The sequence below is a fragment of the Amphibalanus amphitrite genome, unplaced genomic scaffold (assembly GCF_019059575.1).
Source record: "Amphibalanus amphitrite isolate SeventyFive unplaced genomic scaffold, NRLGWU_Aamphi_draft 001138F_arrow, whole genome shotgun sequence".
Classification (NCBI taxonomy): domain Eukaryota; kingdom Metazoa; phylum Arthropoda; class Thecostraca; order Balanomorpha; family Balanidae; genus Amphibalanus; species Amphibalanus amphitrite.
The window spans coordinates 3068-128085 of NW_024882632.1; the positions used below are offsets into that span (position 1 = coordinate 3068).

General features: G+C 50.8%; 7 protein-coding genes across 12 annotated transcripts in view; 4 read left to right on the plus strand and 3 right to left on the minus strand.

The window, feature by feature from the left end:
- LOC122370501 (delta(3,5)-Delta(2,4)-dienoyl-CoA isomerase, mitochondrial-like) overlaps positions 1 to 2582 on the plus strand; it is a gene marked incomplete at its 5' end in the record, with an annotated part of 3647 nt that extends 1065 nt beyond the window's left edge. The window contains one exon of the mRNA XM_043346152.1: positions 1747 to 2582. Coding sequence (XP_043202087.1) covers positions 1747 to 1975 — 229 coding nt within the window. The remainder of the gene's footprint in view (positions 1 to 1746) is intronic.
- Positions 2583 to 10216: 7634 nt separating this feature from the next.
- On the minus strand, positions 10217 to 43499 carry LOC122370508. 5 transcript variants are annotated; one of them, XM_043346162.1, is made up of 4 exons: positions 43362 to 43499; positions 19342 to 19448; positions 10418 to 10643; positions 10217 to 10365 (listed from the first exon to the last, which is right to left on the minus strand). In XM_043346162.1, the coding sequence occupies exons 2-4, from the start codon at positions 19436 to 19438 to the stop codon at positions 10350 to 10352; spliced, it is 339 nt and encodes a 112-aa protein (XP_043202097.1). In that variant the 5' UTR covers positions 19439 to 19448; positions 43362 to 43499; the 3' UTR covers positions 10217 to 10349. The 5 variants fall into 5 exon arrangements, with proteins under 5 accessions (XP_043202097.1, XP_043202096.1, XP_043202095.1 ...); XM_043346160.1 differs by lacking the exons at positions 10217 to 10365; positions 10418 to 10643 and adding exons at positions 11623 to 11845; positions 11931 to 12229; XM_043346159.1 differs by lacking the exons at positions 10217 to 10365; positions 10418 to 10643 and adding exons at positions 11623 to 11849; positions 11918 to 12229.
- Positions 43500 to 51655: 8156 nt separating this feature from the next.
- On the plus strand, positions 51656 to 55057 carry LOC122370504. Its single transcript, XM_043346155.1, has 5 exons — positions 51656 to 51750; positions 52096 to 52880; positions 53061 to 53811; positions 54145 to 54634; positions 55046 to 55057. The coding sequence occupies exons 1-5, from the start codon at positions 51656 to 51658 to the stop codon at positions 55055 to 55057; spliced, it is 2133 nt and encodes a 710-aa protein (XP_043202090.1).
- A 3855-nt stretch (positions 55058 to 58912) lies between these two features.
- On the minus strand, positions 58913 to 61715 carry LOC122370502 (GTP-binding protein 4-like). Its single transcript, XM_043346153.1, has one exon. The coding sequence runs from the start codon at positions 61355 to 61357 to the stop codon at positions 59453 to 59455; it is 1905 nt and encodes a 634-aa protein (XP_043202088.1). The 5' UTR covers positions 61358 to 61715; the 3' UTR covers positions 58913 to 59452.
- A 122-nt stretch (positions 61716 to 61837) lies between these two features.
- Positions 61838 to 71482, plus strand: LOC122370503 (40S ribosomal protein S3-like). Its single transcript, XM_043346154.1, has 4 exons — positions 61838 to 62002; positions 62206 to 62353; positions 68052 to 68411; positions 71259 to 71482. Exons 1-4 carry the CDS (start codon positions 61973 to 61975, stop codon positions 71444 to 71446), a joined length of 726 nt encoding a protein of 241 aa, XP_043202089.1. The 5' UTR covers positions 61838 to 61972; the 3' UTR covers positions 71447 to 71482.
- Positions 71483 to 72737: 1255 nt separating this feature from the next.
- On the minus strand, positions 72738 to 76936 carry LOC122370511. 2 transcript variants are annotated; one of them, XM_043346169.1, is made up of 3 exons: positions 76911 to 76936; positions 74478 to 75721; positions 72738 to 74070 (listed from the first exon to the last, which is right to left on the minus strand). In XM_043346169.1, exons 2-3 carry the CDS (start codon positions 75643 to 75645, stop codon positions 72968 to 72970), a joined length of 2271 nt encoding a protein of 756 aa, XP_043202104.1. In that variant the 5' UTR covers positions 75646 to 75721; positions 76911 to 76936; the 3' UTR covers positions 72738 to 72967. The 2 variants fall into 2 exon arrangements, with proteins under 2 accessions (XP_043202104.1, XP_043202105.1); XM_043346170.1 differs by lacking the exon at positions 76911 to 76936 and adding an exon at positions 76854 to 76894.
- Positions 76937 to 102200: 25264 nt separating this feature from the next.
- LOC122370507 (G patch domain-containing protein 2-like) lies at positions 102201 to 115751 on the plus strand. The gene is made up of 10 exons (XM_043346157.1): positions 102201 to 102380; positions 106675 to 106903; positions 107497 to 107579; positions 107916 to 108070; positions 108576 to 108731; positions 111045 to 111164; positions 112194 to 112413; positions 112844 to 112945; positions 113339 to 113475; positions 113845 to 115751. The coding sequence occupies exons 2-10, from the start codon at positions 106696 to 106698 to the stop codon at positions 114143 to 114145; spliced, it is 1482 nt and encodes a 493-aa protein (XP_043202092.1). The 5' UTR covers positions 102201 to 102380; positions 106675 to 106695; the 3' UTR covers positions 114146 to 115751.
- The last annotated feature ends 9267 nt before the right edge of the window (positions 115752 to 125018 follow it).

The window sequence follows — 125018 nt, forward strand, 5'->3', positions numbered from 1 at the left end:
CAGGTCAGTGCTCAGCGACCGGCACAGGTCAGTACAGGGTGCTCAGCGACCGGGACAGGTCAGGACAGGGTGCTCCCAGCGTCCAGCGACCGCCACAGGTTAGTACAGGGTGCTCAGCGACCGGCACAGGTCAGTATTCAGCGCGCCCCGCTCCGCCTCTGGCGACACGGGTCACTCGGACCCAGTCCAAAGACCAGCGGATTCTGCACGATACAACTAGTGATGTTCGTGACCCAATGAACTTATTAAAATCTGGTACCTACCGTACAATAATCGGTAGTCAGGTCTGTCATTACAAAATACTTTTTTTTTGTAAAGGCTATCAACCTCGGACGATGAATTGGTTTTGGAGGGCGAGAACCGTGCGGTTCGTTACCACCGAGCAGTTGGAGTGGTTTCTACGCAGGCCGGCTGAAGCCCAGGCCGACGGCGAGTGATCTTGCGCCCAAAGGCATACAGGGCATTTGTCTACTGTTTGCTCATATCACGGAGTTGGTTTTCGCTTTTTGCTGATGGAGACCTGGGTCTGTTGAGCGTAGTTTTGCATTAGCTGTTTCCGTCGTGGCAGCTGGCGAGGGCGTATTCGGTATCAGGACCTGACGCTCGCGGATCTTTCACTTATGGCGATGTGTTTTATTTAAGGTACGTTAAATTCCATTTTGAAGGCTTTGCGGGGACGTCTTTCGCTGCTGCTGAAGGGTAACACCGTAGGTTAGAGAAAAAGAAATGAATTAAAGCACCCATTTTTGACGGGTGTGCTGACATGGCGTGTCCTAGCGCCCGGCCCGCCGTCTAGCGTTCGGTAAGTAATAGCGAAACAGCACTCTCCTTATCATAACGGGTAATGGGGCGTGATGCAAGCGCAATGATTTTTTTTGACAGGTTTTGTTGGAAAGATGGACTGATATAAGTGTATGTTACATACAATGGTCAGCTGCTGGTCACCCGTATAAAAACTGAATTTAGCATTTGTAGTGATTTAGCAAGGAGCAAGAAGGAATGCGACGAAGTTATTGAGCTGATCGGTAATGTTGCAATCTTGCCGATAGTCTTGTGTCTGACATACCGCAGTCTGACGCTGACTGCCCTCCCTCAGTCTGACACTACACTGACTGCCCTCCCTCAGTCTGACACTGACTGCCCTCGCTCAGTCTGACAGCGACTGACGCTGAGTGCCATCCCTCAGTCTGACACTGACTGCCCTCCCTCAGTCTGACAGCGATTGACAGTGACTGTCCTCCCTCAGTCTGACACTGACTGCCACCCCTCAGTCTGACAGCGACTGACGCTGACTGCCCTCCCTCAGTCTGACACTGACTGCCCTCCCTCAGTCTGACACTGACTGCCATCCCTCAGTCTGACAGCGAGTGACACTGACTGCCATCCCTCAGTCTGACGGATACTAACACTGACTGCCATCCCTCAGTCTGACACTGACTGCCCTCTCTCAGTCTGACACTGACTGCCCCCTCTCAGTCTAACACTGACTGCCATCCCTCAGTCTGACACTGACTGTCCTCCCTCAGTCTGACACTGACTGCCTTCCCTCAGTCTGACAGCGACTGACAGTGACTGCCCTCCCTCAGTCTGACACTGACTGCCACCCCTCAGTCTGACAGCGACTGACGCTGACTGCCCTCCCTCAGTCTGACACTGACTGCCATCCCTCAGTCTGACACTGACTGCCCTCTCTCAGTCTGACTCTGACTGCTCTCCCTCAAGCTGACACTGACCGCCATCCCTCAGTCTGACGGCGGCGGCGCTCAGTCTGGCGGCCACCATCGCCTCCAAGTCGCCGGTGGCGGTGCAGTCGACCAAGCTGAACCTGACCTACTCGCGCGACCACTCGGTCCAGGAGGGATTGGACCACATGGTGGCCTGGAATGGCGTCATGCTCCAGTCGGAGGACATTATGAAGGCCGCCACCGCCGCCATGGACCGCAAGGCGCCGCCGCCCGACTTCGCCAAACTGTAGACCGACCGATGGGGTGTCAGTCGGGTTGTTAGGGTTTATAATGAGATATTTATGTCCACTGGGCGTTGAACCGCTTTTGGCGATGAAAGCTGGATTTAGGGGCCTTTTGCGGCAGGGCTATTTTTCTGTCTGGACTTGATTTACATCGCACGTTGCTGAGGTGATCAGCTAGCTTCCGGCTTCTTAGACAAAACAGATTTATACCTCAGCACTGCCTGGTTGGGAAGTGCATTTACGATGCAATAGTAGAACGGGGAGTTACGTGCTGGGAATGGCCATTATGTCGAGACCGCTGAACTCATCAATGCAATGCTGGTGCTGTGTGGGGCAGCTGGTGCCGGGCTGCCCGTCCCGCCCCCTCCGCTGGACGGGCCGACCAACCCCGGCTGTTTTCGGGGCGTCCGGGGCCGTCTGTCTCTGTCGTGTAGTGTACCGCCGCCTTCGCCGGGGTGCTCCAACTGACCCGTAACCCTGCGCTGGAGCGCGCGCCGTGTGTTAACCGGTGCGTTCTGGCCAGAGGGGCTGCCTGGGATAGCCTCAGGGGCTTCTGCGCGATCGTCAGTAAACTACCTATGAGTAGCTGGATGAATACAAAGGAATTGTTCGACCAGCGTATTTTAAAGTGAAAACGTGAAACGGCAAGCGGTATGCTATCATAGCCAATCATAGCCAGGCCAGGGATGAATGCGCTGACGTCGAGGCGATTTCTTTCAGCGCCGCCATATCTCGTGCATTACAGTGGTTTTCTCCGGGCCGGAAATCGGAGCTCCGGCCTTCGCCCTGAGCCGCCCTTGTCTGGGGGCATGTGTCAAGTCCTTGATCGGCTCGCTGTAATTAAAAGTAGCAATGAAGCTATCGTCATGGTGCTGAGTGAGAGTCAGACCTATTCATGCATCGCTTCGCTGCATCGTTGCATCATCACTGCAATCGTGCCTTGTTGACCTTAGTCGGCGCCTTAATGCAGCGAGCGTTCCCAACATTTCTGCTGACAGGGGAGGCGCAATTACGACACCTTCCGGCCGAAAATGGGATGTAGTGTAGTGGCGACGCAAAATAGATAAATGAAAACTGTCCTTTAGACCAGACTGTCCTTTAGACCAGAAGAAAATTACAGCTGATTAAAAATTATACAGTCAGTCTTGAAACTACCGCACGTGTGCGGTAGATCCATCAAGCCCGACCGAGGAAGGGTTGTTAAATTTGAGAGTCACTGAACCAACTGACATCATCCATCCCCAGGTCAATTGGTTCGGTAACTCGAATTTAGCAGCCTTTTTTCAGTCGGGCTTTATGGATTCATCGCACCGATGCGCTGCTCTTTCAAGACCATAGGCGGCGGAACGGGAGGGCACCGGGGCACCGTGCCCCCCATTGATTTGGGAATTTTAGCCCTATGGGCGTTGCATGGAAAGAATAGGACCCAAAGTCGGCAGTACCCCCTTAACCCGCGCCGGGCCGGGGGGGGGGGGTGTTTGAACACCCCCTGCGGTTTTTCGCAGATATCTAAAAAACGACGGCGCGGAGCGCCGCCGTTTTTGGCACAGCTGTTCATGCATCTTTTCCGCACATGTTGTGAAAATTTCAGACCCATGTCATCTTAGGTCAGGTCATTAGGTCACGCCAAGTGGCCTCACCTCACAAAAAATAAGAATGTTCGTCATAGCTACACCGATTGATCGATTGCCTTGAAACTTTCAGCGATTGATTAAAGCAACATTATCTATAAAATGTATATCTCGGAATTTTGATATCGGTGACCTAAGGTCAGGTCAATTTTGCGGCCTCTCCATTAGGTAGGTATAGTCAATGGGAGAAAATTGAAAAGCGTCTGTTTTGCACGGACGCTATTCTAGACACTCTCAAACATCGAGATGTAGGTGAGATTGACACACTGAACCGGAAAATGGCAACTGTGACCCTTCGTTATGTCCCCGAGGTCATCTCAGGTCACGAACAGAATCTAACAGTTTTTCGCTAATAACTTCTGATAGACGCGTGCTAGAGCGCTGAATACGCCTTAGATGTGTTCGGCTCCACGTTGCGGATCGACTTATATGCAACATGACCTTTTCCGGTCAGGTCATGACCTTGACCTGAGGTCAAATTTTCATGTTGACCTTTCAAAGTCAAATTATAGTTCGTTCGACGCGTCTCGACGAGAGGAACACGATGCTGGCAAAAGTAATATCATGGCTCTTTTGAGTCAAAAGTTATTGCCGAAAAACTTTTTTCGTAAAAACGGCTATTTTTGGAGTTTTTGCCCTCTGGAGGCTAAACCGTTGACCTGAGGTCAAACCTGAGAACATTACTCAGAAAGGTCTGTATAAGGGCTATCGAATGTGCTATTCCGCGGCGCTGTAGCTCTATCGGTTCCCGAGATAGCCGTCGGCAGTTTCCAAAATGTTAAAATAGTCAACATTTTACCTTTGGTGACCTCTGGTGACCTGACCTTTGACCTGACCCAAAAAATGACCGAAGTGTTTTCGTCCTTATTTTGGACGTTCTTTCGATTGCCGCTTACCGCGTGTCGCTACGTGGCCCAGGAGCCGAGTTAGAAGGGGGGGATGTTTAGACACCCCCGGCCCGGCGCGGAATCTCAGAGCACCGGCCTGGCGCGGGTTAATTGAAGGTGTTCCGCCGCTACTGTTCAAGACTGACAATGCAAGCTACCTATATAAAATTTCAGGGCGGTCGTTGGATTGTTTTCACAATTGTAATTGAATTGAAAAGTCTCATCAACAAAAATTTACGAGAAAGGTACTTTATCTCTTATGTATCAGGTCACCGAACCTGGATTAGGCCAAAGGTAAAATTTGCCCGGCTTTGACAATTGTGAGACGATACAGCGGTTGGCGGTAGTTGACACAACTGTAGACAGGTCATATCTATAGAGAAGACTATCTGGGCTCTGGCCTCTGTGAAACAACGCAGTTACATGCGCAGCCGTAAATGCACATTTCAAACAGATTTTAAATTTAGAATATGGCACAGAGCTGCTGTATATCAATATGTTAATTAATGCATGGGCGCGTAATGACCCTAGAAGTAGGCGCGCCCTATCGCTCCAATAAACAAACAACCGCTGGCACTGGCGGTCGCAGCCGCTCGCAAAAGGGGGGGGGGGCCAAAGTCACACTCGCGGGACATAACATTTATCAGTCACCGGGGGGGGGGGGGGGGTGATCGGCTAATTTTTTACGTCCACGAGGCGCCGCGCAGTTGGCATTACTTATGCTTCATCCACCTCATTCTTGCGTGAAATCTTTAAGCTCAATTTAAGGCAAAAGCACCAGTTCCATTTCCCGTCCCACGGTGTTTCCACCGGTCGGGCCACTGCACCATGGCGACGGATCGGTGTAGCATATACTGGAAGGTCGGGCACGCGGATTCATGACCTTACCACAATAAAACAATTCGGAAAAGTACGGATACCTCTTGCTTTGAACAAGCATGTGAAACCCAGAGATCATTTTCAGACTATGACATTTACCCATATAGTTGTCTGGTGGCGGGAGAGAATAGGTACACCGACCTCTGGAGACCCCCGGCCCCACAGGTTACTGGTTTTCAAAATTGGCATCTGAGGGCCGCGCACGACTCGCGCGGGGCCTCGCAACGGCTCTATTGGGGCTCACTCAAGTCTCAACCTGCCTTATAGTCCTACTGCCAAAAAGACTGGCCCTGAGCCCTAAGGACTTCATCAGTCTCTGCCAGCCCCAGGACCCACACCGGCTCATGGGGTCCCGACGTCGAAATATGAGGGAATCTGCGCGGGACCATCAGATCAGGACGTAAAGTAATCTCGATCAGGACGAACGTACGGCTGTGCAGGAGTCTGCGTGAGCCCTGTGATCTTCAGAAGCCCACCCATGTATGTTTTCACTTAGAGGCCAGTTTAGGGCCCTCAGAGACCAGTACAGGGCCTGCAAACTGCAAAAGTTTGCAGTTATTTTGAGACCATCAGAGACCGAGTTGGGCTCTCGGAGGCTTATGTGGGTCCTACTCATTACAGGCCAACATGGGGCCCTCAGAGGTCAGCGTGGGGCCCTAAAAGACCGGAATGAGCCGTCGTTGGAACCCAGAGGCCAGCAGAGGGCCCTCAAAGGCCAAGATGAGCCCTCCTCAGAGGCCAATGCAGGCCCTTAGAGGCCAGCATCGGGTCTTCAGCAGCCAATGCGGGGCCCTCATTGGCACCTAAATGTTCGTCTTGGGACACCAGAGACAGCAATAAGGCCACTAGAGACCGGTGTGAGACCCTCAGACGCCGGTTGGGGCCCCTGAGGCCGGTAAGGGGTCCTCATAGGTCAGATGTGGGGCCTCAGAGGTCGATGTGGGCTCTTATCGGTCAACGTGGGCGCTTGACCGCCACTGAAGTTCCCTCAGAGGTCAGTGTTGGACGCTCAAAGACCGGTGTGGGCGTGTTTTTTTAGCCTCGTGACGATCGAATCAGGGCCAGGGTCCCATACACCTATGGGGGCCCATCGGTTGCTTGAGGGGGGGGGGGGGGCAAATGATATGATGGCCCCCTTTATGCCTTGGGAGGGCATGGCCCTGATGCCCCCCGCGACCGCCACTGTGTACACATTACATACAGGCCTCTGAAATTACATACTAGCTAATGCAAACTCTATGCAGGCCCCGGAGATCCCACGCTAATCCTTAAGAAACCAAGCCGGCATACGGCGTCACCACCGGGCTTCTGAGGTGCACAGCACCAACCCATGAGGTCTTACTTTAGTGTCTTAGAGCCACGCTCCTTTGGCAGGGCCCACCCACCACTGCCGAAGAGGTCTCATGCCAGCCATTGCTGGGCCTACGAGAGCCTCAGTAAACCCACGCTGATATTCCATGTAAGATGCGGCCATACTCGTGAACCGGTGCCAGCGACGCTGACCGCCAAATTGACAGAATACGAAACTGAGCCCACTCATGAGTGAAATTTACGTCCTTTGATGGCGCAAGAAAAAAATGAAACATACAAAAAGCTTTTCTAGGACTTTTGTTCTATCTGAAAGGTGGGGCCAAAAGATAGTATGGCCCCACCTTTCAGCACCAAAGGGGGGCCATGGCCCCCGTGGCCCCCCCCCCCTGGGACCGCCAGTGACCGCTGGTGATGCTCAACTGCATCTACTTTCCACACGTATTTTGCGTTGTGTCGCTTTGCCCTTCCGCCGTCAGCCGACTGAATGGCTGAGACTGGAATCACTGACAGGTAGGCTGTGCCGCACTACTCCGGAGCCCGGCGGAACAGCCTACCTACCCAGAGCGGGTTCATCATGCGCTGGAGACGGGCGGTCGGCTGCGCCGGGCGGCGGGCGCCCTCGTTGGAGACTTTGGGGGGCGGGAGACATTGCTGCACTGCTGTCGGTGCCCGTGCTGCGCGCTGGAGACACTGCCAAGTCGCGGCAGAGTTCCGTGTCCCGCCGAGGTCTAACCCAGACAATTGTGGTGCGATGTGGGCGAGACTTCCTCGAAAGGAATCCAGATAAATAATCGAGGAATACGTACTGCTAGAACGCTTGAAAAATAGAAAAATTATCAATGTTCAATAAAGTATGTTCATGTCTGATGCCATGTATGATATGTATGATATATATGAAATATGTATGATCATAGATAACATGACTGCTGTTATCTTATCTTAATGCTGATTCATGTTATCTATGGTATGATATATGATGTATGTATACCATACCGTACCAGTATAACGCCTTTTGGGGCGACTAACGGAGCGAGCGAGAGGGTGAGCCTTGCACGTGCGAAATTTCGACGGGGTACCTCCAGCTGACTTGTGCACGGCACCCTACTAACCGGTCTCTAGCGATGTGCCAAATTTGAGCACAATCGGCCCAGCCGTTCTCGAGATCTGGAAGCGGCACCCTGCACGTGCGCACGTGCAAAATGGGTCCCAACTGACCTTTGCACGGCACCCTACTAACCGGTCCCTAACCATGTGCCAAATTTGAGCGCCATCGGTCCAGCCGTTCTCGAGATCTGGAATCGACCCCTGCACGTGCGCACGTGCAGCAGCACCCCAATTCTGGCACATGGATATGCATTGCTTAGTGGGTGCCTACCTACATGCCAACTTTCAGCGCAATCGGCCAAGTAGTTACCGAGATATTGCAACAATTACAAAAGTGACACCTCTTCGTTTTGCACGTGGCACGTGCATAAGGGGTCACCCACATGCATCGGGAATAGTCCAATACTTAGTAGAAGGAATGAAGCTACCCTACAAAAATTACCGCGTGTAAATCGGTCAAGTGGTTGCTGAGATATAAGCGTCGCAAAAGCGTGACCACGGCCGGCCGCTCATACTCAGAAATTTCCGTTAATCTAAGGAAAGACTACGCTCGCTTCGCTCGCTCCGTAATTATCCCGCACCGTAGACAGTGTTTACAATTGCTTCACGTGCAAAGAGAGAAAATTATTCAGCTGTCGTTTAACTGATTTGTTAAACGTCTTGACGATTAACAAACTGTTTAACGCTTGGTTAAACGTCTAGTAGACATTTCGTCTAGTCTGAATTATGTCGTATTTTTTTAATATAAAATGTATTTTTACCTGTAAGCGCCCGAAAGATATCGGCGGTACGGGATAAAATTATTAAACCGCTCGTAGGTAGAAAAATATTTTGAACGTCTTACCTATCGGCTCGACGTTTCAAAGATTTGTTCTACCTGCTCGCGGTTTATATAATACCGATTACCTAGCTATACCGCTATTATGGCCGTCTCTGGAGTTATGTGAAGGTAAACAAACAAGCACATTTTGCCGGGGAGGACCACACCAGTCAAAGAATCAGCCCCATTTGGTAAATTGGACATATTTAATATTTATGCCAACAGTACATATCTTGTGTGTCACGTCGTTCGGTCCTTCAATGTGCATATATTAAACTCACTTTAATATGATTGTCACGTTTTGAAGCCTGCCTGAATGTTATGTCCGTTAATCGTTTTGGACGATTGAAGGCGATAATCGAAAAAGTTGTGTGAAAGACCAGCGTGTTAACCTTCGTGTGTTATGGTAGCCCACACAAATTTTGGACCGGTGCATGTGCACTTGAGGTATTCGGCAGGCACGAGCGGTGATTCGGCATTTTGTTGGTTCGTGGTTCAGTGATTGAGCGGTTCAGTAGTTCAGTGGTTCGGTGATTCGATGTTTCGTTGGTTTGGTTCGTAGTGCAGTGATTCAGTGGTTCAGTAATTCAGTGGTTCGCTGGTTTAGTGGTTGGTATTTCGTTTGGTTCAGTGGCTCGGTGATTGGTATTTCGGTTGGTTCAGTGGTTTGGTATTTCGGCTGGTCAGTGGCTCGGTGATTCAGAGGTTCGGTGGTTCGTTGCTCGCCGGGCCGATACCGCCCTGTTGGATCCGGGAGCGGCCCGTCCAGCGCGGCGCTCGCGGCCGGCCCCGGCGCGACGCTGGCGCGCTATTTCTGGCGCGCCTCTGGCACGGGGCGGGCTGCCGTCGACCCTGAGGGCCCGGAGCAGCGGCCGGAGCACCGGAGGGGGCTGGCAGCCGGCCGGGCGCTGTCCCACACGGCCCGGCCGGCCGCGCCAACCCCCCCCCCCCCCGGCTGCCAGACGAAGTGGGGCTGGCCGGAGTATACGTGATGGATTGAAATGAATTTCACCTCATCGAGTGGGACAGACGACATGGACTTCGTCGGGACGCCTCAGCCCGTTCTGCGCCATTATGCTAAATAATTGATTGTGTTAAATCAGTTTGCAAACAGCAAAAGTACCTATTGGTAGTTAATCACGACCTGGAATATGCACATCGTTACTTTGCACTCTCGGCTATTACCACAGCCTATCGCCTAGTAATGTCCAATCTACGTTTGGCGCGAGTCGTTGTAGGCGTTGTTGTTTTTTGTTACTTTCATTTTAACCCTATAATAATATTGCATTTAAAGTTGAATGCATTTTTAGGATTCCGGACTGTATGTGTAATTATATCCATGGTGTGCCTATATTTCGTGATGACGCAAAATGTTATAACTCGTGCCAACAATCAAAAGGTCCGAAATATGACTGTTATTTATTTCGAAGACTAAAGACGCGTTGCATTTGCTTTAGAGTTATTTAATACGTTTATTTTCTTATTTAAATTCAATCTTTTTCCGCAACATCATAAACATTTTAAATGCATCCAATAGGAATGATAAAATGACTTAAATTAAAGCAGCGTCAACCAAAATCAGAATGTCTAACAATGGTAGAAAACGTGTAGTGCGTAACGTTTAATTCTTTATTATTGATTCTCTGGCCCCTCCGCCTACCCGCGCTGTTCGTTCTGTCTGTATTGCCCGCTTGGTCTAGTAGAGCCCCAGCCTGCGCCGCTGCCCGTCAGCCTGCGCCGCTGCTCGTCTAGTAGAGCCCCAGCCTGCGCCGCTGCCCCTCAGCCTGCGCCGCTGCTCGCCTAGTAGAGCCCCAGCCTGCGCCGCTGCTCGTCGATGTCCTGCTGCCGGCGGCGCCGGTTGGCCCGCGCGATGATGTCTCTGATGTCGTCGAGCTCGGCGCTGTGACCGACGCCGGTACCGTCGGCGGCGAGCGGGAAGCGCGGGTCGAGCAGGTCGCGGCCGGTGGCCGGCTGCGCCCAGTGCGGGTGCGCGCCGGAGCCGGCGGGGGTCACGCCGGGTACCGGGCGACTGTCGTGGTCACCTGCCGACCAGCGGTACACAGAGTGGTCACACGGGCGTGCGGCGGTTTCACGGAACGGGCGGCGGTTTCACGAGCGTGCGGCGGGTACTCGGGGACGCTTTGGGGCTAAACTAACTAGCAGCAGCGCTAGCTGTACGTCTCCACTGCACTAGTGACGAGGTACAGAGATATTCTAAACATATAGCTATAGACTAGACAGTACGTTTAGTTCTATCGACATTAATAACGTGCATCTGTGCATGTGTAACAAACACTGTCCTCTATCACATAAACAAGGTCCTGGGCGTGCCTTGGTTTTGGAGCACGTTTATTGTTCAAGCCGTTTTGTATGCCTACAATTACATAGTACCTATGCACATTGCACACAATGGTAAAACACAACAATATTTTCTGAGTTTTCACACTGCCTAACCTGCATCTATAGTCAGCCGGTAACAGTTTAAAGTTAAAGTTAGGGTACATTATCACTAAAATGACATTAGGCATATTTTCAACGTTTGTATTCTGCATAAAAGATGTTGGGCATGCCAAGACTGAATCAGAGATTAATGCATTGCATGCGTATCAAGTGGCCGGTTCCATGCTTAGAATAGAGAGGGATTATTTCTTATTTCCCTGGTTTCCCGCGCTTCACTGATGCCGCTTAGGTGCTTACCGTTCAATGGCGATCAGCTCCCTCCTTCGCTGTCGGCTTTCGTAACGTTGAAACTTGAATGCACGATATTCGTGTTCAGCAGGCTTAGAGCGACGGCGATCATGAATGTACATAAGTGGAATGCAACGCTGCGCTCTGGTTCAGCTGTGATTCAACTTACATTTACGAAGATTCTTTTGATTTGTATCTCGCATTGTTGAATATATGCAGGTTACGAATGTTGTACTCCGCAATCTGCGTAGTAATTGCCGCAGTGACACGGCTGACGGCCTGTTTTAGCGGTACCGTTATCCAGTACTGTGTGTTGTCGGGTACCTCGATCACTTGGACACCACACCGTGTATTTATTGGTAAAACACCATAGCCACAGCGCTGTCAGCGTCAGTCCTGTCGTCGTTCGGTGCAGTCAGCTCGGCCAGCTCAGCTCAGCTCAGCTCAGCGCCGGCGCGGCTCGTCAGTCGTCCGCCTATACTCATCCGCCGACCGAGCGGCGGGCCGCGGCCCTCCTCCCTGCTCGGCGCCGGGTCGCGGGGACCCGCAGCGCCGCGGGCGCCGCCGCCGCCCCCAGGCGGGTCACCCGCCAGACGGCGGCGCCCGCGGCCACCTCGCGCGCGCGCGCTCGCTCGCGCCGCTCAGAAGCGCGCCATGCGCCGGTCGGCGTCGGCCTTGAAGTCGCGGTGGCGCCGGCGCGCCCGGTCGATGATGTCGCGCACGTCGTCGGGCAGCGTGACGCCGTCGAGCGGGTCGGGCGCCGTGAATGGCTCCTCCTTGTCCTTCTTGAAGAAGGGGTCGCTGAAGGGGTCCTTGCCGGCGCCGAGCGGCGACGGCGGCTCGGCGGCGGCGGCGGCGCTCGGTGGCGTGCGCAGCCGGCTGCGCGGCGCCGCCGGCAGCGTCGGCTCGCCGCGCACCGGCGTCGTGTCGCCGTGGTCACCTGGAGTCACAGGCCGGCGTTAGTGGTTAGTGGGCGGACCGGCCACCCCCCCCCCCCGCGTGTGTGTCCCGGCATACAGACCACGGGCTGAAACAGGCCGGAGCCACAGGATAAATGGTATTTGGAGCTTCACAGGTGAAACTTAGATACATACGAGCATTTAATTGTTACCATAGGCGGCGGAACGGGGGGGGGGGGGGCACCGGGGCACCGTGCCCCCTTTGATTTTGCCATTTTAACATAAGCCCTATGGGCGTTGCATGGAAAGAATGGGACCAAAAGTCGGCAGTGCCCCCCCCCCCCCTTAATTGATGGTGTTCCGCCGCTACTGATTGTTACTTACAAATGTGTCACGTAAATGGGATCTAAGGTCATGTCATTGCTTTAGCTAACATACCTAGGTTTAATTTTCACGAGTAAGCAAGAGCATAACACAGCTGGACATACGGTACGATTTAATCACATCTCGTCTTTCGCTGACTGCAAGAACACTGACGGGTTTGTCGGATCAAAACAACTTAGGTAGCAGTCAGTTCGCAATTTTTTGACAGTAAAAGGTGAAACACGTCTAAGCAGAAACTCAAAATCACTCAGATATTATGGCCTTATTTTAATGGATAGGTATAAACCTTAAACGTTAGGCTTTAACTCAGCTGATGGCGAAACGGTGGGGGAGGGGAGGGGATACCGCCCGCCCTGTTGTCGGCCGGAGCGTTTGTATGTAGAAAACCGATAGGTTTTCATTGAATAGTCTCATTGAATAAACATAATCAAGCCTTCCATAAATTTTGGTAGGCGCTGAGGATTAAAGACGAAACGATAGAGCGGGGAGCGTGCGCGTTCCATGTGATAAAGCCAGGGTTGTGCTCGACTAAAAAAAATTTGCCGACTCGACTCATCATTCAACTTCAGAAAGCCCTGACTCAACTCTGACTCAAACAAGGAGCTGATTTTTTCCCTTGACTCGACTCATGACTCAAGCGGCTCAATGAAAATATGAGTCGACTCAAACTTGACTCAAATTTTTTGTTGAGTCAAGTAAGTTGACTCAAAATTGACTCAGATAAAAAAGTTGTTGAGCGGGGCGGGGGTGAAAAAAATTCCGGCAGCAGGGCCAGGGCAAAGTTGTTAAGCGGGGTGTGGGGATGAAAAGCTTGTTTCTAGAAAGTTGAGTCAGCTGACTCATTGTTTGACTCAACTCGATGTCAAAATTATTTTACTGACTCAACTCTGACTCAACTCAACGCCTTAATGTTTTTGTCCGACTCAACTCCGACTCAACTCAACAGTTCAACATTTTATCCGACTCGACTCAAATCTGACTCATTTGAGTCAGAGTTGAGTCAAATTTCTGACTCGACTCATGAGTCAAGCACAACCCTGGATAAAGCATTGCAAAACGAATTAGCAATTATCAGTCCTACTCTCATCGTCATCCTACTTGCATGATCCTCTTCAAATTCAACTACCCATCGCCACATTGAGACAGTTTCTACAAGCCGGTGGTCATTTTGGTGGCGGTGCTGCTCCTGCTGATAATACGAGCAATCATGTTAGCAAACAAAAGCGTGTCCCAACTTTCCTACAAAAATTGAAGCAAATCAAGCTGAAACATCCGTTTCTTTATACAGCATTTTGATTTAGGTGCATGGAAATATATCCAGACCTATGAGCCATCTAACTGTTGGGTCTATTTGAGTGCTAGACAGTGAAAAGGTCTGGGCGGTCTGGGCTTGGCTGTCACTCCGCTATGCTCACAATTAACAAACAGCTTTGTGTCTACCGTAGTAGGTCCTACGTGCATACCGTTTACGAACAGGTATACACTTAACACTAGCGTCCAGTTAAGTATAGGATGATGTTCCATTCCGCACAAGCTATCAGTTGCCTAAAATACTTATTTGTACCGACTCTTCCGCAGTTACGCACGTCTTTGTCGTCTGTCGAGCAGGGACAGAATGTGTCGCTCGCTCAGTCCAAGTGATGCGGCACAGCCTACCATTCCAGGCATCTGGCTGCCCGTGATAAGTGGAAAGTCATTCTGTGGCCTACTGCACTTCCATGATTCCATCCAACCATACTGAGGACTGAGGAGGCCCGACAATCCCAACTGCCAGAAGTGAGCCAACTATCGTTCTTCTCCCCATTGAAGAAGTGCACCATAGGCCATAGCCGCCTACAATATCATTTAATCAAGCTCCTATCTCTCGCACACATCTACTTATAAAAACGCCAGGCTGGTGAGCATCCCTCTTTGTAAATTGTAAGCGCCTAAGCAGGGTCAAAGCACAAAGACAGGGTCACTCTCACTTCCAATGCATCTAAGTAGATTCAGGAAAGAACTGACTCTAGGTATTCGTCTCGAAGCCAGGGACATGGCTAATTTGTGCGTTCTGGGTCCACCTACAAGCACGGTAATAAAAAAAACGCATTGAAGTATAAATACTTGCGTCTTTTTCCAATGTCTATTCTATTCATCATGGAGGTGCGACTATCTCCAAGTCTAGCCATCTTAGAGGTAGGACCATGGCAAGATCTAATTATGGTAGGTGCAGATGCGACTAACCAAGGACCAAGGTCTAAGCATCGAATAGCGGCGCGACTATCTTCAGGTCTATCCATCTCCGACTATCTTCTGTCGACACACCCGTGGCGCTGCTGCGGGGTCGCTCTAGCAGCCAGTCGGCACCACACGCTGCGGCTAGGTGTCGGGACAGTGAGCTGGTCACCGCCGCTACGGGGAGGGGCGCGGACGGGTACGGTCCGGTCGGGAGGCGGGTGGCTCGGACTCGGACCCAGCCTGCAGCCGGAGGGTTCCTCAGATAGCTGCCCAGTCAACCCCACGCGTCGACGGACGCTACCCCTACATGGTCTGTCCCCGGCTCTACTGAAGGCGGGTGCTACCGGCGCTACCGGCGCTACCGGTGCTAGCGGTGCTACCGGTGCTAGTGATGCTACCGGTGCTACCGGTGCTAGCGGTGCTCTAGGCGGAGTGCTAGCGTGCTCTGCTCTGTCTTGGATGGCCTTACGACAGCGGTCGGTCGCTCGGTCGGTCGGCGGCGGCGCGGGTCGGGTCTAGTTGAGGGCCGAGTACTGGGGCACGGCCGGCGCCATCTTCAGCTGGTAGACGGGCCGTGTCTCCACCACATTGACCAGTGCCTGGCGCACCTCGACGCTGCGCTTGGAGGTGGACACTTCGGCGCTGTACTCGGGCGCCACGTGGATGGCCTCGCTGGAGAGGGGCGGCGTGACCCCGCGCAGCGCCCGCGACTCGGCTGCCGGGGTCGGGTCAGCCGACAGCGGTCAGCGGAGGTCAGTGGAGGTCAGCCGGCAGCGGTCAGCGGAGGGGAACCAGCGGAGGTCAGCCGATGATGGTCAGGCCGGGTCTCCGCTCAGCTTACAGCAGGACCAGGGAGAGGGTTTGAGGAACGTGTACGTTAGATGCATACAATTAGAGCGGCATTAGTTAAACCTGAAGCGTCTGTTTCTCTTCGTTACTTCTCTGCAAAAGATTTAACAGAATCTTTTGACTGTCAGGAAATCACATGCGTGAGCCTATTCAAGTGCACCAAGTACCTACCGCTCGCATCAATCGCATGCACCCCCGTGCGTTCATACAAGCGAAAGCTAATGTATTTGAATAGGCTCTTTGTCTTGCACTTGCATTAGATTTCCCGACCACCGAAAGCCTGTTTCACCCATAAAAGGTGATGTCGCCGGAGACGAATTGCATCCGAAACGTCCAAGTTTCGACTAATAGAACATTTGTCTATTTTCTACACCTTTTGAAAAAGCAATAATATTTAGGTATAATGTCAGCACATATCTTTATGTCGTTCAGATGGGATGAGATACCTATAGAGTCCATTTAACTGAAGTCACATCGTTCGTTTCCATCACCAGTACCTATCAACTCCCTGCCTATAAATGGTTTCCGTGTTTTCTCTTCAGTCACAGCCAAACGCCAGATAAGCTGGAATGCCGCTGGATTCGACAGCATCGTAACTCAATATTCCGGATGTTTTCCTTCCACACGGTTTTGGAATCCGAACAAAGCAAGCACACAACTGCGCACATGGCCGGCCTATTGAACTTTGGCAGGCTGGTTGAAATTCTGCATCCCAGCTCGATTACCGGGTCGCATGAGTACATCATTCTCCATTTGGTAAATGCGACAACCTCTTCCATACTTACAACAGGCAGTTAAATTATAACTACCGCTAAACCCTTAATAAATATTGGGATTATGTTGGCAGTAAAACGCATTAGGGAGAGAAAAACATTCGATTACATACACATAGGTATTAAAAACTGCAAAGCAAACGACAAAAACGATGAATGCAGGATTTAAAACGAACATTATGCTCGTATGCATGCTCGTTTTCTAGCCCAGTCGTCTGTTTCAGGTCAGCTTGACTGACGTCTCTTAAAAGGCCGGTGTTGTGATTGCGCTGTCCAAACGATGTGCGCGGGACAGCCGGCGGTGGGTGCTCCGTACCGTCCGCGCTGGCTGCGATCATATCCCGCGGCCAGCCGGCCGGAGCGGCGGAGCGGCCCCGTCAGTGGCCCCCGTCCCTCGGAGCCGTGCCAGCCAGTGGGCGCCGTGTTAGGCGGGCTCCGTCCGACGGCCAAAAATACCCGCCCGCCGCCCACCGGCCGGCCGGCCGGCCCGCTGGCGCCGACACCTCTGAGTGGAGAGTTGACCAACTGACACCTCTGAGTAGGACTGACCAACCGACACTTCTTAGTGGAGGACTGACCAACTGACACTGTGAGTGGAGAGTTGACCAGCTGACACCTCCCAGTTGGAGTTAACCAACTGACACCTCCCACTTGGAGAAATGACCAAATGACACCTCCCAGTTGGAGAGCTGACCAACTGACACCTCCCAGCAGGAGAGCTGACCAAATGACACCTCCCAGTTGGAGGACTGACCAACTGACACCTCCCAGTTGGAGAGCTGACCAAATGACACTCCTAGTTGGAGGACTGACCAACTGACACCTTGCAGTTGGAGAAATGACCAAATTGACACCTCCAAGTTGGAGGACTGACCAACCGACACCTTCGAGTAGGAGGACTGATCAACTGACACCTCTGAGTTGGAGAAATGACCAACTGACAGGTCTCCCAGTTGGAGAAATGACCAACTGACACCTCCCAGTTGGAGGTAACCACCAGGCCCTCCCCCACCCCCTGAGCTGCTCAGTCCCAGTTGTAGTCGAGCTCCTTCGCCCTGTCCGTTTGCTGCCCTGACGGGCCGCGGTGACGGACACTGCAGACTGCCTGTGGAGACGGGCAGCTCCATGGCCTGTGAGTGGGGTCTGTGGAGACGGTCTGCACTCTGCTGAGTACTGTGGAGGTCTGCTGAGTACTGTGGTGACGGTCTGCTGCACGGCATGTGGTGACGGTCTGCTGAGTACTGTGGTGACGGTCTGCTGCACGGCCTGTGGTGACGGTTTGCTGAGTACTGTGGTGACGGTCTGCTGAGTACTGTGGAGGTCTGCTGAGTACTGTGGAGACGGTCTGCTGAGTACTGTGGAGGTCTGCTGAGTACTGTGGAGGTCTGCTGAGTACTGTGGAGGTCTGCTGAGTACTGTGGAGGTCTGCTGAGTACTGTGGTGCGGTCTGCTGAGTACTGTGGTGACGGTCTGCTGAGTACTGTGGTGACGGTCTGCTGCACGGCCTGTGGTGACGGTCTGCTGAGTACTGTGGTGACTGCTGAGTACTGTGGTGACGGTCTGCTGAGTACTGTGGTGACAGTCTGCTGAGTACTGTGGTGACGGTCTGCTGAGTACTTTAGTGACGGTCTGCTGAGTACTGTGGTGACGGTCTGCTGAGTACTGTGGTGACGGTCTGCTGAGTACTGTGGAGGTCTGCTGAGTACTGTGGTGACGGTCTGCTGCACGGCCTGCGGTGACGGCACGGCCGACAGACCGTCCTGGCGGCAGCTGGAGCCAGCGGCAGGCACACCGGTGACGTCCCGCCAACCGCCGGCGTCAGTGCCAAGGCCGACTGCGTTTGGCATCGAGAGACGACAGTGGAGCCAGCCGAGCGCCGGGCTGGAGCCAGCCGAGGGTTAATGGAACCAAACCAACACCGAGAGATGTCACTTGAGCCAGCCGAGGGCCTGGCTGGAGCCAGCCGAGGGCTAATGGAACCAGTCGAGGGTTAGTAGAACCAGCATCGAGCTATGACAGAGAGCCAACTGTCTTCTGCTGTCTTCAGTCAACCGTTAATGCCTGACTGGAGCCACTGAGAGCCGGACTTTAAGCCAGTCGAGAGCCGGACTGGAGCCAGCTGCGATCTCACTGGAGCTAGCGGCGATCCCACTGGAGCCAGTCGAGTGGTTCACCGGAGTCAGCCGAGCGTTTCACTGGGGAAAACTGCTCAATGCTCATCCCACTGGATCTAACCGAGTGTCTCCCTGGATGTAGCCGAGCGTCTCACATTATCTATAGTCGAGCATCTCATTAGATTCCGTCGAGCATCTCACTTGGTCCAGAAGAGTGGCTTATACGATCCAGTCTAGTGCCTCACTGAAGGCAAGTGTTTAACGAAAGACATCAGAGTGTCTCACTGTGGGAAGCCGACTGTCTCAGTAGAGGAAATCGTGGGTCTGACCAGCGGAAATGTACTGTCTTATTAAAGGAATTCCTGAGTCTCACTGAAGAGTGAAGACAGCGCTATAATTGCATATGAAGGGCTTGTAGTGCATTATACTGCCAGATTATGTCGCCAGATTATGTCGCCAGATTATGTCGCCAGATTATGTCGCCAGATTAGCAGGCATAACTGTATCTGGTAGATACAGTTATGCCGTTTACGCAAGCAACAAATGCCCCTATGTTTGACATTTCGGTGATTTAAATCTAAATGAAATTAAAAGAAAGACAAAAGCGCAATGTGATAGATACGCAAGCATGCCGCAAATGTAAAACATCTCATACTGTTTTACTTCATCGTGTATAATAATGTTATTGCCATAGAAAATCGTAGCGTTTGGCCGATATTGTTAATTCGCTGCGGCAGTTCTGTTATGGGTGCCGATGTTGTTATTATCGCAGCGTGATGAGCAGACGGCGGCACCTCGGGTCGGCCGGCGTCCTACCTTTGAGGCCCTTCATGTAGTTGAGCCAGAAGCCGGCATTGCGCTCCAGCGGCCGTCCGATGGTGTACAGGTCGAGGTCACGCTTCCAGTGCACCATGGCTGCACTCCTGTGGAAGGGGCCAGTCCGGTCAGTGGTGTACCTACAGGTCGAGGTCACGCTTCCAGTGCACCATGGCTGCGCTCCTGTGGGAGGGGTCAGTCCGGTCAGTGGAGGGGTAGAAGGTTATATGGGGCAAATATCAGATACCTAATAGGTAGCCAAAATATTTAATTACCTGAAATCACTAATGTTCCGTACAGCTGGAGTCCGAAACCATTTTTATGTTAAAAAAAAGAAAGGTACCGTAAAGTGGGGCTATTTGAAACGGATTTTACAGTTTTTGGCCTCTCCCTTTAAGACGGTTCATATTTCTTATAGCATGTAAATTGCAAAAATGTAGTTCCCTGTGAGCTCTTTCATATAGGTGCATTTTGGTTCAGCTAGTAATAATGATTAAGGATATTTTGTTAGCTAAAGCCTGTCTCAAATGGCCCCATAGGGTGGGGCTATTTGAGACAGTTTTAGTTACGAAGAAATTGAACAAAATCGGTCACGCTAGAAATAGTTTTTTAAACGCCATCCGATTGGAAATTAAATTCTGATCATTCTGGCGAAAATTATTTTTGCAAAGACAATTATGTTTCCTTTGTATTCAATATTTTCCTTTTTCGTAGGATGCTTCATTTCGGTAGGTTATAAAATTGCATCACTACATGCTAAGGCTATCATAATATGATGTGACCCTAAACTTTCAAAATGACAGGATGATCATTAAGGACCATTTCAAAGTCAACGACAGTAAAATTTTGGAAGACAGTTTTTGTATATAACCCTGGTGGCGTGAAAACAGATATACTGGAAGTCGGTGGGGCTATTTGAGACAGACTCGCTACCTTATGAGGCACACTGTAATGAATCAAATGAGCTATAAGATTTCCCAAAACATTTAAGTGAATGGTCTGCATGATTCCTTGTTCAATTGCACATCTTCATGCGAAGAAATAACAGAAAAATGTTAAGCGGTTTTGATTTTATGCCGATTTTGCTCGATCGCTGCATGCTATAGCAATTAACCGGTTACCCTACCACATCAAGTACCTACTTGCATAGGCTCACCTAACAGTATCGTTCATGTGTTAAGTAATCTTCAATGGTGTTTTTGGTTAACCAAGGCAGACATGTGTTGATTGTCGACTAAGTCAGTGACTGATGAAGCACATTTTAAGGACATATTCATCAGAATAACTAGATTGGTCACCAGCTAAAGGGTCATTAGGGTAGCCTGGGGCAAGACGCCCCAGATAATTTATTTTGCTACATAAATTTTGTCCCACATCACCTGAAAGGCCAAATTTGTGCTCAATGCGTTCTTTGGACATTTTACTTTAAATTGCACCCCTCAAATTGATTCACTTATGATCGGACTCCAAGCTAGGAAGTGATTTGTGAAGCAACTGCAAATGGGGCATTTTGCCCCAACCCCAGGGCAAAACGCCCCGCGGCCTGGGGCAAGTAGCCCCATACCTTAGATTAAAGATTTAACATGGTAGTTGGCTAAATCTTATGTGAGAGGTCCGTTAGACCTCTGGAGGCACGGCACTGAAGTTAGCACATTCCATCCTTTCAGGTGCTCAGCATATGACACTGTTGTATGAGCAGGTTTTTCACCTACCTCATAAGACCAAATAATAAATTATTGCAATGCAAATGTTAACAAAATACTTCCTTTGCCATCCAGTTGCTGAGAAAAATACACATAAAGGCATAGAAACTTACTGTTCGCCAGCTACCGAACATTAGAAAGTGGGTAGCCCCAACAATACAAGAGGTAAAACGCCCCAGGGGCTTTTTGCCCCGCGACCTTCTGGGGCGTTTTACCCCATCACGTAGTTCGGTCAGAGAACAACGCCTTGCACTCCAGTAAGACATAATTTAACACGAACCAACCCGGCATGATAAGCGTCAGACAATAGTTGTTCAAAATACATAAAAGTCGTTAACCTAATGTGGACCATAAAAGAACGCCATGATTCATAATCTGACAACAAAACATAAAAATCACTCAAAAAACACATTTTTAGCTATATCTCCCGAAAGAGTCATCACAATTTCTTTCCAGTCTGCTCATATAATGATCATATAGTGCACGTTTTATAGAAGAGATGATGTTTCCCCAGAACCCTGCCAGTTCCGAGAAACATCGGTGAGGCGTTTTACCTCGGCGGGGCGACTTGCCCCGGTCTACCCTATGTTATACTGCGAACATGTAAATATTGGTTGCTACTAAAAGTACCCAACATGAGCCCACTGTACGTTTGTGACCACGACCGATTCACCGGTGTTGCTCATGTCGAAAGTTCGATGCACTTCAAGTAGATGGTGGTAAGTCTTCTCGGGTGCAATCGCACCACCATTATCAGTAGCTATTTGCATATCGGTTGAGGTTTGACCAGGTGGGCATCATCGGGATTCTGAGACAATGGGTTACGCAATCGGCAGTAACGTTAACAATGTATAATATTTTCATGAAAAATGGGCTTAGCCTATGAGTAAAATGGTAGTAACGATAGATGCAGTGCCGAAGCTGTTAAAATTTCAACTATGTTAAGCTGCAGGTAGGGGTCCTTTTCGAGCAACTGAAATTGTGCGTTTTTCTGTATTTCGTATTTTATGCCAAATTTCTTTCAAAATTTTCGAGATTTTCAAAAAGGTTATTCAGGTCATTCACTGTTCAATTCCACATCAGCCTAAGCAAAAATGGCGAAAAAATATCAAACGGTTCTCATTTTACAGCGATTTTACTAACCCACTACCTTACTGTCTCAAATAGCCCCACTGTCTCAAATAGCCCCACTTTCCGGTACGTAGGTAGGTAGGTAGGCGAAAGGTAGGCTGAAAGGTTGGCGGAATAAACATCACAAAAGACGCGTGAAATGGCATTGACGTCACCATTTTGTAAACCCGGTTCTTCCCTCGTCGTTTATGTTTACATAAACACCCACTTCCACAGTGTCCTGTTATGAAGCCGTCTCACGGTGCAATTCTAAACTGTTTACATATGGCCGCTGACAGGCAACAGCCGCGGTCATAATTTCAACTCCGTTAAATATATGTGCAATATGCATTCCATGTGTAGGGTAGACCGGGGCAAGTCGCCCCGCCGAGGTAAAACGCCTCACCGATGTTTCTCGGAACTGGCAGAGTTCTAAGGGAACATCATCTCTTCTATAAAACGTGCACTATATGATCATTATATGAGCAGACTGGAAAGAAATTGTGACGACTCTTTCGGGAGATATAGCCAAAAATGTGTTTTTTGAGTGATTTTTATGTTTTGTCATCAGATTATGTATCATGGCGTTCTTTTATGGTCCACGTCAGGTTAACGACTTTTATGTATTTTGAACAACTATTGTCTAACGCTTATCATGCCGGGTTGGTTCGTGTTAAATTATGTCTTGCTGGAGTGCAAGGCGTTGTTCTCTTCTCTGACCGAACTACGTGATGAGGTAAAACGCCCCAGTAGGTCGCGGGGCAAAAAGCCCCTGGGGCGTTTTACCTCATGTGTTGTTCGGGCTACCCACTTTCTAATGTTCGGTAGCTGGCGAACAGTAAGTTTCTATGTCTTTATGTGTATTTTTCTCATCAACTGGATGGCAAAGGAAGTATTTTGTTAACATTTGCATTGCAATAATTTATTATTTGGTCTTATGAGGTAGGTGAAAAACCTGCTCATACAATAGTGTCATAGCTGAACACCTGACAGGATGGAATGTGCTAACTTCAGTGCCGTGCCTCCAGAGGTCTAACGGACCTCTCACATAAGATTTAGCCAACTACCATGTTGAATCTTTAATCTTAAGTATGGGGCTACTTGCCCCAGGCCGTGGGGCGTTTTGCCCTGGGGTTGGGGCAAAATGCCCCATTTGCAGTTGCTTCACAAATCACTTCCTAGCTTGGAGTCCGATCATAAGTGAATGAATTTGAGGGGTGCAATTTAAAGTAAAATGTCCAAAGAATGCATTGAGCACAAATTTGGCCTCCCAGGTGATGTGGGACAAAATTTATGTAGCAAAATAAATTATCTGGGGCGTCTTGCCCCAGGCTACCCTATCCTGAACGATAACGGATAACGGGGATATTCTCACGTACCTAATTCTTTATCATGTCGCGCCAGTTAACCTCATCTGATGAGAACGCACACGATCGTCCTTACTGTTACATCGGTACCTCATGAGCGAATATTCAAACATTCACAATTCTGAAACCATATTCTTGAGCTATTTGTAGATTATCGATGCATATAAATAAAGCCTCCATTAATTTTCTAACATCCCATACCTATTCCGTAAATACCTACCAGTATAACGCCTTTTGGGGCGACTAACGGAGCGAGCGAGAGGGTGGGCCTTGCACGTGCGAAATTGCAAGGGGGTACCTCCAACTGACTTGTGCACGGCACCCTACTAACTGGTCTCTAGCGATGTGCCGAATTTGGGCACAATCGGCCCAGCCGTTCTCGAGATCTGGAAGCGGCACCCTGCACGTGCGCACGTGCAAAATGGGTCCCAACTGACTTGTGCACGGCACCCTACTAACCGGTCCCTAACCGTGTACCAAATTTGAGCGCAATCGGTCCAGCCGTTTCCGAGATCTGGAAACGACCCCTGCACGTGCGCACGTGCAGCAGCACCCCAACTCTGGCACATGTATATGCAGTGCCTAGTGGGTGCCTACCTACATGCCAACTTTCAGCGCAATCGGCCAAGTAGTTACCGAGATATTGCAACAATTACAAAACTGACACCTCTTCGTTTTGCACGTGGCACGTGCATAAGGGGTCACCCACATGCATCGGGAATAGTCCAATACTTGGTAGAAGGAATGAAGCTACCCTACAAAAATTACCGCGTGTAAATCGGTCAAGTGGTTGCTGAGATATAAGCCTCGCAAAAGCGTGACCACGGCCGGCCGGCCGGCCGGCCGGCCGCTCATACTCAGAAATTTCCGTTAATCAAAGACTACGCTCGCTTCGCTCGCTCCGTAATAATGAGCAAAAATTCCATGTTATCGAAGTCTAGTTAGTCTGATTAAGGAAATCCTGTGCATTAATCTTTTTTCTCGACACGAAAAATTCATACGACACTGATCGACTTAGTTTCGACATTTTTTAGCGGTGCCCGCCGTTGCAGTCTCATTTCAAATATACCAGATAACTAAAACTGAATGATATGCAAATGAAATTCAAGTACTTATTTTCCAAGTTCTACTTTATATTCTGAATCATCCGCAGTTTCCCGTTCTCGTCACACTCATTTAATTAACACTTGTGCACACGCGATTTTGTTATGCATGTTCTCCCGACATGCTGATTGTTAATAACAACCACGAAAGAGTTGGTGAGGATGATCTTGCTGAACTGCCGAAGGTGCTTGTAGCTGGACAAGCGGCTGCCCTGGATCAGTGCTGGCTGGTGGGATGACTGATGGTGGGGCTAAGGAGGCAGCCCGAGGCGCACGGGCAGTCGCCTTTGCTGTTGATGCTGGAATCGGCCTATGGATGGTGGCGGGCTGCAATGGCGCCGGGGCCGGCGGCGACGCAGCACTGAAGACCGGCGGGACGGGGGCTCCGGACGGTCCATTGGGGCGCAGGAGCGGGCGATCTCGTTGGTAGACCGTGGTGTGGTTCATTGGTTGATGATTGGCAGGGTTCAGAGACTGTATCTTCCTGAGGAAGCGGCGGTTTCGCAGGGTGAGCCGGCCACTGCCATGCATCTTGACGCTGTATTGACGGTTACCCAGTGTTTCTACGACCATACCGGTGCGGTCCCAGCGAGTCGGCTGAGATCCTTGCTGGTTCTGTACTTGTACTATGTCCCCAACGCCAAGTGGCTCAAGGCAGCGTTTGTCGATGTTCTTTCCGTGCAGCTGAGCGTACCCACGTTCCCGGAGCTCCCTCAATTTCCCCCATTCGGGACGAACAAAGTGCGGCGTCGGGAGTCCATCACGTAGCTGCCGTCCGAAGAGGATCTGTGCTGGTGACTCGCGCGTACCGTCGCGCCCAGGTGTGTTACGGAACTGAAGAAGCGCTCGTGTCACTTGATCCGTGTTGAGCTGGCCGCACCTGCTCGTGTTGTCTTGTAGAAGCCGTTTCGCTGCTTTGACAGCGACTTCGGCACGGCCATTGCTCTGGGGGTAATGCGCAGAGGAGAGCCTGTGCTTGATGCCCCACTGTTGGAGGAATTGTTTGAATTCCTCGCTGTTAAATGGCGGTCCACCGTCAGACTCAATGGTGGCGGGTACGCCCCAGTGCGCAAAATACTTGCGTAGCTCGGAGACCAGGGTCGAGATCTTGCCATCTGACATTTGACTGATGTTCAACCATCCTGAATAGCGGTCCACGTACACCAGGTAGAAGTAGCCTGCCAGCTGGAAGTAGTCTGTGCAGACTATCTCGAAGGGAAAATCGGGGCACGGCGGTTCCAGCGCTGGTTCGCTTGGCTGTGACGGGGCCATCCTTTGGCATGTTTTACACTGTGCTCGCTTCTGTGTTATTGCTGCATCCATCCCAGGCCAGAAAAATCGGTTCCGAGCGCTGTTTTTCATGCCCACTTCGCCCTGATGAGCTGAGTGAAGACATTCCAGTAATTCCACTCGAAGTGACTGTGGAATGTACATTTTCTGGCCGTGGAATGGGACGCCTTCGAGCTCATGCAGGTCGTGTCTCATCGGCCAGAAGACTTTGAGGTGGTCCGGGACGTCGGAACGCGTCTCGGGGAAGCCGCGGCAGATCATTGCCGCTAGGTCGATGCTGGTGGCGTCTACCATGCACTCCTCCTTCACCAGCTCCCAAGTGATCGCTCGAAATCCGTCCGAGCCGGCCGAGGAGGCTGCCAGCTCAGCAACGGCCACCATGGCTTCATGGATGCTTCGTGCGTGTTCAGTATCTGTGTGGGCCGGCTCAGCTCTCATGACTGCAAAGCCGCTCAGCGAGTCGTTCAGCTGTGTGGGCGTGGCTGCACTGCTGGAGGCTGGATATCTGGAAGCAGCATCTGGACCCACATGCTCTTTCCCCGGGACGTGCTTGATTGTGAAGCGGTACATGAGCGTTTTCTCCTTCAAGCTGAACAGCCGTGGGTTTTTTATGTTCTCCAGCGACTGGTCTGAGAATAGTTTTACCAGTGGCTTATGATCAACTGCTACGGTGAGATTCGGACATCCCAGTACAAACATGCGACACTGCTGAAGTCCGTAGACGAGAGCGAGAGCCTCTCCCTCCACTGGGGCATACCGAGACTCGGCATCTGTGGTGAAGCGACTCCCGGCGAATACGAGTTTCCAGTGATCTGGCCCACAGTATGGTGCCTTTTCCATGCCACACTGGCAGTGTTTTTGCTGGAGGATGAAGCCGAGTCCATGTCTGCTCCAGTCTGTTGAGAGGCAGGTTGGCCGATCAATCTCAAATGCTCGCACACCTTCAGCCACGCGCTTGGCAATGGTATCTTTGGATTGCTGGAACAGTCGGTCAAGAGTCTCGTCCCAGTAAAACTTGCTGTTGCCTTTAGTTTTGAGCAGTTCTCTGAAGGGTGACATGACCTCAGACTGGGCAAACGCGTAGGAGACTTGGTTAACCAGCCCGAACCAGCTTCTGACTCCTGTGAGGTTGGATGGCGTCGGAAAGTTACGGATGGCGTCGAGAAGCCGTCCCGTTGGTTTGTACCCGTCAGCAGTGACTGTGAAACCAGCGAAGTCAACGGTGTCCGCCCCGAAAGAGAATTTAGAAGGGTTGAACACGACGCCGTGTTCCCCACAGAGCGTGATGTAGTGCACGGTGTGCCAAAAGGCCTCCTCCAGTGATCCGTCCCAGAGCAAAGAGTCGTCGACACACCTTCTAAGACGCTCCGTCCCTGCAGTGATGTCATCCATGCGGCGTGTATAGCCGTCACCGGAGGCGTGAAATCCCTGAGGTGCGCGCTTGTAGCGATACCTTCCCCACTCAGTTATGAAGGTTGTCGCTTCTCTCGCGTTCTCGGCCAGTGATAGGCTATGGTAGCCATTCCATGCGTCCAGGGTAGTCTTCTTTGTCCCGGGTGGCACGCTAGCGACGAGATTGAAGGGACTGGGCGTATGGTGAGTCTCTCGGAGGGTGGCCTCGTTCACCCGCTGGAGGTCTACTGTCCGACGAGGAGAGCCATCCTTTTTCGCTGCGACCACCATCCTCGAACACCAGCGTGTCGGGGTTCCCTGTGGCACCGGCTCAATTATGCCAAGACGTACGTCTTGGTCCAGACCGGCCTTTACCTGTCTTTTCCAGTGGTGGGGGACTGGAATGGGCGTATGAACAGCCGTCGGTGTTGCATCGGCCTTGAACTGGATATCTAGTGGTGTGCCCGTCATCTCCTGGAGTGGCTGGTGCTCGCAGGTATTGAATGCGCTGCTGGCAAAATGGTCTCTGATCCAGTGCTCTAACTTCTCCCTGTTTTCCTCGACGGCTGGAAGCGGCATCTTCTCCGGGATCGCGGGCACTGGTGACCTCTTCAGACACCCACAGGGCGCTGTGTGGGTCTGTGCTTTGTTGACCTCATCTGGGTCTGTGCGCTGGGACGTAACCTTAGATCCGTCCGGTCCGTTTTCGGGCAAAGGGAAGTGTTCCGGCACGACTCCCAGGTCTCTGAGGGCCCTTTCAGATAAATAGAGACCGTGCGTGTTGCGCGAGATGTACACTACTTGTCTAGTGACTCGTCCTTTGGCCTCAATCCTCAGCAGAAGTGAGCCTATCACCTCCAATCGTGTGCCCGTTACGCCAATGATGCGGTGTGAGGTCTTCAGGAGAAGGTGTTCCGGACAGCGCAGGAGTTTCAAAATCTCCATCCCCCCAGAGCAGGTCATGGCTCCAGTGTCAGCGCACGCTGTGGCGCGCACGCCGTGGTCGACTTTACTGCGCTCGATCCCTGTGAGACGCTTCCCGAATCTGGAATGGGCTTCCTGCATGATGGTGAGCGTGACTGGAAGTTCTGGATGGCGTTTTGGCTGGCAAGTCGTGAACTGACCATCTTTCCACTCCATGTGAGACACTGATTGTGCACTGCTTTGGGAGACTGTAGATCTGGCAGTAGTGCTAGACGGCAGGGCGCTGGCTGACTGAGCCGGTCCGGAGACGTTAGCGTGCGCTGATATCTCATCCATACCGTCTCCGAACGCGTCCAGGGACGACTCAGCGCTTGCACTCACTGGCTGGGCAGCCCGACATGCACGAGCGAAGTGATTTCGCTTCTGACAATTTGTGCAAGTCTTACCACGTGCTGGGCAGGATGAGTGCTGGTACTTGTTGCCGGACGTCCTGTGCCGCCCTCCGCACCAGCGACACGGACTGAGCTCCTCCTGGCTGTCAGCATTGGGCAGCTTGTCAGGTTTGTGTCGCTGCTGTTGATATGCAGAGCGATGAGCCGCCGCAATATCTGGTGCTGCCTGTCTGCTGGTCGGCAACACGCCCGTCTGAAGCTGCTTCTCGCTATCGTCGGCAGCCTGCATCGTGAGAAGGGCCTGGAATTTCTGTGCGAATGTCGGATACCGATCGGCTGCCGACAGAATTTGGCTTTGATGCTCTGGGTTGTAAAGACCGACAACCATCTGCGTCTGTAGCACGTCCTCCTCGTAACTGATCGGGCCGGGCTCGGTGCTTTCTGCGTGAGGTCTATGCGCAGTTACTGAGAAGTCGCAGAGAGCGGCTTTGGAACGTAGCCGCGCTACGAAATGCGTGATATCCTCACCTTGGGCCTGTCGAAGTGCGTGGAACTGGCTCCGATGAACCGCAGTATGCAGGCCACGAACTGCCACCGCCTTTATCTGAGAGAGAAGATCGGCCTCATTCGACTGACTTAGAGTTGTTCCTCGCAAGTGGAACAACTGTCTTTCCAACTCCGGGCTGCATGCCGATAGGAGCTCGTGTCTGATGGCTTCCTCTCTAACAAGTCCAGCGACTGTCTTGTATCTTTCCCATTGAAAGAGAAACAATCTCCAGTCTTCGTCACTGGCATCCAAGGCTACCGTCGGGCGGCATGCCCGTGGTGTTGCTGTCGAGTTTTCTCTCGTCAGGAGAGCACGAAACTGCAGTTCGGTGAGAGTAATTAGAACAGGATTCTGTGTGTTTTGTGGTGGGTTCATTTCATTTTCTTCCACCGACCGCGCCATGAATGATATGCAAATGAAATTCAAGTACCTACTTATTTTCCAAGTTCTACTTTATATTCTGAATCATCCGCAGTTTCCCGTTCTCGTCACACTCATTTAATTAACACTTGTGCACACGCGATTTTGTTATGCATGTTCTCCCGACATGCTGATTGTTAATAACAACCACGAAAGAGTTGGTGAGGATCCTTCAAAAACTAATTGACAATAATATCGGATACGGAATTCATCGTCGGTTTGTTGCGACAAACACTGCAATGGCCAACACATGACGACTGAAATTGGATCGTGGTAGGATCTTGTTTCAATTGGTTCTGGATGATAATGACGATTATTTGTATAAGTTTGGTAGCGCACAGAACCTTGTTGAATCATTTGGCACTGCTATTGGAGGCCAACCTGGTTTTGGAAAAGACATAAGGGCAAGAGAAGACACATGCGACACCGTTAGTTAGATCCTGTGCTTCGGAAAGTATTAAAACGTAAGCGAAAGCATACATGAAAATGCTACAATCGGTAAACGGTATATACCTAATGCATTGGTTACCTACAATAAAACAAAAAACCCTATGGGTGTAAACTTCCACTGGCGTCAAACTGGCGTCTAACTGAGCAGACGTCCAAGTTGGCGTCTAACTTGGCGTCTTTAACTGTTGGACGGAGACTTCCAAGCTAAACGCGTCTAAGTTAGCTGTCGCAACAAGATAGACACAGCCGCCGTCCAGCTAGACGCGTGTAAGACTTAATATATTCCTGCCCGGGGCCGGGATGATTCAATAAATGTCACCGATGTTTTTTCGCGAAAACTCCGAGGGCCGTTAGGCCCGAGGTGATTTTGCTAAAAAAAGCGAGGTGACATTTATTGAATTCCCGGCCTTATAGGGCTGGAAGGTGTTTCCCATACCTGCCAAAAAGCTCACAACTATATGATAGTGACGTCAGCAGCCGTGTGGTTCAACGCAAGGCCGTATAAGTTAGGTAAGATCGTCCGGGCTCGCTAATGTTACAAATCTGCAGCACTACGGTGACGTCACCGGAGCATACGCTCCCTGGCTCCATCCGGACCCTGATTCGGCGGCTGGAATCGCTACTAATCGAAAAATTACTTGTGCAATAGCGCTTTTAAATGACTTTAAAAAGGGGGAAAATATGATTGCAAAATAATCATGAGAATCCCTTGTCCTGACTGGGATTGTATGACCCCGCCACCTAGCGGACAACGTTGTAATTAGGGTTGAGTTGGCGATCGCCAGGTGGCTTGTCAGTAAGCTGTCAGCCGCAGACAGGAGAGGGGCCGTCAGGCGCTTAATATTATGTAAACGCCAGATCATGCTCAGGAAAAAGCGACACGCTTCAGAACGGTCATTTATCTCGAAAAAGATGCGTTGCCCTGTGGTGATATGGCCCACACGACTCGGGACCCGTAGGCCGTACCTACACGGCCTACGGGTCCCCGAGTCATCAGGGGCCTTATAAGGCCCCTGTGGTCACCGGCAGGTCCCAAGGCCCCTACGGACGCGATACATACTTCGAAAATCGCTAGACAAAGGACTCGGGGGCGCAGCCAAGGGGGGAGGGGCACACTGGGCTTTAGCCCCTCCCAAATCTAGCAGGCGCCCTCTGGAAATACACCATCCAGGGCGCCCTGGATGGCGCCTTCCACGATCATTCTGTGCGCCGATGGCGCCTTTTCAGTGTCCAGCACTCTAGTCGTCCTCGACGGTAAGCAATTGCGGCGTCATCATGCGGTGCTGGCGCCCAGATTTACAATTTTATATCTCTTTGTGGGTGAAGATACACCCACAATCCTGAAATGCTGGATATCCACTCCCAATATCCTGACCATCTAGCGCCCTCGGCTCACCTTCAGCGCCCTTCTGTCTGCTCGGCGCCCTTCTGATCTGTCGGCGCCCTTCTCGCCCTTCAGCGCTCTTCTGGCCTGTCGGCACCCTCTTCACATTCGGCGCCCTCCGGGCAGACCACTTAGCGCCCTCATGGACATTATCACACAGCATCCTCCTGATCTGTCTCGCCCTCCACACTTGTCAGCGCCCTCCTGACCTGGCAGCGCCCTCCTGACCTGGCAGCGCCTATCGTATTATAGCGCCCTCCTCACCGTACAGTGCCCTACTGACCTGTCGCCATCCTCCTCACTGCATAGCGGCCTCCTAGCCATAAAAAGCCCTCCATACCGGCGCCCTCTACGTTCAGCGCCCTCCTGACAAGTCGGTGCCCTTTTCACCGTAGACGGCCCTCCTGATCTGTCGGCGCCCTCCTGACCGTACATCGCCTTCCTCACCTTGTCCGTGCCCTCCTCTTTATACAGTGTCCTCCTGACCTGTCAGCGCCCTCTTCACTCGTATTGTGCCCTTTTCATCGTACAGCATCCTCCTCACCATGGGCGCCCTCCTGACCTGTTGGCGCTCTCCCCACCATACAGCGCCCTGCTGCCTTGTCGGCGCCCTCTTCACGGACAGCGTTCTCCAGATCTGTCGCAGCCCTTATCACCGTACAGCGCCCTCCTGACCTGTCGGCGCCCTCCTCACAACACATCGCCGTTCTGACCGGTTAGCGTTCTCCTCACCATGCGGACAATGCAACACTTTGCAATTAGGAAAGCGTGAAGTAGCCTATGCTTAACCCTCGCCGGCACAGGCCATTTTGCGTCATTCGACGGCACAAGGGGGGGGGATTGGTACGACCCCCCCTCGCGATTGGCCCCTGATTGAGCTAGAGCTTCGCGGAAAAAACGAGCGTGTTGCCCGTCACGAGAGGAAGCCGATGATATTCAATTTTAAGATCCTAGGTCATCGGGTGACCTTCCAGGTCAGGTCAATGACCCGAAAATCGGGAAATTCGGGACCTGTTAGAAAGTCGTAAAGTGTGGCTGCTATGGAGTTCTCCGGGGTGCTGATCGCGAATATCGTGTTAGTTTTGATCAGAGATGATGTCTTTAAGCATTCAGACCAGGTCGGGTCAGGTCAGGTCAGGTCAACCATAGGGGTCGTGACGGGTATTCGTAATACGTGTCAACCGCCTCTGACAGCTTCGTAACATGTTACGAAGGCACCAAAACTACTTCGTAAATGTTCAACTGGTTGCTAGATTCGAAATCAGCTCCAAAAACTAGCCTAGAAACATGTACAACTCGAAAAAGTGAACCGAGGTTACCAAAGGCCAATGACCTGACCTGACCTTCAGGTGACCTTGACATCCACCCTAATGCATGGGAGCAACAACAAATCACATGTTTGGACGTTTGAAACCACGAAAAGCTTGCAAACGCGCGCCTAATGCGAGCCGACATACGCCGAATCGCGATTCCGGCCAAACATGGTCTCGGAAGTAGGTCACAGGTCAAAGGTCGTTTGGGTCAGGGTCATGAAATTTTCAGGGTAGGTGTACAATTGATCAATGCGAGGGTACTGAAAGTTTCGTTGCGATCGGCCGCTTTTTACGCGAGTTATTCGCGAAAAACCTTAGGGGGGTTGCATCACCTGTGCACCCCCCTGTGCCGGCGAGGGTTAAAGTGATTTTAGGCGCAAATTAGTAATGAAGCAATTTCCGGAAAAGAAAAGGATGACAACGTTTCCAGCGTTTCCGGAACGTTTCCGGAAAGGAACTTGTTTACAACCGTGACCCTCAAAATCGTATTCAAAGCCAAACTTGCGGGGAAGGCCAGCTGACAAGTGTACGCCCCGGTGACGTCACGGGTAATGTTAAACAGTCGGGCGCCCGGCACATAGGAAAGCTCGGGATGACAGCCCCCTGGTTCAACGTGTTTAACCACACCCCTTGAACCACACGGCTTGTAATACTAAAGCATTGCATTAAACTTTGAAAAGTGTGGTACAGTGCACGTGCCGTTTAAATGCCTGGATGTCTCGATTTAATCATGCAATGTAGCAGGTATGGGAAAGACGCGTCTAGACTCTAGTTAGACGCGAAATGGAAGTCCCCACCCTCTAAATAAATTACCAATAGGCAGACTAATACAAATACGAACACAGCGCAATGCATTCGAACAAACAAATTTGCCCGCCTCGGCCTGCGGTCGAGGTTCATCCGATGTGCAAAATGCAAGGTAAAATGTACACAACTCATCCTGTCCATTAAACCAACTATGCATGAGCCTTTTTTGTTATTTCGAACGGGGCACACGTGCTCGTATGTACCTATCATGACTATATAAGTATGCTTATTAACCCGCGCCCCGCTGGGGGGGGGGGGCAGAATCTGCCCCCCCTCCCGTTTTTCGCCAATAACTTCTAAACGCGTTACGCCAGCGACGTCAAACTTTCAGTACCTTATCATACATCAATTTGACACGTTCCCTGAAAATTTGAACGAAATCCGTCGGAAAATTTTTGAGAAATTGACGTTTTAGTGACGTCATGTTCGCCATTTTCGCCGCAAAAACGGCAAAATTTCAAACGCCGCTAACATCTTCATTTTTAAAGGAATCAAAACGTAACAAAAAAGGTTATACGTGATTCTACGTTGTCTATCAAATGGTTATCACGGTTTTTTGAAAATTTTGGATTTTGGCCCAAAATTTTTCAAAAAACTGATTTTTTTGGGAAAATAGTTATAAAATCCAAAATTTTGAGTGTATCGAAAAAACCGGAATATATGTCAGAGAAGTGGTCAGTGTTCATCTACATACCAATTTTTAGAAGAATCGGTTCAAAAAATGTGGGAGTTATTCAAAATTTTATGACGTCACGACACAGAAAATTTTTGAAAAATGATTTTTTTTGGAAGTTTTAGACCTTGTACGGAAACAAAAATAGCACCATTCGATTCGTCGTGAAAAACTGCATCAGATAGACACCTTTTTGGGCCTTCACAACCAACTTCAAAATTTGACCTCACTTGACCTGACCTTGACCTGACCTCGACCTGAAATTCATCCAGAGGTGGTCTATATCACTTATTGAGTGTGCCTATTGAATTCTATGAGTAAAATGACCCATAAAACATGTGTCGCACATGCCCTTTTCTGTATTTTGTTTTTGGTGACCTGACCTGACCTGACCTGACCTTGACCTTGACCTTTGAATGACATTATATGCAACGAATATTGTCTTGGTAGTCTCAGAACACGTTTTGGGCAATCAGTCTCAGTCCATTCTTCGGCAACTACGGTGCAAGGCCGATACTGTAGAAACTTGCATTTTGTACCCTTGACCTGACCTTGACCTGACCTCTGACCTACTTAAGCAAAAAATTTTGGGGCTCTTAAGATCCGCCTTGTTGAGAGCTTTCGATTGCCGTTTTCCCCGTCTTTCTACGACCATCGGTTCGGAAGTTAGACAGGGGGGGCAGAATCTGCCCCCCCCCCCAGCAGGGCGCGTATGGCTGAATAGCCCAGCGGGGCGCGGGTTAACCCTCACCCGCACATGCCATTTTCCCATCCTAGAACGCACATGGGGGGGGGGGGTGGTTGCCACCCCCCCGCGCCATTTCGTTCCTGTTGGAGATAGAGCTTAGCGGTAAAGACCAAAAAGATTCTTTGGGAAGAGACGATTCCAATGATACCCAGTTTTACTTTCTCAGGTCAGTCATTGACCTTCCAGGTCAGGTCAAACTAAAAAATGTTGCTGTTTTGGGTCACCGTTGGATATCAAGTGCGCTGCTTATCAAATACCGATGACGATGCTGTTTTCTGGTGCTAAGCCAGCTAGAACCTCTTTGTCACACTATCCGACCAGAATTTTGCTGCTGAGGTCATTTCAGGTCAAGTTAGGTCAAGGTCAATTATATGTGTTTGTATGTCTGTGTGTGTCTGTGTGTATAATGATGTGTGCACCGATTGTTTTTGGGTCCATATTACATGTAATCATGTTCTGAGAAGCTTTTACCAAAAATGCAGTCAAAAAACTTCACAAAAAGTAAATTCAGCTCGCCTAAAACGCAATTAACTTAGATGACCTAGGTTGACCTTGACCCTGACCTTGACCCCTGTACATCGTCGAACAACATGTTCCATGATAGGTGGGAGGTAAGACTGGCAAAAAAGGCCGAAATCAGGGTGTCAAAAGCTCACAAGGCCCATGGCAAACGCAAGATGTTGAGAATTGGCCATTTGGGTCATGACATGACCTGAAAAACAAGGTCATATCTCCGAAACCAAAAGTCACAGAAACTTGAAATTTTCAGTGGACATCAAGAAAGGATAGAGGAGCAGCTATACGAAAAATCAGCCTTCTAGCTCTAAAAATGTTGAGTGCAGAGCAGAAAGACTACCTGGGGGGTGGCAACCACCCCCCCCCCCCATGTGCGGGCGAGGGTTAAACAATGGGAGACGAGGGTGCGGACGGACTCATAAAGGTAAAAGGTCGCGGAACTTCGCGAAATGCACCGCACATCAGCTATATCTATAACAAGTCACGGAGCACCTCAAAGGATCTTGGAGTTCCTCATGTTTTGTGGTAAAAAAGGAATTCCTGCGAAGGTTATCGGATGCCCAGTAAAATTTTGCTTAAAAAAAGGCGAGTTGAAGCAATATCTTGCGTCCATTGTTTCCAACTCGAGCCGTCTTTCATATCCTCCTATAGGGGAAGCGGGGGTAACACCGCCCCCTAAGCTTTTCGCCAAAATGAGAGAATATGTGTGAAGTCTCTTGGTAGTTATTGTCTTGGTAACAATATTTAAACATTTTCTCACGTGTTCTAGGTACTTATTTTGCATGCTCCTAAAAGGTTTTTATGTATCACGACTTTTAAAAATACCTTGCATATTTGCCGCCTACAAATTGTGTGGGTAACCCCGCCACCGGTGTTGATGTTAACCCAATCCATTCCTAAGAAAGCTTTTAATTGTTCAAAGATCGCGTGCGATGAGTTTCCTGTCGGTAAGTGGTAATTTTCGCAAATAATCGGTAATGGACACCTAAATAGGTATAGGTTCATCAGCTTTTTGCCAGTTTTATACAGCTGGCAAGTGCTTGGTCGGGATGCATGAAAAATATAAAGTAAAAAAATCAAAGAAGCTGCTTATTCCCGACTTAGGAACATCTACGAACATAAAAAAGCGTCTCTTTGGGAGTTTCATCACTTATCACGCTACGAACAGGAAACACCGCAACCTCAATCGGGGTAACACCGCCACGGAGTGGCGGTGTTCCCCAATAAGTGATCACAAGCAAAAATCGCCAGCGGCAAGAATGTACTACACGGTTCAAGCAAACTTATCTTACTGGACAAAGCCGATCAATTATTTTTCGATGTAATCAAGTAAATCAAAATGAGTCTATTCTTAAAGACATTCAAAAGTGCTCCCAACTCATCGAATTTTCATAAGAGAATGTGCATTTTTCTTTAACCCTCGCATGTGTGCGGCGTTTGCCAGCTTCTAATGTGTAGGGGGGGGGGTCGGTTGGACCCCCCTTGCCGTTTGGCCCCTGATCGAGCTAGAGCTTCGCGGAAAAAACGAGCGTGTTGCCCGTGACGAGAGGAAGCCGATGATACCCAATTTTAAGGTCCTAGGTCATTGGGTGACCTTCCAGGTCACAGTGGCGCAGCCAGGATTTCGTTTCGGGGGGTCATCGCTTCCAAAGCGGGCCCCCTAGTGTGCGGGCCCCCACCCATTTTTCAGAATCTCTCCATATTTCATACGCATTCTGCTGGGCGGGCCCCCTTTACCTGCACGATAACCCTGAGCGAGTTTGAATCATAAAATTTGCATAGAACAGTAGCTCGGTAATCACCCGGTCTTCACTTTTTACGCAAATTGACCACGACAGAAATATGTTACTATGACGTATGACTTCGTATCTTTCGAGTCCGATATGAGCCCCAATTCCGCAATATGCATAGCATATTATATGCAATCGGAACTGTTGCCTGCTTCTGTCGCACAAGATTTAAAAGTAGTCCCATGTGCCTGTCCTAAGTCATCTATTGGCTGCTGTAGTAGATTGTGCTTTTATTCTTCTTCATTACGTGAATTCGCTCGTAAGAAGTTTTAACCCTCGCCGGCACAGGGGGGAGGGGTTGATGCAACCTCCTAAGGTTTTTTTTCGCGAAGAACTCGCGTAAAAAAGCGGCTGATCGCGACGTAACTTCCATAGTGCGCTGAAATTCGCGCAACTTATAGAACAAGGATGGGTAACGTGCCTGTGAAGAGTCACAGCTCGATCGGGCCGGTGGTGAGCACATGGCGCGTGCTCAAAAAGTGCAAATTCGCGTCATAGACTTTACATGCATAAATCGGCTTGCAAAAATGGGCGACAATGGCTCAACTTGCCCGACACGGGTCCGGTCCCCGTGCAGTATCTCGGTAACCGTGGGTCCGATCGGCACGAGGAACACAGTATCGTGCATGAGAATCGAACGGGCTATCGAATGGTGTGCGGTGCAGGGATGGCACGCGCCACGTGCACCCGTGAGGGCACTTATGCTTGAAAAATTGACGTTTTGGACGGATTTTGGACTTAATGCTATTTTTGGGTGACTGTCAGACGGAGCGGGTTCAAACAACGCTTGTTGGCAAGAGAAATGTACCTACCGCCTCTCATGGGAAAATTGTGAAAAGCTAATTGATCAAAAACAAGGTGGAACAAATTGCTGGAGAAAATAGCATTTGCTTATGACTTACTTAATTACAGGGGTTTTGCTACATAACCTGGTATGTTTGACAATTGAAATGGGCATAGATTGGAAGAGCATTCAATTGTGACCAAGGTCCAATCATCGCTTTTGCATGACGAGCAACAATATTCTTAAGAATATAAATGTTTCAAACCTCTACATAGTAATTCATCGATGGCTTTCACTCTTCAATAACCTACGCCAACCTATGTCATGAAATACACTTGGCATGTTCTATAGTAGAACGCATGGTTATTATCAGACACGAGCACCTCGATGCGATGGATATTTTTTCCCAAAACCAAAATGCTTAGCCGTCAAAAGGCAATCGACCGTAATGGATACATAACCCACAGACACAAGACCAACCAAACGCCCACCGATCGAAAATACCCCTTATTCGCGTTGCGAAGCAAGCGGGTCACCCTAGCGGGCCCCATTCACCCGGGGGCTCGGGCCCTATCCACATGGGGGACCAAGCCCTATCCATACGGGGGCCCGGGCCACGTTCACCTGGGCTCCGGGCCTCGTCCACCCGGGGCTCCGGGGCCCGCCCACCAGGGGGCCCGGGCCCCATCCAGCCGGGGGCCCGGGCCCCGTCCACCCGGGGCCTGGGGTCCGTACTCCCGGGGGCCCGGACCCATCCATCGGGGGCCCTGGCCCCATCTACCCGGGGGGCCGTGCCCCATCCACCTAAGGGGCCCGGGTCCGTTCTCCCGGCGCCCGGGCCCCATCCACCCGGGGGCCTGTGCCCTATCCACCCAGGGGCCCGTGCCCTATCCACCCAGGGGGCCCGGGCCCGTTCTCTCGGGGCCCGGGCCCCATCCAACCGCGGGTCCGGCCCCGTCCACCCGGGGCTCAGGGCCGTTCTCCCGGGGGCCCGGGCCCCATCCAGCCGGGGGCCCGGGCCCCCTCCACCCAGGGGGCCCGGGCCCGCTCTCCCGGAGCCTCGGGCCCCATCCACCCGAGGGGCCTGGACCCGTTCTCGCGGGACCCGGGGGTCCGGGCCCCGTCCACCCGGGGCCCGTTCTCCCGGTGGCTCGGATCCATCCACCGGGGCCCCATCCGCCGGGGGGCCCGGGCCCTATCCACCCGGGGGCCCGGACCCATCTACAGGGGGCCCGGGTCCCATCCACCCAGGGGGCCGGGCCCGTTCTCCTGGGGGCCCGGGCCCTGTCCACCTGGGGCCCCAGGCCGACCCGTCACCCGAGGTGTCGCAGTGGGCATTTCTCGAAGCGGGCTCGTCCGATTAGATTAGGACCTCTCTCTCTCCTCTCTCTCTCTCTCTCTCTCTCTCTCTCTCTCTCTCTCTCTCTCTCTCTCTCTCTCTCACTCTCTCTCTCTCTCGAGCGGCCCCTGACAGAAATTTCGGGGGGGTCAGCTGACCCTCTGACCCACCCTGGCTGCGCCACTGCCAGGTCAGGTCAATGACCCAAAGTCGGGAAAATCGGGACCTGTTAGAAAGTCGTAAAGTGTGGCTGCTAAGGGGTTTTTCGGGGTGCTGATCACGAATATCGTGTTAGTTTTGATCACAGATGATGTCTTGAAGCATTTAGACCAGGTCGGGTCAGGTCAGGTCAGGTCAACCAGTAGGCGTCGTGACGGGTATTCGTAGTACGTGTCAACCGCCTCTGACAGCTTCGTAACATGTTACGAAGTCACCAAAACTACTTCGTAAATGTTCAAATGGTTGCTAAATTCGAATTCAGCTCCAAAAACTAGCCTAGAAACATGTAAAACTCGAAAAAGTGAACCGAGGTCACCCGAGGTCACCAAAGGTCAATGACCTGACCTGACCTTTAGGTGACCTTGACACACACTGGAGTAACATCAAATCACATGTTTGAACGTTTGAAACCACGAAAAGCTTGCAAACACGCGGCTAGTGCGAGCCGACATACGCGAAATCGCGATTCCGGCCAAACATGGTCTCGGAAAAGAGGTCACAGGTCAAAGGTCATTTGGGTCAGGGTCATGAAATTTTCAGGGTAGGTGTAAAATTGATCAATACGAGGGTACTGAAAGTTTCGTCGCGATCGGCCGCTTTTTACGCGAGTTATTCGCGAAAAGCCATGGGGGGGGGGGGTCCATCCGACCCCCCCTACACATGCGAGGGTTAAATGCCCACATTAAGCTTCAATTACACTGAATCACCGGGACACAAATCAGAAGACGCTTACCTTCGTGCGGTTAATAGGAAATAACGGACTTTTACACTTCACATTGCATATTTTCGCCGCCAGATGGGGTGGCGGTGTTTCCCACAGTGGCGGTGTTCCCCCCGCTTCCCCTACCCGCCGGAGATAGTGAGTCCTTCAGCAGTTGCTCCTGGAGGGTCGCCAGTCTCCTTCAGTCTTACAGGGCCTCTTCTGGACACTGAGTATTGGTATACTCAGGACATTTATCAGCAGAGCAATGTTGTTTTATATGGGGAATATTTGTTTCTGGTCCCTAAAAAGCTGTTTCTGGCACCTAATTGCTGATCAGCCCCAAAATGCTTATTCGACCCTAATATCTGAATCTGGCACCTAATTGCTTCCACACAGCCTAAAGTTGCCAGATCGTCTAGTTGAACTCCGTATTTGCTGTTTGCTGATTCAGCACCAAAACCAAAACATCCAGCACCTATTTTATTCCACGTTTGCCTACCTAATTCGCGTAATCTTCCTGATTTTATGCATCCTAACAAACATGAACGTTGCATTCGGTGATGTCAAGTGCTATTTTCGCCAGTGGAGATAATGATTAATGCCATTTCTAGCCAAAAGAGAATCACTAGCCAGCTATGGTGCAGCATAGTAAGACGCTCCTATACCAGCCCGCTATGTAGAGATTATTGCACCCTCAGCCATTTTAACGTGAAAAGTTTGGATCCGTCACTTCCAGCCAGGCTCTCAGGTCATAAACTGGAGTAGAGCAAAATGTCAACTCTGAACAGACATGCCACGCAACCGGCCCTCTTTTCAATATTATTAGCTTCCTGCAATCATCGTCTGACTCCATCTCGATCAAACGCAGCATCCGGTTTCTACAGGGGCGTTTGACTGACCAGTCACACAATAACCAAAAACAAAATCAAAGCTTCATGCACACATAAGTAAGAAACGGATGAAAAAGGCACAACCACGGCACAACTCTGCGCGGCAAACAACGGACAATGTCCCACGCAAGATCCCGCGTTTCTTCAGCGGCCTTGAACGGAATGAAAACATTACATTTCTTTTTTGGAGCTATTTGATGACGTCAAAAAATACAATACCCGTTTTAATGGTCAAAATCGAGACAATTACTCACAAAAATGTTTCCCTTTAAGCACTACAAATAAATACTTTTAAATATTTAAATGACATTGTTTTTTTTCAAACAAATCAATATTATTTGCTTACTTAAACGTCATATACAATGCTGAGATCACTACGGGGCTGTCTTAGAGTGTAGCTGCACTGGCAACCTTTAGGCTAGACTCCATGGGTCATTATACCAGAACAACATGATTCTACCAGCCAGTAGTTCATTTTTCTACTAAATTGGTGCTACGCTCAGCATTTAGGTGCCAGATTCAGAAAAAAGAGTAAGGCGTACCGATGAATAGGTGCCAGAAACAGCTAATTAAGGTCATTTTCCATGATTGGTGCTGGTATCCACCAAATAGGTGCTGAGGACCAATTTTGGGGCGAGTCAGCTTTTAGGTGCCAGAAATAGCTTTTCTGGGACGCAATTAAATGGCGTCCGTTTTATATCCTGTGATGGTAGGTAAGCCGGTGGAAGCGTCGTCTTCCAGCACAACCTTTTTTCCATCTGGGACCTGCTTCGTCCATTATATTTCCGTTGCGTGCAATAACACTTAAAAGAGTATCCGTCTATTATGAAGCTGCCGTATCTAACAACTTTCTCCACACTCCACAGTTCAATAAGAAAGGAACTCCTGGTATCTGATAACGCCTGCCGCTGCAACAAAAACCTCTTTTCTCTTTGCAGCAAAAATTCCGTCTCCAGTGAATACGCGATCTGTTCAACAGATTCTGGTGTATTCGACACGGCAGCTTCGGCAGCTTCCACATTGTTAGCGATCACATTCGCCACGCCGCTTTCATTCACAGTCTTGCGATCGTTCCGGCTGCAATACATGAGGCATGTCCGTTGTGTATCACGAAGGCATGAGCCATCATCTGCCTGTGTGTCCGTCAGCCGTCCGTCCGTCAGTCCGTCAGTCCGTCCGTCAGTCCGTCAGCTGTCCGTCCGTCAGTCCGTCAGCCGTCCGTCCGTCAGTCCGTCAGCTGTCCGTCCGTCAGCCGTCCGTCCGTCAGTCCGTCAGCTGTCCGTCCGTCAGCCGTCCGTCCGTCAGTCCGTCAGCCGTCCGTCCGTCAGTCCGTCAGCTGTCCGTGACTCCGTCCGTCCGTCAGTCCGTCAGTCCGTCAGTCCGTCAGCCGTCCGACCGTCAGTCCGTCAGCCGTCCGTCCGTCAGTCCGTCAGCCGTCCGTCCGTCAGTCCGTCAGCTGTCCGTCCGTCAGCCGTCCGTCCGTCAGTCCGTCAGCTGTCCGTCTGCCAGTCTGCTACTCCGTCAACCAGTCTGTCCGTCCGTCAGTCCGTTAGCTGTCCGTCCGTCCGCCAGTCCGCGAATGACGAATTTTCAGACATACAGGTGTTGTGGCAGATATACAGATAAAGGTTGTAACCCCACATAATTCGCACAGCATTTCGTTATTAGGTATAATACTCTGACCTGTCGGTGCTCCCTTGTGACCTCTGACCTGTTGCGGCTCTTGTGGTGCTCGACTGGAGGCCTTCTGGTGCCCAGTGTGATGTCCCTCTGACCTGTGCCGCCCCCTTCCGCTCCTGGCTCTCTGACCTGTGCTGCTTCCCTCACCTCCCTTTGCCTCTGACCTGTTCTGCTCCGGCTCGCCTCCTGTTGTTCGGACCTGAGCTGCTCCCTGCGGTTGCCTCTGACCTGAGCTGCTCCCCTCTCCTCCTGTTGACTCTGACCTGTAGTCTGTACTGCTCCCTGCGGTTGCCTCTGACCTGCACTGCTCCCTGCGGTTGCCTCTGACCTGCACTGCTCCCTGCGGTTGCCTCTGACCTGCACTGCTCCCTGCGGCTGCCTCTGACCTGCACTGGTCGCCCCCTGTTACTCTGACCTGTGGGCTGGTCGCCCCCTGTTGCCTCTGACCTGCACTGTTCGCCCCCTGTTGCTCTGACCTGTGGGGTGTGGCGGCCGGTCGGCTGTCGGCGCAGGAGCGGAGTAGCGGCTGGGCGGCGACGACCTCAGACGCACCACTGGCGGCCACCGGCACCGAGCACCGTCACCGGAGCAGGCCGACCGAAATACCTCTGCCAGAGGCGCCGGCGCCGGCGGCCAGCCCCAGCGCCGGCGGCGCCCCGCGCACCCACCGCCGGCAGCTGCAGCTCACGGCGCAAAACACCGCTTCTCCATACCGGCGCCCGATGACACAATCTACTTTTTAGAAATGCCTGCCTTCGGTCACACCTAAAGGCAGGGTCTGGCGTTGGTGCCCGTGCATATCGTATCCTGAGGAATGTGAATATCCGCAGAGTGTCCTCATCGTCTCCAGGCCTCTGCTGCCGTTCCTACATGAAAGGTCAGGGGCTGTGAGCGATAAGGAGCGGGATATGACAAAATAATGGGTGAAAAAACTGATGTGTCATTGGTATTTACCATAAAGCGTTTATCCCTGCCCTGGGATGGGCGCAGAGTGCCTTTTGAGACGTCTTGCCTCGTGTCAAATTGTCCGCTGATCACCTATCGATTCTTTTAGTTTTTTAGTTATTCGGTACTTACGGCTCGTTGTTAGATAGGTTTAACAATTTTTAAAGTCAGTATACTTATCTACCTACTCGTACCTATATAATAGGCTCAGTGGAAGTGCCGGCGGCGGCCCTTGCCGGGCCGGTGCGGTGGAAGGGTCCGTGCCTGTCCCCGTCGCCAGGTTCCGGCGCCAGTGGGCCGGACAGTGAGCGAGCACCCCTCCCGCTCTGCACGACGCACCGACACCTGCCAACGGTGCGAGCTCCCGGTTGGCAGGCCACCGGACAGACTAATCACCGGCCCCATGTCACCGCGTCACAGCCGGACACGGGCCGCGGCGCCGCTCGTTATTCCAGCCACGGCCTGCAGCCAGCGCCGTCTGGGCTGAGCGGGAAACGGGGGAACGTGGTAATTACTCGTAAAAGCCAAAAGGAGAGCACTTAGGTGCTTTACAGTTTGAACGGGATTTAGTGCGAGAAAATAAGTGTCTTACTCTTATTACCAGCAGGTACGGTTAGTAGGTAGGTACTTATCTAGGTACCTTAGGCCCCGTCAAATTTTATAAAGTTTTTGGAAGACCAGCTCCCCTGGTGTTTTCCCATTGCTTGTTGGCCCAATAAGAAGTATGCAAAATTTCAGCTTCCTAGCTCAACGTTTGCGTCTGCCTCAAAGGCCTCGAAGTTTGCCCCATAGGGCATAATGGAGACTGCAATGCCGGTGTTAGCTGCATTGTCCTGGCAGCGGCGTTCATTGGCACAATATCGCCACGAATCAACTGCTGCCCAAGCAAGAGATGAACCAAACTAGTCTTTGCCATGCCCCCCCCCCACTCACACCCCTCCCCCTCCTTACCCCCCTGATTCCTGATTTTGTAATGCATCGTTTGATTTCCATGCATTGTTCACGATCACTTTATCTGTTTTTTTTTTTCAGGATGCCTAAATGCTGATTGAGACTAATATATTAGTACCTAGCTTTAACATGCATGTGCATATGTATATTACTTTCGACTCAATACTGCGGCGGCGGCAAACAGATAATTACGAACGACAACAGCAGCAGGAGACCAATTGACGGCGGACACGGCACTGGTGACGGTGACGGGTACCGGTGTCACCCACTATGGTCGAGTCTGCGTGTCCGGTGTCGTGGCTTACCTACAAGCACGAAGGTTCTCTTGCGCGGCTTTTTGGAAAACTCTGCAGTGCGGTCTAGGAGTGAACTCCGCAATTTAAAAAAAAAAACTCGTCATTTCTTTCCATGCAACGACATAATATGAGGACGCCTTTAGGGCCAAAGGAGGCGCCCCAAATTTAAAGGTACAGGACAATGGGCTTGACCTGAATGCCCGCGTATGCTGGATACGCCTCTGCTCTGGAGGCTGAGGGGCGCCATGTTTTTTTTTTCTTAATGGGGCGCCCAATCGCCTGTGATCTTTAATGGGGCGCTTGTTACGCTTTGCAGATCAGCATCCGTGGTGTTGACTTGTGTGCCGAGTGCTCTGCCCTCTGGAAGGGGCGCCATCGTTCAGAGGGGCGCCGAATGTTCTTGAGAGGTGCCAGTAATATTGAATGGGGGCGCCGGATGTTCTGGAGGGGCGTCAGTGATATTAAATGGTGCGCCAGATGCTCTGATGAATGGGACGCCAGCGATAATGAATGGGGCGCCCACTCGCCCGTGAACTTCAATGGGGTGCCTGATACGTGAGACGTGTCGGTGGTGTTGAATGGCGTGCCAAGTGATCAAGAAGTGACTTGATCAAGAAGCCGAGTGACTTCTTGATCACTTGGCACGCCATTCAACACCACCGACACGTCTCACGTATCAGGCACCCCATTGAAGTTCACGGGCGAGTGGGCGCCCCATTCATTATCGCTGGCGTCCCATTCAGAGCATCTGGCGCACCATTCAATATCACTGACGCCCCTCCAGAACATCCGGCGCCCCCATTCAATATTACTGGCACCTCTCAAGAACATTCGGCGCCCCTCTGAACGATGGCGCCCCTTCCAGGGGGCAGAGCACTCGGCACACAAGTCAACACCACGGATGCTGATCTGCAAAGCTTAACAGGCGCCCCATTAAAGATCACAGGCGATTGGGCGCCCCATTACGAAAAAAAACATGGCGCCCCTCAGCCTCCAGAGCAGAGGCGTATCCAGCATACGCGGGCATTTAGGTCAAGCCCATTTTCCTGTACCTACCTTTAAATTTGGGGCGCCCCTTTGGGCCCTAAAGGCGTCCTCATATTATGTCGTTGCATGGAAAGAAATGACGAGTTTTTGAAAACTGCAGAGTTCACTCCTAGACCGCACTGCAGAGTTTTCCAAAAAGCCGCGCAAGAGAACCTTCGTGCTTGTAGGTAAGCCACGACACCGGACACGCAGACTCGACCATAGTGGGTGACACCGGTACCTACCCGTCACCGTCACCAGTGCCGTGTCCGCCGTCAATTGGTCTCCTGCTGCTGTTGTCGTTCGTAGTTATCTGTTCGCCGCCGCCGCAGTATTAAGTCGAAATTAATATACATATACACATGCATGTTTAAGCTAGGTACTAATATATTTGTCTCAATCAGCATTTAGGCATCCTGAAAAAAAAAAACAGATAAAGTGATCGTGAACAATGCATGGAAATCAAACGATGCATTACAAAATCAGGAATCAGGGGGGTAAGGAGGGGGAGGGGTGTGAGTGGGGGGGGGGGGGCATGGCAAAGACTAGTTTGGTTCATCTCTTGCTTGGGCAGCAGTTGATTCGTGGCGATATTGTGCCAATGAACGCCGCTGCCAGGACAATGCAGCTAACACCGGCATTGCAGTCTCCATTATGCCCTATGGGGCAAACTTCGAGGCCTTTGAGGCAGATGCAAACGTTGAGCTAGGAAGCTGAAATTTTGCATACCTTTTAGGTATTGGGCCAACAAGCAATGGGAAAACACCAGGGGAGCTGGTCTTCCAAAAACTTTAGAAAGTTTGACGGGGCCTAAGGTACCTGCTTGTGTTTGATGCTTTAGGACGGGCCGACTACTACGGTCATTTTGCGCCCATAACGTCGTACTAATAAAACAAGTCTGCCTGTGTATAAAAATAAATGCCTACACGATAATGCGATTTATGCGATTGATATGCGACGCGCTTTGATATGTGATGATGTGCGAATCTGATGGATAAATCAGTGATTATGCTCCTGTTTAATTCGACTCGTGGGCTGTAAGCCACGTCTTATTAACCCGCGCCCCGTAGGGGGGGGGGGGCGAAACGGCCCCCCTGTCCTTTTCCGTCGATATCTCCTAAAGGGCTAGAGATATCGCCACCAAACTTTCAGGACCCCTCCGGGCATCAATTTTACACATTGTGACCATTTTTTTTTTCCCAGAGGCTATGATAGTTTGGCCACAAATGACGTCAGAATGACGTCATGTTCTGTCATTTTCGACCGAAAAAATACCTTCGCGACAAGACCTGTCAGGCCTACAGCTTTGAAGATAGGTACAGAAAAATGATCAAACATAAAAGGTGTAGAATTGACAGGGCTAGAAAATGCTATCTCGGATTTTTGAAATTTTGGAGTTTTGACCCCCAAAAATAAAAAAACAATTTTTTTTAAATATTTGCCAAAAAATCCAAAAAGTTGAGTTTCGGAAAAACGGAATATATGTGACAGTGGCGGCGGAAGGTATTTTAGGATAGGGGTGCAAACGATATTGAAGCGCCCCTTCCCGCTGGGCGCCCCTTACCATATACACGGTTGTAGTAACACAAACAGTGAAGAGACAGGACAATGTGTTGTACCTGTTAACACGTTCAGAATTACAGTTTTTATGTAACGAGAAATAGTTAGGTACATTCCATAGCGTAAATGTAACCTTCATAATGTTCGTTTAGAAACAACCTCATCACCATATCATAAGATTCTCCGAATAAGGCATATCGAAAAGAGTTCCACGGTTCCAATACCTTCGTGTGGACTAGTGAATAAGGCGCCGAATCCATAACACTAACTCGGTGACAGAGAATTGCAGGCCGGTAAGCAGCATGCCGCCTGGGCTGCACTGCACTATTGCATTCATTGGTGTCATCAGTATCACGTCAGCCCTTCGGAACGGACATCCTGGCTCAATGTCATCAGGTTTATGGTGGGAGTAGCAGGTTTGTGACGCCCTAGTGAAATAAATTCTGCCTTTCAACACCGATAGGAGCCCAAAATGAATGAATACAGGTGTCACCGACGAAAGTGTTCGGACCAACCCGCGCTACCGCTGTGCCGCCGTGATAGCCGGCCGGCCGCCGTGACACCGCGGCGCCGCCGCCGCTCGCTGCAGCCGTCCCGCCGCCGCACCGCCGTCACCCCGTCCAGACTCAGGATGAGTTGTGAGGCATTGTGCAGGGCGGGGCCGCGAGCAGACGCGGCCGGCGGTCGGTACGCGTGCCGCCGACGCTGCCGAGCCGCAGCAGCGCCGCGGCCGCCACCGAGACCGAGATATAAATTAAAGACACGTCGTTTTAAGGCACGTAGGCCGCCAAGCTGGCGCCTTCCGCCACCTCCCCGCTGCAGTGCAAGTTCGCACTCGTTTTGCACACGTCTTAAGCATTGCGTATAAAATGTGGGTCACGTACGACCCCGGCAGAGTCTCACTTCGACCGTCGCGCTGTGCGCACGGACTGATCTGCCCCGCTCGACGCCTCGCCCGGCTGAGCGGGGACAGAGTACAGAAGCACGCGCGCAGACCGACTCTCCTGCGCGCAGCCGCGCCCGGCGGGGCAGTGTCAGTGCTTCAGATTGTACAGCGAAAGTGAATGGTGCTCCGTGTCTGCGTGTCTCATCTACCGGTTTTCTTCACAACTGCTTCCGCTTCTTGCTTCGCGTATACTTCAATAAATCCTCTACGGGAAATCTTCACGTCTATCTACGACTGTAAATCGCCGAATATCAAAAACCCAGGAGCTCACATAGCAGGCGGGCGGGCTACGAATGTCGCACAAACTCACCGAATAAAATACAGTCCACATCCAACCAGAAAAGAACTCCGAACGACAGTTTGTCGGCGACATTTGCTGGTCCTCCGGGCCGGATCCTGAACTATGGCAAGTGGAGAAGCAAGCCCGTCTCTAGAGCGAATGGGGGAAAGTGACAAAGAAGAAACCGCTGACATGGAAGAAGTACCAGCTGAACCAGCCGCTGCAGGTCAAGGACAAGCTGCAGTGACTACAGCCCGAGAAGAACCACGAGAAGGCCAATGCTCCAACGGGGAGTGGCGGCACCTCAGACAGGTGAGAGGTCGTCATCGGGCGGCTCTCACAAGGATTTTCCGGCGCGCTGAAGCTCTCGTGACAGACAGAGCTTCACGCGTTCAGTTTGGAAATATCCGCAGAGAAATGGACAGCGCTTTCCAAGCGTTGATGGCCGTTCACGAATGTATCTCTGGATACACGCAGAGTGAGGAAGAAAAGGAAAATGAGGCTCAGTACTTAAACGAAGTTCGTACGGAGAAAGAGAGAATCGAGGAGAAAATCGAGACGTTCATGACAAGCACCACAGACGAACTACAGCTGACCTCTACGAGACAGACTGACTTCAGCGAGGATGGAGGAGGGCAACCTGAAGACGGCATGGGACGCTCAGTGTCACGCATGACCCGTAGCGTCGCTCGCCGAGCAAGGTCACAGGTCAGTGGCAGCTCGGCGGCCTCTCATGCATCAGCTGAAGCCAGGATATCATCCAAACTGAAGGAATTGCGCGTGCGCCAGCTGGAGCGAGAAAGGACACTAAGGAAGCAAGAGGAAGAACTGCAATTCGAGAGAGACCTTCAGAAAGCCAGAGATGAAGCTGAAGCCGCCCGACTGGAGGCGGACCTGAGGGAAGAAATGGAAGACGAGCTCAATGCAGACAGGCGAGACGATTTTATGGATGAAAATCTGGGAGAACCAATCACCGAGAAAAGCGTTTCTCAAAGGCCGAACTGCTCCAGATCACAACTTCGTTTCTCCGAGCCAGTCTCCATTACGCCCAGAGAACCTCTAGAACCTCTAACCGAAATCAGAGAAGAACCTCCGCAACTAGAACCTCCACGAATGGCGCCCAGTCCCGGTATGTCCACAAGCCAGACGTCATGGATAGATCAGCTGCGACCGACAGCTGCACCACGTCCGGCTCCTACGACATCTGCGTTCACTAAGAGCATCCCCCGTCTCCAGCTGCCGACCTTCTCAGGCAAGCCGTCTGAGTGGCCGCGCTGGGTCGGACTGTTCCGAGCGCTCGTGCACGACCAGCCATCGCTCAGCGACGCGGAAAGAATGGCTCATCTGCAAGCGTCAGTGATGGGACAAGCGCAAGAAGCCATCGCTGGCATGTTATTTGACGGCAACCTCTACCAACAAGCCCTCAAAACTCTACAAGATCGTTTCGGCCGAAGCACGGACGTGATAAAGGTACATCTCGAGAAAGTGTTCTCGGCTGAACCTCCTCAGAAGAACAGTGTTCGATCGTTGGAGTACTTCCATTCCGCCCTGCACTGCGCGGTCACGCTCATGCAGGCCCAAGGATATGAGGCGGACCTGTACAGCACAGAGAATCTTCGAAGAATGGTGGTCAAACTGCCAGAATATCTACGGCGTGAATGGGGTAAACATGTGCTCGAACTCCACCCCAGACATCCATCACTCATCGACCTGGACGTTTGGCTGCTGAAGCAGGTCCAAATTGCATCGCTCTGCCAAACCGCTGAAATGCCGAGTGACAGACGGGGGAGAACCAGAGACCAGACGACTAAGCGAGCAGCGCATGCTACCGCAACTTCGTCACCAGCCTCTCCATCAACGGCACAGAAACCAGGTGGGAATGCGTCGTGTCCGAAGTGCGGTGGTGAGCACAGACTGCACCAGTGTCGTGAGTTCAAAAATCTGGACGTCGAAAGAAGAATCGACCTAATATTCGACAAGGGACTGTGTCTCTGGTGTCTGCAAAGGGGACATCTTGCCAGAGAATGTCACAACACCAAGCTCTGTGGTGTAAATGGGTGCCAGAGACGCCATAATCAGCTGATACATGGCAGCACCAAACGAACCACGCCCCTCACCGACCGCTCGGGAGCCGTAGCCAGTCGGCCTGCCAATGAAACAACTTCAGCGGCAGAAGGAGAAGAGGTACGTGTGGTGGCTGCATCTACCTCCATCGGAAAGACGGGCGGAACTCTTCTACAAATCGTTCCAGTTCGAATTCATGGAAAGAAGGCAGGAACTCACCGCGACACCTATGCTCTTCTCGATTCAGGGTCAGAATCTTCCTTCTGCAGTGAAGCTGTGCTGAACCAACTGGGAATCACAGGACAAGACGAGCAGCTGTGTCTTCAGACAGTGGAAGGAACTGGAAAACCTCAAGCATCAACTAGAGTGAAGCTAGAGCTGAGCTCTGTGGCCCCTGGGGAAACTCGAAGAATCATCGTGCCTGAGGCGTGGTCTGTTCCATCTCTCGACATCTCCATGCCGAACGTCTGCAAGAAGCAGCGGGAGAAGTGGCGTCACATCAAGGACTTGGACATTCCTCAGTGCTCCCATGGACAGGTGGAACTGTTGCTCGGAGCTAACGTCAGCGAAGCAGTCATCCAGCAAGAGGTCCGGGTGGGTCAACCAGGCCAACCGATAGCTGTACGTACTGCTTTTGGTTGGACCCTGACTGGCGCTGTGTCCGACCTGCACCCTGGAAAACATGGACGAACTAAAAGAGCGATGTTCATCCAGAAAGGCTCCGCTGCTGACGAGGAACTGGACAACATGCTGAAGGACTGGTGGACAACTGAATCCTTCGGAGCCAAGTATGAAAGGTCAGTGTCACAGTCGAAAGAAGACCGTCGAGCGCAAGAGCTTCTAGAGTCAACAACCACCAAGTTAACCGGCAACCGCTACGAGACTGGCCTCCTCTGGAAGACTGATGACGACACGCCGTTTCCAGACAGCAAGGTGATGGCTACAAAGAGACTACATGGCACCGAGAGGCGTCTGGTAAACGATCAAGAGAAAGCAGCAGCTTACCAGGCCACGATCGATGCATATGTAAAAAAGGGCCACGCCAGAAAGCTGTCCAGGGAGGAGGCACAGCTCCGGCTACCCAGACGCTGGTTCCTACCACACCATGCCGTGACTAATCCCAATAAGCCAGGCCGCTTCAGGATAGTCTTCGATGCGGCAGCCAGATCGTACGGAACATCGCTGAATGACAAGCTCCTGACCGGACCAGACCTGCTGAAGAACCTCACCGGCGTCCTGCTCCGTTTCCGAGAAGAAAAAGTCGGCATGGTAGCAGACATCCAAGAAATGTACCACCAGGTCCGTGTCATCGAGAAGGACCGACCTGCGCTCAGCTTCCTGTGGCGCGACCTGGATCAAACTAGAGAACCAGACATCTACGAGATGCAGGTGACCATCTTCGGCGCCAAATCGTCTCCAGCGTCTGCCAACTACGTCCTCCAAAGAACAGTCGCGGACCATGGAGAAGACTGCGGGCTGCCAAAGAAGGCCGTGGAAACTGTGAAGAACAGTTTCTACATGGACGACTTCTTACGATCAGAAGAACATGAAGATGATGCGTTGAAGACGACGAAGCAGGTGACAGAGACACTCTCCCGAGGCGGCTTCCATCTATCCAAGTGGGTAAGCAACTCGCGGCGCGTCCTGGAGAGCATTCCCCGAGAGAAGCGCGCCCAGCCGGAACTAGACCTCACAGAAGCGGAGCTGCCCACACAAGGTGCCTTGGGAGTGGTCTGGGATGCTGAAAAGGACAGTCTGAGCTTCAGATTCCGAGACTCAAGCGTCCCGATGACAAAGTGGGGAGTCCTCCAAAGGACTGCGTCGATCTTCGATCCTCTGGGGATCGCCGCGCCCTTCGTCATCAGAGCCAAAATGTTCATGCAGCAGCTCTGGACCAAGCAACTGGACTGGGACGACGAGCTGGATCGTGAGGAGCAGAAAGAATGGGAAGAATGGCTCCAAGAACTGCCAGCACTGAGAAACATCAGTGTCCCACGCTGCCTCCGTCCAACATCAAGTGACACAATAGCACGTCAGCTTCATGTCTTCTGCGACGCATCAGAGGGAGCGTTCGGAGCAGTCGCTTATCTCCGTACGACCTCACCAGACAGCACGCATCACTGCTCGTTCATCATGAGCAAGACACGAGTTGCACCGCTGAAGAGACTGTCGATCGTCAGACTGGAGCTGCAGGCAGCAGTGCTCGCAGTGCGCTTGGTGGACGCGCTCCAAAAGGAGATACCAGATCAAGTCAAGAAGGTCACCTACTGGAGCGACAGCCGGGTCGTCCTGCAGTACATCAGCAACGAGAGCAGACGATTCCATACATTCGTCTCAAACAGAGTGGCAGAAATCCACGACCTGTCAGACAAGGGTCAGTGGCGGCACTGCCCAGGACGACTCAACCCAGCCGATCTGTGCTCCAGGGGTGAGACAGTGAAGGAGCTCGCCGACAACCCTCTCTGGCTATCCGGCCCAGACTTCCTCCGAGGCGACGAAGAAGGGTGGCCAGAGCAGCTTCACGTTCAGAAGCTGGCTGAAGAAGACGTAGAAGTGAAAGTTGGAGCCTTCGTCACAGTCACGGTGAGGGATCCAAAGGCAGCACTGCCGACACCGAGCAAATTCTCGTCTTGGACAAAATACAAGCGCACGGTGGCCTGGATCCTGCGCTTCCTCCGCAACTCGAAGCTGAAAGGCGAGCAGAAGCGACAGCGAAACCTAGGCCCACTGACCGTGTCAGAGCTCCATGACGCGGAGAAGACCATCCTCCAGATGGTGCAGGCGGAGGCCTACAGGACCGAGCTGCAGCAGTTACAGGCGGGTCAGCAGCTCAACAAGAAGAGCGGCATCGCCGACCTGTCACCAATCCTGGACGCTGATGGCATCTTACGAGTCGGGGGGCGACTAGGAAATGCCCCACTGGACGAAGACGCTCGCCATCCCATTCTACTCCCAGCAGGTTCTGATGTGGCGAGGATGGTCATCTACGAAACGCACCGTCAGCTCATGCACGCCGGCGCAGAACACACCCTGAACGAAGTTCGCCAGAAATTCTGGATTCCGAGGGGGCGTTCGCAGGTAAAACGAGTCCTTATCGACTGCGCCATCTGTCGCAAGAGAAGGGCGAGACCTCAGCCTCCAAGAATGGCCGATCTTCCCGCTGACCGGTTTAACACCTCCCATCCGTTCAGCTTCGTGGGGATCGACTATTTCGGACCGCTCACAGTCAGGCGGTTCCGAAAGACGGAAAAGAGGTACGGCCTGCTGGTGACATGTCTGGACACGCGAGCCATTCATCTGGAAGTGTCCAACAGCCTGGATACTGACAGCTTCCTGATGGCTTTCCGACGGTTCGTGGCACGCCGAGGTCGTCCAAAGAAGGTTTTCTCCGACAACGGAACAAACCTGAAAAGCGGTGAACGTGAACTCCGGGAGGCACTGACGCAGTGGAACCAGCAGAAGATCTCTGACGAGCTGAGCCAGCAGCAGATCGAATGGTGTTTCAACCCACCAGCCGCGAGCCACATGGGCGGCATATGGGAAAGAATGATCGGCGCAGTCAAGAGAGCGCTATCGGTCGTGCTCGGCGGCGAGGTGACAACAGACGAGGTGCTGTCAACTGCCTTCTGCGAAATAGAGAACATGATCAACAGTAGACCGCTGACACACGTCACAGACGATGTGAGAGACCTGACAGCTCTCACACCGAACCATTATCTCTTGGGGAGGGGAAGCCGTTGTCTTCCCCCTGGAGTCTTCAGCAGCCAGGATCTGCACTCCAAAAAAAGATGGAGGTACGTTCAAGCACTGACGGACCATCTCTGGCGAAGATGGAAAAGGGAGTACCTCCATACCCTGATCCACAGGAGAAAATGGCAAGCTGACCAACGGAACCTAGCAGTCGGCGACGTGGTGCTGCTAGCAGAATCTGACACGCCCCGAGGTCACTGGCCGCTGGCGCGCGTGCTGCAAGTGTTCCCGGGGCCTGACGGCCGAGTCCGCGCCGTGCAGCTCAAGACGGCAGCAGGTGGTACGTATACCCGGCCTGCCACGAAGGTGGCGCTTCTGGAACTTGCCCCGTCGCCTCCTCAGCCATCTCATTAGCCGACCGAACGCAAGCAAGAAATGATGCTGGCTTACTGTGGGCTGTCGAGCCCACGCCCCCGAACCAGTTAAAGTAAGGAAGGCTGTTGTGCGTGTACGTGCTTACCGACGCACTCACTATTCATCCGTGTTTTGCTTTGTGAATATGAGCCTCGTAACTCGCGCATAACGGCCGTTTGTGTTTGGTAGTTTATTCGATTTAGGCGTGTAAATCGTACTTGTTTGAACGTCTTTGTCGGTGATCGTGTCATTTTGTGTTCTCCCTGTGGTCAAACACGGGGGTGGAGTGATGTCACCGACGAAAGTGTTCGGACCAACCCGCGCTACCGCTGTGCCGCCGTGATAGCCGGCCGGCCGCCGTGACACCGCGGCGCCGCCGCCGCTCGCTGCAGCCGTCCCGCCGCCGCACCGCCGTCACCCCGTCCAGACTCAGGATGAGTTGTGAGGCATTGTGCAGGGCGGGGCCGCGAGCAGACGCGGCCGGCGGTCGGTACGCGTGCCGCCGACGCTGCCGAGCCGCAGCAGCGCCGCGGCCGCCACCGAGACCGAGATATAAATTAAAGACACGTCGTTTTAAGGCACGTAGGCCGCCAAGCTGGCGCCTTCCGCCACCTCCCCGCTGCAGTGCAAGTTCGCACTCGTTTTGCACACGTCTTAAGCATTGCGTATAAAATGTGGGTCACGTACGACCCCGGCAGAGTCTCACTTCGACCGTCGCGCTGTGCGCACGGACTGATCTGCCCCGCTCGACGCCTCGCCCGGCTGAGCGGGGACAGAGTACAGAAGCACGCGCGCAGACCGACTCTCCTGCGCGCAGCCGCGCCCGGCGGGGCAGTGTCAGTGCTTCAGATTGTACAGCGAAAGTGAATGGTGCTCCGTGTCTGCGTGTCTCATCTACCGGTTTTCTTCACAACTGCTTCCGCTTCTTGCTTCGCGTATACTTCAATAAATCCTCTACGGGAAATCTTCACGTCTATCTACGACTGTAAATCGCCGAATATCAAAAACCCAGGAGCTCACATAGCAGGCGGGCGGGCTACGAATGTCGCACAAACTCACCGAATAAAATACAGTCCACATCCAACCAGAAAAGAACTCCGAACGACAGTTTGTCGGCGACAACAGGCAATCAACGCTGGTAGGTGTCCCAGCGAAATGAATGCATCTATTACCACCCAGAGGTGCCCCCATTTCAAACTAATACGACGGCGACGCCTCCACACCGATAGGGGCCCATCCCAGGGGAACGGAATAAATGCCGCCCCTCATTGCCGGGCGCCCCAGGAGAATGAATGTTACACATCAACACCAATACCTATGCCTCCCAGTGAAATGAATTATGAATGTCGCCTTTCGACGCCGGTAGGCGCCCCATACACCAGTGGATTTACTGCCGCCTTAAAACACCGATAGGCACCTCAGTGAAGCGAATGCCGGCCTATACCACCGATAAGCGCCCCGGATGAATAAATATCACCCGTCAACGCCGATAGGCGCCTCAGTGAAATTAATGCCGCCCCAATCACCGATAGGCGCCCCAGGTGATACATGTCGCCCATCAACACCAACGGGCGCCGCATTGAAATGAATACCGCCCTTCAACACTGGCAGACGCCCCAGTGGAATGAATGCCGCCCCACAATGCCGATGGCCGTCCCTGCACTGGAAAATCAGTTTCGCCCCTATACAGGCGCCCATAGAAGTTTGCAGAGTGCTATTCCTGGTCATAATCATCTCCCCAGTAAAAAAAAAAAACGCAAAATACGCCCTAGCACTAGGGGTGTAACCGCCCATACGGACAGTGCAATTTTACAGGCCCCAATCTCGGACCTCCCTTAACATTCATATGTTGTAAACGGCAAACCGCCCACGATAAATGGTTACACAAACTAATTTCCTCTCGCATATCGGCCATCAGGCGCCCCTTTTTTGTCGCATGGAGCCTGCAACGCTATAAGCCCTCATATGTTCGTGCATTGGCGTTCGGAGGCTATCGCCTTCAAAGACGTCTCCATAAATGTTTCTTTTTCGTCCCACACACACAGGCGCCCCTCTTTCGCATGCAGGCGCCCCTCTTCCGCATGGCGCGCTTCTCGAGTGGCTGCGCCCTCCTAGCCTTTATCGCCTGGCAAGATTATATTCGACAGGGTCGGCAGCATCTGCCTTTGTTTCAGATAAGGATGCCCTCCACTCTTCAGCATATCAAAAGATACTTTTCCCACGTCATTGCCACCCTCTTCGTGTCACAAGTGCCTTTATCAGTTGCGGTGTCGCCTCGCACTGCTCAGCTTTATGGCTGCCACACCTCTTAACTTCCTGTCTCCTCTACAGATTTTCGAGGCGCCCCTTCCCATAGCTTTAGGGTGCAGCTGCCCCCCTTGCCCCCCTGCTTCCGCCGCCACTGATATGTGATAGTACCTACCTTCTTCTATCTACATACCAAATTTCAGATCGATACCTCGTTTTTTTTGGCCTAGTTATAGCGAAAAAAAACTTTAAAAATGATGACGTCAAACTTTCAAACTCAATTTTTGTCAATTCTAGACCTGGTAGAGCAAAACAAAGACCACCATTAGACTCCCCGTGACGAGCTGCATCGAATCGATACCCATTTTATGCAAAACTATCAACTTTGAAATTTGACCTAATTTGACCTAATTTGACCTGACCTTGACCTGACCTTCACCAAAACGAGACCTAGGCTGGCCCCAAAGGCTGCCTTACCCACATAGGAATCGCATTTGTCATGTAAAATGGACCATAAAACATGTATCACGTACGACACTTTCATATTGTGACCCCCGGTGACCTGACCTCGCTGTGACCTGACCTGGTATCAGTGACCTCAGATAGCAAAGTATGTGTTTGACGAACAATGTACCATCGATGGTTTTCAATAAATTACCAATTTACTCGATTTCACAACACATTTCTTGAAATGCCTGTGAACGGTGAAAATCCGACCTTTGACCTGACCTGTGACGTCATCGGTTTGACCTAGGTCAATGAAATTTGGTCAAAAGGTAGTTCTCCGGTGGGGCTTTCGAACGCCGTTTGAATTTTGAAAATCGGCCGGTAAATTTCCGAGATCTTGGGGGTGGGGGCCGAAACGGCCCCCCCCCGTTTCGGCCCCCCCTACGGGTGGTAGGGTCCGCCGATAGCCCTACGGGGCGTGGGTTAAGGGGGGCACTGCCGACTTTTGGTCCCATTCTTTCCATGCAACGCCCATAGGGCTAATGTTAAAATGCCAAAATCAAAGGGGGGCACGGTGCCCCGGTGCCCTCCCCGTTCCGCCGCCTGTTTTTTTTTTATTTTTTAGAGAAGTTTCTCACCAAACAACACACGACAACCTTGGGGCATTTAACCTGACCTCAGAGGTCACCGGTTGACCCGAGACTACACTCCTGAAATCCTGGAGTCTGGATACCATGGATCTGATGAGGTGAGGTCACTTGCGCGACCTGAAATTCTCATATGTGCATTGTGATAAAAATACATATAAGGCATGCCAAAAACGGCGGCGCACGGTGACCTAAATCCTTACGGAGCCTCACCAAACCTTCTGATTTCCCTAATATTAATTGGGACTCGAGAGCATAGGTAAGATTTTTAGCATGCATACCGACTTGATGCATCTCTAAGGCCAGTTTCTCAAAGGCATTAGCATGGGACTGGATAGGATTCAGTTCTACCGTTGGAGGGGGCACGATACTGTATAATTTGGTACGAAAAAAGGAAAAAACCGATGAGGTGAGCGAGTATCCCAGTTCTCCAGCGGCGGAACCTCAGAGTTCGCTGTCTGTCTCTCGCTGTATCCTTTCTCCGAACACCACAGCACCGCCTCGCACACATCGATCGACCATGGCGCCCCCTACGGATGCCGCCGTTTATTTCAAAGATATCCACTCTGAAACTAACACTGTCGCCGTACAGAAGGCAGTACAACAGAACTCCGCTCCCTGGTAATCCCCGGCTGACCAGCCTAAAGCCAAACAACGCTTATCGAAAATAGTGCGATTACATTCCTTATATGCAAACGGACTCCATCGTAGAGAACAACTGACAACAAGCCACAACGTTAGGTACCATCAGTTACTTCAGTTGCAGACTCCCAAACGAACCATTCACAAACTTCTACACAATGAATCAGTACTTCGTCTCCCATATTCTGAAAACAGGAACATGTCCGCAAACTCGCTCTCATTTACACGTTGCTGACCTGTTTTCTACACACGGACAATCACAGCTTACCGGCCAGACCAGTTGTCTCGCTCCCAGATCTCCGCAGACGTCACTCACCATCCACCCTGGTCATACGGAGCGCCTCACATACCACTCACACCAGTCACTCACGCCGGTCTCCAGCATCTCCACAACACAGACAGCGTCACAGCATTAGCGCCGAGTCGTCTTACCGACGCCGCGCTTGCCAACGAACAGGTGCTTGGGCTTCATGTCCAGGATGACGCGATCGGCCTCGCCCTTCTTGGCCTCCCGAGCCAGCTTCTTCTGCGCGTTGCGGCCGATCTTGCGCATCTTGAGGCGCGTCTCCTCAGTGACACCCACCTCGTCGCGCGGAGTCTTGGACGACGAGCGGACGCGGCCCTCCGAGTCGGCGCGCGCCTTCTTGACGCGCGGCCTCGACAGCGAGCGAGACCGGTCGGCCTCGGCCGTGGCCACGAAGTGGGTGCCATCCACGTCCGACATGTCGACGCCGAGCTGCTCCATGTCGTCCCGCAGTCGACTCACGCTCCGCTCACGCTTGAACGCGCGGCCAGTACGGGGCATCGTCGCCGTCGTCTTGTTCTTCCGCAGTTTGCTGTCGATCTTCATGATCTTCTTCTTGTTGCGAATCTTCGTGGCCAGCTCATGGACCTCCTCGTAGTCGGAGTCGGTTTCCTCGTCGCTGTCATAGACGCCGGCCTTCTCGCGCATTTCTTCTTCCTTCTCCAGCTCCTCCAGCCTGCTCAGGATGTCCGGGTCGACGAAGTCCGCGATGTTGTGACCCTGCCACACCTCCGGGATTTTGTCGTACTTGATGTCGTCGGGAAGATCGTAGTGTTTCTTCAAGTCGAGGGTGTACTCCTCGTCCATCTCCAGCTCTATGTCTCGCTCCAGCTTCCTCTTCTCCTTGCTGGCCAGACCCTGGCGCTTCTTGCGGGCCGCCTCGGGGATGCACGGCGGCCGCTCCTTGTCGTCACGCTTCACCGGCTCCGCCAGATGCAGGCGGTTGAGGATGTCGTTCACCTTTCTGGTCTTGATCTTCACCTCCACACGGTGAGCCAGCAGCCGCTCACACGCCTCCTTTTTCACATCCATGACTCCCTCCTCTGTGACTGTGGACATGGTCATGATGGGCACGCCCTCCTTCTTCAGTGGCTCCAAGGCAGCCTTCTTCTCATCAGACAGCTCATCAATGGTGATGACATCAGACTTGTTGCAGACCACCATCAGTGGTTTGTTGGCAAACAGGGGGCAGATGTTCTCAAAGAGCTGCACCTGTTGATCCAGGGTGTGCCCACACTGCTCTGATGGGTCCATCACATAGAGGACTGCAGCTCTCAGATGGGCCAGAGCTGTGATGGCCTGCATCTCAATGGTGTTCCTGTCCTCCAGTGGGTGGTCCAGGATACCAGGGGTGTCCACCACCTGCCACCTGAGGTACTTGTAGTCAGTGTGACCAACAAATAGTGATTTTGTGGTGAAAGCATATGGCTGCACCTCCACATCAGCCCGGGTGATCTTGTTGATGAAGCTGGATTTTCCAACATTAGGGAACCCACAGATGAGGATGGTCCTTGTGTTTGGATCAATAGAGGGGAGCCTCGACAAATGCTGCCTAACCTGCTCCAGGTACTGCAGGGACTGGTTCTGCCTCTTCATGATTGTTGCCATGCGGCCAAGTGCAGCCTTCTTCAATTGCTTGCAGCGGTACAGTGAATCACCATACTTCATCAGTCGAACGTAGTCCCTTGACACATTTCCAATCATGTGCATGGCCATGTTTATTTGACCCAAGGCCAGTTTGTAATGATCCTTGTCATATAGAACATTCATCAGATCAGCATAGAAAGGATGAATGTCTTCCAGCTTGGGAAAGTCTGTCAGAATTTGCTGAAGCTTGTCGTGGAAGCTTTGCTGTGTGAATCGGATCTTTCGCATGTAAAACTGGCGTATCCGTGATATTTTGTACCCTTTGTGGATCACAGTGGGTGTTTTCCTCTGCGTTTTTGACAATATTATATTGATAAAGTCCTTCGAAGAGGGAACAACCACGATTTTCTTGAAGTTGTACGACATCTTCACAAATGTCTGATGCTTGATGGATTAAAATTGAAACGAGGTCACGAGAAACTTCCTAGTTTACGCGCCACTTCACTCGAATCAACTCAGTGCTGGCAAAATATAGGCCCACACAATCACTGTAGTAAAATCCAATCAACTTATAGTTATAAACGCCGAGCCAAATTGTGCACTAACTATAAACAATTCGCGTGGCACAAGCTTGGGCACATTTCATTCCGCGCAGATTACGTCGCACCCGCGCCATAATCACATCAATAGACCGGAAGCAAAAATATAAAATCTTTTCTTTTCAAAAGTAAAAAGTCGAAAAAATAAGTAGAAACATAAATTCGTTCTTATCTACTTTTTTACGCATTCGAAAACTACAAAACTTTTATCTTGTTGTCCAAAATACATTTTTCGCCTCATTGAATGCAGGGGAGATGAGAACAACAGAACATATAAGTCCTTTTGTACAATGAAATATAAATTCCAAACATTTCTTGACATTGAATTTGTCTGAAATAAGACAAAAACTAACTCATTTTTAATAAATGTTCTGCTAAAATATTTTATTCCTTTGATAAACGGCAGCGCCGGCGGCTCTTCCTTTCCCCTTACACCGCAAACATGGCGAGGGACCTGTCAACGAAAAAGAAGGTATTTATTGTTTTTTTATAAGCTATGATGCATAAATTAAATAATACTGGTATCATCGCAAAAATGGCGTGGACCTGATGCAACGTAATGCGCGTTGAAATCACTGTTTGTTGCATGTCGTTCAGGTCAGTAAATGCATATTGTGGTAGAAATAAGACAATCATTATTTGATGTGACCATATGCTGTTATTCACATTTTTCAGTTTGTGAAGAAGGGAGTGTTTGAGGCTGAGCTCAATGAGTTTCTGACTCGTGAGCTGGCCGAGGATGGATACAGCGGTGTGGAGGTCCGTGCGACCCCGGGCCGTCGGGAGATCATCATCCTGGCCACCAGGACCCAGAGCGTTCTTGGTGAGTGGAGCTGGTTGGGGTTGTTGGTGCCCTTGTGTCATCCGGACACATCACACAACTTTCATAGTAAAGTATGGGATGGAAGTCTGTGATCAGGGCTGTGGAGTCGATGGATTTTCGGCGACTCCGACTCTGACTCCGGCTTTCTAAAACCAGCTCCGACTCAGACTCCGACTCCGGGCAGAATTGTCGACTCCGACCAACTCCCGACTCCGACTCCGCAGACCTAGCAAGGCTGCGGAGTCGACAGATTTTCGGTGACTCCGACTCAGACTCCGGCTCGGGTTTCTAAAATCGACTCCGACTCTGATCACAACTGTCGACTCCGACCGACTCCGACTCCGACTCCGCAGCCCTGTCAGCTGTGATAAATCAATTATAAATATTTTACTTGCTGATGTTCAGTAAATTGATTGTTATGCTATATGCTGATCAAAGGGTTAATAATGCAGTAAGCTTTCTCTCGCATGCTTTGATTTTATGTCGGTGAGCTTCTTCATAGCATGGTGTGTTTGACAAAGAATGTGGTTCTTCTGGGTACAGCAAGGATTTACCAGAATAGATACTAAGACAGGATTCCAGGACAAATCTTCGTATGGCATTTCTTCGTCGCGCAATTCTTCGTCCGCATTTCTTCGTCCGCAAATCTTCGTCGGCGCATTTATTCGTGTCGCATTACTTCGTCTCGCATTTCTTCGTAGGTGCAAAAATTCGTAGCGCATTTCTTCGTATCCGCATTTCTTCGTCGGCGCATTTCTTCGTCAAGCATTTTTTCGTCCACGCATTTCTTCGTCTACGCAAATCTTCGTCCGCATTTCTTCGTCCACGCAAATCTTCGTCTGCGCATATCTTCGTCCGCAAATCTTCGTCCCCGCAAATCTTCGTCCGCAAATCTTCGTCCGCATTTTTTCGTCCACGCATTTCTTCGTCTACGCAAATCTTCGTCCGCATTTCTTCGTCCACGCAAATCTTCGTCCCCGCAAATCTTCGTCCGCAAATCTTCGTCCGCAAATCTTCGTCCGCAAATCTTCGTCCGCAAATCTTCGTCCGCAAATCTTCGTCCGCAAATCTTCGTCCGCATTTTTCGTCCACGCATTTCTTCGTCCAATCAAATCTTCGTCCGCAAATCTTTGTCTGCGCTATCTTCGTCTCCGCAAACATTCGTCCACAAATGTGGTTCAATAAAACCATGAAGAAATATCAGATAGTCAAGTGAATGACGAATTTGATGCATGGAATGGATGATCGAAACTTTTGAAGTCAGGTAGATGAGGTCAGTCAGGTGAAGCTCTTGTATTTGGGAGCCGACAATTGTAACATTTCATATCATTTGTGTCCCGGAGTCCCGGACATTCTTTTTTTTTCGCGGTCGTTGAATGACAATATAATCTCTTGTACCTTCGCCGGCATAGGCGGCGGAACGGGGAGGGCACCGGGGCGGGGCACCGTTCCCCTCTTTTATTTTGGCCTTTTAACAGTAGCCCTATGGGCGTTGCATGGAAAGCATTGGACCAAAAGTCGGCAGTGCCGTGCCCCCCCCCCCCTTAATTGAAGATGTTCCGCCGCTACTGCCCGCCGGACCTATTTGTTTTCTACGTGATATGTACGTGGTACACGCCGGCCGAGGGGGCGGGTACGCCCCCCCCCACGCCGGCCGAGGGGGCGGGTACGCCCCCCCCCATCGCCGTTTCGCCACTGGTGGAGCTAGCGCGTCGCGGAAAAAAAACGAGCTTGTGCGCCGTTACGAGCCGCAGAGATTAATACCCGATTTTAAGGCCTTCTAGGTCAGGGGTCGGCATACGGCCCGCGGGCCGGATCCGGCCAGGTGGGTGACGGTTGGATCCTGCCCGCGACCATCTGACGTCCGGCCCGCGGCTGGTATCAGCGAATTACATCGTGTTCCGGCCCGCCCCCCGCCGGCCCCCACACACACACCGCCTGGAAAGCGAGTAGACCACGTGAAGCCGCCAAGTGCACGCAGCCAGCAGTCGTTGATGCTGCGCGCAAAAGCTGCTGACCAAATCTTACCGTTGCAAGTTTTGTCTAGAAGTAGAATTAGACAAAAACACCCGCAAATGGTGTTTATAAACTCATGGAGTGTGCGAAGGAAGAACTGTTGTGCCAAAGCACATTTGAGTCACTTTTATATCGGATTCGATTTATGAAGGAACCGCGGGCCGGAACACGATGTACTCGTAAGTCGCTGATACCAGCCGCGGGCCGGACGTCAGATGGTCGCGGGCCGGATCCAACCGTCACCCACCTGGCCGGATCCGGCCCGCGGGCCGGGCAGTATGCCGACCCCTGACCTAGAAGGCCTTAACATCGGGTATTAATCTCTGCGGCTCGTAACGGCGCACACGCTCGTTTTTTTTCCGCGACGCGCTAGCTCCACCAGTGGCGAAACGGCGATGGGGGGGGGGGGGGGGGGGTCGTACCAGCCCCCTCGGCCGGCGTGTACCGTAGAAAACAAATAGGTCCGGCGGGCAGTAGCGGCGGAACATCTTCAATTAAGGGGGGCCACGGCACTGCCGACTTTTGGTCCAATGCTTTCCATGCAACGCCCATAGGGCTACTGTTAAAAGGCCAAAATTAAAGAGGGGAACGGTGCCCCGGTGCCCTCCCCGTTCCGCCTCCTATGCCGGCGAAGGTACAAGAGATTATATTGTCATTCAACGACCGCGAAAAAAAGAATGTCCGGGATACAAATGATATGAAATGTTACAATTGTCGGCTCCCAAATATACCTGACTGACCTCATCTACCTGACTTCAAAAGTTTCGATCATCCATTCCATGCATCAAATTCGTCATTCACTTGACTGTCTGATATTTCTTCTTGGTTTTATTGAACCACATTTGTGGACGAATGTTTGCGGAGACGAAGATAGCGCAGACAAAGATTTGCGGACGAAGATTTGATTGGACGAAGAAATGCGTGGACGAAAAATGCGGACGAAAATTTGCGGACGAAGATTTGCGGACGAAGATTTGCGGACGAAGATTTGCGGACGAAGATTTGCGGGGACGAAGATTTGCGTGGACGAAGAAATGCGGACGAAGATTTGCGTAGACGAAGAAATGCGTGGACGAAAAAATGCGGACGAAGATTTGCGGACGAAGATTTGCGGGGACGAAGATTTGCGGACGAAGATATGCGCAGACGAAGATTTGCGTGGACGAAGAAATGCGGACGAAGATTTGCGTAGACGAAGAAATGCGTGGACGAAAAAATGCTTGACGAAGAAATGCGCCGACGAAGAAATGCGGATACGAAGAAATGCGCTACGAATTTTTGCACCTACGAAGAAATGCGAGACGAAGTAATGCGACACGAATAAATGCGCCGACGAAGATTTGCGGACGAAGAAATGCGGACGAAGAATTGCGCGACGAAGAAATGCCATACGAAGATTTGTCCGGTTACGCTAAGACAGTTATGTGAAAAGATTTAAATGTCATTCAAAAGAATGTCAGGGATCTATTAACAGGACATGCTGTCAAAATCCAATTTATGGTAGAAACAGTGACAAATTATAAATGACATTTAGTTGGGTATCTAAACGTTCATTTAGTTGGGTATCTTTTTCAGTCAAAATCAAAAAAGTAAAACAGACAATGAAAATAGATGATGAAACATGCATCAATCCCATGTGTGATGGCATGCATTATTGTTCAAACAATAAACTAGCAGCTATGGATCCTTGAAAGTGAGACATATTCAAAGAATGACACACATTTTGAGCTATCATTTTCTTGTAGTTTGATTGAAGCTTCTGACATACCACAAAATAAGCTTGGTAGCAAAACATTTGCTTGTTTTTCTCTTGTTGAAACTTTTCATGATCACCTAGGTGGGAACTTAGTCGCTTTCTCTGGTGTCATCAGTGTGTCCTGATGTGTGTTATTACTATTTATATGCAGGTGAGTTTAATTCATAGTAAATCAAGCTTTCACCCTTAAACACTTTCTGGTTTTCATTTAAAACCAGCTGTGATATCTTGCAGGCTTAGCCTAGTATTGGCTTCAAGTTGTAGTGTAAGCAGCTTTTTAGAAGTTCATGACTAACATCTTCTTATGTTCACAAATTGCTTTGGATGGATGTCTGGCATTTCTAGCTTATGTTTGCAGAACACAATATTGCAGCAAGATGCCATAACTAAACCTTTTTTCACCTTACTCTGAATTAGGTACTTAGAAAAGCAACAGTGTCAACAACACAGACTAAAATGATTTAATGCATCAATTATTACTGAGATATATATGAAAAAGGTATCCGGTCTGTATTATTGAAACATATCCCCATGTGTACTGCTGTTTTCAGGGCAAAAATTTAGGAAAGACTAGTACAGCACAAATCAGACGTGCTGTGGGATTCATGACCAATTTATCTGACTACTAGCTAAATTGGTACAACTGTTGAACCCGCGAGTTGCTGGGGGGGGGGGGGCGTTAAACGCCCCCACTTTTTTTCGCCGGGCCATAGCATAAAAACGGCGCGCCGCAGGCGCGCCAAATTTTGGGTACCTGTAGGGAATTGATTGAAGTGTATTGTGACAAAGTTTCAAAAAAATCGGTCGGAAATTTTTTGAGATATCGAGGTTTTAGTGACGTCATGATTTCTGAGTTTTCGGCCAAAAACGGCATATGTTCAAAAAATCATATAAAATCACAAAATAGACATACAGACATGCCGTAAACGCCATTAGACTGCCAATACCATGAACAATCAAATGGCTATCTTCGATTATTGATTATCGTTCCATATTTTCCAAAATCTTGAACTGAATCTTGGCAATTTCTCGTGACTACTTCACGACCATGATACATGCATTTCTTAAATTGAACTTTTTAAGCCAAACACGTACACATATGATAAAGTGAATGTCACCATCGTATTCTACGCCCCAAATTACCCATAAAACATGTGTCACAGACTGCGAATATCAGTTTTGATTTTCGGGGATATGTGCCTACCCGGTTGACCTGACCTTGACCCTGACCTATGCTTTACTGACCCCTACATGGAGCTGACACTCTTGTAGGCCTTATATGATGGATTGTGCACCGTTTTGACAGAGTTTATGACGAGAGGCGCCCATTGCGAAGTCCTGAAGTGCATGCTACTGAAAGCCCGATTTCAGGTGTTTGACCTGACCTTGACCCGACCTGTGACCTCAAAATTCAACTTTCAAGTACTCATCTGAAGCGTCTCGTCGCGTTCTTTCGTTTGCCGCCTCGTGCGTTTCGCTGCGCCTATTGGTTCTCGAGTTATCGGCTGGGGGCGTTTAACGCCCCCCCCCCCCCAGCAAACGGTGGGTGGCGAAATACCCCAGCAACTGCCGGGTTAAAAATAATGCACATGCATATGACAAGTTAGCTCTAACCTTTTTAATTCTGATATGCCCATGTGTGCATCACTAGCAGTGAAGTTGGCATGAAAAATATCTGATACTTATGATACTTATGATTACCCATTAAAAAAATCAATATGATAAAAAGCTAACACCAATAAAGCTGTTTATGGTAAGTTTTCATCAAGGTTAGTCTGGTAAATTGACAGTTTTCTGACTGTTGTAAACAAGTTCCTGCTGAGATAATTCCTTAGCCATTAATCAATGAATCAGTTAATCATGCCTTCTCATTGCAATCAGAAGGGTGTTATGGAATGTTGACACAGTGCTGTTGTTTGTTTGCAGGCGAGAAGGGCCGCCGGATCCGCGAGCTGACCTCGGTGGTGCAGAAGCGGTTCGGCTTCCCGGACGGCTCTCTGGAGCTGTACGCCGAGAAGGTGGCCACGCGCGGCCTCTGCGCCATCGCCCAGGCAGAGTCGCTCCACTACAAGCTGATGGGCGGCCTGGCCGTGCGGCGCGCCTGCTACGGCGTGCTGCGCTTCATCATGGAGTCTGGCGCCAAGGGCTGCGAGGTGGTGGTCTCCGGCAAACTGCGCGGACAGCGCGCCAAGTCGATGAAGTTTGGCGAGGGCCTGATGATCCACTCGGGTAACCCGGTCAACGACTACGTGGACAAGGCCTGCCGCCACGTCCTGCTCCGGCAAGGTGAGCCGCTGGGAGGTCCGCCGGCTGCGGCTTTCGCCGGCCCCGTGACCGCAGGCTGGGCTCTGCCGGGCCGGGGCAACATCCCCTCCGCTGTCCTCCTGCCGCATAATGGGCAATGACTAAGTGCACTAGTGCCTATATTGCTATTGGGCGCTTCCAGATTACGACGCGATTTCATTGTATTCAACTAATGGGCACTGTCAGCTCTAAGGAGAGAATTTCCGTCAAGAAAACTTAGCGATTCTGTTTTGACTTGCTTTATTAGTTGTGTGTTGACAATATCCTCGAAATTATTATGTTGTGAAGAATGGTAGCATGCATCTTTAAAAAGTTCTTGCTTTTTTTTTCTTCAAAAAAATTGTTGCATTTCATGTTTTGAAATAGTTAATCAAGGGTAAAAGTGTTTACCAACAGCAAGACATTTTTTTTGCCAGCAAAGACTGCCTCCGATTTTAGCCTTCATAAATCCTTAGAGTTAACGGGCTTTGAACCGCATAACCTAATCTGTCGCAGTGTTACCGACCACCGGGGAATGGACCGCCGGGAACTGGTGCCGTGTCAGCCAGGGGACAGCAGAAGGGGATTTGCACTGCGTGATGTTCCTTATCCCGCGGGCGGGGGGGGGGGGGTGTTTGGACCCCCTGCCCTTTTTGCAGACATTTAAAACGGCACAACTGTTCAATGCTCGTGCATCTTTTCTGCACATGTGAAAATTTCAGACCGAGGTCCCCAAGGTCAGGTCACCAGGTCACGTTAAGTGACCTCACCTCAGAAAAAGTTAATAATGTTTTTCATTGCTACACCGGCTGAGCGATGGCCGTGAAACTGTTAGCAATTGATAAATGATAAGAGTAACAGTATGCTGAAGATATATCTCCGGGAATCTTGATATTGGTGATCCAAGGTCACGTCAATATTGCGCCGTCTCCGTACTTATAAGTCGGTAGAAAAATTCATTTCAAAGGCGCCTCTTTTGGACGAACGTCCTTCTAAACACCCTTCTAACTTAGGCAAACAGGCTTAATTGGCATACTGAACCAGAAAATTGCACCCGTGACCCCTCCTTATGTCCCTGAGTTCATCTCGGGTCATGGGAGGTCCCCAACAGTTTCTTTGCAATAACATTTGATAGCTTAATTGTTCAGGACGACGTTACGGATCGATTGATACGCAACATTACCTTTTCCGGTCAGTTCATTACATTGACCCTAAGTCAATTTTACAAAATAACCTCTAAGGATCAACTTCTAGTTAATGACGATAAGATCGCGTTGCTTGCAAAATGAAACTCCTGCCCTTCTTCAGTCAAAAGTTGTTCCCGAAAAAAACTTTTTCGCGGGGTTTGGTGTTTGTATATTTGTTCATGAACAGTTCGTGAACAAAGCTTGTTTGCTTGTTGTGTTTATTTGATAGTTTACGAATTCCTTCATTCAAGGTCATATTATGTTGACGAACAATGCTCTGTTCACGAACTAAGTTCGTGAACGCTCGTGAACGTTCATGAACGTTCATTAACACGCTATCATTTTTGACACTTTTCGCGTTATTATTCTCATACAGTGACACACACTGTTGCAGGCATGTTTTATGTGTGAAAATGCGCCAATACTAATCTCAAGCACATGGAATCATGATTTGCCATGATCCTTGCAACGCTGGGGCTTGAATTGAATTGAGCATTTCAGACCTTGCATGACGTCATATAAGATGTCCAATAAGGTTGTTTGGTGCAGTCCGAGCTTTTCGCTGATAACTCCCGAACAAATTGAGATGGCGAGTTGGTTGAACCATCAATTGACTCAGAAAGAACTGTCACACCGAATGGTATGCAGTGTGTCTAAGTAGTTTTGTGACCCGAATAGCTTTGACCTGGACACCTGACCTGAGTCACTGGTTGGCTCAGACTTTAAAATTGAATACCAGTTAATGTATCTCGTAACGACGTGACGACGCACACGCTCCCTAATTCTGCGAGGTTCTAGCTCAATTAGGAGCGAAACGGTTAGGTAGGCGATCTTATCCATCCCCTTTTCAACGTGTTCGCGAACAGCTCATGAATGTTCGTGAACTGTTCGCTGTATGTTCACTAAAATTCGGCCGATGACGTCACTTGTTCATGAACAGTTTGTTTATGTTTGCTCATTTGAAAAATGAAACACCAAACCTTGGATTTTTTTTTCGTGAAAACGGCTATTTTTATAGTTTTTGTCTCCTTGCGGCTAAACCGTTGATATAAGGTGAAATCTGAGGACATGCTAGCGAAAGGGCGTCAAAAGATCGATCGAATGCGCTTTTCAGTGGCGTTTACAAGAAATAATTACCAACATTTGAGATCTGGATTTGACGAAACCTCCGTGTATGAAATTTGAGTTGACAACTTACAAACTTGACAAGAAAAAGTTTGTAAAAAACATTTAAGTCACAAACTTTCTGTTTCACGAAGACAAAAAAAAAAAAAAACACGAAATAAAACATTTTAGTTACAAACCCAAAGCTCCAGTGGTCCTGACGTTCGGAATTTCGTTACTTTTTGTGCAATAATGCAAAACGATCATTTCGAACAAACATGCCATGCTGAATCGTTCTATGCTTATTTTTACTTACAACATTCCCTATGAAGCAAGATATTCAATATTTAGATATCGTCATGTTTTGTCATTCGCGCGCCATAATTGCGTTCAACAGTTTGCTGCCGTCAAATGTTTTGCGTGCAATTTCTTTCAATAGTAAGATATTGAAAACAATCGCTGGAAATATCAGTGTCTGTCAGCGTTCTCGCGTAGTGGTGTGTTCGACACTGTAACGCGCTTCGTTGGGTTTGCTGACCGCTGTTTTGCTCCGTTGCAGGCGTGCTCGGTATCAAGGTGAAGATTATGCTGCCGTGGGACCAGACGGGCAAGATCGGCCCCAAGAAGCCGCTGCCCGACCACGTCACGATCGTGGAGCCCAAGGAGGAGGAGCTGCCCAAGGAGCCCTACTCGGAGACCAAGGAGAAGCCCGTCGAGCCGGTGCCCGTGCCGCCGCCGCAGGCCTAGACACTCCCTACCAATACACGACCGACGCTGTGTCAATCCGCCCGAGTGTTGACTGGAGGGACGGGCGAGATACGGGGCGGTTGGGACAGCGGAGCCGGGATGGGTTGGGAGCGGGGCAAAACAACGGAGCGGGCGGCGTGGGAAATGTGGCACTGAGGAGGGGCAGGGCACGGGGGGGGGGGCAGTCACCGAGCAGATGCAGCACCCACTGTTACGACCTGCGTGGTTGAGATCGATGCAGGTCGTAACAGCAGACTGCACGGTGGGAATGGGACGGAGCATCAAGTGCGGAGACGCGCCAGTACATACATATTGGAGGAGGAAGGGACAGCGGCACGGCGAGCCGAGACTGACCGGGTCAGAGTGGGGCGGTACGGAACCGCGGGGCTGAGACGGAGACAGTGTGATAGAAGCGGGCGGAGTGGACACTTGCCCGGGTGTTGTTCGGTCGCAGTTGCTGTTTCTTTGCCTCTCATTGGTCAGATTCACGTAGTCTATACATTTGACCAATGAGAGGCCAAGAAACGCCAGCAATAACTTCCTGATGTGGGAAAAACTGACAGCATGTTGATAAAAAAACAGCGACGGAGCTCTGACTCGGGACTGGGTGGAGTGGAATTCGGTTACAAGGTGGCAGCGGTCCGAGCCGAGAGAGGGTACACAGTAGAGCCGGGGACAGGACACGGGCGGAGCGAATAGTGGACCACCGGGGTGGGGCACAACACACGGCTTGGCTCACAAGTCGCGGGGTGGTGGGAAACCGAGCACGGTATGGGGGCGTAACAGAGCCGAGCTGAGCGGCAAGTCTAAAGCGAGTCATCGTGATGCCTGAGTGATCGAGTAGGACGAGAGTTCAATATGAACCTTAGTCATGCAACGCTCTTGCAAATTGACAACGACGGAAAGATGTTTAATTGCGACTTGTCTCTTGTAGAGCTGGTCTCGGCAGTGGCGAAGTGCTCAAGCTCCTTCAATTTTTTTCCCGCCAACTGATAATTCTAAATCCCATATCGGGATTTTGTCCCGCATCCATCCGTCGCTCATGGGTGGGTTAAGTCGGCTGGTCAGCGGTGGATAACGCCGCGGTGACGCGGATCTCTGCATAATGAAGATCGCCCCCGAACCTCTATCTCTGAACTAGCTTCGAAGGTAGAATAAGCCAGAATAAGCCATACAATAAACGCTCATCGTTAGGTTCATCTGAGACGCGATAACTGGAACTCACTTGCACTCGCAAAAGCGCGTCTGATTTAGTGAAGTTCTTGCACAACATACGAGGCGAAAGGCATGCTTTATGTGTTGGTGAACAATGTATTTGTAATATTGGCCCACTTATTGGCCATCAAATGAATCAACAGGAGCTTGGCTGCATCCAACCAGCCACGCAAAATGTCTGGTATGAAAAGCCCGCAGGCGACCATACGCACACTGAAAGGCGTCCGCTTTCTACACGACATGCAGTTAACGATTACGGTATGTACGGCATGTGACAATTGACAGGATCCACGAGCTCGGCGGTGGTTACATCCACAGTGGCTCCTGGACGACCCTGTCGCGGTACTTGGCGTACCGCTCGTCCGAGTACTCGCCGTCGCTCTGGTCGTCCCCGTCCGACGCCGACTGATCCTCGGCATCCACCGTGCTCCAGTGCGCCGTCGGTCCGACGAACCGCGGCGCCGGCGGCTCGATCGGCTTCCAGCTGATGAGTTTGCCGTCAGAGGGCACCTGGACGCCGCTGCCGACCGGCCGGCCCGTCCGCCGCGCCACCTGCAGTCGGGCCTTCTTCCTCCTGGCGGCGGCGCCGTCCTCCTTGTGGCGCCGTTTGGGCGGCCGCGGCCGCGGCTCGTACTGGCGGCGCTCCTCCTCTGTGGCGGCGTCGTCGCGGTTGCGGCGGCAGGTGGGACAGCGTGGCGCCGGCGCACCCACGGCCCGCTCCAGCGCCGCCTCCAGCTCCGGGTGGCCCTTGCAGCGCAGGTGCAGCGTGGCCACGCACGGCAGCGGCACACCGAGCGAGCTGCGCACGTAGTCAAACACCTTGCGCGAGCACATGGTGCGCAGCTCGATGGCCCGCCACAGGTCCTTCTCGGACCACTTTTTCACGGCGCGGTTATCCTCGCCGCAGATGATGCCGATCTGGGCGGTGCTGAACACGCGCTCCATGCCCGCCTCGAGCCGCTCCAGGTGGCGCAGACGGGTGGCGGCCACCATGGCGAGCTCCTTGTGCGAGCCGCGGCCGGGGCGGAGCCGCGGCAGCTGGCCCGGCTCGGCCTGGGTCTCGGGCGCGGGGCGCAGCGGCTCGATACCGGCGCGCAGCAGGGCCGCCTGCAGGTGCAGGTTCTGTACGCGCAGCTCGTGGATGACGCGCAGCGCCTGCGGCATGCTGGCCGGCGGCAGCACGGTCTGGCGCGCCGCGGGCCGGTCGTCCTGCACCTTGTCGGCCAGGCTGGCCGGCCGCGACTGGCGCAGCACCAGCAGGCGGCGGCCGCGGCTGCCGGGTGGCACGCAGTCGGCCGACTGATCGGTCTCCGGCGGCGGCAGCAGCTCCCGGTACTCGGCGGCGGCACGGTGCACCAGGCGCGACTGGAACAGCAAGTGCCGCATCCGTGGTATGCACCGCATCCCCTCTGCGGGCACACCAGACAATCGGAGCACAAAAATCAGCTCGTGCAACTGTACACATAATTATAAACGGGAAAACGTTAAAAGGCAGGGGCCAAACGTGATTCCAACTGAAGCAATGAGCTGGCCGGAGCAAATACAGCAACAAATGTACGGCAAATAAGGCAAAATTATGAAAGCTGCAACCACGACATACGGATGAAAATATGAAGAGAAGGAGACGCTGTAAGCACACATTATTTTTGTTAAAAACACTCGATTTATGAAGTACTGGGAACCGGACCACCACATAACCTACCATGACACGGAGACACGGAACACATGAATATGCCTTTTGTTCAGGAATGAACCAAATATCGAACAATTTATCGTCATTGCCTGGTGCGCAGCTTATGGCCTTCGAACCACTTACTCTTAGTGATTGTCGGCATCATTGAAGACGCCAGTTGTCCCTCCCCCGCGGTGGCCTCGCCGAACAGCACCTCGTCCGGGTCCGGGTCGGCGCCGTCCTTGACCTGGCCCGGGTCGACCTTGCCGGGCTGCGCGACCGTCACCGTCCGTGCCGAGCCGCCCGGTCTGTGGACGTGGTCGACCGAGCGGGCTCCGGCTTTCTGCACCGCCGCCGACCCGCGGGTTCTGACACCGCCGCGGGCACGGGATTTACTCGAGTTGGCCTCTCTCGCTCTCCGTCGGCCCGGTCCAGTCTCGTCGTCAGTGTCGCTGTCGGAACTGGCGGCGGCAGCAAATTGCTCGCGTCGGCGGGTGTATTTATGCGTCCTCTGGGACTGACAGCGCTCACCATTCACTGCTGGCTCCGATGCTGACGTTGGGTCGTCCGACCCCGGTCTCTCGCCGTCTGACTCGTGCTGAAGATGCTCCAGATCCTCCCGCCGCGGCTGCCGCTCGTCCATGGCCTCCTCCGCTTCCTGCTCGGCTTCCTCCGCAGTCTCCTGCTCGACCTCCCCCGCCTGCTCGGCTTCCACCACATCATTGGCGTCCTCTGCCGCCTCCTGCTCGGCCCCTGGCCCTGCCGCCTCCTGCTCGCCCTCTGCCGGGTGCTGCTCGGCGTCCTCTGGCGGCTCGTCCTTGGCCTCGGCGAGGCCCTGTCTCTGCTGAGAGCCCGCCGGCGAGGGCGTCTCGCCGTCGGCCGGCGTCTCGGAGCTCCTCGGCCGGCTGGGCGGCCCCGCCACCGGCCGGCGCCGGCGCGCCGCCGCCCGCTCCGCCTCCAGCAGCAGCCGCTCCGCCACCGCCCCCTCCAGCTTGTCGCGCCGTGCATTGGCAGTCTTAGAGTTCGGTCCGGGTTTTCGTTTAGGATTGACTCTTGTTGGCTGTGGGGATGGGGCAGTGGCTTTCTTTTTCAGTTTGACCTTTTTGGGTTTAGGGCGCTTCTTTGGGCGTAACTGCCGAGGGCTGTCTTCGTCTGGGAACCACTCAGGGTCTGGGTTGGATAAAGGTGGTCTCTTGTAGTCCATTCGCTTAGCAGGTCCTTCATCACAGAGCAATATCCTGGCAAGAATGCTGCCTGACTTGCTAGCTCGTCTGGAGGTGGACGGCCGCCTGTGGGATACCCTCCCTTCCATTGTGCCGACAGTTCTGCCTTGTGCCAGGCGCACTAACTCACAGTGACAACTGGACACTGTGAGCTGTTCCAGTCACCTGCAAATAATGCATGAATGAAATATACCATGTGAAGGACTGCAACCACAGGGAGCATCTATTAAAACTTTTGACTAAAAATTAGGGATAGAAATCTCATTATTTCCAAAATAAATGAATGACAAACCTTTTAAAATTGGTAGACACAAATAAAGGTTCCAGACTTACAGAATCATCCCAACGTTTATGAGAATGTATGATCTTTATTTGAATTACTAAATTACATGAGCAACTGTGTGGTGAATACACTGCCCCATTAAAATTCAACCTTAGTTTCTTTCAACCTAAGGGGGGGGATGCAGCCAGCAATTTGGTTTCGCTCAAGTCTGTTTTGCCCAGGCAACTAGTCTGACATGCCAGATTTGGCTGGTGAAAACAGAATGCCAGTGGAAGAAGGGGGTTGGGTTGATATGGCTCTACTCCAGCTAGCCGATCTTTGCCATTAGCAATCCAGAGTTGGTATGGCTTCAGACTGAGACTGCCAAGTCCGGCTCCCTGCCACAGCATTGCTACTGCCAGGTCCGCCTGTCTCTTGGCTGCTCTGGCTTACTGTAGCTGAAGTACAGTTGAGCTATCACACGGCTGAAGCAATGCGGCATAAGTCCAGCTGCAGTGCGGGGCAAACTCTGGGATCGTGTGACAACTCCAGTAGAGCTCCAGACACTGCCTGTACTTCAGCCAGAGTAAAGTACTGAAGCTAGCCAAAGTAAAACCAGCTATGGCCAATACTAATTTTGCTGGCTGGTTGGGGAGGGGGGGGGGTCACTTTGTCACTTTAAGGCAATTTGAATTGACGGCTGACGCAACAATCCTCTTGTAGCATATCTGTAAGAACCTTGTCGTAGTGCCACTTGCCAGAGTCCAAAAGTGATTCAAATTAATATTATTTCCAAAAAAGAAAGCTACGACTTTTTATCAGGATAATAAAATGCATAATAATTGATAATAAGTCAAAATTAACAGTTTTTTTGTTGAAAAATTGAAACGTCTTTGAGGGGTACTGGAAACACTTATGCCTCCCCTCCTATCGTGCGCGCGCGACAACCGATCCCATGTTTGTGTTTATCACGGTATATACAGAACTGTATTTCAGTTTGTGGAATTGGAACTGGATTCCGCACAATTCACGTACTCAAACCAAGGCTATAAACATATAGAGCTTTGCTATAAACGAATTATATTGATATACCATCGCGAAACGAATCAAGCGAATCAAGCTTACAAATATGAATTTTGATCAAGGAAGCCTTCGTGCTTTGTTCGTACTGACCGTTGGTCAACCACAGATATTATGACATATAATAAATTATGCCTTATGGCTGATATTTTTGATTTTTTTATCACACAAACAATCATCAAAATAGCAAACAATAACAATCGAGTATTTTTTAAAAAATAAACACATTCAGTATGTCAGGGAAAGTGGTTAAAAGGTTTATATTGTTTGCTACGTCATTTACCGCGGCAACGAAGAGACCTTTGAAAGGAAAAGCGTTAAATGTTAAAATGTTATGTAAAGCGGACCCTCCCACCTTAACATTAGATTTGAGTTTAGATAGCCAAAATGGGGTCCCTGGCTCACAATTACCGGTTTCGGCACTCACAACATCGAGAAATGCCTTAAATCGGAAATATTGAATTTCAAAATTGCAGCATTTTGATTCAGAGGGGCTAATGCATAGGTATACCCCTCTGAATGTGTGACGTCAGCGCAGATATCTAACGATTTTTAAATGTTTGACTAAAACGTTTTGTAGCACGCGGTGGTATATGCTGCTTTGCGCGCAACAAATGCCGCACTTTCAAATAAAGTCGCTATAGGAACAGCGGAGATCCCAAAAAGTAAACAAAAGTAAAAGTCTAATATCTTGAAAACCGGTGAATATTTTTCGATGAAATTTGGTAGATATTCGTTTTTGCTCTTTCTGAACCGAGCGACATCACTTTCATGCCAATTCATTAACTTTTTTGAAGGTGGGAGGGTCCCTTTAATGTGGCGCATAGTTAATCTTTAAAAAACCATTATAGAGTTCAGTGTAAAAAACTCTTTTACCCCGCGTTCGATGTCTCCCGGACGACGAAGATTCTATGGGTGAGTATTGAAGCATCCAAGAGCGCAGCATCCAAGGGACGCAACATCCAAAACCTTAGCATCCAGCGATCAAAACGTCCAAATAACATCCAAAACCGACCCCTTAGGGATGATTCAGAGCATCCAAGAGCGAAACATCCAAAACTGCAACATCCAGGACCACAGCATCCAAAATCGTATCATCCAAATTGGCAGCAACCAAGGATGAAGAATTGCAGCATCCAAGAGTGAAACATCCAAGGGTGCAAGCATCCAAAACCGTTTCATCCAAAAAACATTTCTGGCACCGCAGCATCCAAGACCGTATCATCCAAAATAGTGACATCTGTTGTACAAGCTGCAAACTATTAGTTCAATGGCTGTCCGATAGGTGGTGGCACGTACGGTTCCTAAGTGACAGAATTGTATGACATCACTGAGTCTCTATACAGTGGCATCCCTATAATGACCTTACCTTACATCCTAAAGACGGAGGTGCGTAGCTGCTGGTAGCGACATCGCTGCGATGCCACTACAAACCTGACAGATGACATGAAGACGCATTGCAGCGTATCCAAGCGCGGCGCTATGTAGGTAGGCTGAAGTGTCGATAATGGAGACCGATACCGAAAGTGGGTTTATTAATTGTCCTTTCAGTTTTCACACCAGAAGTGCCTAATAAGTCGTGTAGTGTCCACTGTCCCCGTAACCAAGCCTCCGCAAGGATCTTCATCTCACCGTCAGATCGCGCTTATCATCGTCAGCTCCTCCCGTTCCTTCACAGTTACCTTTTTCCTGTCCTATGTGATATATTCCATGTTCCAGAGGGCAAAAAATATAAAAATAGCCGTTTATACCAGGGGTGCGGAGCCGGAGCCGGAGCAGCCGGAGCCGGAGCAGCCGGAGCCGGCATATTTTGCCCAGAGCCGGAGCCGGAGCCGTGATACAATATAGCCCGTAGCCGGAACCAGAGCCGGAGTCGTCAAAAAAGGGGGCGACTCCGGCTCTTTTTTTAAGAGGAAAAAATTATTGACCTAGTTCGGTTTGACAATACAGGGCCATGTGGTATTCACTATTCAAATTAGCTTTGTTATGCAAATACAGAGGCAACGTGTACCTACCAATCCAATTTCAATCGCCCTTTCTCTTCCACCCGTAGGTATTTAATTAATCGCATAGGGGATGTACTGAGAAGGAGCCGGAGCCGCCGGAGCCGGACCATTTTACTCGGAGCCGGAGCCGGAGCCGGACCGTCTGAAATGTCCATGGCTCTGCATCCCTGGTTTATACGAAAAAAAGTTTTAGGTAACAGATTTTGACTGAAGGGAGCCACGACATTACTTTTGCCAGCAACGTGTTCCCCTCGTCGAGTCGCGTCGAATGAAATTCGGACTTTTAAGGTCATTTGGAAAATTTGACCTCGGGTCAGGGCATGGCCTGACCGGAAAGGGCCATGCTGCATATCAGTCGATCCGTATCACCGAGTTAAACACATCTGACATGTTTTTACCGCTCTAGCACGTCTGTCGTCTCTTATATCAATTCAAAAGAAATAGTTTTAAAAAACTGCTGGTGACCCTTCAGGACCTGAGATAACCTCAGGGTCATTCAGAGGAGTAACGAGTGCAATATTCGGGTGTGTCATGTTTTCCAGTAAACCGATGTTTGAGAGCAGGGATGCGGAGTCGGAGTCGGAGTCGGAGTCGCCCGGAGTCGTGGTAGCGAGCCCGGAGTCGGAGTCGGAGTCGGAGTCGACCAGGCTGCCTTGATTCCGACTCCGGGAAGCTTATCAAAATTTGTGGCGTTGCTTGCTGGAAATAAATTTATCTGGAGATCTGGGGAGGTATCCCACAGATCTCCCCGGTTGGGGAGGTATCCCCCAGCTCTCCCCGGGGTCGGGTGGTGTTTGCCGGGATTAGGGCGCCGCCCGACTTGGCCAGGTGGGCCGCACAGGGCAATTTTAAATGTTTTGTTTGTTTCTTATAAGGTGTGATGAATGCGGATGAGTGACTATGTATCAAAAAAGATTATGAAAAAAACTGTGATCAATGATTGGACAGTGTTAATGATTGCGTCGTATTTCGCATCAGACCCGGAGTCGGAGTCGGAGTCGGAGTCGGAAATCGCTACCACGACTCCGCATCCCTGGAAATGTTTAGGTAGCATGGGCGTCGAAAGCGGGGGGACGGGGGGATCCGCAGTCGAGGAATCCGGGGGGGGGGACATCCCCTCCAAAAAATCGCCCATAAAGCATTTCAAAAGTGACTATGTATTTGCAACGGTCATTCACAATGGAGTCATGTAAACAGAAATAAACCATTTTTAAAAGAATACTGGTGCTGGTCAGTTCGACGGTACAACTGAGAACTCAGACACTTCAGCGGCTCAGGTACACCCACCAAAGACTGAAGTTCGGTCCTCTGGGTGGGGTGACAGCTGCATAAGCCACACATTCGAGTATTCACAATCCTCAAGCAAGACCCCCACTTTTAAACGGCCATTCTCCCGTGCTAGGTAAAACGACAGCCGAAGGGGCTCACCAGTTCACTATGACCGAGTACCTGATGCTGGTGTGAGAGGTCAGATGACCTCGCCACGGTCTGGGATTTTTTTTATTGGGTTAGGCCTTTTCGGTCTGACGAGACCATTTCAGAGATGGAAGGAGATAGGAATTAGGGGGAGGGGGAGGGGGGACATTTGGTCTGGGCGAGCACCCTGGTGAGTCGCCGAGGCTGAGCCCGTCCAGAGGGCAGGCCGACCAGCACCCCAAGCACTCACCAATCACCGCACCCGGTTATGGGCGTGCTCTTATCGGGGGTTCGCGCATGGGATAAAGTTGCCCGTCCAGCCCGGAACAAGGGGTTGAGGCGTGGAGGAGAGGGATTTGAGTTTGACTGTCCTGAGGATAGAAATGACGGAACGGTGTGTGGTATGAGATGGTCCAGGAGGTTTGAATACTCAGTGTATAGGCCTATATTGGTCTGAACCCTTTACTGATACAACCACCGTCCACCAGTCACAACGGCCAACAGAACCTCTAGCTCTTATCCCCCCCCGTCCTCTGGAAACCGCTAATTTTTATTGTCATCCACGAATTCCACGCGTACCGTAAACGACCGTCTAAAACGGCTTCATAAATTTCGACTAACCAGTTAAAGAGCAATGAGCATGACTTCAAGCCAGAGAATGTCGACTCTGACTTCGGAGTCGAAGTACAAACGACTTCGGTTACTCCAGCTCCGACTCTAGCCAGAGCTGTCAAGTCGAGCTGACGAGCTGTCAAGCTCCGGCTCCGATCCCGCAGTCCTGCAGTTGCACTACACAAAACTTCAAACTTCTAAGAAATGAGTTATACGGTTAAAAGGACCACATTTTTTTAGAGGCAGGGCTACTTGACTTGGTGAGTGGTGACCAGACCTTAGTTAGGTGTTCTGGCATCAAACTTGTTACACGGGCTGCAAAATTAAGGTGTTTTGGAAGTGATTCATACACGAGTCAAACAGAAATTGTGAGTAGTGATTAATAAAGCATCCCCCAATGCAGGTATGTATGCATTACCTATCCGACTGGTGGGCGGTGGTGGGCATTTCGATAACTCCCATCGATAACGATTATCGAATTCGTTATCGACGATACCGTTTTTTGTGTTTATCGTTATTGATTATCGTTATCGAAGTAATGTTATCGAAGTCCCCGTTTCGGTCAATCGATAACGATAACTTCATCAAATAGACGCGAGCGTATTAAAGAGAATAGCTCACCTTCAACATGGGGTTATGAACTGAGATAGCAGTTCTGTAGATTGAACACTGAAAAAATGCTATTAGGAATGTCTTTTCGCCCAACAAGCTCTGTCGCCAAAGATATTCAAGTTTTTGTTTGTATGTTTGTTTGCTTGTTTGTACAAGAAAAATGACATTTTCACTGTTCTAAACACTCCTTTTTGTGTAAGCAGCTGGGTAATAATGGTGTTGTATGAGCAAATGGGTTAAATACTGATAAGAAGCGTATTCCTTTCAAATGTTTTATCCCTTCGATTCCTCTCTTTTTTGAAGTTATCGTTATCGTTATCGCGTTATCGAAGTGACCCATTTGGTTCTCGAGTTATCGTTATCGAAGTCGCTGACTTCGAAAGAGGTTATCGAATTATCGTTATCGAAGCCCTGCTCAAGTTACAAGTGCTCACCACTGCTGGTGGCATAGGAACAATTACCTAGGTATTGGTATATCCTGATAGAAGACCAGAGGCGTTGTCCTTAACAGTGTCAAAATGAATCTGACTTCAAACGTGTGCTGTGTATGAATTCGGTCTATTACCAATAGAGTGATAACGCATCGGCCCGAAAAAGTACGGTAACAATACCTAATATTGGGTTTTTAGCCGGACGATCCGTCCCCCCTGTCGAAAATCCGTGGCGACGCCCCTGATAGGTAGGTAAACGACATTCGTCTAAAAGAGGCGCATTTCCATTTTCTCACGTTGATTTATGATGGAGAGGTCGCAAAATTGACCTGACCTCAGGACACATATATACCTATAAATATTCCGAGAAGTAAACATTTATTATAAGGTATACCAAAGATAAACAGAGGTCAGCGAGGGGCCTCCCAAAGGCCGGTATGGGCCCCCAGAGGCCAATGACGGCCCGGGCCTGTGCGTGACGCTCAAAGGTCAGTCTTGGGCCCCCTGAAACCATAATAGGGCCATCAGTGGCCGGTGTAGAGACCACGTAGGCCGGCTGGGGGCCCATAGAGGCCAGTTTGGGGCCCTCAGAGGCCAGTGTGGGTCCTTTGAATGAGACGAAATGACCAACAACCTTAAAAATGGGCAACAGCGGCTTCCTATAGTCACGGGTACGGGGTAGCACGCTCGTCTTTTTATGCACAGCTCCATCTCAGAGCCCGAGAGGCCGCGGGGGTCCGATCGACTCCTCCCCCTTACGTTAGCGGCTGTGGAAACGCCAACAGACGGGCGACGGCTAAAAATTGCAGCTGCTTTTGTACGACTGTACGGAGGCAGTGAGATTATGAGGCGAACAGCTACGTGAAATTGGTATCTTATCAATGTGTGCTGTGCCTTTTGGCCTGGGCTAATCTTTGAATCCCGGGATGCAACAGTTACGATGGTTCCATCAATGGAGCCCCTATCTCTAAAAAGATGGGCCTTCTCAGAATCTCTCATTACCCCTACCGAAAGGGCTCCGTTACCCCAAAGGAGGCATGCCCCACCATTTGCCGACCCCTGATTTAGACGTTGCCCAGGAGAATAAAAGCCGATCTAACCACATTCCAAGGTCATTTTAGGGTGTGCGACATTGCCGCGCGCTGATTTTGAGTCTTACCGCTGGAGGGGCGACAGTGGTCAGTGAGTATCGGCGTATCTCATCAGCTTCGTTGTCTGATCTTAATGAGTGGTTTTCACAGAGGACAGAGGGTATGGCAACTTAATCCTCGCCCGTAGGTATATAGTGAGGTCGAACGGACCCCCTCGGTTTTTGGCGAATAACTCGCATAAAAAAGCGGCCGATCGCGACGAAACTTTCAGTACCCTCGCGTTAATCAATTCTACTCCGACCCTAAAAATTCATGACCCTGACCCAAATGACCTTTGACCGGTGTCCTACTTTTCGAGACCATGTTTGGCCGGAATCGCGATTCGGCGTATGTCTGCTCGCATTAGCTGCCCGTTGGCAGTCTTTTCGTGGTTCCAAGCGTTAGAGCATGTTCAATGATGTTGGTCCCATGCATAAGGATGGGTGTCAAGGTCACCTGAAGGTCAGGTCAGGTCATTGACCTTTGATGACCACTGTTCACTTTTTCGAGTTTATATTTTTCTAGGCTAGTTTTTGGCGCTGAATTTAAATTTAGCAGCCATTTGAACATTTACGAAGTAGTTTTCGTGCCTTCGTAACATGTTACAAAGCTGTCAGAGGCGGTTGACACCTGATACGAATACCCGGCTGGAAGTGGACCCCTACTGGTTGACCTGACCTGACCTGACCCGACCTGGCCTAAATGCATGACGACATCATCTTTAATCAAAACCCACATGACATTCGTGATCAGCATCCCGGAAAATCCTAGGTATAGAAGCCACGCTTTACGACGTTCTAACAGGTCCCGATTTTCCAGACTTTTGGGTCATTGACCTGACCTGGAAGGTAAACCAATGACACAGGACCTTAAAATCGGGTATCATTGGCTTCGTCTCGTCATGGGCAGCACGCTCGTTTTTTCCGAAGCTCTAGTTCGATCAGGGGTGAAACGCAAGGGGGTCCAAGTCGGACCCCCCCCCCCCTATACGTTTGCGGCTGGCAAAACACCAATACGGGCGAGGGTTGATTCTGAAAATGTTATAAACGCACTGACTTCATGATTGATTTCTAATTGGTGTAATTTTAGTATATAATGTAACGAATACTAAAATTCCCCTGCAAACGTGTGAGCCGTGGGCACTGCAAATGTGTAAACAGCGGACGAATGTGCATCGCCCATAGGGCTAATGTTATAATGCCAAAATCAAAGGGGGGCACGGTGCCCCAGTGCCCTCCCCGTTCCGCCGCCTATGGCTCAAGCGGCCACAATAAGCGGCTGGATTTATTATCCGAAGATTTATTAAGCAGATTCCACTGTACAGCATTAAAAAATAAGTCCACTGCAGACCTACGTTGCTAATGGATAGGTACATCGAATAGTGACTAGTTATTTGCTTAGTTTTGATATGGCCCGAGTTTTGATATACTACCGTGAGGAAAACAGTGGGTTGTATTAATACCGCCCGGTCGGTATTAGAACTGCCCAGCCGTTATTGATACCGGCCGATTACCTACTGACCGGCCCGAATTTATACGGGCCGGCCTTCCGGCCATTATTGATACGGGCCGGGCAGTACGAGCATTAAAGGAAAAGGGCCACCTTCGTGAAATATGAAGATATCGTTGTTTTTCATTTTGACATTATTATTTTTCATTTTCTTTTTAAAACTGGTGCCAGAAGTGCACAATTCGCGAAAAAGTATTTAAAACTATTTAACATATTGGTACTATGTTGATACTCTCTACGGCACCTACTGTATGATGGCATAGTGATGACGTCACACTCAAGCCAATCAGCGTTCAGAAGACAGACTCGTCGGATTGTGTCAGATAAGCTGATTGGTTAATGCTGAGCTGGTTGGAGCTGATTGGTAAAAAACCAAAGCCTCGCCGCGGGTGGCTGTATTGTCGGATAAGAACGCATTCCTGGGATAAGGACGCATTCCTGGCGTATTTTCTTTTAAAATTGCCGATAACTACGAATGGAGGCCGAAATCGGCCGTAAGGAGGTAGACAGACAGGTTTTCGGACACGGGCTACAAGATGGCTATCTCAGTTTCAATCCCCATGTTAAAGGTGGCCCTTTTCCTTTAATACGGGCCGAGTTTTCAAACGGACCGTAACGTTAAACATACCTAAGTGTTTTATAAAAAGCAAGGCTGTAGAGTTTTTGCGTGTAGCTGTAGAGCTTTTGCGCTAATGTTGATATTTTATTATACATAAAAATTATATTTTTAAAAACACTTTGGATTATGGGGCCATGCGGATTCCGGCAAGGGGGGGGGGGGGCAGGGCATGTGCAATTGCAGACGGTGCAAATCCCTAGGTTTGCAAACTGCAAACACTAATTTTTGCACATCCACATTTCATTGCGGGGCTCATGCGGGCTAATAAGGCCTCTCACAGGCGCTTGCTTGTCTCAGCCCGATGCTGGAGAGTCGAGGGCCCCAGCCCGAGCCTGATGGCCCCGCACTGGAACTTTAAGTCCTAAACAGGTACGTGCGGGTGTTATCTAGCAGGTTATCTCAGGGCCCCATGCCAGTATCTAAAGGCTCTCGCCGGCTCTTAAGGGCCCCAGCCCCCTTAGGTCTCTTGGGGCCGAAGTCTGAGGGCCCCGCACCGGTACCTAAAAGCCCAGTTATCCCAGCTGGCCCCACGCCAGTTTCTAAGGGCCCTCACCGGCTCTGGAGTGGTGAGGATGACCCGGATATCATTTACTGAAATGGATAGGTCATCTGAGGTCAAATAACTTAAAAAGTAGTTTTTCCAGGATGTAATGGTGCTTAAAACTAGTAAATAGTGTGGTACCAAACTGTCATGACATGTCGATCGCTAGGTGAAAAAAGACCTGATTGGGTCAAGACAAGACCTGACCTTGACCTGGGTCGAATAGTGAAAGTGACCTACCGACTACCGAGGTCTATCAAATACATATTTCGAACCATCTCGACGGAAAAAGGATGGTAAAAATTTTATGTCTAACGCAGTGGTCGGCAGGTCATTCGGGGTCGTGCCCCCTTTTTCGGCGCCAGGCAGGGCCATTACCCCCACGTACCAGACCCCATTGCTGACACAACCAAGTTTACTGAAATTCCATACCGTCCTGGAACTCTTTGGGTATTTGTGTATCGCGATGTAAACGCGATGGGCTCGTAAGCGGATAGGGCTTTACCGTTTACGCTCCATATGTGAAACGATCTTTAGGCAAAAAATTCCGGCAGGCGGCTATTTTTTCTGTTGGTGAAAGTGGCCTCTGGACCCATAATGACCGTTGGCTTATGAGCTTTTTCTGGAGATCATCTTGAGCCATAAAATCTCACTTCAAGAAGTTATAGCGGGTCCCGATTTTCTCGACACTTGTCATTGCCCTCTTGAATGAGACGGAATGACCAAGGACCTTAAAAATGGGCAGCAGCGGCTTCCTATTGTCACGGGTAGCACGCTCGTCTTTTTTTATGCACAGCTCCATCTCAGAGTCCGAGAGGTCGCGGGGGTCCGATCGACTCCTCCCCCTTACGTTAGCGGCTGTTGAAACGCCAACAGACGGGCGACGGTTAAAAGTTGCAGCTGCTTTTGTACGACTGTACGGAGGGGTGAGATGGTGAGGCGAGCAGGTACATGAAAATTGGTATCTAATCAATGTGTGCTGTGCCTTTGGCCTGGGCTAATCTTTGAATCTTGGGATGCAACAGTCACGATGGCTCCATCACTGGAGCTACAAACTCTAAAAAGATAGGCTTTCTAAGAATCCCTCATTACCCCCACCGAAAGCGCTCCATTACCCCCAAAGGGGGCATGCCCCACCATTTGCCGACCCCTGGTCTAACGAGTTCAAAACGAGCTAAAACGGTCGGAGTTTGGGCGGAGAAGCTACTTATTGGAAATAACGTCAGAGTGACGTCATGTTCGGCCAATTTTCATGCAAAACATTAAGCTACGGTAATCGCTCCCAATAGGTTAGTTTTTTAAATAAATCATTTTTCTTAGATGAGAGAACTCAGAATACATACGGATCTGTACAGTGGGGGAAGCCGGGGGAAGCCCGACATGTTTTGCATCGAAATTGGCCGAACATGACGTCACCCTGACGTTATTTCCGATAAGTAGCTTCTCCGCCCAAACTCCGACCGTTTTAGCTCGTTTTGAACTCGTTAGACATAAAATTTGTACCATCCTTTTTCCATCGAGATGGTTCGAAATATGTATTTGATAGACCTCGGTAGTCGGTAGGTCACTTTCACTATTCGACCCAGGTCAGGGTCAGGTCTTGTCTTGACCCAAGCAGGTCTTTTTGCACCTAGCAATCGACATGAAGCACAATTATATCGTGGAAAAACTACTTTTTACCTTATTTGACCTCAGATGACCTATCCATTTCAGTAAATGATATCCGGGTCATCCTCGCCACTCCAGAGCCGGTGAGGGCCCTTAGAAACTGGCGTGGGGCCAGCTGGGATAACTGGGCTTTTTAGGTACCGGTGCCGGGCCCTCCGACTTCGGCCCCAAGAGACCTAAGGGGGCTGGGGCCCTTAAGAGCCGGCGAGAGCCTTTAGATACTGGCATGGGGCCCTGAGATAACCTGCAAGATAACACCCGCACGTACCTGTTTAGGACTTAAAGTTCCAGTGCGGGGCCATCAGGCTCGGGCTGGGGCCCTCGACTCTCGAGCATCGGGCTGAGACAAGCAAGCGCCTGTGAGAGCCCTTATTAGCCCGCATGAGCCCCGCAATGAAATGTGGATGTGCAAAAATTAGTGTTTGCAGTTTGCAAACCTTGGGATTTTCACCGTCTGCAATTGCACATGCCCTGCCCCCCCCCCCCCCCCCTTGCCGGAATCCGTATGGCCCCATAATCCAAAGTGTTTTTAAAAATATAATTTTTATGTATAATAAAATATCAACATCAGCGCAAAAGCTCTACACGCAAAAACTCTACAGCCTTGCTTTTTATAGAACACTACTCGTACTGCCCGGCCCGTATCAATAATGGCCGGAAGGCCGGCCCGTATAAATTCGGGCCGGTCAGTAGGTAATCGGCCGGTATTGATAACGGCTGGGCAGTTCTAATACCGACCGGGCGGTATTAATACAACCCACTGTTTTCCTCACGGCAGTATATCAAAACTCGGCCCATATCAAAACTAAGCAAATAACTAGTCACTATTCGATGTACCTATCCATTAGCAACGTAGGTCTGCAGTGGACTTATTTTTTAATGCTGTACAGTGGAATCTGCTTAATAAATCCTCGGATAATAAATCCAGCCGCTTATTGTGGCCGCTTGAGCCATAGGCAGCGGAACGGGGAGGGCACTGGGGCACCGTGCCCCCCTTTGATTTTGGCATTTTAACATTAGCCCTATGGGCGATGCACATTCGTCCGCTGTTTACACATTTGCAGTGCCCACGGCTCACACGTTTGCAGGGGAATTTTAGTATTCGTTACATCATATACTAAAATTACATCAATTAGAAATCAATCATGAAGTCAGTGCGTTTATAACATTTATAACGTTTAATCTATAAACGTTATAACGTAATTAATAAACGTTATAACGTAATCAATAAACGTTATGACGTATAACGTTTATTAATGTATAACGTTTATAACACAGTGGTTCAGTGGCATTGCTCTCGGTTGGGGGGTAAGCTCGCTCACTCGCCCGGGGTTACCCCAATGTGCTAATTTTATTTTAGAACAGCGATCTTTGGAAAATATTAGCCGGCCTCGTCACCCCTCACTACAAGCACTTAGATGATCCTTTCATAACATTCGTATAAATATTAGGGATGTATGGTATAACATTAACAGTGCAACATATCTCAGTTTTTAGCTAAAAACCCTTAAAATATCATTTTTGCTCTTTAACTTTAACAATATGCCTACAATTTTTGTTAGCGTTAACTTTTACGCTGGCGTTACCTCAGCTGCCACGCTGAAGGGACAAGCACTTCAGCATTTTATTATGAATAATTTAGCCGGAAACGGGGTGGCCGGGCTTCCCCCGCGCCCGGGGTTACCCCGGCTTCCCCTGGTACAGCCCTGTGTATTCTCCTAGCCCAATGTACCCCCCTGTCCCCTCAGATAGTCACGTTATGAAAAGTCAGGCGCGGGTTTAACATGTGATGCAGCGATTTTGAAAAGAAAGCGGAGAGCAGTATTTATCTGTTCTTTTTTTAGATTTCACGTCTGTCGATCGTCCCCCCCCCAGTCAAAAATCCGTGGCGACGCCCCTGCCTACAACCTCAACGAATAACTTACCTAGTTATCAATCAAACCAAATACCATCGAATCGACCTCCTAACCTTTCGATAATGCCACCAGGCGCCAACAGCTAACAGCTCTGTTCGCAATTCATTGCTTTGTTAAGTGCTGCATCTGTACCGGCCGAGCAACGAGTTGCCAGGTGGCGCGCAGCCGGCGCCAAGTTCAGCTGCACCTAGCGAGCGAAGAGCTAGCACGCGGCGCGCCGATTTGGCGCGCTATTGGTTCCCGCGCTTTCCAGCTATTTGGCGGGAGACAGAGTGGCGGGCGGCGGCGGCAGAGAGAGCACAGAGCAGCCACCGGCAGTCGGCTCCGGTTGTATATGAATATCATGGGGATCCACTGTAGAATACCTAGTGGCGTCATATTACCTAGTGACGTCATATTGTGACGATGTGCCGCTAAACACGACGCATTCGCCACCTATCAAGCAAGCCTAAAGCTAATAGTTTATAATACATATGCTAGGTGGCGCTACTGAGTCTCTTGAGTGGCTCCATCTTTTCTGTATTGTTTTGGATGATACGATTCTGGATGTTGCATGCTTGGATGTTTCGCTTTTGGATGAGCCGTCCTTGGATGATACGGTTCTCAGGTATTCTCGTGCTGCCATTTTGGATGATACGGTTTTGGATTCTGCATCCTTGGATGTTTCACTCTTGGATGCTCTGAATGCACCCAAAAGGGCCGATTTTGGATGTTATTTGGAGGTTTTGATCGCTGGATGCTGCGGTTTAGGATGTTGCGTATTTTGGATGCTGCGCTCTTGGATGCTTTAATAGTCCCCCGATTCTATGCCGTCCGGGCCCAAAAGGCCGTTCGATGTCGCACGGACGGCAAAGATTCTACGTGACGTCACGTAGAATCTTTGCCGTCCGCGCAGAATCTTTTGAGCGTACTACGGTGGGCAGAGAGGCAATGATGGCACGCATTTCAAAAGCGGCGCAGCAGCTGTTTGCAGAAGTTGTTGACATTTGTGCGCGGTCTCTATGGAAACGTAAACTTGGGCCTTTTTCGAAACTGACGCACATTGTGTAAGTGGCGCACAAAATGGCCGGTCTCGTCGTCCGACTGTGTGCTTCATCGAACGCAAAATAGAATATTCTGCGTAGAATGTTCTTCGTCCGAGGAGACATCGAACGCGGCCTTATTTCGTTGTCAAGCGTTGTCAAGCGTTTGCAAGTGATGAGCGAGGCTATAGGCTCCGGCTGTTAAGCATTATGAAAAATGGTGACAGACGTTTGTGGAGGATTGTCGACGAACTCTTGTTCCGTGAGCAGTACTTACACGCTAGCGGAAAATTCACCAATCAGCGCTCGGCGGTACTCGACGCTGATTGGTCCGACGCTCGTGACGAAATTGCGGGGGACCGCAGTTATTCTCTATGGACCCGAATAGGCTTTTGGATTTCGGAGGGGTTTCTTTAAAATCATATGCTGTTTCGAGCTGTTTTCGAGTTGAAATATATTTCTTATGACTGTTACCTATATAATGGCACCATAATATCATGATTTTGATAAATATTACCGATGAAATATCGGCCGAAAAGACATGCTGTCATGGTACGGACTGCCCTGCGGCTGATGTGGGGTCCCTAATGCCAGCGTATGGTAATAATGGGGTGACGAAGGGTTATTGGAGACTCTTAGAGCCCCATCAGCATTCAGCATAGGGTCATCAGAGGCCGGGAACGTCCATCAGGGGTTTGAGTAGGCCTGTCATAGGGGCATACATGACACATCATGGCCCATGGGTCAATGTAGATCCATGGGGCCGTTGAAGGGCCAGCATTGTTCAGCGTGGGCTCGCAATTACCTCTGATGGGCATATGCCGTGCCCCGATGGACTAACGCTGGCCCCTGATGAACCATCACCAGCCCCTGATAGGTCTACAAAGCCCACTGCTGGGTCTAAATTGGTCACTGATATGCCCAAATGGGCCACTGAGAAACCCGTACAACATCCCCTGACTGCACCTGCTGGACCAGTGCCGTCCTCTCATGGGCCCACCACAGCTCTTGAATGACCTTTTCAAGTCCCTTGAAGTGCCTTTATTGGCCTAAATGGCCCCTGATTGGCTTATGTGGTCTCTATTGGTCCTATATGGCCCCCATGAGCCCTCAACGTCCCTAGACGGCCTTACATTATATGTCACTGGGCCCTGTTGGGTCAGCACCGGCCCCTGATAGGCTTGCACTGGACCCACCGGGCCTATACCGACCCATGAAGGGCCTATGTCGAGCCCTCATGGGCCTCCGATGACCACACGCCGGCATGTGTGGCCCCATCAGCAGTGGTCCGTCTATCCCATGTACTTACGGTCTTTTTGGTCGATGTGACACCGGTAGTATATAGAAATGTTATGATTAAATGTCGTTATTACACAGTCAAAAGTCACAGAAAGAATATCCAAGCTCAAAAATGGCCTCAAACCCAACAAAAACTGGTACAAATCCCCTTCAAAAGCCGTAAGTCTATTAAACGCCATAGGGGAATAGCTGCAGTCCCCCGCAATTTCGTCACGAGCATCGGGCCAATCAGCGTTGAGTATTGCCGAACGCCGATTGGTCGATTTCCGCTAGCCTGTAAATGCTGCTTGCGGATATAGTTTTGAACAAAAGAGGGTCGCGGCTACTAATTATCGCTTGTCACCACTTTTTCGTCGGGAGCGTTCTACCCAGGCCCATGTCACTCCACTTTTGATGACATCATAAGGGGGCCTCAGGATAATTAATGGCGCGGTGCGCCACAATCGCTCCCGAGCTACTGGCCAACAGCTGCCATTTTTGAAAATATTATTTTGAAGTAAAGTTTCAAGTAATGAAAATATTGTAATAAAGTTGTAACTCAAATCTATACCATATCTAAAAACTTACTGAAAAATGAATTATCCATAGTAAAAATATAAGCTCGATGCGTTTTTACGTTGCTTTCCTGCTGCTGCAGAGGGTTTTTAAATCGTCTATATCTTCAAAACCGGCCATTTCTTAGCATATTGCTGCTCTTTTTTGTCGCTGGAAAATTAGTTGGGCTTTCCATTGACATCAACGGCTGAGCGGTATGTGTAGAGTGCCATCAATAATCTTCAAATGAAATTAGTCATTTTTACGTTGAAAGGAATGGAGTACCCCTTGCGAGCATCAGGGGTGACGTCACTCAGGATCTGTCTCTGATTGGTCGGCGGGGGAGTGACTGTACCTTCTATACAAGGCCCTATATACCTTCTATAGCTTCTATAGATGGCCTTGGTTCTACCTGGTTTATATCAGGGTATATTGAATTAGGGGGTATGTCCAAGTTTAGTATGCATGATCTCCAGTTATACAAATTATTGTAATTAAGGATTAATATCTACATTACAATTTTTTTAAATTTAGAGAATGTATATCTCGCTTTTTTCTTTTGATTGGAATAATACGATAATTTTAAATAAAAACTTTGGCCCTAGTTGGAAGCGAAGATTCTGGTATCAAATTCCAGTAGTATATTCAATATGGTGACAAGCTGGCAGGATTCAGAAGTTGCGCATCTGAGTCAATTTCGAATTGTTTGCCTAGCAACGGACATTTTCGGTCAAATTTCGCCTGCTGTTCGTGTATTTGGCTGCGACTTGAGTGATTTGGCTAGTTATTAAATATTTTCATCAGATTTTCAGCTTCGTTCCAGTAAGTGTTTTATCTCAAGTTTTCGGTATTTCAATTTCCATTGCGGAGATGCCAGGCTGTGCCGTTCCAGCCTGTCACAATGGTACGGCTGCACGCAAGTTAAATCCCGAGGGCACGAGGTATTTCTCCTTCCCAAAGGACCACAAGCTGGCCCTCCAGTGGTGGCACGCCATCAAGAGGGCTGATTCAGAGCTCGCAGATCATGCCGATCCTCGTGTATGTTCAGCCCATTTCGCTCCATCCGACTTCTCGGAATGTCTGTCCAAGTCTCGCAAGAGAAACCTTCTTCCAGGCGCCATTCCGTCAATCATGATTCCGGCATGTTCCTCGATCCAGCCTCCTGCACGCACCAGGTACTTGACTAAGTCCAGGTAATGATTTGAAGTCCTCATTTTACTCAAGAAATTGTACTTACAAATCCTATTGGAACCTGACTTGGTACCTACCTAGGTACCTACCTATTCCTTTAATCCTATGCCTTTTTCTTTGTTGTATTTTAAACTCGTAGTGTAGTGGTAGTGTAGTGTAGTGGTTTAATATGAAAGTGCCAAGCTATGTTTTGTGCTCTGGAGTCAGTGTTGGAATGGTTAACTCTTTCTGGTCCTGGTGGTAAAAGGTTCAACTTTGTGTGGGTCCCAAAACTCAAAAGGCTTAATGCTGGACCGTGTTAACCCACCCAGAGAATGAAATGCGAGGACCAGAAACTAGAAAGAGGACACAATGCCAATGATGACCATAGTATTGCATGAACTTGAACTTGAGGTCATATTGGATAAAGTTATGTCTGAAATCAGGGCAGTTACCTAATATCATTATAGTTAGTAGCAACTAGCAATAATGAAAAAATGTTCGGCATATATCCATATTGGCTGCTGTTGATTTCATGCATTTATCCGTGGACCGTGAGACTAGGATAGTCAATAGAAGGTAATTTACATTGGCAATGTTTGGTTTCAGAGTCATCGAGTGTCATGGCTGCACAAAGCTGCAGGCAGAGAAGGATGCCCTGGAGGCAGAGAAGACCATCTTGCAAAATGAGAAGAAGGAACTTCAGCAGCAGCTTCTTGCCATCCAAGACAAGCTTCATGACCTGACCCTGGCCAAGGAGGCCTCTCGTTCGGCCATCAAAACTGGACTGTTCACGGAACAGCAGGTGAGCTGGCTTGAAGTTCATTTTAACTCATTTGGAACATGTCTATTTGCTTTTCTCTTGTATATCCTTGTTTTGAGTCATGTCTGTAACAGAAATAACTGCTAAACCTTGTCTCTTGTTGCTCAATGTCAATCATAACCTCCCACTGGCAAGTGTGGCCTGTATACAGGTGGAGTAAAATAGCAGTAATAGATAACTGAAGTCTTACCTATAGGTAGCATGTAGAAAATGTTTGTCATGATTGTTAAGTTTTGGAAACAGAGAAAATAAGTGCTTAGTAGAATGCTAAGTGGTGTGTCTATTGTCTAAATCCTTGGACTTTGTGCAACTTAGTACCTAGGTAGTCAAGATACATGGTTCCTGTTTGTTCTGCACAGACATGCACGAGAGCTAGAAATAATACACACCATTTAGTATTAACTATTAACTATGAACCTTAACCTGTGCCGGGTCAGGGGGGAGGGGTGTTTGAACACCCCCCCCCCTGCGTTTTTTTTGTAAATAGGTCAGGTCATGTCTAGTGACCTCACCTCAGAAAAAGTTGCAATCCTCGTCATAGCTACACCGACCGAACGATCGCCTTGAAACTTTCAGCGATTGATAAGAGTAACAGTATGTACAAAATGTATATCTCGGAATTTTGATATCAGTGACCTAAGGTCAGGTCAATTTTGTGACCTCTCCATTATAAGTCAATGGGAGAAAATTGAAATGCGCCTATTTTGGACGAATGGTGTTCAAAACCCTCAAACATCGGTTCATGGGTAAACATGACACACTGAATCGAAAAAAGCACCTGTGACCCCTCTGTGTGACCCTGAGGTCATCTCAGGTCATGAACGGTCACCAGCAGTTTTTTTTGCTATAACTTTTGATAAAGACGCGCTAGAGCGATGAAAACATGTCAGATGTATTCAGCTCGACGATATGGATCGACTGATATGCAACATGACCCTTTTCGGTCAGGTCATGACCTTGACCTGAGGTCAAATTTTCAAAATGACCTTTCAAGGTCAACAAATGGCTCATTCGACGCGTCTCAACGAGAGAAACACGATGCTACCATGTCGTGGCACTCTTGAGTCAAAAGTTATTGCCGAAAACAGTTTTCGTCTATTTTTACAGTTTTTGCCCTCTGTAGGCTAAACTGTTGACCTGAGGTCAAATCTGAGAACAATACTCAGAAGGGTCTGTAAAAGGGCTATCGAATGCGCTTTTCCGCGGCACTGTAGCTCTATTGGTTCCCGAGTTAGCCGTTGGCAAATTGTTGAAATTGCCTACATTTGACCTTTGATGACCTCTGGCGACCTGACCTTTGACCTGACCCAAAAAATGACCTCAGTGTTTCCGTCATATTTATTACACTCTATCGAATGCCGCTTACCGCGTGTCGCTACATGGCCCAGGAGCTGAGTTAGACGGGGGGGGTGTTCAGACCCCCCCCCCCCCGGCCCGACGCGGAAGTCGTGGAGCACCGGCCCGGCGCGGGTTAATGACATTGTCATTGTTATTGTTGTTTTTTACCGTCCAATTATAATCCTTTATCTGCTTAGCATGCACCTAGCCTAGGCACTTAGACAACCAAACCATCTTTGTAAGCTTATAAAAATGTCAATTACAGGAGATCACATTCAGTCATTTTTTTCACAGGGGGAACATCTCATCACTGGGACGAGACCTTGTCCATGGACAGAGGACTCGTTACATGAGGCACTGCGGCACCGCGTCAACCTGTCCCGCCGACAGTATGAGTGGCTCCGCGGCAATGGCTACCCGCTGCCAGCACTGTCAACCCTGCAGCGCTACCTGGCCACCTTTGTCCTGCAACCGGACAGCTCTGCCACACAGCTGGAGCTGTTGGCCAAGATGGTGCAAAACCTGACACGACAGGAACGCCAGTGCGTCGTGATGTATGATGAAATGGACATTCGGAAAGTGGCCTGCTATGATCAGCAACTGGATCAGGTCCTGGGACCGCACCGGCGCCTGCAACAGTTCCTGGTAGCGGGCATCTTCTCCAAGTGGCAGGTGCCAGTGCTGTTCCAGTTTGACTCTGCAGTCACTGTCGCCACGCTCCTCAGCCTCATCCAGGGCATCGAGGCTGCAGGTGCTGAAGTCGTGGCCACTGTGAGCGACATGGGTGGCTCAAACCTCGGAGTCTGGAAGGCTCTGGGTGTCTCACATGATGGACGCTCCTGGTTCCTGAACCCTGGAGACTCCAACAGGTGAGCATATGTATTTTCATGGATCTAAGCTGTTACATGCAAGATGCTTACTAAATACTAAGTTTGCAGATTGGGGGGGGGGGGGGTGAGCTTACGTTCTTTGGTTCTGCCTCCTGGCTGCTATACGTGCTGCGATCATTGCTACGTTCAAAGGGCTTTGCCTTCTGACTAGTGGTTTTGTGCCTTGCACTGTCACACTGTTTGAGACTGTTGTCAATGCTTTGGAATCAGCCATTTTGGTGTCAATGTTGTTAAGTGGATTCATTTTAATGACAGTTTTTGTTACAATAAGTGTCAGATCTTAGTTATCTTGTATGCACCTTCCCCCCCCCCCCATATATGTATATGTGTCACTTCTGTTTTTATGAGCATTTATCTATGCAAGACTTTATTTTGCATGATTGTTTTGCAGAGCTAGTGAAGGAAAGTTTGTTTCTTTAATGTACACCGATTGCACTGCGTTTATATAGAAGTTAAAGTAAGTATCGACTGGATTATGCGATACACGCATGACGCACCTGCTATTTGTCGTGTATGCTTTAAACCTTGTTGCCTTGCAGTTCACTAATGATGCATGGTTTTCATGTTTTCAGGAGGGTGTGGGTCCTGGCAGACCCTCCACACATCATGAAGAGGGTGCGTAACAACCTCCTGGACCACGGCATCCGCACCAGCCAAGGAGGTCTCCTCGACAAGGCCCTGATGGAGGAGATGGTGGCCATCAACGGCGCATCGGCCGAGTACCGCGTCGCCCACAAGGTGCATCTGGCAACCCATGTTCAGGTGAGAAAATCTACACTACAATGTGTGACCTGAGATCAAATATTCAGTCGGCATGGCCAAGATGCTTTTTCATAAAGTTAGTCAGACGTTTTTGAATGAATAGATTTCTGAGATCATAAGCCTCGATAAGCAGTGCTTGTGCGCAGATCATGACCACCCGATCGGAAAATTTCGTGTCAACGGCACAATTTACAGTCGAATATTGGAGCTGAACGCGGCCCACCCCGCTCACCGACTTTATCTGGCCTGTAACGCGACCACTGCCACTGACCACAGGCCATATTACCAATTAGAAACAAATGTGAGCGCCCGTAGTGACTCGAACCCGGCTCTCAACGCCAGGGCGGTGTTTCACGGCCGCTACTAGCACGCTTGAGTTACCATGTAGACATCAACAAACTCTGCATCAGTTCAGAGGTAAACGTGACACACTGAATCGGGAACTTGCACCTAATACCTAAGACCCCTCTGAATGCTCCTGAGGTCATCTCAGGTCATGAAAGGTCACCAGCAGTTTTTCGACAATAACTTTTGATAAAGACGTGCTAGAGCGGTCAAAAACGTCAGATGTGTTCAGCTCGACGATACGGATCGACTGATATGCAACGTGAACTTTTCCGGTCAGGTCATGCCGTTAACCTGAGGTCAACTTTTCAAAATGACCTTTCAAGGTCAACTGTTCATTCGACCCGTCTCGACGAGGGGAACACGATGCTGGCAAAAGAAATGTCTGACTCTCTGGAGTCAAAAGTTTTACCGAAAAACTTTGTTCGTGAAAACGTCTATATTTAGAGTTTTTGCCCTCTTTAGGCTAAACCGTTGACCTGAGGTCAAATCTGAGGACATGGCGGCGAAAGAACGTTGAACGAGCTTTCTAATGCGTTTTTCCGCGGCGCTATAGCTCTGTTGGTTCCCGAGTTAGCCGTATAGTGTTTCGAAAATTGTTGAATTAGACAATTTGACCTTTGATGACCTCTAGTGACCTGACCTTAAAAATGACCGAGCATTTTGGCCAATATTTTTGACGCTCCTTCGATTGCCGCTTACTGCGTGTCGCTACGTGGCCCAGGAGCCCAGTTAGATGGGGGGGGGGGGCGTGACCCCCCGAGCATGACACGGAAAAGTCAGGCCACCAACACGGCGCGGGCTAATTTAATTGAATTATTTCTGGTGGATGAGTAGATATGTGAAGTCAGAATGTCTAAAACATCTAATAAAAGCCGTTTTACGCAATCGCTCAATTTCGTCGTTTCATTTTCACCTAAAATAATGATGAAGGAATGATTGGCATAAACTTTTTTTGCAGGTGAAGAACATGGCCCGACAGAAGGTGCGCCCGGCCATGGAGCTGCTGAGCGCCACCGTCGCTCTGGCCATCGAGCGTCACCTCGGACGGCGGGAGGAGGTGCGTGCACTGCGCGTCCTGGACTCGGGCATGGATGTCCTGAACGCCATCCACCCCAAGGACGTCAAGCCCCTGCGGCGAGGCTACAGCGGCACCACTGAGCAGGAGTCCGCCTTGACTGCGCTGGAGAAGGAGGCCCGAGAACTGCGAGTGTGTCCGCGGAAGGATGCCCTCCTCCCCTTCCAGAAGGGGATCATCCTCTCCGTGTCCTCAGTCCGTGGCCTGCTCCAGGACCTGAAGGCCAAGTTCGGAGAGCAGACCTATCTTCTAACGCGCCGACTGAGTCAGGACAGACTCGAGGGATTCTTCGGAATGGTGCGCAGCGGCGGCGGGTCGAACCTCAACCCGACGCCGACCGAAGTACGCTCCAGGCTGCGCCTCCTCACGCTGCTGTTCGCCATCCAGCGCGGAGTACGACCGCTGAGCGGCGCCGGTCCGACTGCGCCTGCCCCGGCGGTGCCTAGCAGCGGAGAGGAGGCGGACGACCGGGACCCCGACTGGCTGGCGCAGCTGGCGCCACTAGAGCAGGAGCTGAGTCAGTCTGCCCTGGATGACGAGATGGCCGCCGACCTGCGGGAGTTCGCTCCGAGCCAACACCAGCCGGAAGCCGATGACAACCTCGAAGCGGAACTGGCCGAAATGGAGGAGCTGCTCAGGTCGGTGCCTGCGCCAGCCGCCGCACCGCCCGCCTCCAGAGCAGTCACCGGCGCCAGAGATCTGGAGACGGGCGTGTCGGCCAGAGATAGCGCTAAGGTATACGTCGCAGGCTACGTGTCGCGGAAGCGGTCGGCCGAAGACGGAGCGGCAGCGGCGTCCTCCGGCGCTGAACAGGACGAGCCGATGGGAGCCCTGTGGACGCGGCTGAAAAGCTTGGGCGGGCTGACCGTGCCCACGGCTGACTTCATGGACGTCTTTGACCAGATGGACGCCGCCTTCTCTGTGCACCACTGTATGGAGCCGGACGGTCTCAGCCGAAGGCCCGGAGTGGTTCGCGACTTCGAGGCGGTTCTGGAGTCCAAGTTCCGGTACGCGACGTCGCCTCAAGTCCGCCGGGTCTTCGCGCGCGTGCGGACTTTCATAGAGCTGCAGAGGCTGAACACTAAGCACCGAGCCCGAGTGAGCTCGAACGCGCAACGGGAGGGAAGGAAGCGTCGCCAGTATGTGCCGTCCTAAGGGCGTGGACTTGCGGGAGATGGTGAGCTTCATTGTGTGAGTGCGATGACTGTGATCGTCTGTTTAATAGAACGTATTGTTTGGTTCATGGCGCTACTTGATGTCACGTCGGGCTGTTAACGTTTCTGGTGTGGAATTTCATATCTCATTCTTGTGGTAAAGGTTTCCTGAAGCATGTGTTGCTAAAGGCTGTATTTGCTACTGCCAATGATCTCGGACGTGTCCGTTAGCTCTAATGAGTGCCAATGTGTGTTGCTCCTGCTGTAGCATTTGTCTTAGCGATGTCATTTGTCTTCTTCTTTGCTAAATGCACTCATTGATTCGACATCATCGCCCACTTATAGATGCACCTATATATGTGGGTGTCCTCGATCCTTCGTGATTATAAATGTACCTAAGTGTAAATGAATGGGTGTCCTCGGCCGTTAATGATTGTGCGAATGTGCAAATGAGGAAAATATCACAGAGTTCCCGACCCCGTGATTTTGGATTATGGTTTATGAGCGACATATCGCGTTTCTTGAGTATCCTATGGCATCTAACCGGAGAGGTGCCGGCATCGTGGTTGACGGTTCAGGTCTGAAGATGGGGGACGTTTTGAGCGTGTGTATGCCGTTTATGACACCGATTCAGGATCAAGAGGAGGCAAAATGTTTTCACGGGCATAAAAACGTGCTGATACTTATCGGAGGTGTCCATGCAAATTGCAAACCCATATCGTTTGAGGGACCTAACTAGTAGTTTGAGCTACGCTTCCGGCACAGTTTGAGAATGATTCTTATTTTGTGAAGTCAATGCATAATGTTTTAAAGCTACATACCTTTGTGACCATGTTTAAGGTGTATGCCGGGCGCCAAAAAGCTACCTAAGCGAAACATTGATTGGTGACCTGAAGTACATTAAATGTTGTAGTTATTATAAAAGAGAAAATTGATAGGGATAGTCGTCAATCTAACACGGAGGTAACAACATAAGGGTTGTCACCAATGCCGAACATTTGGCGTTTCTAGGTTCCATAGAAGTTAATCCTCTAGTGGGGGGTGATCGTCAGCTCCACCCGTTGTGAATTCGCGTTTTACAGGATGTCGTAGGCGGGCGCACAAAATATTAATTGAACCCGTTCTAGAGATGAACCATTCGAAAGCAGGATATATAAATTTTAGGGCTGCGGAGTCGGAGTCGGTAGGAGTCGACAGCTATGGCCGGAGTCGGAGTCGATTTTGGAAACTGGAGCTGGAGTCGGAGTCGCTAGTCACCAAAAATCTAGCGACTCCACAGACCTGGCAGGGCTGTAAAGTCGGTCGGAGTCAGAGGTGGAGATCTCGGGGGGGGGGGGGGGGGTCAGGACCCCCCTGAAAACGAATTACTGCTATGTAAGTCAATGGTACTGCATCCAGCCCGCCTCCATCTGCCCGGCCTGGACCCCCCCCCCCTGACATTTTGACAGATCTCCACCCCTGGTCGGAGTCGACAGTTCTGTCCGGAGTTGGAATTAGAGTCGGAGCTGGTTTTTGAAAGCCGGAGTCGGAGTCGGAGTCACTGAAAATCCATAGACTTCGTAGCAGGGCTGCAGAGTCGGAGTCGGAGTCGGAGTCGGTCGGAGTCGACAGTTGTGACCGGAGTCGGAGTCGGAGTCGGAGTCGATTTTAGAAACCCGAGCCGGAGTCGGAGTCGGAGTCACCGAAAATCTGTCGACTCCGCAGCCCTGCTAGGTCTGCGGAGTCGGAGTCGGGAGTTGGAGTCGGTCGGAGTCGACAATTCTGCCCGGAGTCGGAGTCGGAGTCGGAGCTGGTTTTTGAAAGCCGGAGTCGGAGTCGGAGTCGGAGTCGCCGAAAATCCATCGACTCCGCAGCCCTGCTTCGTAGCCCTTATTTCGTTTGCCTCCCATTTCTCAAATATTTCGTTTGCCTGCGTTTCTCCCACCCATTACATACACAAAAACATTGATCGCGCTGGGATTCGAACCCGCTGCTGAGGCATATGCCTATTTTCAAAGGCTTGGGAACATCATTTCCTCGCATGCAATCGAAAAGTAGTCTACAGACAAAACATTGAACTACTTATGAACTTTTCAAAAGTGCAATACAGTTAGTTATTTCGTACAAGATGACAAATAAATTGAGCGTAGTAGATCAGAATTCTACCATTGACTCAACGTAAAACATGGTTACCTTCTGTCTCTTGGGAACACGATTTAGCAGTCCCAAATCAAAAAACACTTCCAAAAGCGACAAAAGAACATGAAATTTCCAACAAGATAGGATCTCGACTTTCCCAGTTTCTGTCAAGAATTTTCCAGTAAACCGTCCTAAAAATCACAAATTTATCATTGCAGTCTATGGACCTAGTATGCTCTGTATCCCAAGACTAGCTCGGGCTGCCATATCTGTTGGGAGGGGGCCGGTTTATATAGCCTTGGGCTATAGCAAGTGATGATAGAACTCCGTGATGAAAATACCATTGCTCTTATTTTTATGTATCTGGGAGTTGGAGCTGACTGAAGTTGCTGGCTGTTCCAGTCTTTTCAACTAGTAATATTGCTTAGAAGCACAACAAACGCACTTTGCTTTGGTTTGGTGTCCACAAGATAGATCGTCAAGGTTAAGGTGAGAACTGTGTTACTGTAGGTATGTTGTTCATGATATGAATAAACTCATTTTTGGTATGAATTAATTAGACACCTGCTTGAATCGTCAGGCAGGGCGGCAGGGTACATAATGTCAAGAAAGAGATGGAAGATAAGTACAAAATACAAACCCTGGCTCATAGAGACTTAAAGACATGCCATTGAGAGCCAGACTTGGATTGGGAAAATACACATTATGTTGAAAATGTCTGGCGACATGGTGGGATTGCACCAAATATTAATTAAGCATAGTCTGGCGTAACCTCGTGCCAAATTCCGCATATGGTGGTTGACTCATCGACTGGTCACCAAATTTTTTGCTGCATGGCAGCTGCAGAATTTTCAGCAAATGGCAGTCACCAAGTTTTTCAGCACACTGGTTAATCTCGCAGCAGATTCGATTTTCCCTGCGGACTATTAGGTCGAGACTATTCAGGTCGGGATAAGAATTCCTGCGCCCCGATTGCAACTTGCGAGCCACCCTGAGTCTACTTAGAGGAGGTGAGGTGAGGCCTTCCCAGGTGAGGCCGAAAGGCCTTCAATCTCGTTGAGGGGATTGGTATGGAAGCGAACTAACCGCTCCGACCGCTCTTAGGGAGCACGCTGCTGCTCCCCATCCCCGGAGAGGACCGAGAGGACGCCGTTTAGGAGCAATAGATGAAGGCGCGCTTCAATACCTGCACCTGATCGGCCGTCTCCCCTCTGTGGCATGCCAGCAGTGCCCGCACAAGCGGTGCACCGGCCCCCGCGGCGGTCTGCACCATGTGCCGACGGCGCACGGGGCATGGCGATTCCCGGATGAAAAGTCAAAACGTTAAAAGTAAACGGATAAAAAGTCAAAGGACATTAAGTCAACAGACAGAAAGTCAACATCGCAAGAAGTCAAAGGACAAAATGTCAAATGAACAAAAAGTCAACCTGCCAAAAAGTCAACACGCCAGAAGTCAACAAGCTAAACGTCAACATGCAAGAAGTCAAAAGACATAATGTCAAAGAGACAAAAAGCCGACATGTCAAAAAGTCAACGTGCTAAAAGTCAACACGCTAAAAGTCAACACGCATAAAGTCAACACGCAAAATGTCAACGCGCAAAAAGTCAACACGCAAAAAGTCAAGACGCGAAAAGTCAACACGCCTAAAAGTCAACACGCTAAAAGTCAACATGCGAAAGGTCAACATGCTAAAAGTCAACACGCTAAAAGTCAACATGCTTAAAATCAACACGCTAAAAGTCAACACACAAAAAGTCAACAAGCAAATAGTTAATTATAGGTGCGCGAAAAGTTGATGCGCAAAATGTAGTCAACAGCAAAAAGTAGTCTTTAACAGTAGTCGTTTAATAAGTCGGTACAAGTACGCCGCAGCCCGCGTCTCAGCTCCGGTCGGCGACTGACCCGCGCCGGGCCACCTGATCCCCGGCCGCCGCGCCGCCCGCTGGGCGCCGGCTGCACCGCATAGCGCGTCTCGGCGCGTCCCCGTGCGTGCCCCGACACTACCGATAAGAACGCTCCTACCTATTTTTACTTTGCTTTGAAAAGTATATTGGGAATGTGAACTTATCTATATAAAGTTGGCGTACTGTGCCTGCTGGTGGCGGGAGGGGGGGGGGGGCAGTTCCGATAAGGAGACGTAGGGCGGCCGGCGGAGGCGAAGATGAAAGAGAGGGACAGTAACTGGTGGCCACAATGCGCTATACTTGTCACCTCTCTTTGCACGTCACAGCTCCTAGGTCCTAAAAAAATGTGTTTTAGCAATCGCATCTCGATAACTTAACACGCGCAGTGGAAGGGGGGGGGGCGGATTTCGCCCACCCCTCCTGTTTTTCGACAATAACTCGCGCCGCAAACATGATATTAATGTGAAATTTTGGCTACCTGTCCAGAATTGAACTGCGGATCTTCTCGTGCAAGAAATAAAAAAATCGGGTCACAACTTTTCTAGTAATAGCGGTGTAAATTCAAACATCCTGCCGCCGCGGCGGCGCGGCGGCCGGCGCTAGCCGTTACGCGCCGCCTGAATTGTAGACTGTGCCGGGGCGGGACGGTTCCGTCTTTACATCGCGCTCCTTACCGCTGATTATATTCGATTCGCGTCAAATTCTGTGAGAAGACTAAGAAATGTACAGGCAATCTTATGGTCAAAGAATTTTGAAAATCGGCCGGTAAAAACTTGAGTTATGAGTATGTAAACACAAAATTGTGATTGCCGCGTTTCCCGCGTCCGCCGATCCCGCTTCAGCCGGCGACATCTTACGCTTAGCAGGCTTCTAAGTTCTAACTGCCATGTTTATTGTTGGATTAACAAGAAATTCGCCATACATACTCACAAATGTATGTTCTTTCGTATAGTGAAAGGAGGAAAAAGAAAATCGGTCGGTAACTTTTTGAGTTATCGGCGTGTAAACGCAAAAAATTCGCTAATATGACAGATTTGACCACTTTTGACCTCATTTGACCTTGAAGATATTGACCTAGGGTCATGAAATTCACACACAACAGAGTTCCCCTGGGCCCCCACCTACCCTTCAAATTTCATCTTTCTAGCTTCAGTGGGAGCTGAGATCTTAGGGGGGGGGGGGCGACATCCGCCCCCCTTCCACTGGGCGTAGTACTCGCAACCCTTCCACTGCGCGTGTTAATTGACCTATGCATTTCGATGAAAATTGGTCACCTTAATTGTATGCAGTCCGTACCTTTCGATGAAAATTGGTCACCTTAATTGTATGCAGTCCGTAAATATTAACAGGTTGTTGTCTGTTGATGCTGATATGAGCGTTCCTTTCAAGGCAGGACAATCCGACAATCACACAATTGCCTCTCGTTCCAACTTCCACCTATCTAAAAGAAACGACGCGCTTTACTATTGTACCAATTGTACCATACAATACGCTTGAACTATAATAAAAGTGTGAAATCGCTTATAGAACCCGTGACGGAATCAATTGATAAGAAACGTCTCCCTACACGTACACAATATAGGAAATTTGAACAAGCGAACCTTTCGTATCAATAACATTCCGGGTTACTATATTTGTTGAAATAATTCCAGTAAACTGCGCATGGGACAGCCAGTTGTCTCGAAGGATCATGTAACGCTGCCTCATGACAACCTTACGATGCGAGCGAGCGACCACCTAGCACGTAAGTGTCAACGGATGTGTGTCAGATTTCACTGCCAAGCATGCCCGTGTGACCAGCTGAGTCGCGGTGACTGATGATCCAGGTGTCATTGACTTTGTCTCTTTGACTTGTCCTTTTGAGTTTTTGGATTTTGGTTTTTTTCCTTTGGATTTTTCGTAATTTGACTTAATGTCCTGTTGACTTTTCGTCTTTTGACCTTTGTCCTCTTCACTTTTTGTCCTTTTGACTTTTTGTCCCTTTGATTTTTTTGTCCTTTTGACTTTTTGGACTTTGACTTTATGTCTTTTTGACTTTTTGACCTTTTGACTTTTTATTTTGACTTCATGCCCGGTTGACTTGTTTTTTGACTTTTTGTCCTTTTGACTTTCTGTCCTTTTGGTTTTTTGGATTTTGACTTTATGTCCTGTTCACTTTTTGTCTTTCGACTTTTGTCCTTTTTACTTTTTGGCAATTTGATTTTTTGCCGTTTTTACTTTTTGTCTTTTGACCTTATGTCCATTTGACTTTTTGTCTTTTGACTTCTATGCTAGTTGACTTTTTGTTCATTGACTTTTTGGCAATTTCACTTTTTATCTTTTGACGTTTTATCCTTTTTGACTTTTTGCCTTTTGACTTTCCTCTTTGTTGACCTTTTACCTGTTGACTTTTAAGATTTTTGACTTCCTGCTTTTGACGTAATGTCTCTTGACTAATCATCCTTTTACCTTTTATCATTTGACTTTTTGTCCGGAACCCGGGCATGGCACGTGTGCTTGCGTGTGCGTGCGTGCGAGCGCGTGCGCGTTTGTGTAGAGTCATTCATGAATGAACTATCTCAATTTAATATTTCAACGAAGCCCATCGTTGCACTGAAATGTGACTGTACTTCCCCTTTTTGAATCTTTCAAGTTATTTACAGATTGGCATTGAAGTCGACATAACTGATGTAATTTGATGCTGTTAGAAACTTGTTGCATGGTGATGAGCTCTGAATTCTGAGCTGGTAATAGGAGAATGCTGGATATTTTTTTTTTCATTGGTGTGGCAAATGTTTCTAGGAAACTGATATGTGCAAAAATAAGCTTATAGGTATGGATATTTTGATTTGGTTTCACTTACTTTTTATTTTCTAATGTGCTGCTGTTGCTCTGGCAGTGGTTGCATGGGGCGGCGCCGATGGACCCCAGTCTGATACGGAGGTTGCAGCGGCTGCACGTGCTGCGGGCCGGCGGTCCGGAGCGGCGCCAGCGCGGACGCCGCAGCATGGAGGCGCTCGTGCGAGACCTCAGCCACGCGCTCGAGGAGAGCTCCTCGTCGTCCCATCGGCGGCGGCGCGGCTGGCGGCGCCGCTCACGCTCGGCCGGCACTCTGTCCGGCGCCCCGCGTGAGTGACCCATCTTCCCTGTGCGGCGCACTGCATGAGTGACCCATCCGTCCTGTACGGCGACCGTGTGAGATATTCTTTCATCTCTCCTGTCCGGAGCCCCGCGTTAGTGGCCCACCTACCACAACTGGAGGAAGGTGTTTCTTTCCACTACTATTTTACATCGTTTGTAATTTCTTTTTGCTTGATTTAGTCTGGAACAAAACGAGCTATTGCCGATTCATTGTAGTCACTTTCATTTTCGGCAGATTTCGGCCCTACAATTGTGGGCCGTGGGCACCATCCAAGGCGCATTTCGACATTCAAATTATATTAATTGTGAAAACCAGACAGCGAAGAAACTCACCCGTATTATCATCCCACTTGTTTAATCTTCCTCTCGGATTCTAAATCGTCCGGCCAACATTGCCCGATCTATTTCGACTGCATTTCATCTCTATTTACCTGCAGTCTGACCTTGTCACAGCTGCGGTCTGACCTTGTCACTGCTGCAGTCTGACCTTGTACTGCTGCGGTCTGACCCTGTCCCTGTCCGCCGCCCGTCTGGCCCTGTTGTGCAGTGTAACTAACCCCGTTTGTACCGCCGTCGGCAGCGCGCGCCTACAGCGAGGACTCTGGCAGCTCGGTGGGCGAGGCCCACCTGTCCACCGAGCGGCAGATCTCCAGCGTCCAGGTGGTGAGTGGCCCGCACCGGTGGGCGCAGGACGGGGGGGGGGGGGCCCTCACCGAGACGTGCGTGGGAGCAGCGGCTGTGATCTGTCGGAGCTCCGGCACTGGGAGATGCTGCCCTGGACTGCCGTTATCTATGAAATTATGCAAATAGTCACGCGCCTATCCTTTAAGCCATAACCAGGGCAGAATTCAGAGGTGAATCGTTTAACGTCCTTTCATATGCAGGAATGCCCGCTATCGACGGCTGTGAGCCCCTGCTCTGTGATCGCTCGCCAGTGCCGAAGGTGCCGTCCGGTGTTCGGGCTGAGTCTAACCGCTCTCTGGCTCTGTCTGCGGACAGAGCGACTCGGATGAGATGGTGAGCACGGCGGGGATCCTGTCTCACAGCCGGCGCACCCAGCGCCACCGGCTGTCGGCCACCGCCTGCCTGGCCGGCCCGCTCGGCGAGTCCGACTCGGTCAACGAGAACTTCTCGCCGGCACGGCTGCAGCGCAGGTCGGTGCGGTCCCTGCGTGTGTACAGAGACCGGTGCAGGTGTTGGTCTGTGTATACTGAGGTCAGTGCAGTCCCTCTGTACAGGGACCGGTGAGTGGTGTCGGTCTGTGTATACTGAGGTCAGTGCAGTCCCTCTGTGTGTACAGACTAGACCGGGGAGTGGTGTCGGTCTGTATGTTGTGGGGCCAGTGATAGTGCCGTTGCTATGGGGAGGCGATGAGTCGGTGAGCGGTATTAAGTACAGTCAGGATGGTCCGTATATGCCGAGTTCAGCGTGTGTGTGAGCGGTTTATCCGTGCTGTGTGTACTGAGATCAGCAGCTGCCGGCTGTGGGTCCACCCAGGTGAAGCTGTCCCGAAGAAGATCCCTCTGACTCCATCGGCGGTGGACAGGGACGCTCACTTTGTCCCCATCGATGACACCCGGAACGAAAACGCTGTGTCCAGCAGCTCGCGTGACCTTGGCCTGCCTTGTGGTCAGCTGCACCGCTGCCGTCTGCCGCCAGGAAGCGGAAGCTGAAGCGTATGGCGCTGGACAGCGAGATGTCGCAGCCGTCGACGTCCTCGGTGGGCCTGCCGCCGGGCGCCGGCGCCGGCTCTGTCTCCGAGCTCAGCCGGAAGCGCTCCAAGATGCAAGACGGCTACAGCGACCCCAGACACGGGTGAGAGCGGCACGGCGCACACTGGGCCGGTCGCCAGGTCTAGCACGACATGGGTAAAAAATCGAACTTTGTGGATGTGCAATGAAACCTATACCAATTTGTTCAAAAATGATCATATTACATTGCTGTGGTCTTTGTTTTCCAACACAATTGCTATTTCATGGCGAAAACTCAGCTTAAACACGAACTTCGGAATCGTTTGGACCGAACTCGTCCCCGCACTCTTCGACGACGTATCTTTGATCCACGAAAACAATCACAATTTGAGGAGGAATTCCACATTTATATACATCAAACGATAGCTCCGGGTCTGCAGAACACACATAACCACATGAAAATGGCGAACTCATACTTGGTTATGATGTATTGGCACCGCAAAGATTTAAAGACAAAAATATAATTTTACATAATTGATGTCACACACAAATAGACTTTTAAAAAAAGTACCGCAGAGTACCGCTTCGAAAATCTCGCTACATGTCGATCATTCATTGCACTACAAGATCCAACAGTCATTTTTTGCGACTTTTTGCGACTTTGGATGTAGCAGCCAAACATCAACCCGCGCCGGACCGGTGCTCGGCGTCAAACGCGCCGGGCCGGGAGGTGTTGATTGAACACTCCCCTTCTAACTCGGCTCTTGGGCCACATAGCGACACGTAATAAGTGGCATTCGAAAGAGCGCTCGAAATTCCAGATGGAGTAATCAGTCATTTCTAGGTCAGGTCAAATGTCACGTCACCAGAGGTCATCAAAGGTAAAATGTTGCATATATCAACATTTCTCGAAAATCGGCCCATACCTCGGGGACCAATAGAGGTACATCGTCGCGGCAAAGTGCATTCAATTGCTCTTTTAGCGGTCTTTCTGAAATAAACCCTCAGATTTGGCTCAACCCTCGCCCCTAGTGGTGTTTTTCCAGCCACGAACGTATATAAGGAGTCCGTTGGACCCCACCCCACCGCTTCGCCCCTGATCGAGCTAGAGCTTCGCGGAAAAGACGAGCGTGTTGCCCGTGACAAGAGGAAGCTGATGATACCCAATTGTAAGGTCCTAGGTCATCGGTTGACCTTCCAGGTCAGGTCAATAACCCAAAAGTCGGGAAAATCGGGACCTGTTAGAACGTCGTAAAGGGTGGCTGCTATGAGTTTTTTTGGGTGCTGATCACGAATATAATGTTATTTACGATCATACATGATGTCTTCATACATTTAGGCCAGGTCGGGTCAGGTCAGGTCAGGTCAATCAGTAAGGGTTTGGCCGGGTATTTGCAGTAGGTGGCAACCGCCTCTGACAGCTTTGTAACATGTTCGGAAGGCACCAAATCTACATAGTAAATGTTCAAATGGTTGCTAGATTCGAATTCAGCTCCAAAAACTACCCTAGAAACATGTAAAACTCGAAAAAGTGAACCAAGTTCATCAAAGGTCAGTGACCTTAACTGACCTTCTGGTGACCTTGACACCCACCCTAATGCATTAGAGCAGCATAATATCCCATGTTTGAACGCTTTAAACCAAGAAAAGACTGCAAACCCGCGGCTAATGCGAGCCGACATACGCTGAATCGCGATTCCGGCCAAACATGGTCTCGAAAGAAGGTCACAGATCAAAGATCATTAAGGTCAGGGTCATGACATTTTCAGGTTAGCTGTAAAAGTAGTTATCGCGAGGGTACTGAAAGTTTCGTTGCGATCGGCCGCTTTTTACGCGAATTACTCGCGAAAAACCAAGGGTTCCGTTCGAAGATTCAGGCCCTGTCGCGCTAGAATGGCATATCGGCCCACTGTGCGGCGGCTGGACTATGTCACCGGGAGACGGGAAATCTTTCGGTGCCCGATGCGCGTCTTGGAATGTTGGAATCTTAGAACAGAGTGTCAATTAACTTCAAGGTGTCATGTTTGTCGATGAACCTCAATAACTTACGTGTTGTGAGCTGTGACATTAATCAGACAAGGTCAAGGACTACGATTCATGGGTCGTAATATTCTGTGATGTGTCGGTAACGTTGACCTGCATTTTCCAAACATTTTTCCTTCTCCTGAAGCTAACATCGTCTGCGACTGATTTTAGTCATACTAAGCTGTGTTGCTATACCATTGGGACGTCGCACCAGCAATGAGATGTGCGGTCAGCCAGCTTCGGCGTGGGACGCTCAGTCCCCATCTCCCTGTCTGACGGACCGGCCGCCCCTTACCCCGAATGGCTGCGTGTGGCTGGCTGGTCGTGTCCCCATCCCCCGTCTGATGGACCTAGCCTGACGGACCGGCCGCTCCTCCCCCTCCCCCGTCTGACGGACGGGCGGCCGTTTCAGGTCGCTGCGTCGGATGTGGAAGCGCAAGTGTGACCGTAAGGAGGGCGGCATGTTCCCGCCGCGCCGGCCACTGCAGGACCAGGAGGAGATGGAGTGCAGCGACCTCGACCGGCTGCACGGGTGGGTAACCGACAGACGGACCGGCTGCACGGGTGGGTAACTAACAGACCGACCGGCTGCACGGGTGGGTAACTGACAGACCGACCGGCTGCACGGGTGGGTAACGGACAGACCGACCGGCTGCACGGGTGGGTAACTGACAGACCCCGTGCAGCACGGGGGTAACTGCCATACTGCACGGGTGGGTAACGGACAGACCGACCGGCTGCACGGGTAGGCAACTGACATACTGGACGGGTGGGTGATTGACCGACCGGCTGCACGGGGGGGGGGGGGGTAACCGACAGACCGACCGGCTGCACGGGTGGGTAACCGACAGACGGACCGGCTGCACGGGTGGGTAACCGACAGACCGACCGGCTGCACGGGTGGGTAACCGACAGACCGACCGGCTGCACGGGTGGGTAACCGACAGACCGACCGGCTGCACGAGTGGGTAACTGACATACTGCGCGGGCGGGTAGCTTACTTCGTCAGTCGGGCATTTACACCCCACCGTGATTCTGAGGTAGCCGCGAGGGATACCTGATGTCTGGCTGATATGCTGAACTAACTGTGAATGGATGGCTGCTGCCGAAACACGACCACCCAGAGGCCCTGGGCCGCCCCTAAACCACTCCTAGGCCACCCCGTGCCATAGTGCCACCAGTGCGGTCCCAGGCCACCCCTGGTTCTGCCGCTGACTTTGCCAATCCTGGTTCCTACTGCTGAGCTTTTGCCGCCCCTGGTCCCTTTCGCTGACTCTCTCCAGCCGTCTGCTGTCGCTGACCCTCTCTCCCGGCTCCTGCCGCTGACCCTCTCTCCCCGCTCCTGCCGCTGACCCTCTGTCCCGTCTGCTGCCGCTGACCCTCTGTCCCGGCTCCTGCCGCTGACCCTCTCTCCCCGCTCCTGCCGCTGACCCTCTCTCCCCGCTCCTGCCGCTGACCCTCTGTCCCGTCTGCTGTCGCTGACCCTCTCTCCCCGCTCCTGCCGCTGACCCTCTCTCCCCGCTCCTGCCGCTGACCCTCTGTCCGCTCTCTCCTTGCTCAGGGACATGCTGAGCAGCAGCAGCCTGAGCTCTGCCGGCGAGTCGGACGGCCTGGACGACCCGGGCGTCTACACCAACGACGAGGGACGGGAGGGCGACGACGAACAGTCGGACTGGTACCACGAGCCGGCCGACGAGCCGCCCGAGCGGACCGCCCGGCCCGCCCGGCCCGCAGCCGCCGCCGCCGCCGCCGCCGCCTCCGGCCGCTCCGGGCCCATCAAGGTGCGTGCGACTCGGGGAGGGCTCAGGAGGGATGGCCAGACGGACCGTGTCAGTCCCCGGCGGCTGCCAGCGCGGTGGTGGTCTGGGCGGGTGTTAACGGTATGATGGACGCGGGTGTTTGATGTTTGGGGAGTATATTGCGCCCAGATCATATTTGTTTGGTGACCCTGACCGCCCCGGCCGTCCGTATTCGTTGCTAGTCTGCAGTCTGCTCGGCCCGCTGCCGGTACCTGCGCAGTTGGTCCGGTCTGTCCGCTGTCTGCTGCTGTCAGTGTAGCCTGGTCCCCTCTGGCGGTACCTATCCAGTCTTTGGTGTCTGTTAGTGCAGGGTAGTCTGGTCTTGCAGTGGGCGCCGTCAGTAGCTGCAGTATGAGCCGTTCCCGGTCGGACTGTGGCTCTCCACTATCTGACGCCTGTGTGTCTCCCGCAGCCGAGCCGGGAGATCCGCGCCGGCCGACGCCGTCTGCGGGACCGGCGGCCAGCCTTCTCCATCGTCTCGTCACTCAACGACCGGGTGGCCGCCTTCCTGCAGGTCAGTGGACGGGGCGGACGGCGCGCCGGCCAGCTGGTCAGTCAGCCTCACAGGGGCGGGGTGGCGGCGGAGCCGGGACGGAGCTTTACGGGCGGACGGCGCGCCGGCCAGCTGGTCAGTCAGCCTCACAGGGGCGGGGTGGCAGCGCAGCCGGGACGGGACTGTACGGGCGAGCGGTCAGCCTCACGGAGAGGGGAGTGGCAGGGGACTGGCACCGAGTTGTGCTAGGTCTGAGAGTGCTCGAGTGTTTCGAGGGACACGGACGGCAGGGAAGGGTTTTCGTTGTACATGCGAACTGCCATGTACCGTACAATTTGTGCTTCCTTTGGCACGGGTAAGGCCAATGACAGATCGGATAGCGTTGATATCGTTATGGCTCTGATCCGCCTTTAGGACCCGCAGCAGACGGAGGTGCACCTGCAGACGGGCGGCGCCAAGGCCGAGGAGGACCAGCTCGGCCACCTGGCCAACCTGTACTCGCTCAGAGTGCGCCGGGACGCGCCCGGCTCCTTCAGCGCCTTCAAGACCGGGTCAGTACGAGTCGGTCAGTCGGTGGGGTCATATCAGACCGGGTCAGTACGAGCCGATCAGTCGGCGGGGTCATTTCAGACCGGGTCAGTACGAGTCGATCAGTCGGCAGCAGAACCTCGGGACCCGACCGGCAGCCGTGGTGGTCAGTGGTCATGCGAGGCGACTTGTATTGCGGTGACAAGTTTACTTCCAACTTCAAGATTTTACTCATTATAAGGTGGATCTACGCTATTCAAGATTTTACATACAAAGTGTAATACCAACGTTATCAGCATAACATGGATAATAGAACGAAGCGAACAGTATGTAAAGTGGCATTATGGGTTATTTTGCTCTCCCCAATATGACGCGTCCTCCCGTTTCCCCAGGATGACCACGCGCGGCGTGCTCGTGTCGCCCGAGTACCAGGGCCGCGGCGGCTCTGGCGACTCGAAGCGGCGCCGGCGCACCACGCCGTCCGTGTCTGTGGACCAGTTCTGCGTGCCGGCCGAGCCGCGCGGCGCGCCGTCCGTGCCGTGGCTGCAGCCGCTGCAGCCGCTGCCGCTGGCCGCCGGAGAGGCCGGCTGCAGCCGACCGACCAGCGGCGACGGCCACACGCCCGTGCCGCCCGAGTCGTCCAGTCCACAGACCACCGAGGAGCCGCACTCGCCAGCCAATGACGCCGAGTAGCCGCCGGCGCGGAGGGTGAGGGACTGCCAGCCGGACTGGGGATGGACGGGGGCACGGGGGGAGAGACGGAGGGACACGTAGAGGGACGCGTAGAGAGACGGCGTCAGGTAGACACAGTGATAGAGACTGTGTACGGATAGATGGATGACGGGGAGAGACTGAGGACGGGTAGAAGTAGGCAGACTGGTGATAGACGGCGAACGGTGGAAGGTGGGCACAGAGACGGCGGACGGGGAGGGACGGACGCAGGAGCTGACAGAGGATGGATATAGACGGACGGAGAGGCTGGGATAGACACTGGTGGACGCCGGGGACTCTGAGGAAGACAGACGGGTGGACATTGGACAAACAGAGGGTAAGACGGTGGACGGAGGGAGGGACCTCGAGATGGCCGACACTGGGGGTGAGACGACGGTTCGCCTGCTTTACCGCCACTTTAAAAAAAGTCCAGAATGCTGGCGCAGTCAGTGTTTGGTTGCTGGAAGGTGGTCCACAGTTATGCCGAAACCTGAGTGAAACCCGTGATTAGTATTTATGGCTTAACGTATGAATTTTTATGATTGAAGTCTGGTGACGCGACTAGGCAGTGTGAAGTTGTGAATGGCGTGCGCGAGTGAAGCATCTACCTCTGGCTATGTAGAGCGGCGGCTGGAGGCTGGTCCCGGCCGCCACCACCTGACTGGCGCTGCCGCCAGCCCCGGGCACCCTGGTGTGGTCTCCCGTCAGCGGGTACCCGGGCGTCGTGTACCGGTGTAGTGGAGGACCGCCTGGTGTGGTCTCCCGTCAGCGGGTACCCGGGCGTCGTGTACCGGTGTAGTGGAGGGAAGGACAGCGGTACACCTCTTCTGGTCTAACGGGTACAGACGTACCGGTCCGCAGCGGTCTGAGTATTGAACCAGTCCTGTCCAACCCGTGTTCAACACGAACCAGTCCGGTCCAACCTGTAAGACAAACATGGTCCAAGACCATTAGCCAGCCCAGTCCAATATATTTATCGGCGCCGCCCTGCCATTCTACAGGTCATCGCATGCGTGACATTCCTGAACAATGTATATGGCCGTACCAGTCTAGATGTTCTGCTCTTAGTGTACAGCGCGTCTGTAGATGTTGTGTTTTACGCCACGTCCGGACGGCGGTGGTGGTGTGGCGGTCATTTAGATACTACTGGTCTGAAAACCTCGTCGTCCGCCACTGGTGAGCTAGTCACTGCGGCGGGCCACTCACCTCTGGACAGGGCCACGTCAGTCGGATCCCCAGGCCGTGCCCGTACAGTGACCCGGGCCGCTGTCAGGTCCCACCAATACCGCACAGAGTGACCCGGGCCGCTGTAAGGCCCACCAGTACCGCACAGTGACCCGGGCCGCTGTAAGGCCCCACCAGTAAATCGATCGGCAGGTGCGGGCGGCGCTTCTGTGGGGAGTGTGAGAAATAATCGATACACTACCGTGTCCGCTAACAATCCGTTCAGGGGCTGCGCTCCTGATTATTGCTTGCCATTGATCTCTATACAATTTGACAGTTCGGTCGGCTATCAAAATGTTGTCCATATGTACAGAAGAAGGCCGTATTGTAACTACGTATATGACAATACACATCTGCGAACGAAGTCGCTGGTGTAATATTGCAGCACCGGATCTTGCAACCATTCCTTCTTGAAGAATTATATTTTAAGCGACAACTATATGGAAAGCTGGTGGTCTGCCGATCCGATACTTCGGATTCAGGATTGTGACCAAGGCTAGGATGAACAACACTGTTTATGGATATTGGTGTCCTGAAGGTATGCTGTTGGATTTTGTTCATTATCAAGGAATACCAAACTCGCCCGATGTTGATGAGACCATATGACTATTTGCCATCAAGTTTCTGTCTGGCTCAGGAAGTTTGGGTGTGAAAGACTATTCTGTTTTTGAAGGCACTCCACCAAAATATTAAAGCGGGGGCACGGTAGCAATTAATTACTTAATGTTACACGGTACACCATGATTGCAATGTTTTACCGCAACAAATTGAATGAATCGCCTTTGCACAGATGGGATGCGGCCACCACACCACCCAGCTTGCAGGATGTTTCGCGGGAGACTTGACGGCCGGTGAATGGGTGAGCCATCCCGGGTGCGGCAGAGTGTCGGTCGGGTGCTCTGCCCGGTTTGCAGCTCTTCTGTGGCTGCACGTGGCCCGTTTCTGGTTGAAGTGCGGCGCCGGTGACCTCCATTAGCCCAGCGACCGTGGCGGCGGCTGTCGGGCGGGGCCGGGCGGCCGCTCTGTCGGCCGGGCTCGGTGCAGGAGCAGGGAGCCGACCCGGCCGCCGCCACTGCTCGCACGGTCCGCCTCCTCCAGAGCCGTAAACAGACACCGATAGGAAGATGGGTGGGAGAGAGGGTAGGGACGGGAGGGGACAGGCTCAAGGTCACCCCACTAGGAGCCGCCCACCCACAACGAACGCGTAACCTTTCCAACAGCACTACGACGATTCCATAGCAGAGTTGAGAGTATCGTACGCCGGCGTCCCCTCTAATACCTATTCTAACCATAGGCCGGCATCCTTCCTATACCTACTCGTTTCGTAATTGGTAGGTAATCGCAGCACCGCTGCAGCGCGGTTCCCGTCTCCATCCAAGGACTCGCGCGGCTCGCTCGTCACGGAGACCTACGTGATCGGGGAGGGGGGTCGCTGCGGGGCCGGGGCGCAGTTCCCCGTACCGACCCAGGCTGCTGCGGCAGGACCGCGCAGTCGGACGGATGGGTGACGCCGGACATTGACTCACCACTGGCCGTGACCCAGTGCCGAGGGCGGCGCCGTCCGCACCGGCCGAGTCGACCGACATTGGCGTCTGATACTGCTGACTGACACTGCTGACTGCTGACTGACACTACTGACACTGCCGACCGACACTGTTGACACTGCTGGCTGCTGGCACTGCTGACTGCTGGCACTGCTGACCGACATTGCTGACTGACACTGCTGACTGACGCTGCTGATCGACACTGCTGACTGACACTGCCGACTGACACTGCCGACTGACACCTCTGACCGACACTGCTGACACTGCTGAATGACACTTCTGACTGACACTGCTGACACTGCTGACTGCCACTGCTGATTGCTGATATAGCTGACTGATACCGCTGACTGACACTGCTGACTGATGACACCGCTGACTGACACGCTAACTGACACTGCTGACCGACATTGCTGAATGTCACTGCTAACTGACACTGCTGACGCTGGTGACACCGCTGACCGACCTGCTGAATGACACTTCTGACACTGCCGATCGACACTGCTGACTGACACTGCTGACACTGCTGATTGCTGATATCGCTGACTGATATCGCTGACTGACACTGCTGACTGATGACACCGTCACCGCTGACTGACGCGCTAACTGACACTGCCGATACTGCTGACGACACTGCTGACTGATATTGTTGACTGATACTACTGACATTGCTAATGACACTGCTGACTGACATTGCTGATACTGCTGACTGACACTGCCGGCCGATACTGCTGAATTACACTGCTGACTGACACTGCTGACTGATATTGTTGGCTGATATTACTGACTGATATTGTTGAATGATGCTACTGACATTGCTAACTGACACTGCTGATCGACACTACCGACTTAGGTACCTACTATAGAATATGGTTGACACTGCTGGACGCTGGCTGACTGCTGGTTGTGTGCGACGTGAAAAGGCAAACCCATGCACAGTTCTACATACATTTTAATCAGCATTCAGTACAGCATGCGACGACGCAGCTCAAGTCCAACGAACTGAATACACTGATATAGCAGTGCACAGCCGTCACGTCCCACAATTTGCAATGGAAAATGCATATACACATTCCCGTCTGTGCCTCTTGTGAGTGATCAAGGTGCTCAGACGGGTGGGTTGGTAGGCGTAGGAATATGTATAGATATAAACGTAAACACTGCTTACGACCAGAGGTGACGAGGAAGAACGTTGAGAGACAAATTATCGACCGCTAAACGATTAGATTAAGAACGTCTGTCGTTAACCTAAAGAACGATAGGCCTCCCGCCTCAGGAAGACATCGCTCGCAAACGTATGTCCCGCACAAGTTTGCGACGATACAAATTACAAATGCCTACATACAAATCATCCCCAGACCCCAATCAGTATATGCCCGCGCGTGTGGTGTGTTACTTCGGCCGAACGTTCACAGTACTTTTGTTCCGTTTCCATCAATGGGTTTGGTAAGTTCTGGTGAAGTGCGGGACCGTCCCAGGATGTATCAGTCTCGAGCTAGCTGAGTCAGTCAGCTCCACTCCGCGTGGAGGGGCGAGCTCGCCCGGCCTGGCCTCGGGCGGTCACGACCGCGTGGAACGTGACACAGACCAGGACCCGGAGCGTCAGGCCCGGACTTCAGGGCCAGTGGAGCTGGGAGGCGCTGAGCTGTCGGCTATAGCACAGTCACTGCACATACGAACAGGACGAGTAGGGTAAGGTGCCTAATTAGCGACCCTTTCCTGTTTGCGACCTACCTCCCTACAGAAAAACTGGCAGGATAAAACGGGTTAACCCGCGCCGGGCCGGTGCTCTGAGATTCCGCGCCGGGCCGCGGGGGGTGTCTGAACACCCCCCCCCCCTTCTAACTCGGCTCCTGGGCCACGTAGCGACACGCGGTAATCGGCAATCGAAAGAACGTCAAAAATAAGGACGAAAACACTTCAGTCATTTTTTTGGTCAGGTCAAAGGTCAGGTCACCAGAGGTCATCAAAGGTAAAATGTTGACTATTTCAACATTTTGGAAACTGCCAACGGCTATCTCGGGAACCGATAGAGCTACAGCGCCGCAAAAAAGCGCATTCGATAGCCCTTTTACAGACCTTTCTGAGTAATGCTCTCAGATTTGACCTCAGGTCAACGGTTTAGCCTCCAGAGGGCAAAAACTCCAAAAATAGCCGTTTTTACGTAAAACGTTTTTTTTTGGCAATAACTTTTGACTCAAAAGAGCTATGACATTTCTTTTGCCAGCATCGTGTTCTTCTCGTCGAGACGCGTCGAATGAACTATAATTTGACCTTGAAAGGTCAACTTGAAAATTTGACCTCAGGTCAAGGTCATGACCTGACCGGAAAAGGTCATGTTGCATATCAGTCGATCCGCAACGTCGAGCCGAACACATCTAAGGCGTTTTCAGCATTCTAGCACGCCTCTATCAGAAGTTATCATCGAAAAACTGTTAGATTCTGTTCGTGACCTGAGATGACCTCGGGGACATAACGAGGGGTCACAGTTGCCATTGTCTGGTTCAGTGTGTCTATTTTACCTACATCTCGATGTTTGAGAGTGTCTAGAATAGCGTTCGTGCAAAACAGACGCTTTTCAATTTTCTCCCATTGACTTATAATGGAGAGGCCGCAAAATTGACCTGACCTTAGGTCACCGATATCAAAATTCCGAGATATACATTTTATAGATAGTGTTGCTCTTATCAATCGCTGAAAGTTTCAAGGCAATCGTTCAGTCGGTGTAGCTATGACGAGCATTCTTATTTTTTTCTTAGGTGAGGTCACTTGGCGTGACCTGGTGACCTGACCTAAGGTGACCTGGGTCTGAAATTTTCACAACATGTGCGGAAAAGATGCACGAACAGGTGTGCCAAATTTGAAATCTTTGGCCTAAATGGACCATAAACATGTGTCACGTGACCGACTTATGACATAAGATTTCCGTGACCTATGACGACCTGACCCTGACCTGAAAATCAAAGTACAAGTTTGTTACCCTCAGGGTATCTAAAGCATCTGGTCACGAGTGTGTAAACAAAAAATCAGCCTGATCTGACTTGTAAGACGGCAGCCAGAGCCCAAAATGTGAACAAACCAAATATCGATAGTTTTTACTTTGACCTGACCTGTGACGTCATCGGTGACCTCGAGGTCAATGAAATTAGGTTTCGCTCGACAGTTTTTCCGGGGCTATCAGGTGCCGTTTGAATTTTGACGATCGGTCCAGTAGTAATTCGGAGTTAGGAGGGGGGGCTATGAATAGCCCCCCCCCCCCCAGTAGGGCGTGTTATACACAGACCACAGTGGGGCGCGGGTCAAGTACCTATGTAGGTATAAGAGGCTGAGTATTTGGAAGAAAGTTAGCATTTCTCTAATATCCCCAAGCTGGTTTGGTTTCGGTATTATCCCATGGTTTTGGTTGATACCTATTTGGTTTGGTATCGGCATTCCGATTTTCTGTCATTGACATCACTACGCTAAATACATAGTGATGGCTGCTGCGCGGACCCCGACCTCCAGGCTCCAACGTTCGATCGGTAAGATCGGTAAGATAGGATAGGTAAGCATCCTCATGTAAATCGAGTGCCAGAACAACAGGACTCCCACTAATCGCTTTAGGTATACAGGAGCCGGGACCAGCACCAGTTGAGTTATAAATCACTTCGCATCTGGCCAATACATCGACTGGATTTGGGAGTGATGGCTGATGGATGTTGTTTGGCTGCAGGCGCCGGCGAGGTCCGGAAGCCGACGGGATTCCCGTCCTTTTGATAAGCTGCGCTGTGACCTTCCATGCTCGAGAGAATCCCAAGGCGGCTGAACGGCGTGATAAGCGAATCTTTAGGAGGCGAACCATTTGCGCTTCCTGTCCTTTGTCGAGCCACCGTATTGTGTGCCTGTGCGTATCTGTCTCCGCGTGAGGATGGAAACAATAGCGCACGTGTCTCGTGGAAGACATCCGGAAGAAGCTATTGAACGCCCGATTCAAAGGCTGCTAACGAGTCTAGTTTTCGAAGCGCACGTGTAGAAAGAAACTAGCATAATTTTTCGATATTTGCTTTGAAGGAGCCAGCACTTCACTCTTTTCACTGTGACACTATAGTCATGCTACACGCTACAATAATATAGCATATAGCATAAGCTAATAATCATTATCTCAGAGCGGCCGGCGATCGGTTGGGTGGTCGGGGCACGCGGTTGCGGTACGATCTGTGACGGCTGGGAGCGTCCACGGCCGTTCAGCCCTCGGCAGAGCTGCTGACGTCGCGCCGGAGGTCACTCAAGCGGAACAAACCGACAATCGGCACGACGAATCGCCCAGAACACACCACAGTGTTAGGTACCTACTAGCGTGTTGACTCTGCTACTCTGGGAAACCCTGAACATGCTTCTAGCTCTCTTCCAGATAACCTAATAGGTTATGTGATGCAGGTTGAATTCAGGTTTTTCAAAAGGGCTGGAGATATTTTTCATACGTGTCAAAGAAGTGTAGGGGAGAGCGGGGCCAGTTGAACCACTTTTTATATATTGACATGCACAGCGAGATCTAGTTGTCATATCGAAAAATGCACAATGCCATGAAAAAATATGCTCTTTTGGCATCATTTTAAGATATGTAAAATTATGTTTCAAACATATTTTGCTGCCAAACGCATGCTTACCTATAAAACAGCTCTACGCCCGTTTCAAATGACCCCGATGCGAGGGTCAATTGAACCAGCCCATGGGGTCAATTGCACCTATCCTTAACAATGGGATGTTTTCCTCTTTAAGGCCACTTTCTTAAGGAGATATTTTGTCCGGTTTACTTTTCCAAATGCTACATTCAATAGGTAGTTGAAGGCTGAAGCTAAAAGTGCAAAGTTCCTCATAATAGGTGACATAAAGTACATAGACTATGGTAAAATGGGCGGATGAGGAAAATGAGAAATATCTCAGGCTATAGTGTGCTTTCAAGCAAAAGGCTGGAGAAAAAAGGGTCAAAAATTGAGCTCTATTATACTACTATTTCAGTTTAAAAGCTCATTTCAAAGGTGGACTATTTCCTTTAATGTTTACAGCCCCTGAACAATAACCATTGCAAAGGTCATCGGGGTCCATTGAAACGGCCTGTGGCCCTGTTTCAACTGACCCTCAGAGAAGCGTTTCAATTGACCCCATCCGCTCCCGCCATCTCGCACGCGCCGTAAAGCACATGTCAAACGAGCTGGAGGGACGGCATCATGCTGAATGAAGGGCCAAATAAGGTGTTATTCCGGAGCCAGGAGTTCTTCTTTCAGGAAAACAAAGGTATATGAGATATCACAAAATATTCATAAAACGATTTCTCCCAAACGCCCCTCAAAAACACAAAAACAAGTGTCAAATCAAAATTACCGTCCGTTTGCCGCCCAAACGCCGTTGATAAAGGAAGTGGTCGAGCGCGGATGCGCAGTGGTGTCGGCAACGCCATATGTTGCATACTGTTGAAAATAAAGCCATGTTTTATCTGACCCCGTGTTTCAACTGGCCCCGCTCTCCCCTACACAATCTCACTTGAAGGGTATTTCTGTTTAACTAAAACCATAGGTATGGTGGTGCCAAAAAATGTGTTTGATGCTCCGCGATAGCAACAACACTCAAGAAAGCCAAGCCGCGACGATGGGACCTATGTAATTATGTACATTTTACAAAATGATTCTGATTTCTGAAGCTGAATTTAAAAGGCTTTGGCAGCTTTACAATCTATTTTAGAACGATTTTAGCCGACAAAAACTGTGGGAACGTTATGAGCTACATTGGGCCCAAATAATCTCGTAAAATACTGGAAGGATATTTCCACCCCAAAAAGTAAGCCAAGGTCCATCTCCATTGAGTAGCGATTTAATTATTACGAGAACACCTAAGCTGAATACCTAAGTTGAGATCATAATGCCTTAGATTAAGTAAAGGAAAACAATCATATACTAGGCAACATTCCCCAATTCAGTTCTTGCTGTTCCCCTAAAACATGGGTGTAGTTTTCCAAAAATCATTGGGGGTGCTCAATAGCTTTCAGAAAGGCATTCCATAGTTTTTGTAGTTTTTTTTTAGCTGTTCTTTTTTACTGTAGCCATCAGGCATCATGCAAGAAATGATGTTAAATCGGTTCGAGAGCTTGTTTTAATAGCGCCACTGTAAAACAATTTTGGCTCACCCAATGCATTAACCCGCGCGGGGCTGGGGTCTCCACTCTCCAGCCGAACGCGCGGGGCTGGGGGGATAAATTTTACCCCCCTGTTATCTCCCGAACTATTGGTCTGATTTCGAAAATTCAAACGCCAATCGAAAGATCTCATCACGAATAACTAAAACATGCACTTAATTTAAAGTTTGAGGTCAAGGTCAAGGTCAGGTCAAGGGTACAAATTGCAAGTTTCTACAGTATCGGCCTTGCACCGTAGTTGCCGAAGAATGGAGTCATGGACTGAGACTGATTGCCCAAAACGTGTTTGGGCCTGACCTTGGCCATAAGTTTGGCAGGCCAGATTTTGTACTGGACCATTTTGAGTCAACTTTGAGAAATACATAACGTACAACGGTGGTAAAATCGTTGCTATAGGTATAACACAGTTTACCCGCTCCGGGTGTGAGGGAGGGGTGTGGGGCAATGAGTGCACTGACGTGGCGCCCTCGGAGGGCCGGTATGGGATTAAAGCTCAGCTACACTAAGGGCTTGTGTGGTGCCTTCAGTTATCGGTGGCACCCTCAGAATCACCGGCGGAGGGCCCTCAGAGCCGCCGGTAAGGGAGGCACCGGTGTGGGGCCGCCATGCAGGTGCCGGTGTGGGCGATCAGAGGTGCTAGTGGGATTCTCTCAGAGGCGCCGATGAGGGTCCTTACAGGCGTTGCTCCGGGCCCTCATAGACGCTGGTGTAGAGCCGTTACAGACGGGTGTGGGGCCTTTAGAGCTGCTGACGCGAACTCTCTACAAGCCGGCAGGGGGTCTCAGTGACCGGCAAGGGGTCCTTATTAGGCCGGCAGAAGAAGTCCTGCGGGGTCCTAAGAGACCGGCATGGTACTGTCAGACGCCGGTGGGGCCCTCAGGGTCACCGTTGTGGGGCCCTCAAGTCATCAGTTGGTGGCCTTTAGATGCGCAGGTGTTGGGTGGGTCCTCAGAGCCGCCGATATAGGGCTTTAATAGGCACTGGTGTAGGCACTCGGAGTTGGGGGTGTGAAACCCTCAGAGACACCGGTGTGGGCCCTCATAGGCGCCGATGAGGGCCCCATAGTTGCCGTTATGGGGCCCTCAGAAAAATAAGTGTGGGACCATCACAGGTGGGAAATGCCCCTAGAACTTTCCCTCATTGGCCGGTAAGACCTCTCAGAGGCCAGTAAAGGCTGAAGCAGACTCTTCCCGCGTTCAGGAAATCGCATGCGAGAGCCTATTCAAAAACATTGTAATTCCTCTCGCATCAATCGCTCGCGGGAGGTGCGTGCGATTGATGCGAGCGTGCTTCCATGTATTTGAATAGGCTCTCGCATGCGATTTCCTGACTGCGGAAAGAGTCTGTTTCAGGCTTAACGGGCCTTTGGAGACCACCGAGGTGTCCTTAAAAGCCGCAAGAGGCCCTCAGAAGTCGGCGTGGGGCCCTTATGGAGACCTTAGTGTGGCTATTTAGGGCCCATGAGGTGCTCAGCGGTCAAATGGCGCCGCAGGGCCTCTCGGACCCAAGGGTCCCTTTGAACCCGATGGGGGGAGGGGAAACGTGTCCCCTTACACCCCTAGCTATGCCACTGTTTTATATGCATCATGTCAGGTATTTTAGGCTCGCCCCCCCCCCCCCAACTTGAAAATCGTTCCCGGGCCCCTGATAATATCAGATGTAATGTTAACACAAATATCATGCATCTTAATTTGTGGTGATTTATTCAATGTATATTCTCTTAGTCACTGAATTGAGTAAGCATAGTATTTGCATGATTAACTGGGCTCATTACAGTACTAGGAGATGGACATTCTGATTATTGAGGGCCTTGAGTCAGCTGGGAATGTTTTGAGGAGGCTGGGGGTGCTTTAAGAAGGCAGGGGGTGCTGAGCTCAGGATTGGGGGTGCTTGAGCACCCACAAAGAGATATAAAGTTACG

What these genes read in the sequence shown, in the direction of transcription:
- LOC122370508 (XM_043346160.1), bottom strand. Translation starts at nt 19,438, where the DNA reads ATGGTGCACTGGAAGCGTGACCTCGACCTGTACACCATCGGACGGCCG. An exon ending in CTACATGAAGGGCCTCAAAG is followed by an intron (nt 12,230 to 19,341) that starts GTAGGACGCCGG and finishes CTGTGACTCCAG; the next exon opens with GTGACCACGGCGACACGACG.
- LOC122370504 (XM_043346155.1), top strand. Translation starts at nt 51,656, where the DNA reads ATGTTCATCCAGAAAGGCTCCGCTGCTGACGAGGAACTGGACAACATG. An exon ending in TTCGGAGCCAAGTATGAAAG is followed by an intron (nt 51,751 to 52,095) that starts GTCAGTGTCACA and finishes AGGCCGCTTCAG; the next exon opens with GATAGTCTTCGATGCGGCAG. An exon ending in CTGGGACGACGAGCTGGATC is followed by an intron (nt 52,881 to 53,060) that starts GTGAGGAGCAGA and finishes CGACCTCACCAG; the next exon opens with ACAGCACGCATCACTGCTCG.
- LOC122370502 (XM_043346153.1), bottom strand. Translation starts at nt 61,357, where the DNA reads ATGTCGTACAACTTCAAGAAAATCGTGGTTGTTCCCTCTTCGAAGGAC.
- LOC122370503 (XM_043346154.1), top strand. Translation starts at nt 61,973, where the DNA reads ATGGCGAGGGACCTGTCAACGAAAAAGAAG. An exon ending in CAGGACCCAGAGCGTTCTTG is followed by an intron (nt 62,354 to 68,051) that starts GTGAGTGGAGCT and finishes GTTTGTTTGCAG; the next exon opens with GCGAGAAGGGCCGCCGGATC. An exon ending in CCACGTCCTGCTCCGGCAAG is followed by an intron (nt 68,412 to 71,258) that starts GTGAGCCGCTGG and finishes GCTCCGTTGCAG; the next exon opens with GCGTGCTCGGTATCAAGGTG.
- LOC122370511 (XM_043346169.1), bottom strand. Translation starts at nt 75,645, where the DNA reads ATGGAAGGGAGGGTATCCCACAGGCGGCCGTCCACCTCCAGACGAGCT. An exon ending in GATGCCGACAATCACTAAGA is followed by an intron (nt 74,071 to 74,477) that starts GTAAGTGGTTCG and finishes GTGTGCCCGCAG; the next exon opens with AGGGGATGCGGTGCATACCA.
- LOC122370507 (XM_043346157.1), top strand. Translation starts at nt 106,696, where the DNA reads ATGGACCCCAGTCTGATACGGAGGTTGCAGCGGCTGCACGTGCTGCGG. An exon ending in GACCTCGACCGGCTGCACGG is followed by an intron (nt 111,165 to 112,193) that starts GTGGGTAACCGA and finishes CTCCTTGCTCAG; the next exon opens with GGACATGCTGAGCAGCAGCA. An exon ending in TTCAGCGCCTTCAAGACCGG is followed by an intron (nt 113,476 to 113,844) that starts GTCAGTACGAGT and finishes CCGTTTCCCCAG; the next exon opens with GATGACCACGCGCGGCGTGC.